At 36.6% G+C, this 144,179-nt stretch overlaps 1 protein-coding gene and 2 long non-coding RNA genes across 3 annotated transcripts; all 3 read right to left on the bottom strand.

Moving 5' to 3' along the window:
* Positions 1 to 55,289: 55,289 nt before the first annotated feature.
* Positions 55,290 to 77,552, bottom strand: LOC134678210 (nucleoside hydrolase-like). The gene is made up of 8 exons (XM_063536679.1): positions 77,431 to 77,552; positions 77,207 to 77,308; positions 69,622 to 69,721; positions 67,689 to 67,857; positions 59,522 to 59,638; positions 58,890 to 59,026; positions 56,056 to 56,242; positions 55,290 to 55,483 (listed from the first exon to the last, which is right to left on the bottom strand). Exons 1-8 carry the CDS (start codon positions 77,487 to 77,489, stop codon positions 55,356 to 55,358), a joined length of 999 nt encoding a protein of 332 aa, XP_063392749.1. The 5' UTR covers positions 77,490 to 77,552; the 3' UTR covers positions 55,290 to 55,355.
* A 15,245-nt stretch (positions 77,553 to 92,797) lies between these two features.
* LOC134679089 (uncharacterized) lies at positions 92,798 to 98,876 on the bottom strand. Its single transcript, XR_010100289.1, has 3 exons — positions 98,740 to 98,876; positions 97,691 to 97,795; positions 92,798 to 92,899 (listed from the first exon to the last, which is right to left on the bottom strand). It is a non-coding gene; the product is annotated as an uncharacterized LOC134679089 (long non-coding RNA).
* Positions 98,877 to 113,958: 15,082 nt separating this feature from the next.
* Positions 113,959 to 115,753, bottom strand: LOC134678935 (uncharacterized). The gene is made up of 3 exons (XR_010100265.1): positions 115,715 to 115,753; positions 114,138 to 114,168; positions 113,959 to 114,046 (listed from the first exon to the last, which is right to left on the bottom strand). It is a non-coding gene; the product is annotated as an uncharacterized LOC134678935 (long non-coding RNA).
* Between the last annotated feature and the right edge of the window lie 28,426 nt (positions 115,754 to 144,179).

Genomic DNA, 144,179 nt, shown 5'->3' with positions numbered 1-144,179 from the left:
GTCTCTACCCCTGTTCTTGCTTGCCCAGACTTCTCAAAACCCTTCGCAGTCCACTGTGATGCATCCAGCTTCGGCATCGGTGCCATGCTGACCCAAGAATTTGATGGCGTTGAGAAACCCATTGCTTATATGAGCAAATCCCTAACTGGTCCCCAAAGAAATTACTCAATTACAGAAAGAGAACTCTTAAGTGTCTTACTAGCCCTAGAACATTGGCGTTGCTATCTTGACAACGGCTTAAAGTTCACAATCTACACAGACCATTCCGCATTACAATGGTTTCTCCATCTAGATAATCCAACCGGACGTCTAGCCCGCTGGAGTATTCGTCTATCTACATTTAACTTCGAAATTAAACATAAACGTGGTAAAGATCATCTAATCCCTGACGCTTTATCACGCTTACCTTCAGTAGACGTTATTAACTACAATAGTTCTAATACCAATGACGACTGGTATAATAATATCTACGCTAAATGCAGTTCTAACCCCAACACCACTCCAGATTACATAATACATAATAATAAATTATACCGATACTCAAAAACCCCTTCGTTACTCCAATCTGAGTATAATTGGAAAGAAGTTATCCCACTAGAGTACAGAATACCCATTATCACAGAAAATCATTCCACCCCAACTTGCGCTCATTTCGGAACATTTAAAACATACAATAAAGTTAAATTGAAATATTTTTGGCCAGGAATGTACAAAGATACAGACCATAATTCTTGACCATGGTCCTCAATTCGTTAGTCAAGAGACAACGGATTTATTCCACTCCTATCATATCCCAAAAATACACTATTGCGCAATTAAATGCGCCCAACCAAATCCCGTGGAGAGATATAATAAAGTTGTTACCACAGCAATATCCTCATTCATACAGGATGACCACAGGAATTGGGATATCAACCTACATAAGATACAATTTGCTATTAATACTTCCGTAAATGAAACAACAAATTATACTCCTTCTTTCCTTGTATTTGGTCGCGAATTAGTCACATGTGGATCAGCATACGATAAATCTGATCTCACAGATGATATTATATTCGCGCCCAGAGACGAATACGCTGATAATCTTGGTCTTCTCCAGCCTGTCTTCTCCGAAGTACAAGCCCGTCTTTGGAGAGCGCACCAAACCAATTCTTCATCGTATAATAAACATCACCAACATTTCGAATTCAACGAAAATGACATCGTCTGGAAACGAAATTACGCAATTAGTAATTCTCCTAAACACTATTCTGCTAAACTTGCACCCAAGTTTATTAAATGTTCTATCCTAAAAAAAATATCACCCTTAGTATATGTCCTACAAGACATGTCCGGCAAAATACTCGGACGATGGCATATTAGAGACCTTAAACCTCTCCCCAAAATTCTAAAATAAATAATATACTGTTTTTCCTTAATTAGATTCTTATTTGGCTCAAACTTAGCTACTTTTCTCCTAAGCTCCTAACTTGTAAAATATTGTATATAATGTTATACATTTATAATTATATCTCATCCCCATTATACATTTCGGACTCATTACATTTCGTACATACCTACTTAGTACGAATTTATACGTTCATTTATACTATTTAATTTATATAACGTTATATTACGTTCATATAACGTTATTCAAAGCTAACTCTACCAGAGTTAGAACAATACTTATTTATATATTTCTTCCCTTGACATAACGTTCATATTTACGTACTTAGGTACATACGTACCGTACAGTACATTTATTAATTCCGTTAAGGAATTATCTTATGATATTTTGTAGTAATCCTACATTCCATACGGCATTATTTTGTTGAATAAATTTCAACAATCGTACTCTTTGTAGGTACACATCATTGTAGATATTATATTTAGATTCATTAATATTCAGCGGGTGGTTACTGATTAATAAGCCTTAATACTAATGGAGAGCGATTTAATGAGTACGTCCTCTACTTAAAGGAGTACTCTATTGAAACTTATTTTGGTTAAACAATTAACCAAAATTTTATAAGATGATGTATGAATGACCTTTGGTATGCATGTTTAAATCGCCTCTCTTGTATGATAAACATTGTATATAACATCCCCACCTTCTAAATTTATCACTCATACCCATATTCATTACATTATATTTACATTACGGAAAAATCCTTTGGCCATAAGCCCCAGGATTTTCCCTTCCAGGGCGACCCCGGTAGTGTAACGAAGCGTTACACTATCGACCTTCATACTATTTCTGGCACCATACAAATTCTAAATTCCTTTTTGAAATTCAAATCCTATTCCAAATTCCATTCAATGATTTTAATTTTCAGTTCGATCACATACTTTGATCGATAAACATCATTTTATCTAACGGACTGTACTTCCCAAGTTTCTAAACACGACCGTTTAAGTGTGATTTTTATTAGTAAACGTAATAATTCATAAGTGCGTGCAGTTCAGTATAGTGCTCGTTTTGTGGCCCTGCACACCTTCCAGATATATATCTACATCATCACCAAGGCACATATTGTAAATTATTTGATTTCTAACCTTCTGAATTACGAAAGTATTTTTATACATACCTATCTGTTAACACGTAACCTGTATTGTTACAGGTGCCTTTTTATTTAAATAATAAATACCCCTCATCGCTCTGGATCCTGCCTTTTCATTCCCATCATCCCTGTGAGGCTCCTCTACCTGCCCCCTCACACAAAATACAACCTTATTATATGGCAAATAAAGTTTAAATTTTTAACGGGCTTTCCAACCAATGGATTAGGTAGGTATCTCAAAAATCTGAAAAATTCAAATTAAGAATTCCGTTTATGATTCCGTTCTTCACTGTCGTTGTGTTTTATTTTTCACAATATGACACATAGTGTTAGTAAAGCGTATAGAGGTAATAAAGTCATTTAATGTTTATTTACAGCTATGGCGTCATCTATAGATTTTATTGAGAGTATCTGATTCGTCGAAACAATATACACAATATTCGGAAGGCTGAGCTCTGCGTAGGACCGATTCGAAGGTCCGAAGCGTCCGACAGACGCTTGCCTCCAAGGCCTGTTCACTTCCTAAGAAAGTTATGTCCCCAAATAATTGCGCATGTGTGCGCCTGAAGCTTCTATGTGTGCGTTGGCCTCCGAGAAAAAGTTGCGAGTATAATAAAAATAAAAACATTTTTCTACAACAACATTGCTCCCAACTTTGATTTAAATTATCACGAATTTTATACATAATTAATCATAAAACGCTTAAAACTTAATTACACGCGATTAAGTTTTATAATGAATATGTGCTTCCAACTGTCTTTATCAATGTTCATCATAAAATATAAGGAGGGTAGGTACGTCTACCCACCATAATAAAAAAATATATTTGTCAATGACTCTGTCCAACTGCTGTGGTTAAAGTTCGTAACGAAAATTTTATTTATTAAATCTTTAAATAATAAATACAACGTAGCGGTACTACCACTTAAGACTGTAAGTCTGTACCTACATGGATTACAGCAATGCACATAGAAAATGTGCTAAATGCGGAGCAACGGCTGTTGAAGCAGCCAGAGTGAAATTAATACAGCTTTAGTGGGTTCAGAAGGAACCGAGTCATAACGCATCTGGAAAGCGTATTAATTAACCGTGAAGAAATGTATGAATACAAGTTGGAAATCTGTGTAAAATGCCGTGTGTAAAGTATAGTGTATCTGTGTGTAAAGTGTAATAGGTAGGCATGCCTAATGTTATTTGTATAATACTGAAAACTTTGTGAATGCGCTTTATTAATGTCTATTTTTTTATTAAGTTGCCAGTTGCCAGTTCGGTATATTTCTATATGTAAAACATTTTTTAATAAATAATACAATATTATAAACATAAACATGCATGTTATTTAAATCAATTGATAATACCACAAACAAGGGTTTATTTGCATCTTTCATATATTTCGTGATATGAAGATAAGAAATATGTTTATCAACAGAATTACTATATACCTATAATACCAATACCCGCCAGGCTAAACCGGTTGTCAACTTTAGTGTTTGGTACACAACGAAGGCGCTACTAGTATAAACGTATAAACGTTTGGGGACATTTTTTTGTATGGAGTTATCGTTCTTCTCCTAGTGAGTATTACCGTATTCAAGTACCTACTTGAATACGGTATCCTAAAAACAGGCCAACAACCTCTGTAAAATGTAACGATGCGAGCGGTACGATATCGTGAACGTAATTTACTTTCTATATATCTCTTTCGCACTAATATGTCAATACAAGCGAGATGCATAGAAAGTAAATTACGTTCACGGTAGCGTTTAATGTCAATGCCAAAGTGATGGTAGCCGTACGGAACACTAAATGCCTCGAGCTATCTCGGGCTTGGCCAAATTATTTTATTCAACAAATGTGCATAATTTTCTATACATATTTACATACTGTAAGGATCATTATTTATTAATAGCTTATATTTTGATCATTCTTACCTTTGGTTATGATTAATTTATAAAAGAGTATCAATTGACTCATACTTGTCACTGGTTCCCGCCATGTTGAATTATTATAAAAGGCAGGTACCTCAGTGACAAGTGGCCAGTTCGAGTACGGACAAGTTAGAGTGAAGACGTCTTGAATAATTTATTGTAAATTGATTGTTATTATGTTTGTAACAAATGAATAAAGTTAAAATATTGGTACAAGTAATAGTTTTCATCATCAACCCGGTAATAGTCCAACAACTCAGAAGTTGGATCCAACAAAAATCGATAGGATTTTTGTCCACGCCGCACGAACGTAAGGTTTTCTTTTCTTTTTCGTTTGTATCAATAAGTAAACTATGTTTACCGGAAAGTGTATTTAATTATGGTAAGTCAGTTCTTTATATTTCTTTTTTTTTACTCCCTTTTATTTTAAATAAAATTGGTTTGATAACCTACCGTCAACGTCATGTCTGTATTAAATATACTGTATATATCATTAAAGATAATGATGATGATTTGCCCAATTTTGGTATGTGTATGTGTATAAAGAATAATAATCTCGCTTATAATAAAAATACGGAATATAAAATCTACAGTTGTCATTTAAGCCTTTCTGAATATTACATGTGAGTTAGTGAAAATCAGATCAAATGTCATTATAATGCTTCTATCTTATCAAACTCAATTGTATGATGGTGTACCACATCGATTATATCAAACTCAGGCTAAGGACTCATTATTTAGTTTTATTGCGTAGCATGATAGCATAGTACATCTGTAGTAGCGGACTACAGTAGGATATTGGTTTATGTACATTAAGATTACGATCTGCTGCACCTTTTGAGGTCAGTTTGCGTTACTAAAATTGTATGAATACACTGGCTTTGTAACCGTGAAACCGATGAGTAAACTAAAAATAAAATCTTACCAATTGAATACCTCTGAAGTAAACCCCTGATACGTTTGTATTAGCAATGCCTCTAGTACGAAGTTTTTAAACGCGATTTGCGTCAGTGTATAACTTAGTATTGTTACGAATGCATCTAAGAGATGGCTTTTATTAAAATGTTGGGCATTATAATATATGACCTTTCGGAACTCCACTTTAACATTATTCTGATCAATATGTAAGTTTATTCATAATATTGCGATTCCATGCGCACAATAACGACAAGATTGATACATTATTTAAAAGAAAATGACGTGTCGATCTAAGTTCAAATTGGAAACCATAATGCAGGGTTACGTTATGTAACTTGTGTACCTAGTGCTATTAGCTATTAATGTTTTTTTTAACCTAGTGGTTTTATGCTGATGTCGGTTTTCATTCAGCGACGCTGCCCAACGCAGCATTACTTATAAAAGCCTCGATGAAGCTAAATGACTAGAACACGTGTTTATAATTATCTCCCTCTTGTATGGAAATACAACACCTCTATGACATGTTGGATGTTAAACGTAATAATAGTATGAATCAGAGTTGGGCACTTATAATTGCAATCTGTGATTAAACTAAAATAAAGCTTAGTCAAATGATTTCATAAGGAGTAAAGTAGCGGTCGTAAAACGAACCTTATTTTAACTGTATCAACTAAAACATTAGTTTGAACAACCATGATAACCATTTGCTCGAATAATTAAAATAATTTCAAACCCGTGATTGATGATAAAATCATAAGTGTGTCATATCGAATTCAAGCTAATTGATAAACTCATAATAAATTTACAAAATAAGTTGCCGTTATTAAAACTAACGTTACCGTTCTCATTTTTTTTTAATTTAACTAATTTTGCCCAACTCTGGTATGGACATACCTACATGTATATTAAATCTCCATGTTATGGAGCGTATGTCGTTTGTTGAATATACGAGTAGTAACTCGTTAACGAATGTACTTATGTAATATGATCTTATTGTTTTTCTATTGCACACTCCTCAAGATACGTAACTCGTAACTTTGTGCGCTAAGCATTAAAGTATTTTTTTGTGTCAATTTACCCAACACATACTAGATATCGTGAACTTGAATCTCAATGGATTCAATTTGATAACCGGTCACCTTTTGTTTAGACTGTATAACTGTATGTCATCACGCCTAAATTCTATGACTAACGAATGTAATCAGTTTCATCATAACAACCTTGTAAGGGCCAGTAATTTTGGCACTAGTACTTAATCAATGTCTATAAATCTATGTGTTACCATGATGATCATGGAGAAATAAGAGGTCGATGGGAAATCGATATGCTTAACTATTTGATATAATATTTGATTGCGAGGTACGCATACTTTAAACATTTAGAAACTCATTTACCCCTTTATTTATAGGATGTGAATATTTTGAATGACGTTAAAGTAAAATCATATTCATAATTGCAGTGTTTTATCTGACAGTAACGTTTGCTATATTTTATTATTATCGTTTGTTTCTGTAATAGTAGTAAATCATACTTACCTAAATGGAAAAAACAAAGGACCTTAATTGGAATAATAGTGTATTCTGTGGATATCTCTGAAGTTGCGTATAGTACTGTAAAAGTGTAAAGTTGTAACTTAAAACTACGCTTATGCGTAATATGTAGAGTCATATGTAGAGTCATATGTAGAGTCATATGTAGAGTCATATGTAGAGTCATATGTAGAGTCATATGTAGAGTCATATGTAGGGTCATATGTAGGGTCATATGTAGAGTCATATGTAGAGTCATATGTAGAGTCATATGTAGAGTCATATGTAGAGTCATATGTAGAGTCATATGTAGAGTCATATGTAGAGTCATATGTAGAGTCATATGTAGAGTCATATGTAGAGTCATATGTAGTCATATGTAGAGTCATATGTAGAGTCATATGTAGCGTCATATGTAGTCAGAGCTATACATAGCTATACGTTGAGTGGTTTTCATATAAAGAATCGATGACGTATGTGCAGACGGTAGTATCAGTAGATAGGAAGCGCCATGATAATCGATGTGTTTGTGTAGGTATACACAATATGTAACGCACGTGGATGGACGTGTGAGACTTTAAGGCACGTGGATGAACGTGCGGGACTTTAACGCACGTGAATGAACGTGTGAGACTTTAACGCGCGTGGATGAATGCGCTAGACTTTTGTTCCAACTTTCATAAATATATTTACAACAATTTAAAATAATTAGTCAACCATATATCAGTATAATTTAATCATAAAAACATAATAAACAGTAATAATAATAAGCAAAGAAATTTCACACCTCTATTACTAATATGTTGAGTGGTCATCTGAGTGCAGTTTAGATTAAAGCGGTATGAAATGTCATATTATGTGTGTTATACACGAGTTGGTAAAATCCTAAGATAGTAATAATACTTTTATATTCACAAAAAAAAAAAAAGAGACGAAGGAATTAGATACCGACACTTGATTAAGAAAAGGGAATAACGATTATCGCTCGTTCGTAAATATAAAATTACATGTAATGGAAATCGATACACGCATAGATTAATGATACCTGTTATCTTAATGCTTAACTTGAACTTAGCTGGGCGCGTGAGCCATACAGATTAGACATTCATAATGTAAAATATATATATAAAACCAATGGTTGTTAATGAGGAATATACGGTAAATTCTCTGCAAAAGAAATAAAAGGTTCTTATGTTTAATTCATAAGTAAAGCTTTTAAATTTACACGGGAAGTCATTTTTCCATTATTACGATCACCATAGTACAACATTATTATGAACTTTTATATATCAAATAATAATTGATAAGGTGCTTCGCTTTTAATATACTGTCAAACTGTTCAATATTACTTGACAATTAAACATGATTATTATGCATATGTGAATTTACATATTTCGATAATGAATAATTCATAAGAAAGTCCCATTTATTTGAATGTCAATTTCAATATAAGTTATAAAGTTACAAAAATTAAATATATAGTTTTTATTTAATGAGGCTTCAGAAAACGGTTCTTAATTTGTCTCACATTCATTATTTACGAATATCTCGATCTAGTAAAGTAAAATGGTATTATAAATAATATGCAAGATAAACTGTATTCTATATACCCACACTTTATTGTGTCCAGGGTTTTATACGTGAATTATAACAATAATAATATTTTCCTTGTGACTAACGAATTAATTTATTAATAAGTCTTATTTTCGTAAAGCCAGAATAATTTTAATAATAAACATACTCCAAGCATACATACATAATTACATGCATTAATTGTCGAATATGATTTAATTAGTATTATCATTAATTATTTAGATATGTCCAAAGCAATAACGAATTAGGATAACAAAATGCACCGTAATACCAATTAGACTTGTTTCTGAAAAAAAAACACGACTATAGCTGGAAATTAAATATTTCGTATCAACTACAATAATAAACTTGTTGGTTCAGATAAAACCTGTTGAAAAAAAAACAAACATAATATTTCTTAGTCACTTGGTAACATGAATATTATTCGATCTAGATTCGCTAAGACTGTTATAATAACCAAATACTTTTTAAATAAATCACAATGTAGATATTCATCATTCATATGGAATAATCAATTGACTAGTTTATGTCTGATGTTTAAATCCATTTTATGTGATGAGGAATTTGTTCTCGTAATGAAGTTAAGAACTTCTGTGATAAAATTATTCATTCGTTCATTTAAATTTACAAAACCTAACGGCTACTTAGTTTATTTTCTTATACCTACTTGATGGATCCTTAATGGCTATATTTATGAGCTAAGGCGTGTAAATAGTTCAAATGAGGATTAGTCGGTCGCATTCATATAAAATATAAAACTTTGACTGTTGATAATAGCAGGTTAAAGGACAATAAAACTACCTCTAAATTAAGATTAATTTCTTATCAATTAAACTCTTCAAACGGGTTCAGTCATAAATATCTTTAAAAAAAAATCGTTGGCAACACGTAACGTTCGAAGTAATATCAAAAGTTTAATTAAAAGGAAATTATCATATAACCTAATACTGAAACTTCACTTAATCGTGTGCACTTGTGTTTATTACGTTTATGAAATTAAAACGTGTTATTTTAAATCAACATATTATATCATCAGATAATCAGTAGCCCAAACAAAAAAAAAACATAATCTGTCACTTATTATCATGATGTTTTTATATCTCGGCATAATTATCATTGCATTCATGACAACTACGGGCTGGGCCCGAAGATATAAAATCAGAACCATGCATTCTTTATAGAGATGTGACACTTATGTCCTATTTTCATTATTAAACTTTACTGCGCAATACATGATATAGTGAACTATGGACTATTTTAATTGCAAATATTATAATAATTAATACAAATCAGGTACAATATTTGGTAGTCATGTCGTTAATGCACTAAAATATTTGAAACGTGAAAAATATATTCATAACATGCTTAAATCGATATAACGATTAAAATATAAAGATGAATAATAATATAATAAATCAATGAAATAAAACCACGAGTCTTATGCATTCAATAATAATTAAAAAAAAAGGAAGTGTTAATTTCATATATCTAAAGAAAGTCTTAAAAGTTTCAGAACGACCCAGGAGCGTCCAGGTGAAAGGGCCAGGGTTTGGTATTCCATTACCACCCAGGAGTGCCCAGGTAAGAGGGTCGGGGTGTGGAATCACTTCCGACCCAGGAGTGCCTAGGTGAGATGGCCAGGGTGATGACATTCCTGTTCCTTAGCAGAACTAAGGTGCTTCTACGCAGAAATACGCTCGTTGACTACACCGCAGAGTCTTAGAATGCTGGCATCATGGCAAGCGAAGCTGCGGCTAGTAGCGGTGCGAGATCCGGTGCCCCGTGTTACGCAGCATCAGCGTGGTTGGTGGCATCTGCATCGTGGACAGCTTCAGATGTGTCGACGGCACTATCGGAGCGGGCAGAGCTTGCGTGGTCGGTGGCACCATTGCAGTTAATGAGAACGTAGCGTCGGTTAGGCAGACGGCGCAACCCGCGGTGACGCAACTATCTTCTGTTGGTGAAGTGATCCGTGTATAGCGGTTTGAATATTTACGTGTAAAAGTGAATAGTGTTGTGTACGTATGTTATATTTCTTGAAATTTAACAAGTGTTAAAGAAAATTCAATAATGCTAGATGGCGTAATCTTAATATTACATAATTAATTTTCTGTTGTTTAATATTTTATTATGTTTCTGCAGGTCGAACTAATTAAATTTATTCATTTCTATGATGACACATAGTTTCTTCAACCTTGATAACAGACTTATAAAAATTCTTCGAAAACCATAATTTGAACGATTAATAATATGTATTATGTTTTGGTATCGGCCACCTATTTCCTAATTATCATTAATTATCATTTTATTAATGCCTAATAATTAACGATAATACACATTATAATTATAATCCTATTAATAGTAGATATCGTGCAATCATGAGTGAACATGAGTATTACATGTTTGTAATTTTATTTTCTCTTGTTACTTATTATTATTTAATATGCATATTATGTGCATAAATATCATTCACATAGTAATATTGGATCAGTGAATCTTGGTTTGTTTTAATGTATACATTTTAATTTAATTCATTATTTTCATAAATTGGTCTTTTGTTTTTATCATTTCAACTATTTTATATTAAGGTTTGGCGAAGGGTCTCGCCTCGAACAGGATGGCCGAGCTGTAAGGATCATTATTTATTAATAGCTTATATTTTGATCATTCTTACCTTTGGTTATGATTAATTTATAAAAGAGTATCAATTGACTCATACTTGTCACTGGTTCCCGCCATGTTGAATTATTATAAAAGGCAGGTACCTCAGTGACAAGTGGCCAGTTCGAGTACGGACAAGTTAGAGTGAAGACGTCTTGAATAATTTATTGTAAATTGATTGTTATTATGTTTGTAACAAATGAATAAAGTTAAAATAATGGTACAAGTAATAGTTTTCATCATCAACCCGGTAATAGTCCAACAATACATTACAGGTAACGTATTACATTACGTATCAACAGCCCTAAAACTGTAGCTGCTTTCTGAATAACTGTCAACGAGATATAGCATGTCATTTAGGGGCCTGATTTAGGTACAATACCGACATAAGCTTCGCTTTATAAAATGTTGACCACAGATCCACATTTTCAACACAATCGGATATAAACTATAATCTGGCGCACCCACTTTTTCAACCCTTCTCGCCTATTACTAGGTATGCCCGTGTCTAAAAACTTCAAGATGGCGGCCAATATTTGCAAGTTATATACTCGTAGCACTGGAGATCTTTTATCTCCCGATGATGTGTATTTGCCTGAACATGAACATGGGGTTTGTTGCTATTGTAAAAGCACAGTTACCTGCTTCCTTCTTCAAAAAAGTACTTCCTTTAATCGGGACCGTGCCACGTCGTAATTTGCGCAAGCCGTTTTTACTAATGTACTTAATTGGCTCATCGAAATGGATCGAGCATATTCTACTATGTTTTTTCGGTTTCCATGTACCGTTGTTTCGATTTTGCCTATTTTTTTCCGACAACTTCGCAGACAGACGCGGATCAGACGGAAATCTAAAACGGATATTAAATAATTGATCTTCTTTGGTGAAAAATAATAATTTGAAATAAAAATGCCATATTTTAAAGGTAAACCTTGTTTATAATATAGCGGTCTCCCTGTGGTACCACGGTTAAAACGTGAACCTTCTTTGAGCATTAATATGTTTTTACTATCGGGGGTTAATGAAATTAGTACGACAAGCGAATCAATATCTTGTCCAACCACATCGACCTGCTTGTGTCGGTCAGATTCTTCAATGGCAGTCAGAAAGTCAGCGTCATCTTTAGCAAGTCGTGAACGTATGCCATTTTTGTTAAACTTCTCAATTTCATTATTCTTGAAGAGAAGAGGAAATTATTAGAGAGAAGTTTGGGAGGTCGTTCCACTAGAGTTGTGTCTCCGGTAAAAGCAAATTCTGAGATGATTTTCAGAGTAACCGTCTAAAATCACAAGAACCATTTGGCCATAATTTATTTGAATGTAAAGGCTTCAGTACACAGTGGTCAAGGATGGTCCATGCCAAGCCATGCTTTGCAATGCGCAACAGTAGGCCTATATCACGTAGGTGTTCACACAATGGTGCATCAAAAAAAAAACAAAAAAAAACAAAATTGCAGGCTCTGATTTATATAAATCTATAATAAACTGATAAGTCTCTTCATTGCTCCACAATAAGGACATTTTGGGCTATTAACATTTAATCAAGCGGTCAAAAATTCCAGAAACTAAACAAACAATGGCGACTGTGTGAACACCACAGGCCACGGTACGCCACGATTCCTTTGAAGTGTGCCAAAAAAACCGACAACTCCCCGATTGCTCACCACGGCTGACAACTGACGGCAGTCGTCCGCCATTGCATACCATAGCCCCCTGTACACAATGGCCAGGGTGTGGCATGGCCCATCCTTCACCACTGTGTACTGGGCCCTTAAGAGATATAGGACAAATGACCCAGTTGTGTTCACTGGGCCGGTTTTACCCATTTTCAACTTTAACTTTAGTTTACTAAGGCATAGACAACTTTACAAGTCTATGGTTTATAGTTGATACAAGTTGAGTAAACTACAGCAACACAGAAAGCGCTATCGTGTGTCTTCTCTCGTTTTGGGCGGTAAGAAGTCAATTTTGACAGTTATGAATTAAATTATATATAAATGACAGTAAGGCTATCAGTTAAACGGTAGGTCTTAGCTTCGTAAAGGCCTGTGCACACCGGCTTGTGTGTGCGTGACGTGCACGTGGGCGTGCGCTAAAATGTTGGAGCTACACACGCACATGTCACGCAAGCGGTGTGCAGTCTCTCATAAATATCTGTATAAAACGCCGCACGCGCACGTCCACCGCACACGCAGCCGATTTGCACAGGCCTAAAATATAAGCCATAAAAATACAGTCTTTTTTTATTTTAGTCTGTTCGATTCCTGGGTGAGGGAAGCGTATTTTTTTAAATCTTTGAATGCAGTTTTGTTTCTTTTCGAAAATAAAGGAATGTTTCTATTAAGTAAAATTAGCTATCTCCATTATTTAGAGTAGAGGTAGTTTCTTTCCAGGTGGTATTAAAAAATTCCATCCTGAACCCCTATTCGACAAGCGACGTTTGACGTATCGTGTTGATCTCCCGTTGATGTGGGAAAAATCATAAGTTCTCGAATACGTACAATTACGAAAACATTAACAATCCACAGTAAGGGTGACTCTGGTGGCTCCTTCAGTTTCTGAACTCGCGTCAAAAACGGCTACCTATCTATGGGCCCGGCTACATGTCCACGGCACGGCGCCGAACCGTGGCACGGTGCCTTCTACGGTGCCCTGCACGGTGCGATGGCACGGCGTCGTGCCGTGGCACGGTGCCGCCAATCGGCGGACGATCAGTTGATCAGTCATTGTTGTTTTTTTTTCTTTATTGTCCTTGTCGTCGATAGATGGAAAAATATTTTGGCAGACATCTTTTCATCCTTCTTTATTTATAATGTTGGTTACTTAACTGTGCCAAAAATTCCATCCTTCTGTTTTTAAATTCTTATCGGTATAGTCTTCCTTAGTCTTGTCCCAGAGAATGGGACGAGCTTCCACTCCACTAGTGAAATTAAAAAGTCGACATCTAAATTGTCAGCCATTTTTATGCATTAATTAGCACGTGAGAACTATGCAACAGCAAAACAAAGCGAAGCACCGTGCACGGCACCGTGCCACGGCTCGACACCGTGCCCGGAGATGTGGCCGAGCCCTATAAGTTTACTAAAACAAAATAAAATCATGTCAAGATGTGGGTAAATGGTCCATTATTATAATTGATTAAAAGTCCTACAATTGTGAAAGGAATAGTAACAATGATACGGTACTGGTGTCTACCGTACCGTACAGCAGTGACTGTTCAGGAGTTGACTATGCTGATCGGTTTTAATATTTAATTTACCCACTAATATTATGTAGGTATATCGAAATCAATCGATTGTTTTATTCTAGTTACATTCGGTAGTAGGTACATAACTTGTTTGGTAAAAAACTCAAAAGGTACTCAGAAATTTTATAAAATGCAGGTAACCTAACTAATAGGTATTTACCTGCGGAAGCAATGATTTGATTCAAACATTCTTGTTTAACAGCAAAGTCCGCTTCTAAATATTTTTTAAAGGTAAACTTGTTTATAATAGTTATAGATAAAATCTTTTTTACTCCACTTAAATAGAACTCGCTGGAGAATATTTCCTATAGTAAATTGAAAACATTCTCGAGAACGGAACAGCTATAGGAAATCCTATGGTAAACTACCTTAGCATGGCCTGAATTGAAAAACAGATAGGTGTATTTGCTTTCACTGTCGTTACATGAAATACAGTTGACTCATTAAAACCCACCTAGCGGCAGCGTGTCTCGCCTTCCGCTTGATAGGCAATAAGTTGCCAATAAAACTTTCTCGATTCCCTTAATGAACACCGCAGATCTGATTTCATGCCGACAGTTTGATCGACGAGTTTAACAAGTTCGATAACAGGTATTATCTTTATAGATTAATTTATGTATTATAATTATCTATTGAAGTGTTGGTATATAGATTATGTACTGTTGTTACGGGCGATTTTGAATCAACGTAAGAAATTAATTAACTATAATTTAAGATATAACAACCGTCTAATTTAGGAAATCTATTGAATCCTCTATCACAAAATACTACTCGTGAGCTAATTGGATTGCAGTCGTTACAAAGTGGATTCGGGCATCAACTCGTCACACCAAAATAATTTTCTAACCGGTCATACCGCCAAAAGCAGTATTATTTGTTTCAACCCGTAGATTAGTATATTTAGTTCTATTAGGACACACTGCTGTTCCTATTCGTCTTCCCGTCAAACAGTTCTCACTGGTCACAAGGAGTATACCTAAACAAATTTCACTACCCGCCAAAAGTGTGGTACAACAAAATTTTGGTGTGACGTCAATCCTGCGTAGCCTGCACATTATGCGAGTTTGCACGTCACGCTATGTAACTGTTCTCTTTTCGCAATGCAGTTATTGCAATCGCATATCGCTCTTTTCATCGGCCGAACACTTGCACCTTCCATTCCGTCATTGAATTCGAAGTAGCCCGACATCGTTGCCTTAATTTTATTACACAATTAGTCGTAGCGTAGTAATACAATTTGATAAATCTACCGACAGTCTGTCTTTCGGCACTGAATGTTGACTGAATGACTCGCTTGTATGAAGGTTTTAAACATAAAATTAAGTACTATGCCTTGGACATACGTTTCGAATCTTAACAAAACATAACATATTCTATCCTTCGTATACAAACTTGAACAAACTCTCATTCTTACATTTAAAAAACAAATATTACTTAATTTTGTGTTTCATCTTCAAACGCCGTATCTTATTTAAACACTCGTAAACAATGACTTATTTATCATTAATACAACTTTCTACCAATATGTTTATTTTATATTGTTTTAAGAGATATGTTTTCGATCTGTTCTTCACTAAGTTTTGATATTTCAATATGTGAACACAGCCGGTAAATAAGGCACTTGTAAACATAAGAATACAAACTTTTTGTTTGCCCCCGCCAAGAAGATATATATATATATATATATATATCCCCAATCCGCATTGGGCTAGCGTGGGGACTATAGCCCAAGCCCTCTCGCGCATGAGAGGAGGCCTGTGCTCAGCAGTGGGACGTATATAGGCTGAAATGATGATGATCTTTGAATGCAGTTTTGTTTCTTTTTAAAAATAAAGGAATGTCTCCTTTAAGTAAAATGAGCCAGCTTAAGGATTTAAGGTAGTTTCCCTCCAGGGCCCGACTTATATTTCCACACTGTATATATATATTTTAAAATAATTTATAATAATTTCTTAATTAAAGGTAAAAACAATGATATTATATCGCGGTAGACCCGTTTATGTAATTAAATATATGTACACCATCTCATTCAAATGGTAGACCTCTAAGAGTAATTGTAGGGACACAAAGATTAGTTTATTTCTATTTGTTTGAGGCTCATGCTCATGGAACAATCATATTACTCATGTAAATTTTAGTTATGTAAGCGCATTGTTCATGTAAATTAGTTGTTGACTAATATGGTACAAAGTATATTATAATTATTATTAAATCAAGTACCTATTTGCTATTATTAAACTGAAAATTTAAAGCCCAATGACTTAGTTCGTTTGTGAGATTATGTACGTAAGTATTATCTTTTAAGACAAGATTTTAAAATAATATATTATCCCTTATACTGTTGATTGAATTGTTCAGTAGTACATAAATTATAGTCTAAGATTGCGCCAACTCGGCATCAACAAGGTGCGACAGTACCATAAGCATCATGTTTTCTTAGAGTTACACCAAGAAAAGTCTGCAGCGATTGCAATATTTAGTGGCAGATTATTATGACGGCGACACTAAGATTGTTATCTTTTATACTAAGATTGTTATGGAAAGAGATAGAAATTTCGATAATGATGTAACAGAAATATTTGGTGATGGAACTTTCAAGTCTGCTCCGTCTCCTTTTGCTCAGTTATTTATTATTCACGGAGAATTTGGAAGAACGATTACTACAACCAATGTGAAGCCTTTACTGTATGCTTTGCTAAGCGACAAAACCAGCGAAAAATATGTGAAGATGTTTCATTTATCTAAGTCGCAGTTTCCAAATTGGGAACCCCGAAAATACCACGGCGATTTCGAGCTTGCTGCATTAAACGCCGTTCAGGATGTTTTTCCTGTAATAACCGTTGCTGGTTGCTATTATCACTGGTCCAAAAATATGCGGCGACAAGCTAGACAAGTGTTTGGCAAATCCACAAAGTGTGTTCGGTGTTACCACTGATGCCCAAAGAAAATCTTCAATGTGGCTGGCATTATATACAGTTAGAATACAATAGCATAGTGAATAAGAAAATCAAAAAGTTTTTGATCTAAGTATGTGGGCTCTCAATGGCTGACAAGGGATATCCAAAATGTGCTTAGTATTTATGCAAACAGACACCGTACAAACAATGTATGCGAATCATGGAACTGCAAAATCAACAAAAAAGTAACCAAAAAAACAGTAAATATACTAAGTAAGGTTGTTAAATCATTTGGAAAAATTTACCACTTTTGGTGCATGGATATCCAAAATGTGCTTAGTATTTATGCAAACAGACACCGTACAAACAATGTATGCGAATCATGGAACTGCAAAATCAACAAAAAAGTAACCAAAAAAACAGTAAATATACTAAGTAAGGTTGTTAAATCATTTGGAAAAATTGACCACTTTTGGTGCATTACATGAAAAATTGTCTACCATTTGTCCCGTACAAATGCGATTTTCTGAAGATTTGCAGGTACAAGAGTTTCCTTTTCTATGACAAATGGTCAAAATTATGCACAGAAAAATAATTGGCTACTTTAAATGCCGAAAACAAAGTCGCAACATAGGAAATAAAATGCGTTTGTACGGGACAGCCCATGGAATGCTCCTTTTACACTTAATTTACGAGTTAAGTCGAGAGAGTCTCCAAATTGATAACGACGATTTCATAAGAGAAGTTCAGATGGAGCTTATTGCGGGCGATATAACAGTTGGTTATGCTTTAGAAAAATTACGATAAAAAATTAGAACGTAAAGTAATAAATAAATAATTTAGTTAGCTAACAACTTTATAATAACAAGGTTAATAAGAATTAGATTTATTTTGTGGTGAGTAACGAGCACCAATATTTTGTTTATTAAAGTTATTATACAGAACCAATTGGTTGATCAGATATATATTTTGTAAAAAAATATTCCTAACGGGACATCTGGAGAAATATAATCGACTGAAATTAAAGATTTAAAAACTATTCAGTTAAACCATTTTTTGTTGGTGTTGACATTATTATATGCTAAGAGACACTGACATAACGTCGAGTTTAACCAAGTTATCTTAATAGAAATACGAACAGAAAATGTCTGAGTTCTATGGAATACTGCGGTGTGCTTACGATGACCCAACGAAATGTGTCATTAATGGGTGTGAAAATATAAATTTATTGGAGGTTCCGGACATCGAAAAGGCCAAAATATTACTTGGGCATAACTTTTATTTGCCTCCGCAATGTCGCATTTGTCAGCAGCACTTGGAAGAGAAGAACTGGGTTCAACTATTGTTCAGCGGTGAGGTGGATAATGCCGGTTCAGTTGAGGCGAAGATAAGTAAAACCGTCTTGTATAGTCACAAATAATTATATTATCAAAAGCACAAGTTACATATTTAGGTGTAATGTGAAGTATAAATTATTCTCGTTCCCATGGTAATATAATTCAAGGATAGAACAATACCATAGATAACTATGAAAAGGAATTAGTCTTCTGTTGGACTTGCCAACATGCTGGGGCGGGCCGAAACCTTCGCCTTAAATAATAATAAGTCCATAATTTGCTACTAAAATAGGTATAACCTCATTACCCAGCATCATGGTATAATCCAATTAAAGAAACTTATGTTTACAATGAAAGCTAAACAATAAAGAGTAACATCTTATTAAACGTTATTCAAATCCTACAGAAAAAACAAGAGAAAATCAATATTATTGAGATCATCCTAAGAAATATTACCTAAATAACAACAAATACAACGCATATGTTGATAAACGCAAAAAAGAGAACTAAATGTACCCTCTTTAACTTCTAAGTAGTGTTAACAAGGCAGCAGTTTACCTGCAAACACTTAAGAGTTATAATCAAAGAAACAAGAACCTTGTCAAACTATAAACTTAGCTTACACACATATTTAGACATACTTAGTGTCCAAACTTAAAGGTGTATTAAAAACACAATGCATAAAAGCTTACTTACACAATAGAATATTATTCAATGGGTAACACAGCAAAACCGCTTAAAGATCGTTTGTACACCTTTTTATTAGGTGCCAAGAGGTCTACAACGCGTACCTTATTATCATCACCAGGATATACTTTAACAATTCTGGCCATGGGCCATGTCATGGGGGGAGAGTTAGGCTCTCTCATAATAACTAACGAACCAACTTTAACATTTGGTTGGCTATCGCGCCACTTGGGACGACATTGTAATACATTTAAATAATACTTATGCCATACCTTCCAAAAGTGGCCTTTAACCTTGTTACAGATCTCCCAGAACTTTAATCTATTATTAGGTAACTCGGCCAAGTCCGCTTCCGGGAAGGATGTCATAGAAGTACCAATCAGAAAGTGGCCAGGCGTAAGGTAGCTGTAATCGTTAATATCGTCAGCAGTTACAGGCAAAAGTGGCCTAGAATTCAGGGTCCCTTCAATTTGACATAAAATAGTATTAAGTTGTTCATACGTCAGTACATAAGCCTGCAATATACGCTTTAAGTGGTACTTAGTACTTTTAACAGCAGCTTCGGCAAGACCAGCAAACACTGGTGAATAGCTTGGCACAAAGTGAAAGGCAATACGTTGCTGTGCCGCATAGGATTGCACCAGAGTCTGATGATCCTGTGATGCATTTAAATTGTACAGCTCAGCTAATTGGTTCTTTGCCCCCTTAAAGCATCCACCATTGTCACAAAATACGTCGGTCGGAAGGCCTCTTCGCGCTATGAATCGCTTGAAACATGCAAGGAAAGCATCAGTGGTTAAGTCTGAAGAGAGCTCCAGATGTATAGCCTTTGTCACAAAACAAACAAATACGCATATATAGCCCTTTGTCTGTAAAGCTCTTCTTACGCGAGAATTCTTTACTGCTATTGGACCTGCAAAGTCGATGCCGACTTTTTGGAATGCTCGGCAGGCCGTGACTCTTTCAGGTGGCAAAGAACCCATCAGCTGTTTTGCACACTGAGCTTTCATTCTGAAACAAGGTAAGCATTTGTTAACTATACTTTTTACATAGCTAAGACCATTTACAATCCAATATTTATCATTTAAGCTTGACAATAATAACTTGGGCGGAGAATGTAGCAGCCTAAGGTGCTCGTGCTTTACAATAAGCTTTGTTATGCGAGATTCCCTTGGTAGTATTACAGGATGTCTTTGTGAGTATGACACATTTGCGTTTTTTATTCTGCCACCAACTCTCAGCAAACCATGATTGTCAAGAAAAGGATGTAAGGAGTTGAGCGAACCTTTAACATTATCTAAGTTAGCCTTGAGACACTCAATTTCATGTTTGAAGTAAATGCCTTGCTCACGTTTTATAATCTGAAGTAAAGCTAATTGAAGCTCCTTAGCGGAGAGATACTCAAGATTATTTGTGTCTTTAGTTTTTAAATTAGAGCAAAACCTCATTATATAGGCCATTACCCTTACCATTTTGTTGAGATCAGAAAACCTTTCTAAGAAATCGTAAGGATCTGATCCTTTTTGGGTAACTAACGTCACCTTGGCACTAGAGGGCGCCTTTTTCAATTCAGGTAGGTCATCGATTGTAGGAGGGTTAGGCTTATCATTAAAATTATAGTTACCTTCCTGTAGAAAGCTTGGGCCGTGCAGCCACATGGGTATGTGACGCAGCTCATCTGGATCTGTACCTCTGCTCAAGCAGTCGCTCGGATTTTCTCCACTGGGTACATACAGCCAGCGCCATCTATCTGTGAGATCTCGAATCAACCTGACCCGATTGGCAACAAAAGCTTGGAGCCTTAAAGGCTCTGTTTTCACCCATGCTAGCGCAATTTGCGAGTCAGAAAACAGATATACATCTTGTATATTTAATTGCGATTTTAGCGATTCATAAACTCGAGCGATTAGTTTAGATAACAGTAGCATGGCACACAGTTCTAAGCGAGCTATGGTGAGCGTATCCTTATTGCGGGGGTTGATCCGAGATTTAGCACAAAGTAATGAAAGTGAAGCATTACCGTGTTCGTCGACCACCCGAAGATACACACAACAGCCGTAACCAGTCGTGCTACATGCATCAGCAAAACCTATCAATTGCAATGCAGAAGCATTGGAGGGTATATGCAGGTTCCTATTAATAGTGAAGGGTTCCATTTGAGATAATTTAAAAACTCAAGACACTCTTAGCAATTTTGAACAGGAGTACACAAATGATGTCGTTCGTATTTTTAGAAACACAATAGCTTCCATACACACTTCGATCCAATTGTTAGTGAATTGTGTCCAAAATGTCTGAGACTTAAATAAAACTTTGTATGAACTAAAATGGCTTTAATTGGTCACATTTTTTTATTAGCACCAAAATAAAAACTTAACATAACTTTTCAAGGGCATGTCCGATTGAAATTTCGTGAGTTACTAATTCCATCACGTCACGTTAAACATATTGAGTTCTACGCTTATTTGGAATCGTAGTTTCCATATATTTCTCAGTAAACGAAATAACATTTATAGCGGAAGCAGTTATAAAGTTGACCCAAAAATTTTTTATTAAGCTATGAGCTTCATCACATATGTTCCTTGAGTAATTCTAAGCATTTCAAGCCTGGGAGCCAATAAGAAATGTGTGTCTACTCGGATTTGTAATGGATTCAAACTTTCAACCCCTTTTTAACCCTGTTAGGGGATGAATTTTACAAAACGCTGAAATTACTTTTCCTGTCTTTTAATAATATCCCCAAATAAAAAGATTCAAGTCCCGCGTTCGAAAATTTTTTTGATATCCATACAAACTTTCAACTCCTTTTTCACCACCTTAGGGGATGAATTTTCAAAAACGCTGAAATTAGTTTTCTTGTATTTTAATAATATATCGTTTTACGAAGTTTCAAATTCCTAGCTTAAAATAAAACTTGAACCCCATACAAACTTTCATCCCCTTTTTAACCCCCTTAGGGGTTGAATTTCTCAAAATCGCTTCTTATCTCTTGTACACTTTATAAATGTAATCTAGTGTGCAAATTTCAACTTTCTATCTTTTGTAGTTTCGGCTCCGCGTAGCAAAAATCTCCAACCAAATTTTTCACCTTTTTACGTTTTTCTTGTAAAATTACTATGAAATTGAAAAAACAAATATCAGCAATGAATTCTACGTCTTTGGTTTATACGAAAATGATACCAAACTTGCCCTAGTACCCACCAGGATCAGAGTAGATTTTTTTTAAAGATGACGGATGGCGGCCGTCTTTGTACCCCACCCTCCCCCCCACTTCACGCTAGAAATGCTTAGAATTACTCAAATATCAGATGTGATGAAGCTCATAGCTTAATAAAATTTTTTTGGGTCATGTATGGCAGCGTTACATAACTGACTCCAGTATTAATAAACGCAGCAATGTTACGTTTTCCTCATGCCTTGAAAATATGCTTCGACTGAAAACTAAACTTGAACGAAGCTGTTTACGTAGAATTAAAAAAAAACAATATTAAGTTCTGAAGGATGCATGACATATCTACTGCAGTGGGACTACGGGCTACGGACTACTTGCCACAGAGTCCTACCGTAGGACTCTGTGGCAAAAAATTCAGCGCAATACCTGCACAGAAAAGAAAGGGTTTACTATTCACATAGGCACAGGTAAAAAATACCACTGTTGATGATGTAACACTCAACAACTCGCGTCTTGACTTGGTTAGTTTTAGCTGAGCCAGAATAGAACAATGCACCCTTACTAGGACTAAGCAAAAGCAATTCATGACTAACTAACTAAACTTTATTTCGACGTTTAAATCAGATGTTCTTTCGGCATTTCAGCGTTTTTCGGCGTTCAGTGTTTCTATTAGCTCTCTACACAGCCCGTTAGTAAGCCTGTAGCTTTTTTTGAATTTCCTTTCGTTTTGCCGGAAAGCTGCAAGGACTGCTTGAGCCGGCACCTTACCGGCACCAATGGCGCAGGTAAATTGTTCTGCTATGCTATCTTTGATGTAACTTGGTTTCAAAATGAATTTAGATAGAATATGGTTTAACCCTTAAATGCATGATTTTTTCTTTTTGCGCTAAATTAATATATGTATCACATAATTGTTTGCTGATTCTAGGAAAAATAGTAATAAAAATATAACTTCGATTTTCACTGCGAAATCAGTGTTAGAAGTTGAATTGGCTAAATCATATTTATGCAAACATGTAATTTTCAGTAATAGATATAAGTTTTTTTTTTACTACCATTAGAAAGGTACACTATTTGTGATATACCTATGATAAAGTTCTTAAATATAAAATAATTACATACTCCGAAAAAACCGTTCAAAATTACATACTAAAAATTATCAACTTGTGGATTTTTCTAACCTTGCCGACTTTTCGTCTTAAAACGGATGTAATTTTTATAAATTAAAAGTATTTCGAAAATTTAACCATTAAATCATCACCCTATTACTTGACGTTTGGTATAGAGGTGTGTTCAAGAACGTAAGCCTTTTTATTTAAAAACTGTGGGCTGTTTGATGCTTTGTAGACCTTTGGCAACACTATGCATTTAAGGGTTAAGGCTGACCCATAAATTGTAAGTTTATTTATAATATGACACTGACAGTCACTATGTTTTTATCGCTATTCCCGCCATTAGTGTAATAAAAAAAAAGGATTAAAAAAATATTTATATAAGGTGCTAACAAATTAATCACGGATATTTTAAGAACTTAGATCAAAATCTTCTAAGAGATAATATATTACATTAAAACAATTAACTTTTGACTGTAATTAAGGAACCTTTGAATATCATTTTTTTGTTTTCATTGTTAGCAACATTGAAATAAGAACTATAAGTTCTAAATTTAAAATATTAAAAATAATGTTATTTAGTTGCCATAGCGGCACTTCTTTAATTTTCTTTCCTACGATAATGTAGCGTGATTTCGATTTTTACATTTTAATATTTTATTTTCGCCAATTTCAAATTCCAACATCATGTGAAGGCATTGTGAGGGCGAAGACCGCTTCATATGGTCCTTCTATGGAGAAAATCAGCGCCGAAGATGGAATCACGCAATAAACTACATTGAAGGTCAGAAATCATTCTTTATCACGCCGACTTATTGAAGTCCTGAGCGGCGCATTATAAATGATAAAGAGTGCAATATTACATTTTTCTCGCCAACGGCGCAATAACAGAAGAATGAAATAATTATCGTTTTTTCTTTCGCCGTCTTGCGAAGCCGAGCGGCGCAATACGAAGAAAAACGCAAGATTCATATAAAACGCTATGAAGCACCAACTAGCGCTCTCAGTGCGTGCAAGAAACATTCGTCTCGTGTAGTCAACGTGCAACCTGAACGCATCCCTTCGTGCTCGTGCGGGCGGCAGCATTGCGCAATCCTCGAGTTCCTCGACCAATCGCAGCGCCGTACGTGAACGCCGAGAAAACGCAACACCGCGATTCATCACAGCGATAAAGCGACGACGCCATTAATCCGTTTCTTGTTTGAACAATTCAATTTATTTACCGTCTTAGTAAATTACTTGTGACTCGTGTATTGGTGTATAAAAGTAGTGTAGCATTGTTTAGTGCTTATAAAGTGTAGTGATTGTTTAAAGCATTTTATACAGAATTGTAAAAATGTCAGACACCGAACAGAAAGAGGCAATAGCAGCCCGTGGTCGCGCCAAGGGGTCAATTACACGTTTAAAAAACAGCTTTGACCGAGAAGCGCTCATAAATTCGCCGATAGAGTTAGTGCTAGCAAAGAAAACTAGGCTTCTAGAGGCCTTTCGTGAATATGAGCGCCTCACTAGCAAGGTTGCCTCGCTTTTTTCCTCCCCACCAGCTACTCTCGCCACCGATGATGAGGAGGTTGAAGACAACTACATTTTATTGTTAGCACAGCTAGAAAGTATAATAAATGTCATCCGCCTGAGAGACAACCCTCCTCAAGCGAGCCCTAGCGTAAGTGTCAAGTCGGAGAACCTCAAGCTGCCTCGAGTCGTCATAAAAACATTCACAGGTAAATACACAGAATATTACGAATTTTCAAACATGTTCACAGCCATGATCGACAAGTGTACTTCCTTTTCAGCGGTGCAGAAGCTGTATTATCTTAAAGGTTTTTTAAGTGATGAACCACTCGATTTAATAAAAAATCTGCCATTAGAAGACAACAGCTACCCAGAAGCACTGCGCTTACTGAAGGAACGATACGATAATAAAGTTCGAATTACGCAAGAACATGTTAATGCACTACTAGATATGCCTACAATCACGCGATCTAATGTCACTAATTTACGAAATTTCATTTCAGTTGTCAAACAGCACCTTGCTGCTCTGCAAAACCTGGGTGAGCCGGTAGATAAGTGGGATGCCATAATCATTTGCATCCTATCTAAGAAGATTGACCTGCCTACCTACAGAGCATTTCAACTGGAGCGAGATAAGAATGTGTCGCCCACGGTAAAGGAATTCCTAGGATATGTTGAAAAACGTGCCCTAGCATTTGAAAACACTGACGTCCAGAAGGGGCCTTCGCAGAGCTTTGTCAGCCATTCTGTAGCTGCACAAGCAAAGCCGTCCGCGCACCAGCCTCAGCTGCAATGTTTATACTATTCTTCTGACGCAGACGAAGAATAATGAAGACCAAGCAACCAAACAGCCTATCGTGACTGCGGGCACTGCAAGTACTTCCGCACCGAGCCTTACAACCTCGAGTGCTGCAGCTTCGAGTACTTCAATAGCATGCGCCGCTACGCCACAAGGCCCGACACTAGTGCAGACATCATTTGGCGTGATCATCGGTGGTCGACTGCAGCTGCCTGCAAGAAAAAAGTCCAAGCTGGTAATATCTTTGCTTTGTACGGAATGCAATGAATATCAAAGCGACCTGTCAAGTGCTTTTGGGGAAACTAAAAAGGTGACTGAAATTTTCCTAGATAAAATACCAGAGCAAGACTATTGCGAAAAACCTTTTAGGGAATCTACAAAGCTAGCAGATAATAAATATGAGGTCTCACAGCCCAATAAGTTCCCTTTAGAGCAAGAAGTCATCTCTGAGTTAGGAAAAACTTCTCACCTGGCACTCAATGGATTTCTCAATCTAGAAAAGAGGTTGCATGTGCCACAGAATCAAACTATTTTCACAAAATATCATGATGGGCATGGGCAATTAATCCTGCATAATGAAGATTGTATATTTTCAGAATATTCACCTCTGCCCACCGAGCTACCTGAACTGAAAGCTGATCATACCAGTACTCTGTGCCTTACAACCACAGTGCACAACCCTGATCTCTTTGAAATAATAAAAAAGTTCTCTACTATAGCAAAAATGACTCGTGTTCTTGCATATATCCTTAGGTTTTGCAATAATGTCAAACCAACTTCTCAGAACCTTAAGGACTTAACTATAGTCAAACATGAAAAAGCTCAATTCCTTTCAGAAGATTTAACGATGCTGCAATCTGACAAGCAACTTAAAGGTAATTTAAATCCGCTAACTCCCTTCCTTGATGGCGAAGGCATTATACGAGTTGGTGGTCGATTGCAAAACGCGTCGCTTCCTTATGCTGAACAGCATCCGGCAATATTGCCAAAACAGTCACCCATAACAAACTTGCTTGCAAGAAATGAGCATATATGTTTACTAGATGCAAGACAAAATGTAATCTTATGTTATTCATGACAAAGGCACTGTGTAATAGACCACTGTAAAAAAGGTTATACATAAATGTGTAATGTGTTTCAGACTGAATGCCGTTGCCACAACTCAGCTGATGTGCTTCATGCCTACACCACGGTTCACTGCGTCGTGCGAGTTCGGTATTCGTAGTATCGTAATGCGTAGTGACAATTCACCTCTCGGGCTCATGGCGAGGATAAATAACTTGTTCCCGGGGAAGAACTGCATAGTATGCGCAGTTGAGCGACCCTTGGCAAAGCGGTCATATTCACAAAGGTCTATTACAAAAATATGTGTACTCCCAATAACTTAACAATAATTACTTAAAATAACTTAGTCATATCTTTAGTTTAATGTGTTTAAACTGCCTATTGTAAAGGTAGCGGCAACATACTTGCCATCACAATTAAAGGAATTACGGTTCAAAATAGAATGACTACAAAGGAATGTCAAATGGTTAATTCTTAAATTCTGTAAACAAAGAGCTTTTGTTTATATATGTTAACATTTGTGTTGATTACCATCATCAGTTGTTTTCTTTAAAATGTAAGTTATATTAATTTAACTGTAATAATTCATGTTTAAATGTTGCTCATATTAACATACTTATTTAATTTTATATGATTCTCGTGGGGGAATAATGTTAGCAACATTGAAATAAGAACTATAAGTTCTAAATTTAAAATATTAAAAATAATGTTATTTAGTTGCCATAGCGGCATTTCTTTAATTTTCTTTCCTGTGACAATGCATGTTTTGTGTGGTTTCTGAAATAAACTATTTTTTCCCTAAAGATTCTTTAATAATATACAGTCCACTCATGCTCTACTACCTACTGAAGCCAAGACCGCTTCATTCATTTATCGAACAAAAATAAATATTATAATTAATTTTTCAAATAATCACCCCTATTATGTACCTGTCAAGATGTTTAACACTGTCTGTCATGTCATGTCACGGCACTTCAAGTTTAAAGAAGTTCTAGAATGTCTAAAGAGGTCTCATTTAATGATCTTATTAACAGGATGTTTTATCGTAGCAAATTTGTTTCCTAGTTTTCTCCAAAAAAACATCTATTACTTCAGCTTTCACTGTCTTTAAATTACGACCTAAGTAAGCTAAGTTATCCAGACTTGTTTTTAAGTATATTTTTTGTCTCAATCGTGCTAATGCTGAGAGTAAGACTCAGGACAGTTTAATTTCTAACTATAATAAGAAGTCGCTTGCGTGAGATCGACAATCGTGATTGATCAACCACAGAGCCGCTGAATATTGTTTATCTTACTAACTAGAACGGTAATAGGATGTCTCCCAGAGAGAAATAAGCGGTACTAAGTACCTTTTAAGGAACATATTGTCGAATCAACCCGGTTTTGGGAATACCTGCTTATACATTTTGGGTTTGGATTTATTTACCAGTAAGAATTATTTACTATGTTTTTAACAACAAACGTTATTTTACGATAACATCTTAATTCCATAAAGTTTATGGCTTTCACCATCATAAATAAAATCGAACATTTATTTTACGATGCTAATAAAAATATGCACCATAACATAGAGAGTTTTATTTCGATAGATGATGGCAATTCGAATATTAAAAAAAATATGATATACGCTATAGTAAATACTTGGGCAATGGTTGCTATAAAGTCAATAAAAATTAATATTTTTGAATGTTCCTCGCATCGCAGATGGAGCTTCTTACTTTTTACTTAATTTAAACCGAACTCAAATTTTAAATCATTTTTACATTAAATACTTCATTTTTAGCGTTACAATATTTAGTATTAGTACCTAAACTAACATAATATAATTTCATGACATACGATTTTAACATTAAATACCCGCCTTTTAAGAAATGGACACCTTATAAGAATTATAATATATGTCGACGCTCAGGTGATGTAATTGGTAAATTGAAAATAATGGGCGCTTACATGACATACTTACGATTTACCAAAAACACTTGTAAGCGACGTGGGTAATAAAGATGTCTGTTTAAGTGGCTTGGGAGCGTATTAGAGGCGTCAGGGGTTTTTGTAACGTCTGAATGTGTTCTCGGAAATTGCTCTGTTTGATAATTAATTAGCTTATGGTTTTTGTGAACTAGAGTGAGTGGGATAGCCAGGCTGCACGCTGGCGTCACTCTGGGATTGAACCTCAATCTGATCGGACAGTGGCAATCAATAGACTGCATTACGCCTCGCATACTTGATCTCGCGTTAAATATCTACGCCCTACGGATGTACCACCTAGTGCATCTAGCCATTCCTGAATACCTAAACCTACATTAAGCCCCGACATCAGATCGTGGGATCGTAACGCGAAAGTACTGCGGGGTACTGAACAGTAAAAATTCGATGCATTGTGAACGTTGTGATTTGTGATACTTATCGTGTAATTATGAACTGAAAAGTGAATATTTCAATTGTGCAAAGACGTAAGGTGCAAAGTTAATATGCGGTGAAACTGGTGGTTTCCTGTAAATCCTGTTTGGAGTGTCCTGGACATCAAATCGGGTCAGTTCGTTCCATTACGATTTATAATTGTTACTTTGATGATTTATCATTCATGTCCTTAATTTGCCTGCATGAAGGTTGATCCTTAAAAGTGGATTGTTCCGTTTTACGTATAAGCGGAGATGTTATTCTTGAGTATTTATTATGAAAATGAATCGAGTACTTTATCTCTACTTAAAAACGTTGTGGCATTTGTCCGACGGTAATATAGTATGTAGCCTGTGTAGAGAATTTGTAATAATTTTCCAAGACTATTTAAGTCGAGGTTTCATGTTGATTAATAGAGAGAAAAAATTTGAAATCATTTGCGGTAGAGATTTAAGATAACGATTGAAGAGTAATAATCTTCATTAGCTATTTCCCTATCTGAAGTTTGCCTGGAGGAGATCGCTGTTTGGCGATGAGTCCGCCTGTTGTTACGTACCTACCGGTTTCTATTTGTCCCCGATCCTGTACCATTTTGTGTAGTGAACGATGGCGCATTTTTATTGTTTTTATAATAAAGCTGTAGATGGGCTAACACTATCGAGATAATATGAGATTCGATTATACCTACTAATATTTTGTCTATTTCTAGACTAGAGTTTAGAATGAGGTATTTTAACAGAGTATTTTCAAATTATGAAATTGTTATAACCTGTTATGGTATCCGTTTTAGTATACCTACTTTATAAACTAAAAACATTGAAGTTAGTTTCTCGTTTAATCCGTTAATTCAGTATGCAATAATTTTCGATTCTTAAAATTCTAAGCGAGTAATACGTAGTTACTACGTTGTAATAAGGAGACATTTCCTAGCAAACTACATAATTAACGGATATTGGTTGAATATTGATTTTTTAAGGTTTATCTACTTGAAACTTGATTTGAATGTTTCGACTGAACAATTGATTGTCCACCCATCCATCATTTTTATGGGCTGTTATATCTTGCATAGTTATTGCATTTTAATAGTTGAATTGAGATCGATAAAAATAGTTTTGTCCGTTCTTAAGTATCTGACTGGTATTTTGGTTTTGATAAACTTGAATAATACGTTAAATTAGAAGAATGCAGAGATAAATGAGTATGATGCAAGGGATGGATTAAAGTTATTTTTCCTTTTGTAAGGTAATTGTTTTTATGGCGACTGGAGAGTTCATAAATCATTACCTTCTACTTAGTCACCTAGTATTCTATTAAAAATGTAAGTACCTAAATTAAGATTGAAGCTTTCAATCTCATTATTTTGGTCTAAGTATGTCTTACAACACATTACTTATCGAAGTATAGTCAAAGTACTACAACCGGTAAATTACGAGACGTAAGATGTACGGTGTACGCCCATTTCTGTGAAGGATTCAAGTCTTATTATCGATTAAAATAGAGTCTATAGTATTTTGGCGAAGAATTAGTGAAATACAGTATTGAACTCTAGAGTGGTGCTAATGGGTCCATTATGGGTACCTACCTGCTGTTTTTTTGTTTATGGCCATATTATGGTGCACAACTTGCACAAGTGTTGTTGTTTGACTTTTTGAAGTACCCAATAATTTGAGTCGAGTTTTTTTTTGGTCGTCAAGATGACGACAATTGACGTTGTTTGATAACGTGGTTTGGCAATAAAAAAAATACTGCAGAAGCGCTTTTGAAGAGACGGCAAAAACATTAACAAAAAGGAATATCAGCTTTGAAACAGAGTTAATTTAAATGAGGACTACCCAGTATTGATTAATTAAGGTACATTGATAAAGTACAGTGATGTAATATGAATATTGAAAGTGAATTGATTCTTTTTTAATGTTAAATTTTGAATTATTTGGTATAGTACACAAGCGCAATTTAATGCAAATTCTGTTTGGATTAACTATTTGATTTTGTTTAAGGAGGCTAAACTAATTTGTATGTGTGTAATGATGCAAATGCAAATATTATGCTGTAAAAATGTTTGTAAATAAATGATTTCTCAATGAAGGATCCCTAGTAAATGTGCCTTCTGATTTTTTTTGTGATCTGCAACTCGAATGATAACTAAGTGCAGTTATAATTGTGTACGTTTACGCGTTTTGTAATTTTTTTTTCCAAGATAAGTGAAACATCGTAAGGAAAAGATGTGTTATGAAAAGTGTTTTCTGAAACATTTCAGTAGTATGTATGTCCGAGTATGTTATGTTTTATTTTTATTATGGTATAATTGTGGATTAGAACATTTGGGTCAAACTTTATTTTAGAAACTAACCTAGGTATATAGGTAAACACTGAAATCTTCGTGTTCATATGATGTGTCAAAATGGCACACTAATTGTGTTAACCCAATTAAGGGTGACTTGTGGGTTGGAACGTTAGTGCATGACAACGTCCAATTTTAAGTAATAACCTAAAACGATAAAATCTATTATATTTTTGGCTTTAAAATTATTGTGATTTCGGCGTGATAAGAAAAATTAACAAGTTGCATTGATAATTGTGTAATTTATAATAGTGGTAAAAATAAGTTGGAAACATACCATTAATACCTACTAGATGAACTGTAAATCGGAATTGCAACTTAAATTTGTAGTAGGTATGTGTTTTTATGATTGTGGCACTCTTTGGTGGAGGCCTGTGTCCGGCGGTGGACGTCCTCTGGCTGATATGATGGTGATGATGTGTTTGTATATTATGTTTGTGTACAATTAAGACACATTTTTGACTGGAGCCAGCAGTCGGATTTTTGTTTTTAGACTGACATTTAAGTCGGAAAATTGGGTGATTGGGTGCGCAGAAGTGCGTACACTGGATGTGTTATGTACACCTAATTGTAAAGATATGTGAAAAATGTGCATTTTAACAACGAATGAAATTCTGTGAATTTAATTATATCGAAATAAAGTATTTGAGACACTGAATTGCTAATACAAAGTAAATATTCCTGCTTCTAGTAAAAAGTAAAAGTAAAAAAGTCATTCATTCAAGTAGGACTTTACTATCTCTTTGAATTGAATCGTCAAAAATTCGATTTCTTATTTGGGTGATAGTGAATGTACCTAAGTATTACATTTTATTTTTGTCGTTGTTGTGCCTGGTATTTTGTGTCAATACTTAGTGGCTGAAACTCAAACTGATATATGCTTACTATTGGTACAATTATCAGTTAAACGGTCAATACATATTGAAGCGTGAATAATAAATTGAGTGATTTTCAATTCAATTTCAATTTTCAATTTATTTCAATTTTTATCTCACTGATATTGTTTGATGCCTTTACTTTTGATTTCCTAATGTTATGTTAGTTTAGGTTAATTGTCACCTACTGTTATATAAACTTACACAATATATGTTAGTTCTATGCTAGTTTAAGTTATTTGTAATATTTTTTGGTAATAAAGTAACAAAGAACAGTCAGTTAAAGCCGTTGTCGACGCATAAGATATTGTTTGAATAATTTGGATGGTTGAATATTTTGGAACTTGGAACTGAAATTCAGTTGGTTAATGTGACTTAAATGCAAAGTTATTTTAGAAGGTGAGAGTCAATGGAGTATTGATGACTTTGTTGACTTAGGTGCATCACTTTGTGCCTAATTTGCTGGTCGATCGTAGGTCACATATTACCTGAATCAGATATATCGTCACGTGCATGTAGTGAAAATGTATTTGGTAAAGGAGGCTGCGCGGCGACCACAGGTGACGGTACATAGTGTTAGGGATGATGATGACACCCGTGGTGATGTTGATGCCTTGTGTGGCATGGTTTGGGTTCCTGTGTGGAACCGTTGGAGTGATCGGTGTATCACTTTGGAAGTGGCCTGAGTGCCTCTGGATGTTATGATGGTGGTCAGTGGACCATATGATTGTGTTGTGATGTGACACTGGTTGGAATTGTTGATGGTTGAGATGTGACAGTTTGTCACAGATGTGGTCAGTGGACCTTGACGGCTGGTGTGCCGTGTGATAATGTCTATGAGAGACAGTGATATTTACTGCAAGCCTTAGTATCTGTAGACTTGTAGTGGTGGTGCCCGGATGTGGTGCGGGCCATAGTGCTATTTGAGAAGTCACATAAATGTTTTAACAACAATGTGTTGTTTTGATCAACGTAATTTTTAATGAAATTAATGATGTTCTTATAATAAACTGAAACTGTTCATTGTTGCTTGTTACTTTGTATTTGTACTAGAGTTCATATAATTCCTGCCTAATATAATTGCTGCATGTTGTTACCTCTATTGTCTTTGTTTATGTTATTGTTCATTTATTGTAAAGTACTTTTATGGGAGGTGTGCAATAAAGAGTATCGTATTGTATTGTATTCGAGCATTTATGTTTGTACTCTTAATGATATGCATGGCAGAATAACTTTCGTTAGTTAAGTCGGATCCTTGCTGATCGTTCGTCGAATGTTAGGTCGGATCTGTAGCGATATTAATTGCCTAATGGATCATAGTGATCTGTAGTGATATTAATAGCCGGATGGATCTTAGTGATCTGTAGTGATGTTAATAGCCGAATGGATCTTAGTGATCTGTAGTGATATTAATAACCGAATGGATCTTAGTGATCTGTAGTGATGTTAATAGCCGAATGGATCTTAGTGATCTGTAGTGATATTCGTGGCAGAATAGCCGAACGGTAAAGTTGAATTAAAATTGCTGAGTTGTCATAATAACTATCAAATGTCTTATTGCACACGAGGACGTGTGACAGTCAGGATCGCCGTGTCGACGCTCAGGTGATGTAATTGGTAAATTGAAAATAATGGGCGCTTACATGACATACTTACGATTTACCAAAAACACTTGTAAGCGACGTGGGTAATAAAGATGTCTGTTTAAGTGGCTTGGGAGCGTATTAGAGGCGTCAGGGGTTTTTGTAACGTCTGAATGTGTTCTCGGAAATTGCTCTGTTTGATAATTAATTAGCTTATGGTTTTTGTGAACTAGAGTGAGTGGGATAGCCAGGCTGCACGCTGGCGTCACTCTGGGATTGAACCTCAATCTGATCGGACAGTGGCAATCAAGAGACTGCATTACGCCTCGCATACTTGATCTCGCGTTAAATATCTACGCCCTACGGATGTACCACCTAGTGCATCTAGCCATTCCTGAATACCTAAACCTACATTAAGCCCCGACATATATTTATTTATTTACACAATTCTAAAATTCTAAAACGTAACAAATATAAGAGCCTCGGTAGAGAGTATCATTTTATACCATTTGGAGTTGTAGGTCCATGGGGTCCCAGCGCGCATAAGTTGTTCGCAGAAATCGCGAAGCGTCTGGTTGACGTAACTGGTGACCGAAGAGCTGGCGGCTACCTCGCACAACGTATCAGTATTGCGATACAGCGGGGAAATGCCGCCAGCATCCTTGCCTCAGGGGCCTATTTTAGATTTAAGCTAGTTATTAATTTCGTTTAGTTGTACCACTGTATATATATTGTATGTAAATAAATGATTTAATACATTTACACAATTCAAGTAAACCAAATAATATTCGTTCTATAAATATACTTGGATTGCGTGAATATTAAACGGAATCTTTTTCTAAGTATACAAGGTGTCCAGTTATTGGAAGATGGCCAGTAATAGGCGATTTATCCTATATGACAGTTTCTAAATTCTATTTATTATTATTTCTATAAGATGGTCAACAGCTAGAAATGCACAATGCTCAGCAATGTATGCAGCGATTTTCAACTCGGAGATTTTGGTTTTTTCTGACAATACTGGTTTATAGGTTTGAGTTATTGTTTTACATGACTTGGCAGATTCGTTCAATTTCATTACTTTTTCATGCTTGTCAGTCTTAGAATGGTCAAGCAAACCTTGATGGTGAGCTTTCAAAACTACGCGGCAGTATTTGCACACTGCCGAGAATTGATCAGTTAAATCAGGTGCAAGCCAATCTGAAATAAATAAATAAAATATGAATATATGTACTTAACTTCCGTACCTATATCCAAATCTTGCCATGCAGTAGTAGGCACCTCAATAAAATAGAGAGAAGCAATACGAACTTTACCGAGTATTGGGGTAATTTGATTCTGCTGGCAACATTTAGTACAACTCTAAAGGCCATAACACACTTTCGCATAGTGTGTTACAACTTTAAGCACCTGTCAATTTATAATATTGAAAGCCCACCTCGTGAGCCTCTCCGGGGGATTCGTAAGATGCTTGAAATATGAACTCGTACCATTTCTTCAAAGGTTTTTAATCAGTAACGTTTACAAATTGCTGCTCTCTTCTCAGTACAAAATGCTTGACAGACAAAAATAGGATTTCCACAGATAACATATATACGTTTTACGCGCCAAAAGTGATGTTTCGGCGGCCTTAAGCGAACTGTCATTATTAATATAACCTAATGTTGGTACACTGTATTAATCATTCAATATATTATCAAATAGAAGAAATAATATCAAGGTGTTAATATAACTCACTCTCTTAATTTTCATCATTACATGACTTCTGTAATGATTCGCTCTTTATATCAAATAATCAAAAATATTCATAATTTCACTTTTCAATATTGATTCACATGTCACTTAGATTTCTGAATTTCAATTATATATGATTTTTTTCTTATCACTAAATTCTCTGGCACATCATTACCTGACTTGTGTAATGACTCGCTCTTTTATATCAAATTATCAAAGACATTCAAAAATAGGTACACTTTTCAATATAAATTCACTTAAGCTTCAGTATTATAAACAATTATAAAATAGACTTCTCTTATTTTCGCTAAATTCTCTGGCTCATTTTAGATATTATCATAGATTTTTCAATATAAATTCACTTAGGCATCAGTATTATAAACAATTATAGAATAGACTTCTCTTATTTCACTAAATTCTCTGGCTCATTTTAGACATTATCATAGATAAGTACATGTTTTTAATAAAATCACAAGACTCTCTTATTCGCTCAATAATAAATTGTTAAGACTACGCATTTTGGTAGTAACACACATTTTTTTAAGTTAAATTATACATTCACTTGTGTGATCCTCCCCAGCCGGACCACCTCGTCTGATTGCGCTCAGTTTTTAATGGCGAAATGTACCTCTAATGTACTTCACGTACCTCGTCGGAAATTGAACGTACCTCTGTAGTTTGGCAGATATATGCGTTTAAAAGGGGTCCGGCTGGGGAGTAAAATCTGCAGCCGGACCACGCCTGGATCCGATCATATCTGTTATTTTGAGATATAATTTAAATATCAGATGAATGTACCAGTTACGTACCTCCGAAGAAATCGTTTTTTTATTTAAAAAATGGTCTCATAAATGAATTTTCATACATTTCATTTTTTGAGTATACGCTTAAGCGCCTGTCAAAAAATAATAGCAACATAGTAGAAAACAAATGTATTAAATTCGGGCAAGTCGTCTAACGCGTCAACTAGATACAAATGTGGGTGGTTATAGGGAGTGTTTTAAACCGACACGAGTTGCGAATTACCTTTTCGCACGTGTATTGTACAACGTTTTACAGTACACAGTTGAAATTCGCAGAGATGTTGCCGCTATAACAACAAATACTAAAAAATAATAAAATAAATATTAACGTGGGGCTCCCATGCAACAAACGTGATTTACTTTGCCTCTTTGTGCGTAATTTATAAATAAATATTAAGTATACGGACATTCTTATAGTAGACCGGCCAGCGAAAGAAAAGTGTTCTAGAAATCGATTTCCGCTCATGTCGTCCGGGATATGGGTGAATATGGTATCAATGCATTCAGTGTAATGCCTTGAACCCAAATATATGTATGAGATGACAAGCGCGAAATTGGTGGGGATAATTGCTGTGACGTCATAAAGTCGGCAGTACAAATATATAACGTACTGTAACATTTTCAATACTTGGTCTAACAAATTATATATTAGAAAACGTTCAAAAATTTCACAAACCACAGTTGACTTCGAACTGCTATAAATTGAAAATGGCTGAATGGATTAGTCCAAAATACATACCAAATGACTGTGAATATCCTTTACATAATGTTAAAAAATGATTAACCAGATATATCAAAAAATAAGAAAAGTATATCAAGTTGGAAAAAAAGTGTAGGTCTCACAGTGTTTTATAGAAGCCAAAAAAGTGACATCCTCATTTTATTGCAAATTACTGAAGTTTAGATCATTACAAATGCGAGACTAAAATTCCCGCGTGTCCAATTTGCGTAGTTTTTGTGTAATAATTTTTTGAAAATCGTGTTTTAGGCACCCGGATATAACGAAAAACTTAAAAAAAATTGCAAATCGTTTTATGAACTTTCCGTTGTTTAGTATTATTGGATAAACCGTTTGAAGACGCAAATTTAGAGGCAATTGTGACATCTCTAGGTATATTGGTTACAAAGATATTAATGAATTTATTGTTTTTGGTTTTTATTTTTTTTCTTCCATGTTCTGCCGTAGTAGGAGCCCATATTTGTATGACAGCTTCATTTATACGTCTTCTATCTACACTATTTTTTACAAGACCTAATTCCGTGGAAGATTGAATTTAAAGCCAATTAAAATTTTCGGTCAGGGCTGCCACTACCAATATCCGGGTTCAGCCGGATATAATATTAACGCTGTATACACAGTATAGCACTTTTATGGGTGGTAAAAACAAACTTTAATATGTTAATAAAAACCTACACATATGAAATAATAAGTTTTTTTAAGATTTAGTAATTTATTAGCTATAGATAACTTACAAATTCTTCCTCTTTATAATTAGGGTAGATAATATTTACATTTTGGTCGTTAGCTGTATGACAGTCAACTACAAAGAGACGTATACACTTTTGGACCTCATTACCATGCAGTAAGGTGAAACACTGCTGTATATATCTGTTTTTAGTCGGGTCATCATTTTCTACTTCGAGGCTCTCTGCCCCATCTTGCACCTCGTAATAACTGTCGTCTGGACAGAACTCGGATGTTGGTGTTGGGGTTTCCTCCTGAGATTCCTGTGCCTGTGGTGATTGCGGTGCTTTCAATAAAGCTACTGCGGCAGATGGTAGGGGACGTTTTTTAATATATTTTATTCTCTGTGACATCTGTTGTTCGGAAATTACTGGATCTGATGAGACTAGTGCTCTGTGAAACAAATCAGACATTGTTTTTATCCTATCCGATTTCCGAGTATGGTGTTCTCGATCGTGACGCCAATATTTGTTCCGTGACTCTGCTGCTTGCTCGGAAAGCATACCAACTGGAACAGACGAGTTTCGAATGATTGCAGCGCCATGGGCCAAAATTTTATGTATGGTGACTGTCATAGGACACCATTTGTAAGTATTGACATATTTTTGGACTAGTTCTTTACAAAAATTGCCAAACTTCTCTGCGTCTATTGGAAGACCACTTACAATACAACTAGAACTGTGTGGGGATCGTCCAGAAGCCACTTCTCTAAGCCAAGGATGTTTGCAAATGCTTCACGATGTTTGTCAGACAAAACTGTTCTCGCGGTATTGCCGTCATTAGTAGTGCCACTATTGAAACGTACTGCCCTAAATTTAAATTCCAATTATTAAATGTTTACAAATTAAATTAAATAAAGTTAGGGTCAAGTACGAGTTGGAGTTGCACATTGAGGACCCGTGTCATCGTACACTGTATGACATGGTAAAATTTTTTTAGACCCTTCGTGTGCGAACCCGACTCTCACTTGCCTGATAGGTACTTACTAAATCAGTTCTCGAAGCAGTGGGATCACATTTTCTTCCATATGAAGTCGAAACCAGATATCCCAAAGAAAATGGCGTATAAATAAAAATACCGAAGTGCCAACCCTAGCGGCCGGATAACCCGGATATAGTGTTTCGATGATTACTTGAATGTTTCACGGAATTAGGTCTTGTAAAAAATAGGGTGGATAGAAGACATATAAATGAAGCTGTCATACAAATATGGGCTGCTACTACGGCGGAATATGGAAGAAAAAAAATGAAAACCAAAAACATTAAATTAATTAATATCTTTATAACCAATATACCTAGAGAAGTCACAATTGCCACTAAATTTGCGTCTTTGAATGGTTTATCCAATAGCACTAAACAACGGAAAGTTTACAAAATAATTTGCAAATTATTAACGTTTTTCGTAAAATCCGGGGGCCTAAAACACGATCTTCAAAAATTTATTACACAAAAACTATGCAAATGACTAAAATGAAATGAAAAAGACTATGCTAATGAAAAAGACTACTGAATAAACTCGTGTCGGTTTAAAATACTCCCTATAACCACCCACATTTGTATCTAGTTGACGCGTTAGACGACTTACCCGAATTGAATACATTTGTTTTCTACTATGTTGCTATTATTTTTCGACAGGCGCTTACGCGTATACTCAAAAAATGAAATGTATGAAAATTCATTTATGAGACCATTTTTTAAATAAAAAAAGCATTTATTCAGAGGTACGTAACAGGTACATTCATCTGTTATTTAAATTATATCTCAAAATAACAGATATCAGCGGATCCAGGCGTGGTCCGGCTGCAGATTCTACTTCCCAGCCGGACCCCTTTTAAACGCATATATCTGCCAAACTACAGAGGTACGTTCAATTTCCGACGAGGTACGTGAAGTACATTAGAGGTACATTTCGCCATTAAAAACTGAGCGCAATCAGACGAGGTGGTCCGGCTGGGGAGGATCACACCATTCACTTATAGCGTTTTTTTTTTCTAATCTATTCACACATCACAAAAGTAATCAGATAAAATTCTTAGCAGCATAATATACATTCACATCAGTCTCTTACTTCTCATGTTATCTTCACAACTTTAATTAAGTTTACTAAACATTAAAACTTTACAATAGATCTGAAACTAATAAGTTTTCACATACATCTTGTTTTTTTTTCTCTATTTAACATGTATCCATTGCTCTGTAACTTTTGTCTTCACTCTGAATCACTAGAAATTACATCATTACTGAAAACTAACCAAGGGTGCAACTTATCTACCGCATAAGTTCCCTTGTAAGCTTTAACACCTTGTTTACGTGTGATCGGAGTATCTTCCACTTCGTACCGGTCGTTGCCTATTACTTTACTAATTCTATACGGGCCAGCGCATTTTTGAACTAACTTTTTACTTTGCCCTGGTTCACCACGGGCTTCTCTCTCTACACGTACTAAATCGCCTACTTTGTATATCTCAGGTTTTTTCCGGGACTTATCAAAACGTTCTTTCTGCTGTTTTTGACTTTTTTCTATATTTTGGGCAACTTCTTCTCTCAACTTGTCGATGTCTTGAGGTTGCTCAAACTCTGCGACTACCGTATTCATAACCCCATCTGAACACCCAGTAGGCTTCAAACTAAATAGCACTTCAGCAGGCGTGCGACCTGTCGTCTTGTTAACAGTGTTATTTATTGCCCATTGAACTTGAGGTATAGCTAAATCCCATAGATTATCCGGTTTATCATGATTAACGGCTGTTAACGAGTCTACAATCGTGCGATTGTATCTCTCTATTTGTCCATTCGCGCGAGGACTGGCGACAGCATTTAACACATGCTCCATGACACCTCTTTGTTTCAGGAACTCGGCGAATTCTTTACTGGTAAAACTAGTTCCTCGGTCTGAAATAATTCGTCGCGGTACGGCATAGAGAGAAAAGTATTCATTGAACACCTTTACGGTAGTACTAGTCTTAACGTTTTTCACAGCTTTAATGTAAATAAACTTTGTAAATGCGTCAATTATACAAAGTATGTAACAATTTTTGGATCTACTCATGGGGAATGGGCCACAATGGTCTGTATGTAAGGTATCGAATGGTTTATTCACTTTGGGTATCGGATGAAGATACCCTTCCTTGGGCCCAGCTGGTACTTTATTATGAGCACAATTAAGACACACCTTACAGTACTTTTTGATGAAGCGTCTCATTTTTGGAAACCAATACACACGACTGACTTTTACGTAGGTTTTGTCAAATCCGACGTGTCCTAAATCATCGTGATTCATACGAACTATTTGCCATCTAACTGTTTTTGGGACTACCCATTTGAGATTTATTTCTTCGTTCTTGTTTATTATTCGATATAAACATCCGTTTTTCAGAGTAAAATTTTTATGGACTTCAACAATATCTTTGGTATTTGGATCGCTCAGTATGTTCATTATACGCTGTAATTCAGAGTCCTGTTGCTGTACTGTTTGAAGCCATGTATCATCGTCAATGGATAATATATCTACTACTTCCGTAATTTCTTTTGGTTCTGACTGTATTGGGTTTCGAGATAAAGCGTCTACATAGAGCATCTTAGTACCCTCTCTATGCTCAACAATCAGGTCGTACTCTTGCATAAGAATATACCATCGCGCCACTCTCGGTATCAAATCACGCTTGGTCATTGTGCTACGAATGGCAATACAGTCTGTAACTACTTTAAAGGTCTTACCGAGTACATATACCCTAAACCGATCCAATGCGCAGACCACAGCCAGCGTTTCTAACTCATAAGAGTGTAATTTACTCTCGTCAGGAGTGGTCTGGCGGCTGTAATACGGTATAGGTTGCAGCCCCGCTGTAGAATGTCGTTGCATAAGTATAGCTGCAATGCCTAACTTACTAGCATCTGTATGAATTTCTAATTCAGCATTTGGATCATACAATGCTAATACTGGACGACTAGTCAACTTTTGTTTAAGCTCCGTAAAGGCATTCATTTGAGATTCACCAAAATTCCATACCATGTCTTTCTTTGTAAGTGACGTCAATGGTCTCGCTATGATTGAAAAGTTTTTGATAAAACGTCTGAAATAACTGGTGAGCCCAATAAATTGACGAACCTCATGTACATTTGTCGGTACCGGGAAGTCGTGTACAGCTTGGATTTTTCCTAAACCCGGTCGTATCCCCTCAGAGCTAATCTCATACCCCAGATAGTCGATACGAGTCTGAAAAAAGTGACACGTATTCAAATTTAATGTGAGTTTAGCGGATCGTATTAATTGAAACACTTTTTCCAACTTATCTAGACCTTCGCTTATGGTGTTAGAAGCAACTAATAAGTCATCCATGTAGGCTAAAGCCAAATTCCGACCAAAACCTCTCAGCATAGCATTAATTGTTCTTTGGAAAACACTCGGAGCGTTCGCCAACCCAAACGGCATACGATTAAACTCATACAATCCGTCAGGTGTAACGAACGCTGTGAGATGCCTACTTTCCTCATCCATTGGCACTTGATAATATCCCGACGCCAAGTCGAGACTACAAAAATAAGCGTTCCCTCCTAAACTGTCTAATTGATCCTCAATTCGAGGTAACGGATATTTGTCCTTTAGAGTCTTCCTATTTAAGGCTCTGTAGTCAATACACAAGCGTTTCTCACCATTTTTCTTTTTCACCAATATTACTGGGCTTGAATAGGAAGACGTACTTTCCCGTATAATATCGTTTGACAACAAATCTTCGATTATCTTCGACAATTGTTCGCGTTCAAGTTGTGACATTCTATAAGGATTATGTACTACTGGTACATTGTCATTTAAAGTGATGTGCATTTTTGCTAAATCGGTTTGTCCTAGTTCCTTAAGATTCAACGCAAAGCAATCCCTATATCTTTCTAATAAATTATAGAATTCACGTTTATCAGTCTCAGTGAGCTCTGTACCTAATTTCACTTGATCTATTGGCAATGGTTGATAATCTCCAGTTTGACTTGCGGTACATGTGCCTACATATTCATTGGAGACTTCTTTGTACCTATAACCTCGAGTAAGTAACTCATCAACTTTAAAATTTAAGGTATTATTTGATAAGTTACTTATCATGATATATCCTTTACCATTCTCGAATTGATAAATTCCTGGTAGAACCATGTAATCAGTATTACTTATTTTCTGTCTATGGCTATATTGTATAAACAGTCCACCTGAATAATCACCTTCCACTTTAACATCTATTGGAGAGGTGGAATGAGGCAAGATAGCAATATTATCCTGAATGAATAGTTGAAATTTTTCATTCTCTCCCACAACCTCAGGTTTTTGTAAAAATATCAACTCATCATTTGTTTTAAAGGCCATGACATGAGACTGTTCAGTAAATGTTTGTCCAACTAATATGGATGCTAGCAAATACTGATCGGGGACAATCAAAATTTTTACCTCCGCTCTGATATTGTCTATTTCTAACTTCACTGATTTTCTGCCCAAAGGCTTAACTAACGAATTGCCAAATCCCTTCAATAAAGGTAAGTCACTAAGGTCCCAATCCTTAAGAAAATCTCGAGCATTAGTTTCTCTCACCAGAGTGCACCGGCTCCCAAAATCAACATATGCCTGACATTCTACCCCGTTAACATGAATGGACTTAAAATATTTCTCATTTCCATCCGTAGAGTTATCAAAATTATCAATGCTTAATATTGTTTTTTCTTTGTTCAAGTTCTGCCGTTCCTTATCATTGCTAGTACCTGAATCGGCCTTTTTACGGCAGTCTTTAGTTTCGTGGCCGAGCTTGTAACAGTAAGTGCATTTTTTTAGTGGTTTAGTACACCTAATACTAATATGCCCTGCCTCATTGCAGTTAAAACATCTTAGAGGCTGTGTGTTTGAATCGTTGGTTTTATTTTGACTAGTTTGACCGTGTACAGCTTTGTTAAATGGCATCTTCTTACTGCGCATAAGATTATTTGTATCAGTCAAAGAAACAGTACGCAGATAGTTTAACAGTTGTTCTGGTTTTTCAAACATACATGCACCGGCACTCATACGTACAAATTTGTCATCAATACCATGGATTATGCATCCAACAGCCTTTCGGCCAGATATTTCACATTTATTTACTAAAGCCATTTTGTCATAATAATAATTTTCTAAGGGCTGTCCAATCCTACAACGAAGTTTCAACATGTTTGTTAAGAGGTCTCCATAATTCTCATTAACTAGAAAAGCTGTTTTTAACTTTTCTGTCCATTCAGCCCATGTAAACAATACCGATGGCAGTCCTTGGTACCATTTTTTAGCTAAGCCGCTTAATTTTGGTATGGCATAATGACAAATATGTCGGTCATCCCAATGGTATATCTGGGCGCATTCATTTACTTTGGTCACACAGGTCATTTCGTAAGGAAACCGGGTAAAAATTCCGTATGTATGCCGGCCTAACACCTCCCGACCCGACAACCCACCCGACCAAAAGTATGGTCTAAACCGCCTTTAAAGCGACGAAAGATCATACAACCATGTTACAAATCACTGTGTAGCGTAAATCGGAACTTTCAGCCCTGTATTTCCTTCTCAGTCGAACTTGCGAGTTCAAGCAACACAGAGTGGGATACACTATGGTATCGATAACGTTTCATTTCCAGTATAGTAAGTATGTTGCTTGTCACATCGTGAACACTTTTTCCATTATTTCCATATCACACAAACATGGTTTAAAAAGATCCCTAAAAAAACCACTAAAATTATTTTGCCACTAAAAAAACCCCTAGCTGGTTTTTTTCCCCCTAAATCTAGTGGTAAAATCACTAAGTTGGCACCCCTGGTTGGCTCACACCGTAGTACCTATAATTGGAGATGCAGCCTGTCTGTTTCGAGCCATCTCCTATCTTCTGTATGATACGCAGGTGATGGCCAGGGAGGTGCGCGAGCAAATCGTTAGTCACGTGGTGGCCAACTGGGAGGAGTTTGTTATTATGTCTCATAACAGTAACGGTGATAATTACTCCAGCTCCGTTGAATACTGCCTTGAAATGTCGCGCCCGTTTACTTACGGTACTTAGTCTCTGCGAGTTGGTAGCGGCAGGACAACTGTTTCCGTGGGTTTTCGAAATTAACGCAACAATGAGCTATATATGAGTGTTGGTACTGTGGGTAATCCGGTGGGCCGACTAAGATTTTCAAGTGATTTGTCTAGCGGTCATTTTGCAGGCTACACTAACTACATAAATAAAAAATATAAATTAAAAGGTGTTGGGTACAAAACGTACATTAGATTATATTAAATAAGTCGAGCTCGATTAATCGATATAATTACAATTCAGGTGTCTTCAAGTCAAGAGTGAATACTGTGAATAAGCTTTTACTGAAATAGTGAACTACACCTTCGGCCTTGTCATCACTTTCCAGCAGGTGAGGGTGAGACTAAGGTCAGTCAGCACACTAAAGAAGGCACACTATTAGTGATGTTAGTTACTTTTGAGGCAGTTCAGGTAGTTGCTCTTCGACAGGTGGGTGGAGTAGGCTAAGTAGTGTTTTTTTTTTTTCATTGTAATTATTCCTTATTGCCTTTTTCTTAAAACGGAAAAACTAAAAACAAAATTATTAAAAAATGATATGGGAGTTATTTCATTGACTTTTAGATTTTTCAAAAGCACTTTATCTTTTCGATCAAAGATTATAAACATTTGGTTTCTGTTAGTTTTCCTTTAAAAAATATGCTGAAAAACTTTGATTTTGCAATGAAACGCTTCTTTACTAAAACATTTTAAAAACAAAAATATGTTCGGCGTTTTCGGTAGTATCGTGTTTAAGCGATGGTGCCAACCCTCAATAGCGTTGGTTGTTTGAAATTTAATTCAAGTAAACCAAATAATATTCGTTCTATAAATATACTTGGATTGCGTGAATATTAAACGGAATCTTTTTCTAAGTATACAAGGTGTCCAGTTATTGGAAGATGGCCAGTAATAGGCGATTTATCCTATATGACAGTTTCTAAATTCTATTTATTATTATTTCTATAAGATGGTCAACAGCTAGAAATGCACAATGCTCAGCAATGTATGCAGCGATTTTCAACTCGGAGATTTTGGTTTTTTCTGACAATACTGGTTTATAGGTTTGAGTTATTGTTTTACATGACTTGGCAGATTCGTTCAATTTCATTACTTTTTCATGCTTGTCAGTCTTAGAATGGTCAAGCAAACCTTGATGGTGAGCTTTCAAAACTACGCGGCAGTATTTGCACACTGCCGAGAATTGATCAGTTAAATCAGGTGCAAGCCAATCTGAAATAAATAAATAAAATATGAATATATGTACTTAACTTCCGTACCTATATCCAAATCTTGCCATGCAGTAGTAGGCACCTCAATAAAATAGAGAGAAGCAATACGAACTTTACCGAGTATTGGGGTAATTTGATTCTGCTGGCAACATTTAGTACAACTCTAAAGGCCATAACACACTTTCGCATAGTGTGTTACAACTTTAAGCACCTGTCAATTTATAATATTGAAAGCCCACCTCGTGAGCCTCTCCGGGGGATTCGTAAGATGCTTGAAATATGAACTCGTACCATTTCTTCAAAGGTTTTTAATCAGTAACGTTTACAAATTGCTGCTCTCTTCTCAGTACAAAATGCTTGACAGACAAAAATAGGATTTCCACAGATAACATATATACGTTTTACGCGCCAAAAGTGATGTTTCGGCGGCCTTAAGCGAACTGTCATTATTAATATAACCTAATGTTGGTACACTGTATTAATCATTCAATATATTATCAAATAGAAGAAATAATATCAAGGTGTTTCATTGTCAAGTCTAAAATAATACAGAATGAAATGAGTCCAGGAAATATAAACGCTAACACTCGGCTAATTCTGACATAAACGCGACTCTGCGTTATTAATAGTTAAACAGAAATAATCTAAATTTCACATAATACACAACAAATCAATGTTGTACTATAGAAAACAATAAAATAATACTTAACTATATCACTACAGGCATTCCTCGAATACCAGTAGCGACTCACTCTTATAGACTACATCATTGCAGCAATTACCTGCAATGACTCACTGTTTTAAGGTGTATGTACATATACATAACTCACTCTCTTAATTTTCATCATTACATGACTTCTGTAATGATTCGCTCTTTATATCAAATAATCAAAAATATTCATAATTTCACTTTTCAATATTGATTCACATGTCACTTAGATTTCTGAATTTCAATTATATATGATTTTTTTCTTATCACTAAATTCTCTGGCACATCATTACCTGACTTGTGTAATGACTCGCTCTTTTATATCAAATTATCAAAGACATTCAAAAATAGGTACACTTTTCAATATAAATTCACTTAAGCTTCAGTATTATAAACAATTATAAAATAGACTTCTCTTATTTTCGCTAAATTCTCTGGCTCATTTTAGATATTATCATAGATTTTTCAATATAAATTCACTTAGGCATCAGTATTATAAACAATTATAGAATAGACTTCTCTTATTTCACTAAATTCTCTGGCTCATTTTAGACATTATCATAGATAAGTACATGTTTTTAATAAAATCACAAGACTCTCTTATTCGCTCAATAATAAATTGTTAAGACTACGCATTTTGGTAGTAACACACATTTTTTTAAGTTAAATTATACATTCACTTATAGCGTTTTTTTTTTCTAATCTATTCACACATCACAAAAGTAATCAGATAAAATTCTTAGCAGCATAATATACATTCACATCAGTCTCTTACTTCTCATGTTATCTTCACAACTTTAATTAAGTTTACTAAACATTAAAACTTTACAATAGATCTGAAACTAATAAGTTTTCACATACATCTTGTTTTTTTTTCTCTATTTAACATGTATCCATTGCTCTGTAACTTTTGTCTTCACTCTGAATCACTAGAAATTACATCATTACTGAAAACTAACCAAGGGTGCAACTTATCTACCGCATAAGTTCCCTTGTAAGCTTTAACACCTTGTTTACGTGTGATCGGAGTATCTTCCACTTCGTACCGGTCGTTGCCTATTACTTTACTAATTCTATACGGGCCAGCGCATTTTTGAACTAACTTTTTACTTTGCCCTGGTTCACCACGGGCTTCTCTCTCTACACGTACTAAATCGCCTACTTTGTATATCTCAGGTTTTTTCCGGGACTTATCAAAACGTTCTTTCTGCTGTTTTTGACTTTTTTCTATATTTTGGGCAACTTCTTCTCTCAACTTGTCGATGTCTTGAGGTTGCTCAAACTCTGCGACTACCGTATTCATAACCCCATCTGAACACCCAGTAGGCTTCAAACTAAATAGCACTTCAGCAGGCGTGCGACCTGTCGTCTTGTTAACAGTGTTATTTATTGCCCATTGAACTTGAGGTATAGCTAAATCCCATAGATTATCCGGTTTATCATGATTAACGGCTGTTAACGAGTCTACAATCGTGCGATTGTATCTCTCTATTTGTCCATTCGCGCGAGGACTGGCGACAGCATTTAACACATGCTCCATGACACCTCTTTGTTTCAGGAACTCGGCGAATTCTTTACTGGTAAAACTAGTTCCTCGGTCTGAAATAATTCGTCGCGGTACGGCATAGAGAGAAAAGTATTAATTGTTCTTTGGAAAACACTCGGAGCGTTCGCCAACCCAAACGGCATACGATTAAACTCATACAATCCGTCAGGTGTAACGAACGCTGTGAGATGCCTACTTTCCTCATCCATTGGCACTTGATAATATCCCGACGCCAAGTCGAGACTACAAAAATAAGCGTTCCCTCCTAAACTGTCTAATTGATCCTCAATTCGAGGTAACGGATATTTGTCCTTTAGAGTCTTCCTATTTAAGGCTCTGTAGTCAATACACAAGCGTTTCTCACCATTTTTCTTTTTCACCAATATTACTGGGCTTGAATAGGAAGACGTACTTTCCCGTATAATATCGTTTGACAACAAATCTTCGATTATCTTCGACAATTGTTCGCGTTCAAGTTGTGACATTCTATAAGGATTATGTACTACTGGTACATTGTCATTTAAAGTGATGTGCATTTTTGCTAAATCGGTTTGTCCTAGTTCCTTAAGATTCAACGCAAAGCAATCCCTATATCTTTCTAATAAATTATAGAATTCACGTTTATCAGTCTCAGTGAGCTCTGTACCTAATTTCACTTGATCTATTGGCAATGGTTGATAATCTCCAGTTTGACTTGCGGTACATGTGCCTACATATTCATTGGAGACTTCTTTGTACCTATAACCTCGAGTAAGTAACTCATCAACTTTAAAATTTAAGGTATTATTTGATAAGTTACTTATCATGATATATCCTTTACCATTCTCGAATTGATAAATTCCTGGTAGAACCATGTAATCAGTATTACTTATTTTCTGTCTATGGCTATATTGTATAAACAGTCCACCTGAATAATCACCTTCCACTTTAACATCTATTGGAGAGGTGGAATGAGGCAAGATAGCAATATTATCCTGAATGAATAGTTGAAATTTTTCATTCTCTCCCACAACCTCAGGTTTTTGTAAAAATATCAACTCATCATTTGTTTTAAAGGCCATGACATGAGACTGTTCAGTAAATGTTTGTCCAACTAATATGGATGCTAGCAAATACTGATCGGGGACAATCAAAATTTTTACCTCCGCTCTGATATTGTCTATTTCTAACTTCACTGATTTTCTGCCCAAAGGCTTAACTAACGAATTGCCAAATCCCTTCAATAAAGGTAAGTCACTAAGGTCCCAATCCTTAAGAAAATCTCGAGCATTAGTTTCTCTCACCAGAGTGCACCGGCTCCCAAAATCAACATATGCCTGACATTCTACCCCGTTAACATGAATGGACTTAAAATATTTCTCATTTCCATCCGTAGAGTTATCAAAATTATCAATGCTTAATATTGTTTTTTCTTTGTTCAAGTTCTGCCGTTCCTTATCATTGCTAGTACCTGAATCGGCCTTTTTACGGCAGTCTTTAGTTTCGTGGCCGAGCTTGTAACAGTAAGTGCATTTTTTTAGTGGTTTAGTACACCTAATACTAATATGCCCTGCCTCATTGCAGTTAAAACATCTTAGAGGCTGTGTGTTTGAATCGTTGGTTTTATTTTGACTAGTTTGACCGTGTACAGCTTTGTTAAATGGCATCTTCTTACTGCGCATAAGATTATTTGTATCAGTCAAAGAAACAGTACGCAGATAGTTTAACAGTTGTTCTGGTTTTTCAAACATACATGCACCGGCACTCATACGTACAAATTTGTCATCAATACCATGGATTATGCATCCAACAGCCTTTCGGCCAGATATTTCACATTTATTTACTAAAGCCATTTTGTCATAATAATAATTTTCTAAGGGCTGTCCAATCCTACAACGAAGTTTCAACATGTTTGTTAAGAGGTCTCCATAATTCTCATTAACTAGAAAAGCTGTTTTTAACTTTTCTGTCCATTCAGCCCATGTAAACAATACCGATGGCAGTCCTTGGTACCATTTTTTAGCTAAGCCGCTTAATTTTGGTATGGCATAATGACAAATATGTCGGTCATCCCAATGGTATATCTGGGCGCATTCATTTACTTTGGTCACACAGGTCATTTCGTAAGGAAACCGGGTAAAAATTCCGTATGTATGCCGGCCTAACACCTCCCGACCCGACAACCCACCCGACCAAAAGTATGGTCTAAACCGCCTTTAAAGCGACGAAAGATCATACAACCATGTTACAAATCACTGTGTAGCGTAAATCGGAACTTTCAGCCCTGTATTTCCTTCTCAGTCGAACTTGCGAGTTCAAGCAACACAGAGTGGGATACACTATGGTATCGATAACGTTTCATTTCCAGTATAGTAAGTATGTTGCTTGTCACATCGTGAACACTTTTTCCATTATTTCCATATCACACAAACATGGTTTAAAAAGATCCCTAAAAAAACCACTAAAATTATTTTGCCACTAAAAAAACCCCTAGCTGGTTTTTTCCCCCCTAAATCTAGTGGTAAAATCACTAAGTTGGCACCCCTGGTTGGCTCACACCGTAGTACCTATAATTGGAGATGCAGCCTGTCTGTTTCGAGCCATCTCCTATCTTCTGTATGATACGCAGGTGATGGCCAGGGAGGTGCGCGAGCAAATCGTTAGTCACGTGGTGGCCAACTGGGAGGAGTTTGTTATTATGTCTCATAACAGTAACGGTGATAATTACTCCAGCTCCGTTGAATACTGCCTTGAAATGTCGCGCCCGTTTACTTACGGTACTTAGTCTCTGCGAGTTGGTAGCGGCAGGACAACTGTTTCCGTGGGTTTTCGAAATTAACGCAACAATGAGCTATATATGAGTGTTGGTACTGTGGGTAATCCGGTGGGCCGACTAAGATTTTCAAGTGATTTGTCTAGCGGTCATTTTGCAGGCTACACTAACTACATAAATAAAAAATATAAATTAAAAGGTGTTGGGTACAAAACGTACATTAGATTATATTAAATAAGTCGAGCTCGATTAATCGATATAATTACAATTCAGGTGTCTTCAAGTCAAGAGTGAATACTGTGAATAAGCTTTTACTGAAATAGTGAACTACACCTTCGGCCTTGTCATCACTTTCCAGCAGGTGAGGGTGAGACTAAGGTCAGTCAGCACACTAAAGAAGGCACACTATTAGTGATGTTAGTTACTTTTGAGGCAGTTCAGGTAGTTGCTCTTCGACAGGTGGGTGGAGTAGGCTAAGTAGTGTTTTTTTTTTTTCATTGTAATTATTCCTTATTGCCTTTTTCTTAAAACGGAAAAACTAAAAACAAAATTATTAAAAAATGATATGGGAGTTATTTCATTGACTTTTAGATTTTTCAAAAGCACTTTATCTTTTCGATCAAAGATTATAAACATTTGGTTTCTGTTAGTTTTCCTTTAAAAAATATGCTGAAAAACTTTGATTTTGCAATGAAACGCTTCTTTACTAAAACATTTTAAAAACAAAAATATGTTCGGCGTTTTCGGTAGTATCGTGTTTAAGCGATGGTGCCAACCCTCAATAGCGTTGGTTGTTTGAAATTTGTCTTCGGAACAACAGATTCCCTCCACCGTTACTTTGTTGAACCAAAAGTCTTCAAAATACTTTTTAAAATCCCATAAAACGGTAGCCTTTAGTTTTGGAGTATCGGTTAGTAGATGTAGACCATGTATAGTTTTATTTTATCAGCCGGCAGATAAGGCAGATGGGTAGCTTTTCTAGTCAACCTTCGTCTATAGGAATATTTTGTTTAATTTTTAAACTTTTTGATTGCTTCCATACGGCCCTGCTGTAGTGAATCCGGCAGTCAGTTACAATGGCATGGGGAAAAACTGTACGAACACAATTGCCAATTCGTAGTCACATTAATTTGAATCTGACGATGTTAACACAGAGTTTTTCTTTCAATACGTAAAATAATCATAAATACGTCTTCTGTTCCTTATTCGGCAGTAATCCGTATACAACTAGAATGAGACTTATGATATCGTCCGTCAAATTATTATCTAAATGCACCGCTAATAGTAAATAAAAAAGATGCGGGGCAGCATGAAATGTGCCGTATTTATCCATATTTTTAACTAGACTCTTAGCCATTTTTGTGGCAAATATTTAAAATTATGTCATGACTAGCTTTTGCCCGCGGCTTCGGACGCGCAGGAGAGTTTTTTAATTATTATTTTTTTTACGGACTGTACAGTGACTGACCTTAGTCTCACCTGCTGGAAAGTGATGACAAGGCCGAAGGTGTAGCTCACTAGGTATTTCAGTAAAAGCTTATTCACAGTATTCACTCTTGACTTGAAGACACCTGAATTGTAATTATATCGATTAATCGAGCTCGACTTATTTAATATAATCTAATGTACGTTTTGTACCCAACACCTTTTAATTTATATTTTTTATTTATGTAGTTAGTGTAGCCGGCAAAATGACCGCTAGACAAATCACTTGAAAATCTTAGTCGGCCCACCGGATTACCCACAGTACCAACTCTCATATATAGCTCATTGTTGCGGTAAATTTCGAAAACCCACGGAAACAGTTGTCCTGCCGCTACCAACTCGCAGAGACTAAGTACCGTAAGTAAACGGGCGCGACATTTCAAGGCAGTATTCAACGGAGCTGAAGTAATTATCACCGTTACTGTTATGAGACATAATAACAAACTCCTCCCAGTTGACCACCACGTGACTAACGATTTGCTCGCGCACCTCCCTGGCCATCACCTGCGTATCATACAGAAGATAGGAGATGGCTCGAAACAGACAGGCTGCATCTCCAATTATAGGTACTACGGTGTGAGCCAACATGGTCCCATCAATATCCAACAATTCAACAGCCATTGTAGGTATTTGACGAAATAAACAATTGTATTACTATAACGTTGGTATTACTGAATTATAATAAACGACTGGCTGCGGCGCTTAATGTGTTACCGATGCAACTGTCACATTTATAATGAAAAAATGCCGGCCTAGGCGCGCGGTTTATATACCCTACGGCGGCGGGGCACGGGGGGAGCAGTGAGCTAAATTATTCGAATTTCAATTTGAAATCTATGTACTTTAATGGCTTTAGGTATTTTTGAATGTAAACAAACCGTTTAAGATGATAATTATTTTAAAAACGATGTTTGTGTACTGTTCAATTATTAGAAGGTATTTGTAATCTTATAATTTTGTAGCTCAAAAAATTTACTTTAAGGGATTGCATTCTTAAAAGTCTGGATCACGTGTGGCTGTAAATCAGCGTGTATGTTACAACCGTCTATGCTATCTTCGTAATTAGCATTCCCCACCAGGGGCGTAGTTCACGTCGGCTACGTTATATTTTAATTTTGATCCCATTTTTGTAATTAGCGTCCCACAAAACCATGGAAATGATACCCATATTGATATTTTGAAATTTCAACCCCATTGCACCCCCACCAGGGGGATGATTATTCACTTCGGCTACGTTAATTTTAATTTTGATGTCATTTTTGTTATTAGCGTCTCAAAATACTATGAAAACGATACCCATATTGATATTTTTAGAGATATCAACCCTATTGGGGACTTTTCCCCCTCTTAGGGGTTCAATTTTCAAAAAACCTGAAACACGTGTTTACTCATTTATCTTTAGGAATACTCCTGTGAAATTTGGTATAAAATAGTCTAACTAATCTTGTTTCCCCATACAAACTTTGGACCCCCATTTCACTCCTTTAGGGGATGAATTTTGAAAAATCCTTTCTTAGTGTACCCCTAGACCTTATAAGGAATCTAGTTGCCAAATTTGGACTTTCTAGTCCCAGCGGTTTGGGCTGTGCGTTGATTTAAGTCAGTCAGTCAGGTCTTTCACGTTTATATATATATATATATATATATATATATACATAGATACATAGATGACCGTCTTCGTACACCAAAAAATCTTCCGCTAATGTACCAGTTAATACGTACATCTGCTAATCTTCGCAAACTGAATTGTCGGTGTCCAAAATTTTTTTCCTAGCCGCGTACAGTCCGCTTTTTATCGACGAAAACAGTGGGATATACTTAGCGAATGGTCTTTTCTAATTATCAATTTATCGACATTACGAGTACTTTCGTAAATCTGTTGCACAGAGGTCAAATTGGTGCACACTCTTTTTTACAGGCTTCTAACATTAAGTCTATTTCTCTTTTCATGAAATTTGGTCTGCATTGGTGAATTTTATTTATACTAATACGTTTCTGCTCAAGACCAGCTAAGAATCAACTGTGCCAAGTTTCAGCGCATAGTCACAAAGTGCAAGGTGTCGTGCACTAACTAACCAGGTAAATGGGGGAAATGGCCGAATAAGCAGAAAACGGACGAAATAGGAAATGGACCATAAAGGAATTTGGAAAGTGGACGTTCAGGGAAGTGGTCGTAGGTGACCGGATCCATTAAAACTACGATGTATGCCTTAAGGTTGACTGGTAGAGAATGCCTTATGGCATTAAGTCCGCCTTTTGTCCTATAAGGTTTTTCTTTTGTGCAATAAAGATTAAATAAATAAATAATTAAATATACGTAGATAACTTAAACACTTTATTCATAAACAATATAAACATTTTTACGTAGTTAATCAAAACATACCAAATTTATTTTTCAGATGAGAACACATTAATAATGAATTGTCTGTATTGTTCTTTATTGAGGTGTGTAGCGATCCTGACGTTGGCTTTATCTTTTTCTACATAATCATTCGTGTTGATGCCTCGTTTCTCACCTGCAAGAAATAATTTTATTATTGCGGACGACGGTAATGCTATATTTCAGGTTATACGAAAGGTATAAGTACCACCCCTACATGGACAATTCAACGTTCTAGGTGGTCAACGTTATTTACTCGTAGTCCAAAAGTATTGTATAAGGAGTCTGTGTCAACTATTTAATACAGCACGATTTGTAAGTTTACGTGTTACTGTTAGTAAACTTAATTTAGGTAAGGTAAAACTAGTTGCTTTGATGAAAAGTAGTTTTAACCACTTTTAAGACAAAACCAGTTTTTTCTATGTCTTGATTAAAACAATTTTGTTAGGTATTCACTTATAATAAAGAAGAGAAAATAACATCTGTAGAATTAGTTTTCATACGAAATTTTCACATTACTTTTTTTACATACTCACACAGAAAGAAACGTTTGCATAGTACATATGTAGTATTAATTAAAATACTAGCTTGTCACCGAAATCACATACTTAATATAAAAGTTAACAATATATTAGCTCAGCAGGAGCCAGAACGAACGTGAAAGCAAATTACAACTTAAAAATAAGTAGGTAGTAGATTACTTGTTACCGTTTAAAATTATTTTATTCCTAGAATACGTGTATTCATCCACAATATCTGGGTTGATTGCTATCGCGATGACTGCTGGATCGAGAGCACGCCAACGTTCATTCTTTTTCATGGAAACTTGCTCATATTTGTTTATAGCTTTGACCACGTCGTTATCAATTGTACCCAACACCTGTTGTCTCCAATCCTGTAATGAATGCAAAATCATGGTGTTTTGTTTTAACTAATTTTTGAGTACCTACTTTTCAGTGTGTTGTCCAGAGTCCAGAATAGCCCTTCGTGAGCAACTGGGCTCACAGGAAATTCATCCCGTCGGATCATTGACTGGTCGGCTGAGCTGACCAGAGAAGTGGGACGACTGGTCCACAAAAAAAATAAAAAGATGAGGCCGCGGGATGAATTTTCTGTGGGCCCAGTTGCCCACTAAGGGCAGACTAGTGTTGCTAAGGACTTTATAAATTATATCCGTGGTATCCGCGGTACGAGGTGCTATATAATAAGTTATAATTTTTATCGATAAAAAATTATAACTTACTCATTTATTCACAAATATTACAAATATCACCCTATTTTACTGTGCCACCTTGATCGGCCTATTTTTAATAAATCGACAGTGTAATCTTGCAAAGAAAATCCGTCATTTTGTTTACGACATTTCGTAGACAGTTCGACATTCATTTCGTAGTAATAAAACGGAAATCATTAGTGCCAACCTCTCAGCGCAGTCGGCAAAATGGTCAGGGCACAACCATGATGTATCTATGGAGCCAAGCATCATCGTTTTTTAATATTGGGTCACATCAGAAACATACAGCATTTCGATCTTGGTTAGGCATAAGATCACTTTTTTGTCCTACAAAGCATTGAAGCTGTCGCTGTCGCTGAAACTGAAAGGTCTACTGGGGATCTTTTAGCGTATGTCACGCACTGCTGCGGCGAGGCCATCGAGAGGAACGGTGAAGCGCTTGCTGTTTCACTGGACATCTCGAAGGCCTTTGACAGGGTTTGGCACGCAAGTCTCCTTAGCAAGCTTCCTGCATACGGCATCCCTGCTGACTTTTGTAGCTGGCTATCTGATTTCTTGAGTGAACGGTCGATCAGAGTAGTTATTGATGGCTGCTCTTCGGACCTCATGGCCATTGACGCTGGTGTTCCTCAGGGGTCTGTTCTCTCCGCAACCCTTTTCCTGCTCCACATTAACGACATGCTGCAACCCAGCATTGTAGGTTATGCAGATGACAGTACGGTTGTTGAAAGATATTTGGCTAGTGCAGGGGACAGCAGGGAGGATATACGTTCACAGAGAGAGGCCATGGTTGAGCGAATGAACTTGACCCTTAGTCTCGTTTCCCAGTGGGGTGATGACAATCTGGTCACGTTCAATGCCTCCAAAACGCAGACGTGTCTATTTTCCGCAAAACGGAGTCCATTCGACCTGACTCCTTCTTTCCGGGGTGCATCTGTACCTATTGCCGACAGTCTGGAACTCCTCGGCATGGAGCTGAGTTCAGTCCTCAGCTTCGGCAGCTTCATTGAGTCTAAAGCTCAAACTGCGGCCAGAAAGCTGGGCGTCCTAAATAAGGTGAAGCGATACTTCACACCTGGACAGCTTCTAACACTTTACAAAGCTCAAGTCCGGTCGTGTATGGAGTATTGCAGCCACCTGTGGGATGGCTCAGCTAAATACCAACTCGCCGCTTTGGACTCAGTGGAGCGCAGAGCCAGGAGGATGATTGGCGACAAGAAGCTAACGGCTAAGCTTCAGTCTTTGGCCCATCGGCGGAAAGTCGCCAGCCTGTCGGTATTCTACAGGCTGCACTTCGGGGAGTGTGCCCAAGAGCTACACGAGCTTATACCACCGTCCCCATTCTACCATCGGACTTTTAGACGCACGGCCGGTTTCCATCCTTACATGGTAGATATTCCACCAATTCGCACGAAGCGCTTTGCTTCTACTTTCCTTATGCGAACTGCCAAGGAATGGAATTCCCTGCCGGCGTCTATATTTCCGTGTTCTTATAACCCGGCAACCTTCAAATCAAGAGTGAACAGGCACCTTCTGGGCGAGCTCGCTCCATCGTAGGCCACGTCTACGCCTCGGCTAGTCTGTGGCCATGAGTAAGCCCATTCATAATAAAAAAAAAAAAAAAAAGCAATCGCTGCTGTCGAGGAAATTACCAATTGTGTAAGTAAGACTGTTTAACAAAAAATCTTGTATGACGGAATTGGCCGCCCGCATTCACCTTAGCTAAAGTATTCTTTTGTAGTTTTTATTATCTGACCACTTTCTCGCCATGATTTATTTACGCATCCATGCTAGATTGCAGCTTTCTGGCACTAACAATCACGGAACAAAGCCGAGGACAGACAGACAGACGGTCATGGCGAAACTAACTATAAGGGTTCCTGTTGACTTCGGAATGCTACAAAATATAAATATGTACACTATTTCAGTTTCAGCGACATAAAGAAGGTAAATAGCTTAAAGAGACCTCAAGAATCGCGCATTTTCGGTTTTATATATAGTTAGCTGCAGAATCCGTTTTCCCCCCGGAAAACAAATTTATATGCAGAAGGGGCACTTATCTCTGCAGCTTACTGTATTTATTGCGTACCGTTTTGAGTAAAAAAGTATCAGACTATGTTGTTAAAAGTGTAATTCCATCAATAGGAGTACGTACCTATACTCGTAATTTGTATAGGCACCTACTTAACTTACTGTATAGTTGTTGGCCATATGTGTTATATTAAAAGTACGAAAAAAACGTTACAAAAAAATCTTTCAAGATTTTCATATTCACGCTCTGGTTATGTAATAACAAAATTGACTATACCTTGCTAAAATCAAGGTCCTTCTTCACTTGCGAGAATGGTAGAAGTGTGATTTTGTCCGGATTCACATTTTCCAAAACAATATGGTAAGCTTCGGGGTCCATTCGTGCATTAAATTCAGGATCGGGATTGGCGCCATCTACAAAACCACTTATCGAATAATTTTAGCATACAACATTTCTTTTTAGGGTTTTTTTGTGTTTATAAGACCGAGGTTGAAAATTAACGTATAGCGAGTTACCCAATCAATAACATTAGTCATTAAAATAATAGATCTATCTGACACCAAAATGGAATCATCAAACATTATCGATATCGACATTAACTATACTTAAAAATCTCTAGCAAATAACATTCACACATAATAATTCTCTATCACCATAATCGTCTTAGTCCATAAAATGATAAGTTAGGGAAGAAAAATATTTTTAACGCAATTACGCTCACCTTCGCAGCTTCGATTAAGAAACAGAACGACTTATTTGGTGACAGATACACTATTTTTTAATAGAAATGTTTCTTTAAGGTACTTACATTTTATTTAGGTAAGTAATAACTAAAATACTATTTTCTATCTATTTATCTCCAAACTGAATCCATAGTCGAAGCTAGGTAAGTGTTAATAGATACATACCGTGAATGTGTCCAGCGCCGATGTAGAGATGAGCCAATCGACTAATAAATTCGGGATCCAACCTTATTGCCAAGGCGATGTTAGTTAAGGGCCCCAATGTGATAACAGTTACTTCACCTAAAATTAGAAAAAAACTATCGTGATTTATGTGAGAGTATGATTGTGGCTTCGGCTTCTTATTTTAATTTTTGTGAGAACATGTCATCGTTAAAAGAAAATTATGAGAATGCTATTATAGCTTTCTCAAACGAATATACCCCTCTCTGTCGGTGCAATTCTTGCCATTCTTCTTAAAGTTAATATTAAGCCTTACAAGTGCGACTATGAACTGGCCCAGATAATGGCCTTTAAAGAGGTTTAAGATTTCGGGGTGTCATTATTGTAAAGCGGTCTGGGACAATGCGGAAGAAAAAGGGTTGGTTTCGACACCCGCAGGTATAGGTATTTACTAACCCAGAACTTGCCTCTCTTGCCATCTGTGCTTATTCATCCGCACGGTCCGAAAAGTGACGAAATGAAAGCCTTTGTTAAATATTTTATGAAAAATACGTCATTGATTTCGTGTTGCAGGGAGTTGCACAGAACCACAAATAGTTTAGAGGCGTGGCATCGTCGATTAGAAGTTCGGATTAATAAATCACCAACCCTCATCAAAATTCTGTTTCTGTTAAAAAAAGAGGCACATTATCAGAGCCTTTTGGTGACTAGTGCCATTTTGAAACGAGAAAATAAATGTAAGAAAGAATTTATATTTAACAAAAAATATGGCAGAGAATTAACAAAAGTAAAGTAAGTGTAACGTAGATATTTATAATAATAAAAGACTACATTGCGAATCAACGTGGTTTATTATTGAGCGGAGCGTATATGACAGGCGACCACAGGTAAGATATATTGAATAGTCTAGTAGTCTATACTTTACATCTCCCTTTCTTTGTTAATAACTAAAAGCTAAACATAAGTAAAAACATTAGTTTAAGTGACTTTAACTTTGAACTTACAAACAGACATTTGCAACAATAAAGTTATTTAAACTTACTAAAGTTATTCAATTAAAATGTCATTTTTTTCTAATTAAAATGACTTTCTTAAAATCAACCAAGCAATTTCTGAAATAGGTAGTTAAAGTAACATTACAAATATAATTATGATAATTTAAGTAGGTATTTTTAAAGATCAAGCCTATTTATTGGTTTTATTATCCTGCCAGATCTTGATGTTTGTGGAGCCGGAACAGTCACTAGTTGATTGGGTTGAGCCTGATTAGAAGTGCCTGGTGATGCCAGGGGTGAATTCAGGACCACTGGTAACTGAGCTTCTTCTGGTACCTGTAGTATGACTGGTTCATTTTTATAATTAGTTTCTGGTACTACCACTCTCTGGCTGGTTATGTCTGCTTGTGTCTTGTGCAGATGGCTGTAGTTTCTTCGAAATGTTTGGCCTTTCTTTGTTTCGATTATGACTGATCTCGGTAGATCTTTTGGCTTTTCTACCACTCTAGCTTCTTCCCAATGTCGATGACCAATTTTGTGTCGGACTTTATCATTGATGTCAAAATTTACCGGTCTTGTAGTATGTTTATTACTATACATCGCTTGTTTCTCTCTTAATCGTTGTAGTTCAATTGTGACTCCTTGTATTATTCTTGGTTTCAAATGATTATCAGTTGTAGGTATTTGACATCTAGTTACTCTGCTGAAAAGACGTTGGTTAGGTGAGCCTAAATTATCATTTCTCGGTGTATTTCTCCAATTTAATAAAGCCAGGTGAACATCAGACTTGTCAATGCTACATTTTCTTAGTAAGTTCTTTGCTGTTTGAACTGCTTTTTCAGCAAGCCCGTTGCCTTGATGGTGATGTGGACTGGATGTAACATGGTTAAATCTCCACTCTTTTTGAAAGATCTTAAATTCTCTGGACACATATTGTGTTCCATTGTCGGTTTGTAGCTCTTCCGGTACTCCATGTACAGAAAACCATCTTTTAAGTTGTTTAATTACTTCACATGACGACTGACCTTTTAGTTGTTCAAAATCTAAATATCCAGAGTAACTGTCACAGATTACTAGGTAAGTTTTTCCTTTCAATTCAAATAAATCTGATGCAATTATTTGCCATGGGAGTGTAGGAATCTTATTTACTAGGACTGTATCTTTGGTGTTGTCTCTTTGTGTTTGTTCGCAGACGGTGCAGCCTCTGACTAGTTTTAAAATGTCATCATATTGTCCTTTCCAGTAAAGAAATTGTCGGGCTCTTCTTAGACAGCTTTGTATGCCTAGGTGTCCTTGATGAATAATCTTTAGCATTTTGGGAATTTGTGATTTTGGCACTACAATCTTGTCACCTTTGAAAATAATTCCTTTGAAATAGCTTAATTCTTCTTTAAAGTTAAAATAATGATGTAATTCTTTAGGGAGTTCATTAATATTTGCTGAAAATCCTTCCATTATTGTCTTAAGGAGCAACTGTAGATGAGGATCTTCTTTTGTGTCAATAATCAATTGTTCTTTGGCGTCTAATGACATAGGTAGTATAACTGCAATTTTTAGATTTTCTTCTGGTTCATATTTCAGATTAGATGCATCACAGTCTCTACTAAGAAAGTCAGCTAAGGGTATTTCTGTGCCCTTCTTGAATATAACTTTTGGTGAGTATGGAGCGAGGTTAAACAATATGCGTTGCAACCTTGCTGGAGCGGATTGTATATTTTTCTTGAATATTGTCTCGAGTGGTTTATGGTCCGATTCCACTGTTAGTTCTTTACCATAAACATATTCATGGAACTTCTTACAAGCAAACTGTATGGCAAGTGCTTCCTTTTCTATCTGTGGGTAATTTTGTTCAGATTTTGTTAAGGCTCTTGCTGCATAGGCAATTGGTTGTCCTTCTTGAAGAAGTGCCGCTCCAAGATTTTTTGAACTCGCATCTACTGATAAGGTTACAGATTTATTCACATCATATAGTCTAAGTACTGGAGGGCTCTGAAGTACTTGTTTTATTTTCTTGATAGCTTCATCATGATGAATTTCCCAGGTGAAACTTGTATCTTTAAGTAACAAATCTCTTAGTGGATTTGTTAAATCTGACATGTTAGGAATAAATTTGTTTAAATATGTGATCATCCCTAGTAGTCTCTGTAGCTCTGTTTTGTTTGTTGGTGTTTTCATTGCTTGTATGGCTTCTACTTTGTCTGGGTCTGCTTCTAGTCCATTGGCTGAAACAATATGACCAAGGAATTTAATTCGTTCTGCTTCCATAATGCACTTGTCTTTGTTAAGTTTAAAGCCTGATTTCTTTAGCACTTCAATGACTTCACTGACAGTTTTGCGTAGTTCTTCTCTAGATTTTGCATGTATAAAGATATCATCAATGGATACTCTCACATTTTTGAATTTACTGAGCAAATTTGTTAATATTTCTTGAAATATTTCAGATGCTGATGAAACGCCAAAAGGGAGCCTCTTGAAGGAATATCTTCCCCATGGTGTAGCAAAAGTTAGAATTTTTTGAGTTCTTTCTGAAAGTTTAATTTGCCAGAATCCTTTTGTGCAATCTAATAATGCGAAGAAATTAGAACCTTTAATGTCGGCAGAGATCTCTTCTATAGTAGTTAGTGGAAAATGACGTCTCAGAATATTTTTGTTTACATCAGAAGGATCTATACAAATTCTTAGTTTGCCTTTCTGTTTAACAATTACCATAGGACTTACCGCAGGAGTAGGCTCTGTTTCTGGTTTTATGACATCTAACTTCACCATTCTGTCAAGTTCTTGCTTTACCTCTTCTCTTATAGCATGTGGTATTCTTCGTGATGGTTTTATCTCCAGCTTTGGGTTCTGTATGAGGTCTATATCATACTCATAGTCTTTATAACACCCTAAACCTTCAAATATGTCCTGACTTTCCATCAGGGATCTGATTCTGGCGACAAGTCTTAGCTTTTGGCAGGACTTACGTCCTAGAATTGGTGTGCGTCTTTCATTGATGACTTTGAAAATAATGTTTACACACTCATCTCTTAGTTTGCATGGCAAGTCTACCTCCCCTAGAACCGTCATTTCATTCTCTGAATATGATATAAGATTTCTAGTCCGGCTTGGTTTCAAAGTTATCTTTGTTTGGTCCAGCAAGTATTTAGGTATAACATTACATTCTGCACCTGTGTCGAGCTTGACTTTAAATTTCACACCGTCAGCTTCTATTTCTTCATACCAGCTTTTCTCTCCATCAGTGCTTACTGCAGATATGTATAAATCTTCTTCAGAATCTGAGCTTTCTTCCAATGCATTCACTCTATTTTTCTTTTTAGTATTAGATTTCTTCTTAGTTCTGCACATGTTAGCAAAATGACCATTTCTGTTGCACTGTGTACATGGTTTGTTAAAAGCTGGGCATTCTCTGCGGCCATGGTTTGTACCACATCTCCGACAGTCGAATTTCTCATTTTGCTCTTCTTTTGCGTTTTTACTTTTCACTGTCAAGACTTTTTCTGTTTTATTTTTGCCTTCGAACTCATCTAGTTGTTTTGAAGCCTGTTCACTTGTTTTGCATATAGTTATCGCTTTTGTCAAGTCGAGATTATTTTCTGTTAATAGTTTCTCTCTTACTTGGTTCGACCTTATTCCAAATACTATTTTGTCTTTTAGCATTTCATCCAGCAAAAGAGCAAATTCGCATTTACTGGCTTGAGTTTTTATTCTTGTCAAAAACTCGTTAAACAACTCGTCCTCGCTTTGTTCAATCCGAAAAAAGATGTACCTTTCAAATGATATGTTTGTTTTTGGCGCAAAATACTCTTTAAACTTTTCCTTTATGATTTTCAGGTTATCTTTGTCCGTTTCGCTGAGATTGAAACTGTCGAATATTTCGATCGCATCTGGGCCGATCACAGCCATAAATGTTGCTGCCTGGACATGGGCTGGCTTTTTATCTAGTTGGATAGCAGTGGCATACCAATCAAATTGTTGTGACCATTTTTTCCAGCTCGCAGATATGTCGGAGTCAATTTGTAGGTTAGCTGGCGGCTTTATACCAGACACTCCGTCATTTGTGGCCATTTCCACAATCTTTATCACTATAGTTCTCTTCGTTTACACTTTTTCAACGTTTATTTTGTATCTGACACCATGTAACGTAGATATTTATAATAATAAAAGACTACATTGCGAATCAACGTGGTTTATTATTGAGCGGAGCGTATATGACAGGCGACCACAGGTAAGATATATTGAATAGTCTAGTAGTCTATACTTTACAGTAAGGTTTGGGGGGCTCGGAGTTCGCACTTGGGCCAGCTCGGCTTTACCTGCTTTTCTGTCTTCCGTGTACGGCTCGCTGTCTCTCATCGGTGTCATTCGAAACCTTACACAGATACTCGATGATAAGGTAGCGAGCCTCAGGCAGGCCAGAGAGGTATGGTGTCCGAGTGCGGGCATCCCAGACGCCAGGCACATTCAACGGGCTTGGTTGGGACTCTCCTCGCCTAGAGGTAGTCCATGCAACACTTATAGACAACAGCCCGGACGACTTTGATCACGCTCGAATTCTGGCAGTTTCGGCCCCCGAGTCGGGCCACTGGTTACAGGCTCTCCCTTCCAAGGCAATAGGCACGGTTCTGGACCCAAGTAGGCTTAAGAATAGCAATAGGCTTGAGGCTTGGGTCCAGAATATGTGTTTTCCACACATGTGCCTGCGCAAAAGCGCACCAGACCAGAAGCGGACCAAAGCGGACCAGATGGGCCGGAATGGCCTCTCTTGCGCAAAAAGCGCCGGCCGCATGTATCGCCACGGCACTATCAACGATTTGGTCCGTCGCGCGCTTGCCACCGTCTCTGTGCCCGCAGTTTTAGAACCAGTGGGCATGGCTAAAGACGACGGCAGGCGTCCCGATGGAGCCACGTTAGTGCCGTGGAAATTAGGAAAAGCCCTGGTGTGCGCCGCAAATACTGGACCTTAGTTAACGACTATGAGTTTGCGGCGCTCGCAGTTGAGACTCTGGGACCTTGTTCATCCGACATGAAGGCATTTATGAAGGCTTTGTCGGCGCGGCTGGTCAACTCCACAGGGGACCGTAGGGCTGGCGCGTACCTCTCTCTGTACCTCTCTCAGCGTATCGCCCTAGTAGCGGTACAGAGAGGTAACGCCGCCAGTGTAATGGGGTCCATGCCGCAGGCCGAACTGTTGGACGGGGCATTCCTTTTATGATTGGGCGCTTTATAGGCTTTTTTCTACTGTATTTATAGGTACTCATTTATTTAATTTTTAATTCTAATGTAATTTAATTTGAATAAATTTGGAGTTCATTGGTAAAAAAAAGAAAAGTAATAAGTAAAGAACAAAACAGTTATGGAGTTCCTAAAAACAATAAATTGTAAATATTAAACGGCTACAAATATAATGACCAACAAAAAATACTTTGGTACCCTAAATAAAAAAAATCATGCTTACCAATAAAAAACAAAGGCCTAAAAATACAAAAGTACCACCGTTTTAATTACGATTGCACTTCAAATTGTATTCAAATACCAAATATATTGAATGATCACCAAAAATCATTAATGATCACCAAATCTTGAAGACCAAATTAATACGATATTTTCACCTAAATAAACCACTATGATTACCAAAAAATGTATATATATTACCAAATAAAGTAAACTGATGCCAAAATTACTAGCCCCTCCCGCTCAACCCACCGTAACCCGCACCGCATACCTACCTAACCTAACCTACTTTTCTAGTAGCATTTCGTTATGCTACTAGGAAAGTGTAACTTACTGCTATCAGTTAAATGGGTTGGGTTAGGTTAGCACTGCGACCCTTACAGAAACGAAATGGTACTAGAAAAGTGGGTTAGGTCCGGTTTGAACTGCGACCCTTACAGAAAAGAAATGCTACTAGAAAAGTGGGTTAGGTTATGTTTGAACTTCGATACTTACAGAAAAGAAATGCTACTAGAAAAGTGGGTCAGGTTAGATTAGAACTGCGACTGTTACTGAAATAAAATGCTACTAGAAAAAGGTGACGAATTGTATTGTTGTAATTATTGTAATTGGTGCATTAATTAATTTAATAGGAGATTACTATTTTTGAGTGTACAATGATTATCTTGGTGTCATTTGGTTTAATAGGATAGCAAGATTTAAGAATTTGGTTATAATTTTACATTAAAAGGAGGTTTGAATTTTGGTAATAATTTACTATTTTTGGGTTAATAATGATTAGTTTGGTGTCATTTCCTTTAAAATGATAGTAACATGAAATAAAATTGGTAATCATTTCACATTAAAATGGTGTTATAATTTTGGTGATCATTTATTATTTTAGGGTGGTAAAATATACTTTTTTGGTATTGAATTTTACTAAATCTGGTGATCAGTTAAATAGCAGCCATATTAAACGCTTGTTGAAGTAAATATATATGTCTAAGCTGGACGTTACTTATCTTAATTACTTATATTTTTTTATAAGAAGACAAATTGTGTTATTATTATTTTTAAAGGTACCATACCGAATCCGAAGTTTCGTCTTAGTATACGGAAATCTAGGATTTTTTATGTCTTGGATAATTATGGATACAATCAAAACCATTTCTTCAAAAATCTACTCCATTTTTAAAGTAATGTTTATTTAGAGTGTATCCATAAACTGAAATTTTCAGAAAGGTAAGTGTCATTATATCTTTTCCTGCATACATCGTGCACAGTGACTTCATGTAATGCTTGTAAAAAAACTTATTTTCATTGAGTCTACGCTTCACGCTCACTTCAATCAACGTTAGGATACCCTGCTTTTTCACTGCTATTACTTCACCCTCCTCAAGTGTCTTTTGATAAATAAAAAAACCACCCGACAAATCTGACATGACTGACTTTGGAATCAGGGCATTTTAACTTATAATACTTTTTTTTATTCTAAAAAAAATTACCTCCAAAACTAGTTACTATATTTCTCTTAAGAGGGCAGCATTTGCATTATTTCGTTCAGAAATTAAGAGATTGTTTTTATTATATGTGTGATATATCAGATACCTATATGTGTGATATCTCTTTGATATTATATATCACAGGTCTTTCAGACACGATTTGTTAATTACATCATTTTATTTACATACCTATCTTGAGTTCTTATTAGGTACTGTGTTGAGTTAAACGTTCGTTTCATGTACCTGGATGAGTTTTGGTCAGATCAATGAGTGCTGATACTGCGTTCTTCTCTTGGGCTGGCAGCAAATTGATCAATTGTTCGCCACTATCTCCGAGTCCATCGTCTCCGTAATAGTTGCCCCTTACAAAATCTTTTAAAAGAGAGTCTTTAGCCCCTCTAAAAATAGGAATCTGAAAAGAAATACAAACAATATTCACATAAGCTTATCGTTTTGTAAATACAGGGTGATTCATGAGACGTGAGCAGGACTAATCCTACACACTCAGTAACTGATAATTGATCGATCACCGTAGTATTTAGGTGAAACAACCACACTTTTTCTAAATTTTTAACTTTTTGGTGAGGGCAAATTTAATTCTCTACAATCTTGGTCACCCTACAAAACCTAATTAATAAACATAAAACCTCTTTTACCGTAATGACAGCATTTTGATTACGAAGAAAACGAACTGTCAAACTTGGTGAGATACGAGTTTTTAAAAGTAACCAGACCGTGATGACAGTGATGACATTCAATTTGACACAGAATATCGCTAGTTTGGTATTCTAATTATAGGGTGACCATGCATGTCGTAAATAAATTAATAACTTTTTTTTTCAACACGACTACAAAATTAACGTTAAACTCACTAATACTGATACGAAACAGTTGCTTATAATTTACGAAATGCGCAGTTTTAGTCCTGCTCACGTCTCCTGAATCACCCTGTATATTTAGTCCAAAAGTATATACCTGGGAACACGGCATATATTTCTTAAGCACGAAGGGTAATTTGCAATACAAGCTGGCCAAAAGACCGTAACTCATCATTGGCCTGTAACATCAATAAAATGATGGTTTAAATTTAAACAGCGTAAGTGGCCTCGAGACGATCCAGCCATTAACCGTTTTTTGAAACCGAGTGGAATGGAAGCAACCGTTTTATTGTTTACCTGTGGGCCTATGCCATTGCCAGTCATTCACATACGAATGCGAGCCAATCCTGCATGTAGTCTAACGCCACTAGTTGCGACCAATCATGCGCGTGATGGAACTTGTCGATTGTGCCACTAGTGACTAAACGAGTAGTCCCTGGTGTTCACTTAATTATAAGGCAAATGATGATGATGGAATTTCCTTTTGCAGAGTTGCTCCTTTTGACTCACAGATTGATTTACGAAGGGGAGCCAATCGAATTTTTGATGCAATTTTTTTGACCTAAGGGGACTGCCCCCGAAATTTGTAAAAAATAAAGTTTTGCTATGTGGTCAAGTTTGGTATCATTTTCGCATAATTCAAGGATGCTAAATTCGTTTCTGATATTTAATTTATACGATTTCATATTACAATTACAAAAAAAATGAAAAATATAAATTCCCTGAAAATTCAAATGGGTGGACTGTATGATGAGATTGATGAGATAATGCAAACACGTAGGAATTGTATATTCATTATATTAATAAATAAAATACAGCATGAAGATATAGGTAGGCAAAGATTATCGCGGTGACAGGCTGACTGAATGACATGGAACAATAATGAAAAAGTATATCATTTTACAAATAATATGTATGCACGAATGAGGTCGCGCGCCAGCCAGGCGCCAACAGTCCTTCTATCAGGGTTGTCAAAATATGAATTGGAAAATAATTTTAGACTAAAAGTTAAAAGCAATTGCGAGGGAGATGACACGACACGAAGACTAGTTACGGATAGCAATTTATGAAATACTTTACTGTGTAAAATCTTTAATAAAAATATGCTAACAGGAATTTGTACATATCATTAACTTCTTAGACCCAGGCAGTTATTGCCTACGATACAGCGTCGATGAAATGACCTTACCGTATAACGACCTAGAGACCCAGTTAACCGAATTAGAACTCTCAATTTCTTCAGCTTCATACACAGGCACCGATTATTCTAAGAGTACGTTAAATAAATAATTACTCACATTTTGCCTTTTAGCTACTTTTAGAATTCTCTGGTCGTTGATACACACATTACTCTCTATTGTGTTACCATGGACTGTAGTAAGCGCTAGAAGTTGAGACCTGAAAATCGAGGAACATTAATTTATTAAACTAATAAGAATTAAAAAAATTATAAAAAGCCGACTGCTTTGTGCTTTGTAAGCAAAGAATATAATACTCACTAGGAGAAGAACGGTAACTCCATACAAAAAAATGTCCCCAACCGTTTATACGTTTATACTACTGGCGCCCTCGATGTGTACCAATGGAACTAAAGTTGACAACCGGTTTAGCCTGGCGGGTATTGGTATTATAGGTATATAGTAGTTATGTTGTTGTCGTCGTTATCTTCATATCACGAAATATATGAAAGATGCAAATATTACCCCTTGTTTGTGATATTATCTATTGATTTAAATAAAAGGCATATTTATGTTTATAACATTGTATTATGTTTTACATATAGAAATATACACTGAAAATTAAACCCTGACAACTTAATAAAAATAGACATTAATAAAGCGCATTCACAAAGTTTTCAGTATTATACAAATAACATTAGGCATGCCTACCTATTACACTTTACACACAGATACACTACACTTTACACACGGCATTTTACACAGATTTCTAACTTGTATTCATACATTTCTTCACGGTTAATTAATACGCTTTCCACATGCGTTATGACTCGGTTCCTTCTGAACCCACTAAAGCTATATAAATTTCACTCTGGCTGCTTCAACAGCCGTTGCTCCGCATTTAGCACATTTTCTATGTGCATTGCTGTAATCTATGTAGGTACAGACTTACAGTCTTAAGTGGTTGTACCGCTACGTTGTATTTATTATTTAAAGATTTAATAAATAAAATGTTCGTTATGAACTTTAACCACAGCAGTTGGACAGAGTCATTGACAAATATATTTTTTTATTATGGTGGGTAGACGTACCTACCCTCCATATATTTTATGAACATTGATAAAGACAGTTGGAAGCAAATATTCATTATAAAACTTAATCGCGTGTAATTAAGTTTTAAGCGTTTTAAGTCCCGTTTTATGATTAATTATGTATAAAATTCGTGATAATTTAAATCAGAGTTGGGAGCAATGTTGCTGTAGAAAAATGTTTTTATTTTTATTACTCTCAACTTTTTCTCGGAGGCCAACGCACACATATAAGCTTCAGGTGCACACATGCGCAATTATTTGGGGACATAACTTTCTTAGGAAGTGAACAGGCCTTGTTTGTAAGCAAATTCAAAAGGGTGCACAGCGGAGCAACAAAATCGTACACCGTCCAAAGCACAGACTTGAATATACCCTAGATGACGCAAATGCATCTAGGTACTTCGCGTGTCCGAACTCTGACCAAGCGTCGAGGTTGGCCGTCGCTATTGACAGTCCACGCACGTCAGTTGTTGCAGCAGATAGTCCGTAAAAAAATAAAAAATGCCTCGTTGCGTGATAATTAACTGCGTTCATACGCGCATTGTAAGGGGTCATCCATTAATTACATCACACGTTTAGGGGGAGGGAGGGGGTCAAGAAAATGTGACATATTGTGACATGGGGGAGGGGGGAGACACAAACTTTGTGACGTCACTTTAACTTCATCAGTAACCGAAAATTTATTTGAATTATTTTATTCGCTGTACATTTAAATATGTAACAAGTTTTTAAAACGATAATCGTTTTTATATGTTTAATTTTCTTTCCTAAGCAGTTTTGGGTTATAAAATTACTAATATTTATATCGTCAAAAATATTTTGATAAAATATTAATAATACTTAGGATTAAGTATAGACTAAATAAATTAAAACTAATATAGACTAAAACTAAACATACTTAGGTACTTACTTAATTCGATTTGGCGATTTCGTAGAAAAAATGTGACGTCACACTAGGGGGGAGGGGTTTGCCAAATGTGACCAAGTGTGACAAGGAGGGGGGGGAGGGGTCAAAAAACCTAGAAATTCGTGTGACGTAATTAATGGATGACTCCTAATATGCCTACTTGAATAAACTATTTTTTTTATCTTTTATCTTAACAGCCCAAAAATTGCAAGCACCCAAGGGCAAGGACATATTTCCTATCACAGGTAAGTAATTTTAAAATGCGTTAATTCATTTTAAACTTCTTTTAAGTATTCCAGTAAGGCTATGATGGTCGACTGGATAAATGATATGGCTGTATAAATGATGATAAAACTGACATTTTATCCAGTTTTTATTGATTTGTCGTCTTTTCCACTTTTGACAGCGATAGTCGTTAAATGATTAACTGCATAACATGGTCGTTGGATAATATGTCATTTGTCTACATTTCCAACTTAAACTTAGTGGATAAGTGGATAAGTTAAATGATATAAATGCCACTTGTCTAGATTTATACAGTTTTATAACATTCATACCGTTTTGTCCACTTGGACAACAATACACGGTAAATGGCTACGATTGTTGGATAATTAGACATATAGTCGATTTTTGACGGCTAGCCTTTGATTAATTTATCGTAGTGCTCACTGGGTCACGATAAGCGCAGTTAAGAAGCTGTGATTAGTCTTAACTTAATTGATTCATTTGTGTTACGAAAATTAACTATGTAAATTGTATTGTTTGTATTTTATTGTATTTAAATCGTACACATATAAGTCTATAGCATTCGGTAACACACTTTCATGCATCTAACTTAAATAGAAATGGCTTAACTGTGGTAACACAATGGAATCAATTAACTTTGGACTAATTACAGGTGCTTAACTATGTACAAATTTTTTGCACTTCACTTATAAGTCATAAGTGCTCTTGTGGTATATAAGTGGTGAAAAATGCAAGTTAAAATATCAGTAGGTAAGTATCTGTTTTTTTTCTTAAATATAATATGTATATACAATTTTAACTTTGAATTAAATTTGAATTTACTTACATATAACATTATCAATACGTACATTATTAATATCATTTCTTCTTGGCAGCTGCTGCTATCGAAGAAAAATAGCATAGATAACTCCAACGACGGGCCATTAAGGGCTACATGCAACCCATTTCATATGCCCAGCGAGGAGTTTCGGCACATAAATATAGAGTGCGCAAAGAATTGGCACTCTATTTGGGTGCCAAACTCGACGCTGACCTCAAGCCTCAACATGGCGATGGATTGCCGGCACATTTTAAAGTAAAGATACTCGTATTATGTTGCACTATTCCTCAAATCATTCTTGTCACCTTATTTAATAACGACATACCAACTTACAACTCTTTGTTTTAGGTTCTAACATCACTGCATCTACTGGCTGACGGTAGTTACCAAAGAGGAACTGGACAAGACCATGGAGCAGAAGTAGGAATAGTTGAAGTTGAAGAAGTTAGAGAAGTTGAAGTTGAAGAAGTTGGAGAAGTCGAAGTTGAAAAACTTAAAAAAGTTGGAGAATTTGAAGTTGAAGAAGTTAAATAAGTTGGAGAAGTTTAAGTTGAAGAAGTTGAAGTTCAACAAGATGAAGATGTTGGAGAAGTTGAAGAAGGTTAGGAAGATAAAGAATGCGTTATTCGATTTTTATTTCTTTACTTCTCGTAAAGTCAGCCATGAGTAAGTCCGTGTGTGTGTACTACCTGAAATTTATTGATTGTGCCATTTATTCCATTTTAGAGGGGAAATGAAGATTTACATGTTCGAATAGAATATGTATGTATATGTAAATTACAATATTTCATTGAAATTATTTGTTCTCTTCGTAATGACAGCCAGCCATGTGACACTTCAAAGTCCGCTGTCATATCGCACCCAGCGAATAGGTTATGTTTTATTTTCAAAAAAACGATTTCTTTTTCTAAACTGCAACATTCCTAACTGTAGGTACATCGGTGGACCTTATTTCAAAAGGCATAAAGTCCACCGATGTGCAGTTAACAGTGTGGGTGATTGTACAATTCGGCCGTGCTTATAATAAGAGCAGTAGAGTCAGACCAAGAAAAGTCTGCAGCGGATTTGATAGCCCACGCAGTGCAAGTGTTATTTTAAACGTCAAACTTCTATGAAATTATGACGTATAAATAACACTTGCACTGCGCGTGCGTGGGCTATCAAACACCGGCTTCCGACACGTCGGAAGGGAGCGGCCCAAGCGATATCTCGCAGTACAAATCTTTCTGCCATTTTTCGCGGGGGGAAAGGTGCACACAGTCGCATTTCTCACACACTTACATACAAAATCCAATCTGTAATGACGACACAAATACATAGAAAATGACACACGTCAAAGACAAATCTTGCAAACCTCGATCTCTTTTTGTGTACGGACGAGTGACTAGTGCACAACACGCACACTAACACATTTTCGTTGAATTATGTCATTGTATTCTGAGAGATGAGAAGTCGGATTTGTCGCTCGACCGATCCGCAATTTGTACTGAGCGAGCAAAATCGATAAATCCAACAATTACTTGAGACTAAAATATAATAATTGTATTTAAATGTAATTTAACGTATGATATGTAAAAAAAAGTATTACATGTGAAATGTAACATTTTCTTTTTGTAAATTTGATGTCCCCGACCTCTTTTTATATCAAAAAACCGAGCAAATAGGCATTTTTGTGCAGCAGTGTTCACGCGCGCGTCTGGACTCGGTCTAGTGAAAAATCCAAGTGCAACTAGTTTTATTACCCGCGCTAGATTAGATTGACGCGCTAATCTTGTACCTCGGCAGAGGGGAAATAGTGCGAATGCCGCCTCCCTTCCGTGTTGCTCGAAGGTTACTGCTCTTAATAAGCACGGCAGAATTATTTGTTTGATTTGACAGATCACCGTATTTTAGGTTAATAAGGTCGACTGTATACTCTCCTTAAAATGTTGTATGACATTGCAAGCAAATATCAGCCTTTAGTCCGATAATGTATTAGCTTATTTCAAAGACTATGAATTCTAAGTAGGTACTAGAAATAAAGTAGATTTTGCGACATGATAAAGACGGTTAAATTTGAGGCGATGAAATAAAAGATTCACTTAAAAAAAAACCTTATATAAATTCAATTACAATCTATATTTCAAAATCTTAAACCATCCAATAACTTTTAACTATCAATGCCACATGTGCATAAGTGGTGTGTGCGGTATGTCATTTAGCCTATTCATTAAAATACGCTTTAAGTAAATTTGTTTAGAATTGATTTTTTAAAAGCTCAAACTATGGATAAATTTAACTGTCAATGACATATCTAGATAAGTGGTAGAATGTGGTATAACCATATTTTCTTTAAAATACACCTTAAGTCATCGAGTATAAATATGATTTTTCAAAATCTCAAAACATGTCACGCTATCATTAGTCACATATACGTTATCCTCGCGAACTATTAATTAAAATACGCTTTAAGTAAACTTGTTTAGAATTGATTTTTCAAAAGCTCAAATCATGGATAAGTTTTAACTCTCAATGACATATGTCGATAAGTGGTAGAATGTGATTTAACCATCTTTTCTTTAATATACACCTTAAGTCATCGAGTTTTAAATTGATTTTTATAAACCTCAAAACATATCACGCTATCATTAGCCACTTATACGTTATCCTCGCGACTTTTTACCGAATTATATCATTTATCAGATAGTCGTCATATCATGCATTAAATGATTAATGATACGGTGACATAACCATCATAGCCCTCCTGGTTGTTTCCAATAATGTACCTAAGTAACTATAGATTAACGTTACAAAACTATATTTACATTACATTGCGCGTTTGCTTTGAGAGTTTGATCTGACGTCGTATGTTAAAGAGTCGATGAATATCGGAACAGCGATACTGTCGCGCATAGCTAGGACTTCGTGGTACAGCCCATTTATCATTCGTCTGTCAAATTTAGCGACTAGTGTTGTTCGTTCTACAATATCAATAATCGATTCTAATCGATTACTTGATTTCAAACAGACGAATGATGTTATTATCTAGTATATAAAATTTTTTTTTATCGTTATTATTAAAAAAGGAGGGTATACGAATATATATGTTTATACGTTTAGTACCTATGTTAATAAATTACTACCGAGTTTAAAAAATAACAATCATTATTTTAGTTTTCCACATGATCCAGTCGTAAAAGAAAAGTGGATGGCAGCCACGGGACGGAAAGACTGGTTCCCGACTAAACACAGTACTATTTGTTTCATACATTTTGAAAATACCTGTTTCATACAAGGAAAAAAGTTGCGATTGTTGAAAAAAAAACGGCATACCCCGTTATTGACATACTTAATGATACGACACGCTTCTTTCTCTTCCTTTTTGCTTAGTTTTCTTTTTGTTATTCTTTTCTCAGTGCACTTAATTTCGAATCTTTTTTATTTTTTCATTACGTATTCGGCTAGCTATTCTTTTGGCTTCTAAAATTTCTTCCCTGGTTTTATTTAGCGATTTTGATGTTTCCTTAGCCTACAACAACATAAAGTTTAAATTTTATACCTATACATGTACATATAAAAAAAGATACTATCTTTTTTTAAATAATAATAGTTTTATTTTTATAATTAAGATATTATTTAGGAATTGAATGATTCCGTTAAATGTCATTCGTCTGTCTGTATCATTCGTCTGTCTTTATCATTCGTCCGTCAGAAAATCGATGACATTCACGTTAAACGATTTGTGATTTTTAGGTTATCTAAATTTATGTTTCTTACCTTGCACTTCTATACTAATCTCTCCTGTTATCAACCAATATACTTAATATTTTAACAAACTTACTTGAGATTACGCGAAGGTATCCACCAGCGTCGACAGAATGAAACCGCTCAAAAGCGCGTCCTCTCACATTGAAACTACTCTGCGTACTATTCGATTTTTGGCGTTGTTCGCGGGGGAGCGGGAAGTGAGCGAGCGGGACCGCAGATATAAAATATATCAGTATGAGCAAGACAGTTGAATCGCAGCGGGGCAGAGGGGCATCGGTGTCTTTGAATCGGTTAGGACTCCCCATCACTAAATTGCGGCTGTGACGTAGTAGGTGGTAAAAAGTCGGCACGCTTGGTTTCAATATAAAGAGTGATATTTGCTTCATCTATGGTATATTCAAGTCTGTGGTCCAAAGCAAGGTCCGAAGAAGAAATCCGATGCGATCGGCAAGGCAATGCGCAAAGTATGGATACGTTTAACTAGGGAGTGGACCATCTCATTTCAAACATAGACAGAGAGAAATCACAGTCTTTGTCTTACGCTCATACAGGCACCCGAAAGAAAGGGATGAGAATAGTTTTCTTGTTTCTTAGTAACTGACAAGCTGTGTTTACCAGACTATATTTGTCTGATAGAACGTATGCTTTCAGTTGGCGTTATGCAAATTTTCCTTAGTCTTTTAATCAATATAAAACCGTAGGATTTAAAACATAATGTAGCGGAAAAAATGGGATTTCATACGATTATTTTTTCCTGGGAGTAAAATTTTCATATTAAAACCTATTTAAATAAGCTGAATTTTTAAAGAAAAAAATGGATATAGAACCCATTTTTTTTTTCTTAATTTACGAATAAAATGCGACTACCTATTTCCGAGCATAAAAAGTTTTTACCCATTAAAGTGCTTCTCATAAAGTAGCGCAAGGAATATGGCCACTGCGTCATCGCCACCAGCGTCATTGTCAATTATTAATTTGCTTTTTCGTAACGGAGAGCTGAAACAATATCAGGCAATATACTCAAAACACTAGATATAGTTAGTAAACCCTTTCTTTAAAGCATCTTTAGATATATTTTGTTCGGGGTAGTGCATGCAATACCTACTAGGTATACATACCTTTCATTAGCAGCAACACACGAAAATGTTAAAATGATTAACACTGCGAATAAAAACATTTTAATTCTATAATTATTTCTCACACATGTGCCATTCTGCCCGTTCGGAGATAAACTAAAGTGACCCTGTTATATCTTATGAACAACTTAACCTGTATATCATATATTATCATAATGCTGTAATTATGTAGCACATATCTTATAAGTTAGAACCGATAAAGTAATGCAATGTTGTAATCTAAGTACCTTAGTCTAACTACATACCTACAAGTTGTATTTTTTATATAACCGCAAACACTTAGGGTAGTTAGGATATAAACTACGTACTATTACACAAAAAAAACAGTTGTCCACCCAAACTTCAATCCATATAGACCGTTCACATTCTGGCTGACCGTTATACTGTTCACTTTTTCTACAATAGTTTTAATGAGCATAGAGCATTTATTGAATAGGTTCAATACTACTACATCTTCCTTCTTATAACGAATTAAGTAATATGTTAACAAGACTCAACAAGATGCAGCTAGATAAGTAGAAAATACATCACATTCTATCTCCCGTCAATAAAATAAACCAATTAAACAAAGAAAATTAGTCAAAACTAAATCTTTGTGGCGGGCGCACTTGTCTCCCGCTTCTAGTAACGGTACCACTACCACCTGATTTGCGGTCACCCTGAGGAGATCGAGGAACTGCAGTTGTATTAGGTGGTGAATGTGTTGCGTCATAGTCTGAGTCTGGAAGGACAAAATCTAGATCACTGTATCTGTTAGTGGCCATTGGAGTTGTTGGGGAAGCTGAAGCAGACGCACATTTGTCCCGCTGTAAGATTTGTACTCGATTTCTTCGGTATGTTCGACCGTTTTGTGTGGTACCACGTTCGTAAACTTTAGTAAAAATTAAATAAATGTCTTTAAATCTGTTATCGACAAGTATGTAGCAAACTTAGAATTTTATTAGGAAGATTTTAGAATAGAATAGAATAGAATAGAAATACATTTATTTATGACAAACAAACACAGATGACAAAAACATGTTGACAAATATACAATGTATAACATTTAGTGAAAAATGCCATAAAAGGGTCACAACTCAGCATGTTGCTGGCAAAGCCAGCGCTGTTCTTCCGTTGTAACCCAGGCGTAGGTACGCCGTTCGACGACGAGGCGGTTATGCTATAATTTACTAAACTAATTAAAAACTAGAACTATACCTAAAACATAAAATTGAAACTAAAACTATTATATACAACTTCAACATTGCGGCAATTGCCGTATCTGGAACAGGCCTGACAGCCAAGTGACAGCTGGCCGCCACGCCATGGCCACGTCACACGGCACGACACCAGCACGGCCATATTTGTGCTATGACACAGCTATCCACGTGTACATTTTGTGCAGAAAACTTAAAAACTTCTAGTCGCAAAAGCTTTAAACAAAGCAAACTATATCACTAAATTAATTATTTGGAAAAGACGAACAAATTAAAATAAAGTGACAAAAAATAGTGCAGAAATGGTTGGCTCATGGGACATAACTACAGGTATATGAAAAAAAAGGCTTCTTAGATAAAACTAGTATCACATCTTAAACTTTCCTGTCTTTGCTGATGTTCATATATCTCTTTTTTTAGCGTAACTTTGAAACTATGCACACTTTTCAGGTTCCTTAAAGGCGGAGACAGATTGTTCCAGCATTTTGTTGCCAAATTTTACCACTTTAGCTTTAAGATACCAATTAATGTATTAAAGTGCTTATATTTTGCAATAGTTGATTCCGTGTTAAGCTATGCCCTTGATTGCTATGGTCTCACTTTTAAATCGTATATAGATAAAGTAGAAGCGCTACAAATTAGATTCTTGAAGTTACTCGTCAATAAAAAAAACTAGAAACAGTAAAGTTACCTTATAATAAACTATTTAAAATTTGTAAAATACTCCCGGTCAGTTTAAAACACAAATACCTCTTAGCAATTAACAACCACAGCAATAAAGAGCAAATCTCGACACGAGTAGAACATAAACATAATACAAGATCAGTGGCTGTGCAAAAATATGAAATACCCCGCGTCACCAATTATTACGGAGACCGAACTCTAAAAAAAAGGTTGCCATATTTCTTAAACAGTCTTCCAGAAAATATCAGGCTCGAGCCCAATAAAACTAGATTTAAAACAGCAGTAAAGCAGCACCTATTGAAAATGCTTGGGTGACAATTGCATGCCTGTGCCTGCAAATGTCACCCAAGTAAAGTAAGGTATATCTGATTATATTAGTCAAGTGTATGATGTTAGTTTGTATAATTTTTTACTTTGATATATTTATTAGTGCATTCGAACTTAATATACATACTTATCAAAACATAATTAAATAACTAACCTACAAAACTTAAACTATATCTAAAAATAAATAAAACTAAACTTAAAATAAATGATTACAAAATATTCACCTGCGGCCCGGTGCCGTAGATGCTGGCAGCATTAATATAATATAATATTAATTTACTTTGATTACGTATGTAAGTAATTTATATCAGAGACTCGCACCTGCAGACAAACTGTGTAACAGTTTTGCAGGGAACTGAATTAGATCGTAAGGTTATTTCTTGTATTAATAATAGTAATAAAAATAACGGTGTTGCGCCTGGCCGTCTTTACGATGGCGCATCAGGTGCCCATCTAACGAGTGGCAAGTCACCGCCTGCCTCGATAACACTGTATAACACAATGTTATGGCAGGTGTCCGAAACTTAGCAATAGCCCAGACTTATTTTCCACCCAAATTTAAACCATATACCAGGACTCTTTCCATTTTTCTATATTAGCTCCCAATGCCTGCTGAAACCGGTTTACGGGTATCTATTTATGCACCCGTGAATGGGTTCCAGCAGGCGTTCTACATGACATCAAAGCTCTCCAAACGGCCTCTACGTGTTGGATCTATATCCCCACGCACGCCTTATAAATGACCGGGCTTAAAAACCCGAGAGTTTGTAACGAAGATAAAAATAAATAATAATAATAATTATGTAACAAAAAAACAGATCATATCAGCAAAAAAATGAAAACTAACGAATAGCGGTAAATATTTATTATATAATTAAGTTCATTTGAAAACTTTAGACAAAGTACAGTTAACCCTAGTCTTAGCCCTTTATATGGGTCTTTCAATCCTTAATGCTATTCTGTGATAAAGCACCAAGAAACGGCGGTAAATTAATATTACCTTTATGGAATATAATAGTATTAATACTTAGTACTTTATTTTTTTTTACTTACTTTTCCGTTCTTGCCTTAATTTTTGGCTCTATGAAACTTACAAGGTAGTGAAATACTTCCTTTGAAATACGAAAGCGGTCTATGAATTCCTCGTTCCATTTATTTAAATTATCTACACGCGGCTTGTAAACTTTATTTGTGCGTCCGGCTCCATTTCTTCTTCAGAATCACTTACATATTCTTCGAAAAGAGGCTCCAAATTCGTGTTTCGCGCGGCACAATTTGAAAATGGCGGGAATTTTGTCACACACAGATACAGAACACGTACAGTGTTTTCGTTTAAAAACTTTTACCTTTTTACTTCGAAAACCAAAAATATTATTATATCACTATTGCCCAAATATATCCCAAATTATTGAAAAATGAAGCATAAATTCATAACATATGAACCAAACTAAAAAAGTGCCGCGCCGCGATTTGTTAGCTGAGTGTCCAATATACAGTTCGTCCAAATCGCATTTCGTCCATTCATCTACTACGCAGATCGTCCATAAGTGATGCGTCCATTTCGTGATTTGTTAATACGCAGTTCGTCCATTTCGCCATTTATCACTCTGCATTTCGTCCATTTCGCGATTCATCACTACGGAGTTCGTCCACTTGGTGCATTTCGTGCCACACTTTGTATCTTACAAAATTTTTGCCATAATTTCGTTAAGTCGAATATCTTTTAGTGTTCGTTTACGGCTCATGGGTATTGTTCTCTCAATCACAGGCTTTTGAAAGAACCAGCGAAAGCTTTCGTAAAAGAATAAGCAAGGTCTGTCTTCCTCTCCCCTCTCAAACAGACCAACCGCAAACACAAGTACCATAGCCACTGCCACCTACCGATTCTACTGAGCCTCTACGAGCAGAGCCACAAGAAAGTACGATATCGAATATATCGATCTGGGAAGAGTACGACCTCCAATAAGCTACAGTTATACAGCCGGAAAACGGTATACAGTACTTTAATAAAAGTTAATAATATTTATATTGGCGTGAGGATAATTGTTGAAAAAAAGCGATGTATTTTTGCCAGGAACATTTATATTGTTTGTTTGGATGTTATCAAACGATTTTGACGGATGTGGGCTCAGTGACACAAAATCTTCATCGGGTTTGTTCTTCCTGGAGTTTGGATATTTCTTAATGTCAATGGCCTCGTGTAACATTCTGGGTACGTATCGCTACTCCTTTAAAAAAGATAGTTTACGATGGTTCATTATTTGTAAGTGGGTGGTTTTTGCACAGTGTAGTTTTATCTCAGTCACCCGTTGACCATGCACGAACGCTGTAAAAGGATACGAGCTATCCGTTTCAATAGTTGTATTTCATCAGCTTACCTGTGAATTAAATGCCATTTTTTGTACACCAGAGTTTGTAGTGTTCTTGCAAAAACTTGTTCGAGCTACCGATGTTTCTAGACAGACAGTGTCCGGTCCGCCGACTAAAGTAAGCAATATGACTCGAAAATCGAGTAGAAATTACCGTATGCGTGGCAGAGGGGGTTGCGCGACTAGGCTACTTCTAGAGGATTCCTAGACTATGCGTAACTCAGACAGATGGTTCGAATTTACATAAATCACCCGTGGCTGCAGTAATGAGAGACGGAATGCCTATTGGACAAAATATGTGTTGGACTAAATCCATGTTGGACGCAAGGTACGCGTTGGACGAAATACATGTTGGACGAAATGCGATTTGAAAAATCATTTGGACGAACTGCGTGACTGGACGTGCAGCTAACAAATCGTATATGTGATTAAATAAACATTTGAATTTTTTTTTAATAGCCCGCCTAAAATGAGAGCGGCAGCCATGACATCACAACCTTATCAAGACAAAATCTGCTTTACCAGCGTCAGCCACGTAATATCACGGGAGCCGAAGCCTGGCCTTGAAGCCGACAATGATGGAGACCGGTTTATCTTCGCCTGGTTTGACGGGCCCAGTTGTTATGCGCGGTGATGACTTTAAGTGTACCTATCGCCCAATTTAGTTACTAAGTATAGTCATTGCGTTTTTCTCCGGCAGTTGTTCTAGGCCGACTATTTCTATATTCTGTATGCGCTTTGCGCGTGCTTTACTCGATCTCGAGCTGTTTGTTCCAGCGCAACATTTTGCTTCTCTAAATAAACGCATTTGTGGTTTATGGTAGACCACATTCTTTTCAAGGGTGTTTATTCGCTCCTTAAAATTTGCATGCTTAGATATCAGAGTCCCTACTTGGCTGATGAATAAAATATTCACACTCTGTTCAGTCCAATTGACTGAATGAATATGGTGAATTGTAGTGTTGAGTCCATTTGTTTTTTTAAGCCGGGTATAGCACTGACCTTTTTTTAGGAAAATGGATGACGACCTTTAGATTTATGATTTTAATTAGGTACCTAACTGTGCATCCAGATTCTCTGCGCGACGAGGGCCCAGCGGCTAGATGTATTGTACAAATTCATTCATAGACTGATGGACCCACGGAAGAATGAGCGCGCCGCGCTCTGACGGGAAACGGCATGAGCCTAGATTAGTATGGGAAGGGGAACCTATGTCGCCAAAAGGCTGTCACAAAAATTGGCCATATTTGCTTATTTCGAAAGGGATTATGAGCCCTTGCCCATCACAGTAATTAGAACTTTACAGTCAAGAAAATTATGTCGAAATTGCACTACGATTTTTATTTTTTGTAAAAATACACAAATCATTGACAAATTGTCATTTATGCTCTATCCCTTTTACACTTGCATGGCTTTTCCAAGGGTGAATGCGATAGGATAAAATATTCGACTATGAGGTTGACACATGTGTATGCGATAGGGATGTGCATGATTCGGTGTGATATCGATAAACGCTTATTAATGATCAATGTACACGTAAACTATTCCGTTTTTTTTATACATGTGTATTACTATATTTTCTGGCGACGATTAGGTACCTATTTACTTTTTAATAAAAAAAATCTCGTATTAAATGTAATCACGCCACCAACCACGCATATAACTGTAAGCGAGTAGGTATATAATAAAAACTGTTACTCTTTAGCACACCCCACAACAATATTGCTTTATAATGGCGCGAAATAATAACCTGCTAGCCAATTAGTGCTAACCCGTTGTGTACTTATAGTTTTTTTAATTAAATCAAATTTCTTATCCTCCTACTGCGATGCGTGTGTGCGTGCGTGAAAAACACGCAAGTTGCGTATTTTTTACCTGCAATTAATATTCTCACTAGATGCGTGCGTAAAAAATACGCAAGTAAGTGTAAGTGTCGTTAGTAAGTGTTCACAATACTTATTATATAACTAGCACGTTATTATGTAGGCATAACAAAGCAATAATGTTGTGTCATCCATCAATATGAATCTCCGATAATATAAGTTCGTATGAAAAATTATTAAAAAACGCTAATTAAAAACAATGGAAATATTAACAATATTTTTTTCACTTAGACGGTTATCACAATAATGCGGATAGGAATGCCGCTCTGATGTACGAGCGAGACAGCACTATGCACGTTTTTACCGGAGCATGGTGCGTACTCGCATCCAATGTGAAGAACGCTTTAAAATTTGTGCAAGAGTGTGGAGCGGGCTTTAGACTGGTCAGCAAATACCCGGCAATAAAATTATGTGACAGCTTAAAACTGACACCTTACTTAATAGAGAACCTTACCTTAATAGAATACCTTATTTAATAGAGAAAATTGACAAATATGTATAGATACAATACTATAAGAAAAACTTTAAATCAAATAATCCATTCATCATCATCATCATCTCAGCCATAAGACGTCCACTACTGAACATAGGCCTCCCACTTATGATGGGGGGTGAATGATCCATTGAATAGGAATAAATAAGTAAGAACATATTTTGTACATAATATAAAATGTGCATAAGCGACGACTTTTTCGATATGATCATCCAGAGGCAAAACAAAAATAAATTATTAAGAACATGTATGAACATAAACAAACCGAACTGTGTATTTATACGAACATCGACATCGATAACTTTTTTGATATGGTCCTCGCACTGTGGGCGAATAGCGCACCCGTACATGACTTTTACGCTAAGTAGATATCAACCTTATCTCATTTACATAAATTTGATTTTTGTACTAAACAATCGAAAAATCCTTGCGGAAACCGAAAATGTAAAAAATATTGAAATATCACATGAAATAATACTTATCGATGATATGAAATGCCTCCATATCTAATATTTTCTATTCGGCTATTATTTTTACACTCCAAAATGGAGCAGCACGGCATATTCGTAATTATTTCTAATTATTGCTGGAATTGTTTTCACATCTGACATGTCAAAAGCGCCATACTGAACTGTCACTCGACTGACAATAGTCTGTGCTGAAAGTGAATGCAGCTAACCTTAATCGTGCCACACGTTATAGACGTACGTTTCACTTCTATTACTTCTTTGTTTTGTGGATGGACCCAATGATAGGGATCTGAAATTGAGGCTCTAAAATTGAAGCACTCGCCTTGTGACAAATTGTGCAAGTTGCCTTTAGTTGCGCCCAGGCAAGGGAGAAATGTGCATAGGTACTAGAGGCTTGGCTCTTTCATTTTCGGCAAAGCTTTCGGTATACCGGTATATAATATCTGATCATTGTTTACGCCGGGGTAGGTCTCGGTGCATGAGCTTGTAATATAATATGGGTCTATTTTGTGCCACAACTTCTTCCAAAACTGCTTCATGCGTCTATCTGGGTTGCAGTTGGAGCAGCAGCAGTATGAGGCATATCCTGCCGCTCAGTATTGAACATTGAACATTGAAAACATTTATTTTCAGGCAACTATTGGCCCATAGATAAATACCTTAAAACTAGCATACATATTAATACAAAATATATCTTAAAACTAAAAACACAATTATGGCTGCGATGCAGTTCGCAACCCCGCAGTGTCAGGGAGCCGGCCGCGGAACCGCCGGAACTTGACACCCTTCGGCCAAAACTCCTCCTTGGTGAAGGTCGCTAGATGTTCAGTCGGAACGCTCAGCACAAAAGAATTAAAATTCACATTGTGTCGACATTCCAACTTCACGACCCTCAGGATGAATCCGGACTTGGCTCGTACATACTTCACGATCTCCTCGACCTTAAGAGGCACAGTTGAATGTTTAGACTTTGGATGTATATTCAAAATTCAAATTCCCTACATTTTCGCTCGTAATACACATAGTACCTATTTGTGCAGTATGAACATTTTGCTCGTTTTGGTTCCACCTGTGTGAAATGGTTCCACACAGCGCTCCTTTTTCTTGTGACGACAGTTTTGTGCAATTATGTACACGACACGGCCAGTTTATCAATAATGTTACAGTTTTATATACAATATTTACAACAACTACACTTCTACTCCATATATATGTCGCAGTAAGATAGATAAAGCCGTTATATAATAATAACCCTAGGGATATATTATGTCGTAACATAGTTATACGAAAGCGATTCATTACTATCTTACTAGGAATATAACTATAATACGTCTTTAGTTTAGTGATATAGTTATATTACTGGATTAAGTTTAGATTAACATAGTAATGAATCGCTTTCGTATAACTATGTTACGACACATAATTATATCCCTAGGGTTATAACTATATAACGGCTTTATCTATCTTACTGCGACATATATACACTTTAGACACTAAACACTGTCAAGTTTAACGGGGCCTAAAGAGAATTTACACATATATCTGCACAAGCCTAAATTAGGAATACATGTTTTAAACGCACAAAATTGTAATGAAAACTAAGCTTCTCATAAATTCCAATACTCCAAAAATATTACCGCTTTTTTCCATTCCTAGAGACATTGTCCAAAGTCGGTCCAAAAAGTGTGGAAGTGTCCAGCAAATGATAAGCAACTTAAGCAAGCAATGTATTAATGCGTAGTTGTTTATTATTTCCTATCGTTAAGTTTATGAATACTAGCCAAGGCCTGAGTGGATAAATAAATTTATTTCATAATTAAAATAATACATATAAACTAAACATAAAACTAATTAAAAACTAAACTAAAACATAAATATAAACTAAATAAGTATATAAAAAAGGCCTACAGAAGCCCGTCCCGGGCTGCCCCCGACGCAAAGGTGCCCATCACGCTCGCTGCGTTGCCGCGTAGGACTGCGATACGGACAACCTTTGCATCAGGAAAAACCCGGAGCGGGAGTCAAGGCCCCTTTCAAGCAAACGACGACCCAGCTCCCGGAGGAAGGACTTACCCTCAGCGCACCAGCAGCCTGAGGTCTCGACAGCGAGGGGGACGAATAAATACACGCTTAGCGCCGAGTATTAAATTTTTTAAAGGGATGCCGCGTGCTCTGCAGCTGCTCCTGCCGACCGCATTGTGCGGCTAAGATGCGACACGGCGAAAGTACTGACGCACGTGGCGTCCCATAATAAGCACTTACCTCTTTCCCACGGCACCAGGGTCAAGCCGTCAGGCCTTTTGCCGTCCATACGGCTGAGGGCTGGTGGCTCAAGCATACATGGGACATTAGCTGACACCAAGACTAATGATGTTATTAAGAGCAGGCCTGAGTGAAATGGAATATAACTTTCTCGTGCAGGGGCAAAGAGTGTGTCCGATTTTGACACTCAATCAAGAGCGCATGTTCGCGCCAAAAGCTTTCGTGTTACTTCGGCCGTGTTCGGCATTATTCGGGGTTACGGAGCCGGGACGCGATACCGTGTCCTTGTCACTAAGAGCGGGTGAGAAAGTAAAAGAAAAGATAGATAATCTGAACTGCTAAAGGACAGAGCTAAATTAATCTGAACCAGCAGAGATATATATAACTCTGTATAAGATAAATAAAGTCACCTGTTTTCTCAAACGATTACCCCTGACCCTTTGGCTTTGGTAACTTTAAGTTCCGCTTAACGCCATCTATTGCAAATCGCTTACATTAAACAGTGAAGTCAGCACTTGCAATGCCATTGCTGTTTGCAGTTAGATAGATCTGTTTACTCGTTTATCACCTAGATGTCGTGACAAGACTATCATTCACTTATAGCTAAAATGCGGAAATAACAACCTTGCATATTATAATTATGTATGATTATAAGTCCCGTTTCAAATAAAAGGAAATTACTTATTTCAGTTCAATCACGTTGAAATCTAATAAAAAATCACCAAAACGTCAAATAATCAATTATCATATAAATACTTACCTTAGAACTAGCATGTGTATCATAAAAATAAAATTAAAAATATATATTATCATCAATTCATCAGCATTAAGTAAGATCTCATTATTTTGTCATTTGTTTATTTTACATTTAGCACTAATAGTTAAACCTTACGTGCTAAGCAGAGTTGTGTTACTTACCTACGTCTAACTTGCGGACAGGTACTTAATTAAGATGCATCGAATTACAATGAATAACACGGGGATAAAATTAATTACAATTGCAATTAATATCCGATTCACAGTTAGTGTTACCGTTTTTCAGCATGTTAACATAGAACAGTTTTGAAAATGCGCGCGTAAATTCAATCGGTGTGGGATTAGAGCATAAGTCACCTTGATGTCAGACGGAACCAAAATTTTCAACACTGTCCTGGTTTAGCCGTCTCTTGAACAGGTGCCTACCGAAATCGGAGAAATTGCTTTTAGGTCTGCGAATAAGTGTAATATTGGCCACATATTTGTTATTTTGAATCATTTCAATGTTTTAATGTGAGTACTACTCGTAGACAATACTCGTATTGTCTTTATGTTTTACTATTACATTTTTAATAGCCACAAACATCTCTAGAGCTTTTTGTAAAATTATTATTTGAGCGGCAGAACATCTGAAAGCACTTCTATATTTTTTTTTACTGAGAATTTGGAAAAATTTAGCACAAGTACGAGTAAGTCCCGTCGTTAGGGGAATTAAAGACTGGTGCATAAAATGAGACAAAACGCAGGTAGCCCCTTAAATTCAAGGAGTGAGCAAATCAATGTATAGACCTTCATTGCAATGTTCGTAGCATTGCATGGTCACTCCACTCACAATGCTACCGACCTTTCTTGTGAGCTGCCAGTCATGGATTCACATCTTTACATCTTTTGAAAGCGCCTTTAAATTGGCACCTGTGTGCCGTGATGCCGTCCATGACGTACCGTACGTACATACCGTAGCAAAGCAGAGGACTACATAGTTGTATTTTCGTCAATAAAATGAGCCGTGACGGCTATGTCTGTCGTCATTGATGTGCTCCTCTGCAATCCGCAAGGCGTGGTGGAATTATTGATTTGAATATGGTTACTGGCGACATAGCATAATCCTGGCATGTACAATCTTGTTTCTATTATGATTTTTAATTATCAAGTCTGAGTAAAATCATATATTACATTTGAGTACCTACCTACTTGCATACGCATCGAAATTTACCAAGTCAAAAGGCCAAAAGTTATATTGCGGGGCAATACGCAGCTTTAATTTTTTTTAAATTTGATAGTGCATTTAGCCTTCTTGCAAATAGTAATAAAATTAGGTGCCTATAAGTGCCAGTTAGATAATCGTGAGTGATAAGCAATTTTACCAAACAAAGTTAATTTTTCGGTCCTTGAAACTTAATTTAATGATTATTACCTAATACCTCCCTCTGGCGTGAAAGTTGTGACTAGAGAATACGTTTTTCGCATGACCATGGACTGTGAAGAGACAGAATTTAATACATAATAATATTTAAGAAAAAAAAACCGATTTACATGGGGGCCGGTGAAAGATTATTGTAGATGGTACACTATGTAGAAAAGGAGGTAAAACCACCCGCTTTTCTACTAGCATTTCGCTTCTGTAATGGCTCTTCTATAGGATGGGCCAACGCCACCCACTCCAAGGGACGCAGCCATGCGGTAGAATGAAATAGAAAAATCACTTGCTCCCTCTAATGCATAAATGCGTCCCTTGGAGTGGCCGGCGTTGGCCCATCGTGTAGAGGAGCCATAAGGGTCGTAGTTCTTTACGCATACCACCCCGGCGCGGGGACGGGCCGGGATGGTTATGTGGGACTCCCCGTTGTGGGCTCATGAGACCCCAGGTTTACCCACTAAAACCCCTCTGTTGCCGCCTCGCTGCTATACGGCGAGGTCCCAGGAACGCCGAAGTACTCTTCCGCAACCTCGCCAGGTCGTAGTTCTAGCCTACCTTAACCCACTTCTCAGATAGCAGTTCGGTTCTGTGAGGATCGCAGTTCAAACCTAACCTAACCCACTTAATGGCGCATGCGGTGCGGTGTACGGGGGTTTAAGCGGGAGGGGCTAGTAAGATTGGCATCATCATACTTTATACCTACATTTTATGGTAGGTAATCATAGTGGTTTATTTAGTTAAGGTATCATAGTGGTTTTCCGACTCCAGGTCCGGGTCCGGGTCCGAGTCCGAACCGGATCCGGGTATGAGTCCGAGTCCGGGTCCCAGTCCAAGTCAAAACCGAAATTCGTAATCACCAAACGTGTACCATGCGTCGTTGAAGAGTTCTGTTCTGGTCATCATCAGCAGTTCCACTTCATCAAATGCGACAGTTTTTAACGTAAATGCTTGATTTTATGATGAAAATACAAAAATCTTTATACGGATGCCTTTAATATTTGAGGAGTTCCCTCGATTCCTTAGGGATCCCATCATCAGAACTCGAGCTTGACAAAAATGTGGCTTAAAAACTTAACTTGCTTAACAAACGTAACGAAGAGGACAAATCGCCAACCGTGAACTATGCGTCGTTGAAGAGTTCCGTTCTGATCATCATCAGCAGTTCCACTTCATCAAATGTCACTTTTTTGGATGTATATGCTTGAATTGTTGATAAAAACCCAAAAATCACTATACGCATGCCTTTAAGATTTGAGGAGTTCCCTCGGTTTCTTTTGGATCCCATCATCAGAACTAGGTTTTGACAAAAACGGGACCAATCTGTATGCATATACATTCAATCATAAAAATAATTTTCAAAATCGGTCTAGTAATGACGGAGATATGGAGTAACAAACATAAAAAAAAAATACATACAACCGAATTGATAACCTCCTTCTTTGAGATTTGGAAGTCGGTTAAAAACTCGATGCAGTGAACTAATTGTGCCACGTCCACAAAATCAAAAGGACCAATTTCTTCGCACTTTTTCGCGGTTGAAGTCGGAATTTAAGACTAGGTTGCAAATCTCTAAAAGATCCGAAGAGTTATTTTTAAAGAAAAAAATAAAGAATGGCTAAAACGAACATTGGAAATCCCACTCACGTGCAACAGCGCTGTCGCTAGCCGACCGCAAAAAGATTTTCGCAAAAAAACTCAGCTACGACGGTAACACCTATACGTAGACGAATTTTTTCGAATGCCGAGATCTCTTCAAGAATCACGGAATTCGACCTTGATTTGATAAACAGGTTCGCTACAGTTCTTGAAGTGATATAGAGTGGTCAAAGAATTGACTTTAATAAGTTTGAGTCATATTGCGACGACACGGGAGAGTTCTATGTTAAGTTGTATCGATGGAACCCAATGACCCCAACTGTTCACAAAATTCTAGTGCATAGTCCTGTTGCTGTGAAGCATAGCTCTTCTCCCCATAGGAAATTAATCAGAAGAGGCCGCGGAGAAACAAGCACTTCCGAGAATTAAATTATACAAACTATCCGACTCTAATGTAATGGAGCGAAAAATTTATAAAACCTCTCCAAAATAAATTAATATACTGTAGGTACTTATATAGCATATTTCAATACAAATAATATTAAAAATGTCAACTAATAATTTTGGCTAGCTTTTAGGGTCAGATACCCCTATGTGCGACGGGTCACTTTGCAGCGGTTAATTAAGTCGGGTCAGCTGGAGGAGTTTGCGAATAACATCTAATGCTTACTTTATATGTTATTACAGTGGAACCTCAATATCATGAATCTCGAGGGAAACGCTTAAAGTTCAGAGTAAACAATGCCAGCTATGTCGGCTTCTGCGGTTTATTGGGGATGACTGCTTGTTGCCCGTTGGAGGTCGTTCGGAGCATCCGAGATGGTTTTTCCACGGAAGTGTCCCGTGATTTTACCAAAATCACACACTAACGGTTTTGATTGTGAATCATTGGCATGTGATTTATTGCCACGCAGTCGCTTCGGTTCTGATGGCGGTATTAGGGACAATTATGAATTCTGTCTGCGAGACAAGTGGTTCGTACACGAATCTTCTAGTGTGCCTCCAGTTCCAGGACCAAAGGCAAGCCTACAGCGCGGATTATGTCAGCGTTGCCCTGGAATCGGGTTAATGCGACTGGTGTGTTTCACACAGTACAAACCGATTCTACTCGTCAGTTCAGCATTACTCGTTTGCGGAACGCAAAAACTGTGAATCAAAATCAATCAATCGCAAAATCTGAGGGAATCTTTGCGTATTTATCTGTTCTGCGTCCAAAGGCTGTCCTATCAGCAGAAGGGTTTTTCGCGTCTCTAACGCGCTTCAAATGACGAGGTAAGTATGCCGAGTGTAATACGTTCAAACTGCAGAACTAATCATACGGGTATAAAAAGGTACCTATTTGGATGATTTGCGGAGATATTAGGATTCTCAGGAAGTACAGCAAGGGCTTAGTGAGGGCGTGACCAATCAGTTTTTATTTGTATTGATTTTGTCGTAATTATTGATTTATAAATCCATGCCAAAATATCAATGCTTTCTAGCATTAATGGTCACATCGCATATCAAAGCCGCGGACGGACAGACAGACATATGGAAATGGCAAAACTCTAGGGTTTTTGGTTGACTACGGAACCCTTAAAAATTTATTTTAATAGGCTACATTCCTACTAGTCAAATCAGCTTCTTTTTGGGAACTGTCAAAACAATTTGCTAATATGGAATTTATATGAAAACGAATGTAGTGACGTCACAGGCAACTCACCTACTTTTTATATTTCAATCCGATTTATTAAATAGAATAGTGCTTAAAAATAACTGCTGTCTATGTTTTTCTAATTATTATCTGGTGCTTTATTCCGTGCACGGTGTGAAATAATTTATAATAATTAGTTGTCTACGAATAGTGTTAATTTAAATGGATAAACGAGATTAAATAAAAATCTTTTTATGGGCATCAATATATTCGTTCTAATATTTGTACAGTCAACTACATGAAAAATCGAATTAATATACGTCGTACGGTGGTCACAGTGTGGCTTGGAGTTGACTTAAATCATCCTGTAACAAATGCATCAAAAAGTTTCGTCTTTGAGGCGAAAGAGGATCATAGAAGTAGGTAACCCAGTAGAGACTTTATCTAATAGTTACCTACTTCCTTGTTCGTAAACAATTTTGTGTCAATATTTGTTTTGAAATGACAATATTTTTACAGAAATTCACAAAATCTGGACCAGTTTATGCAAATTATAAGGAATAGTACATTGTATATTTAATATCCCAGTTAAGAAGTAAATCCTGAAACCTCTCTTCTCTTGCATTATAAAGCATTGCTCTTGCATATTGCGCACTGCCGGCACAACGCCACATGACGGGACAAGTACATTAAAAAATGTAAAAATGCAAGGTCCCGAGATGCTTAAATTTTAAGCATCTTCGGGAACTTGCCGCAGGGGGCTTTTTTTGATGTAGTTTAGTTTAGTGTAGTTTTATTTTTTAAATGTGTGTGTTTATGCATTCTGAGTTGTTTTTATTTATTGTTTTTAACATGTTTTTGTACCTTCTTCTTCTTTGTAATAATAAATCCTAAAGCTGCTTGATGACACTGTAATGGATACCTCCATCTGACAATGGGGAAAGAACTTAGATGTAACTTTGCAACTTTGCACTAGACAATCTAAAAACGGATTTTTCGTTTTAAGATTGTCTAATGCAAAGTTTCATCGAGAACGCCTGGTTGACATAGTCCCTGACCCTTGCCATATGTTAAAGTTAAATAGGAATGCTTTTGAGGCTAACATTGGGTTCTTGGGCAATTTGGGCCTAAAAATTGAATGGTCACATATAAAGCAACTTAATGATATTCCATTTGGGGAACAACTTGTTCCTTCAATAAAGAAAAATATTTTCTGTTTTGTATGAATATGCGGCTTATCTAGCATGCCTTAAGCTGTTTGAAATTCGAGAAAACAATGTAGTATGACATGTCTGCCAAAAATACGGCATCCCTAAGACGACGGTACTAGACCGAATACATGGGAAAACTACTAGTGATTTATAGAAACGAGGGCCAGATCTAAATGTGGGTTCCAAAATCTGTCTAAGGGTGGGTTATCAATGAATAAAAAAAAATCCGCTCCCATTTCCTCAGTAGCTTGGAGAGATCATTATGAAATGCGTGAACGGTTAAAAAAATTGAAACATAAAGAGAAAATTAGAACGCATCGAAAAACAACGAGCAAAAATATTAAAGGAAAGTAATTTGGATCATAAGCGAGGATGAACAGCAAAAACAAGACAAAGGAGTGCACAAGATCTACATTACCGGCCAAGAATCACGCTTAAGGGTTCTAAAATAAAATCACATGACTCCAATAGCTACATCTCGAAAGATACGATGTTCAGAATGTGATGATGATTCTGACGTAGAAGAAGACGACGATAAATACATTGGTTGTGACTTCTGTACTCGGTGGTACCACCTTAAGTTCACAGTATTTCAATTTCAAGGACGAATGTATAAATGTTAGTATTGATACAGATAGTGTCGAGGATCAGTAATTTTATTTTATAATTATTAAGGCCTATGTTTATTCTGCATAAAATAACTAAAACTTGAGGTTGTCGCTATCTCTGAAGTATAAAAAAAATATGTAGTTATTTATTTATAAGCCTTTATGAACAAGTTAGAACCTAAGTATTATTTTGGAAAATGAATTACTATTACATACGAGGGCTGCTACTTATGTATCCGGAATCCGGGATAATAACATTTTTAAACGCTTTATCTGACCTCCATGGCAAAATTTAAACTTTTTAAAATACGGGCCGCATTATTTTTTTTTGTTATTTGCGCTAGTCTTTTGTTTTTGGCGGGATTTAAAAAGTCATCTCGCTGTAAGAATGGAACTCACTCGTGAAAATATTCGTGCCATGATTTAAGATTTTCGGCGTGGTTTAACGCAACAACAGTGTATAGATCAATTAAGTTCGACTTTTGGTGATGAAGCTCCATCTAAAACCACTGTGTACCACTGGTTTAGTGAGTTCAATCGTGGTCGTAGTATGCTCACGGACGAAGTTAAGGAAGGTCGCCCAAAATCAATCGTTGTACCACAAAATATTGAAGCTGTGCGAAAACTTGTAATACATGACCGTCATGTTACGTATCGCGAGATAGAGGCGACTCCGGCATATGTATGACGAGCATCAATAAAATATTACTATGAACATTTAGCTGTGAAAAAAATTTGTTCGCGTTGGATCCCGCACAACTTAACTAAGGATCAAAAAGAGGCTCGCGTCGAATGGTGCAAGAAAATGTTGAATAAATATAACCGTGGTGACTCAAAAGCTGTTTTTAATATCTACACAGGTGACGAATCCTGGATCTATGCGTATGATCCCGAAACTAAACAACAATCAACAGTGTGGGTGTTTCGAAATGAACCGAACCCTACGAAAGTTACTCGTGCAAAAAGCACCTTGAAGCAAATGGTGGCCTGTTTTTTTGGTATTAATGGTCATGTGGCTACGGTTCCACTTGAGAATCGTAAAACAGTTAATTCGGAGTGGTACACGACCATTTGTTTGCCGGAACTATTTGAAGAAATACGTAAAAACAACTAGCGACGCAGAATCATTCTTCACCATGACAATGCCAGCTGTCATACATCAAAAGAAACAACTCGATTTTTGGAAGGTCAAAATATAGAATTAACGGGTCATCCTCCGTACAGCCCTGACTTGGCACCCAATGATTTTTATTTATTTCCTTATGTGAAGAATAAACTACGTGGTCAACGATTTTCTACCCGTGAAGATGCCGTCGACGCGTTCAAACACCACATTTTGGAGATACCTAAGTCAGACTGGAAAAAGTGCTATAATAATTGGTTTCTACGTATGCAAAAATGTATCGATCATCACGGAGAATATTTTGAAAAACAATAAAACCATATTTAGTCATATAAGTTTGTTTATTTCTTATATTCCGGATACATAAGTAGCAGCCCTCGTACATGTAAAGAATCCGAACTATTTGTATAACTACAAAAAAATAAAACCTATTTTTTATCCGCTAATTTTGTGTATCGCCATCGTTATTAATCAATTTCGTCTATATGCGTACTAGTTATCGGTGAGCAGGTTATGTGACTCTAAGTGTAAGGCCTGAGTGGACGCTCGGAGCTGAGCGTTAGGCGGGGCGTGCAGCGTGGCGTCGGGTTCACAAGTGATTTGAGCAGCGTGCACTAGGCCGCTCCTATACCTTTGCATTTGTTTAACATGAACGCCGCGCGCCCCGCCCCGCTGCACGCCCAACTCGAGCGTCCACTCAGACTCAGGATAAAATATCTTCGAGATCATGGGTACGATATTATGGGTCGGTAATTATTCACACTGTCCCTCTCCCCTGTACCCTCAGCCGGCCTAGCCAAGATGACAATCGCTATCGCTTCGACAACGAAATGCTTTGTGTCTCTCTATCACTCTTCCTTATTAGTGCGACAGTGACAGTTGCGTTTCGATCGCTACGGATCGTCAGCGATCGACATGTTGGCTACGTGGCCAGGTAAGATACCGGGCAGACTCAGGTATTTTTTAGCACATTTGGGTAAGTACCGCTTTGAAACATAGTGTTTAGACCACTAAAATGTCAGCAATACCCGGCCAAAATTAACATTATAACGGCTTAAAATTATATTTAGTGACAAGTCACTGGCCCAATATTACAGGGTTTCACTTTTATCGAACTGAAATTGAACATTGTCATAGTGACATAAAGTCGAATTTCAACTACCTTGAAAATGTAACAAAGAACTTTGTAAATTTTTTTTGCTTGTTTCTGTCTAATTTGTTATTAGGATTGGCCAATTACATGTGGTGGCCTACAAGTAACTATAGAAATCACCCTTTTTGTATCATAATTTTATTTTCACGCCACTGTTCGGAAATGTAGCAATAGATGGTCTAAAACCAAGCTGTAGCACCTGAACCTGAAGTAGGCAATAGCTGTAGCACCGGAACCATCACTACTACAATGTTTCATTGTTATCATCATCTGTCATTGGTGACAGTTCGCTACAGCAATGAATATCATTTAAAACATAATAAAACAATAAATAGTCTTTTTTTGCGCAACTTTTTCCTTCAAAAATAAAATTAGGTTATTTATAGAACCAATTTCTTGTTTAAAAAAAAAGAAATGACAAAACCATTCACTTCATTTTTTTTTAACAATTATCCATTCAGTTCACGCTTAAGGCGTTTCTGACTTTTGTAGCTGTTTGTGGTTTTTTTAGCAAATCGCTTCTAATTTTAGAGTCGGTTTGAAGCAAATAACAGAAAAACGCCTCTTAAAAGTGGTAAAAAAAGTAAAAAAGGCGGGATCTGAAAATACTTACTGAATTGGATAGTGTAAATTATGTTTGACTAAAAAATATAAGAAACGCGTATCTACGCTCGCTATAAAAATTAGTTCTTCTAGTGAAGAAAATGATATTCTTACGCTGACGCCTACCGAAATTCAAGAGACAGCACAGGCAGTGGCTAGTAATTTGCTACCAGAGAAATCGCGGGCTAGTACTTATAGTTATGTAAATGTTTTCTTATTTCCTCGCAGTAGTCGTGAAAAGCACTATGTAATGCCTCGGCCGGAAACGCTAAAGATGGACTCGTATTATTCGAGGGCCTCCACTAACGTGTCGGCCCTCGAACTCACTCGTCCATCTTTTAGCGGTTTTCCGTCCTCTCCTACAATGTACTATACAATGCCATTGTTCCGCACCAAAGATGTGTCAGAATTTACTTCTTACGGGCGGGACAGGATACTAGAACAAATCATACTTTAACCTCATTGAAATACCACCAGTTTCGGGGAACTTTATTGGTATCCGGTGGTATTAACTCCGATAATTCTGGTTTATTTGAGTTTAATTTTATGTGGTCAAACGAGTTCTAAAACAAACAAAATAATGATTGTTTAGTTAGTTAAATGGAATACTACAATGTGAAAAAAGAAATTGTAATGTTTTTGTCGAGTCTTTTTAATTATTTTTATCAACTTCTCCAATTTCCTTATTACTCATTTACTATTCATTAATAATAACCAACATAATATTTAAAACTAATAATAAACTAAACGAGTAATATGCGCCTACCTCCACCCTGCATCGTACCCACAGCATTCCCTCGCTGCACTGCAATTGAGATCTGTTCAACCAGGTACGATTCAGAGCGGGGGTCGCAGTCCCTCTACCGTAGACGCCTCCCCAGTTCACCAATCAGCGCCTTCTCCAATTAGTAATATGTTGTACCAGATTAGGTATATGTGCAATGTGTTTGGACAGCTATGGAAGGTGGACACGTTGCCTACGTTTAACACATTAGCTGCGTTACGAGAATCATATGGTATTTGAGTTTTCGCTGGTGCGTCAGCTACTTACTAGGTGGGTTTTCTATGTTCCCGTATAAGCACGAAAAAGATAACTATGTAGTTACACTCCCGATATTCTTACTTCAAGTTCTTGTTGTTCCTTGCATAAAAAAATGCACGGGAACGGGAAGTATTTCTGCGTAACGCACTGAAAGACTACCATTCCTACCTATTTTGACCTATTTTGTTTTTGGTGTGACACGGGCACTATACATATTTAGCCGTACCTTGTCACCCCGTACCGCACGAAAGGCTTAGATTTTGGTCATATCATAGGTCGCGCAATGTTCAGGTTTTCTCATCGAAACGACCTTTCATTGATGGCACAATAATTTATATTGAAAATTACCTACTCAATTTGTTGGTTGTTTATAATTTTATGTGAATGACATACATTTTTTACTTTGGAAGGTAGGAACTTATTACATGTAAGTAACCTATACCTACTAGTGAATATTTTATATACTTTTGTGATCCAAAACTTCGTGTTTTTGTTTTTTCTAGATGATGATATCGGGGTCCTTCGGTTACTTTTTTTAATTGCAGGATCATCGTAGTCTCTCTCATTAATACTTCTCTCTAACCCGATCCCGGTTATTTTAGAGTTCTGTAATAATTACAAAATAGTTATTGGTCTGACAAGGGAGCAATTTATTATTTGTCTAACTGTCCTGCTAATTTTTAAACCCGAGGTTCCAAATATTCTAAATATGGTTAAATTTTTGGAATCTTGAGCATAAGGAGGGTTACATTACGAGGGTTTCAAGACACGAGAGGAGAACGAACATTGCAGCCGAGCAATAAACTTAAGCGCACGTTCCCGACAACTAGACGTCCTATAGTGCTTTTCTCAAACATACAAGAAATAAATAAAAGTAAAACTCCACGAAATCAAAGTTTTATTTATAGAAAAAACTAAAAGTAAATTACACACAAAATATAACTAACCCGTATATCTTCATCACACGTATTATCTATACTTATTAGACACGTGTCGTGCTGTATTTTTATTACCTGCATATTTTTATGTACCTATGTTTGATTTTTTCGCTTGCCTTAAGCATGAAGTACCTACGTATAATTCAGTTCTTTAAAATATGCCACAAAAACTGTTTTTGATAAACTGTGGGCTTTATTATTACTTTTTCAAATAATAAAATTTTCATAAGCAACCATTAACGTCAACTCTGTTTACGCTGTCAATTCCAACTCCTACGATTACAATTAATATTAATATTAATATAATTTTTACGTCGGTATTTTCGTCGTAACTCACATTGAATAACAATACAAATACAAAACAAAATTAAAAAATTTCTTCTTTGTCTCCAACAATTAATTTTCTCCTAACAGGTTGAGTTTGGGCAGCTAAAAAAAATATGTGTCCGTTATTTTAGACTACTCTATAACATATATCAAAATACTTAAATCAAATCGGAGTCGGACAGTTGGGTACCCTTCCTTGTGAGAATAACATATGACTGAGTCATGTACCTAACTTTATTTTGTTGCCGATGGCGTCAAGCAGAACTCCTTTAGCATGACTGACACAACCAAAACCTTGCCTACATATCACTATTGTTTCTTAACTCACCGGAGTTACGCAAGACTGATGGCCGATGAATCATGTAGGTACAATCGTTTTTAAATTCATACAAAATAAGCCACGCGTATGTCATGTAACTCAACTTAATTACGAGCATAGTCTAATAAAACATGGTCTTCTCTTCCCAGAGAGACACAAGCCTACGTCACAATAACATGGCCGCTATATATAGCGCTATCGCATATTATCATATAGATAGCGCTGTCGCATGATGACGTAGGCTTGTGTCAGTCAGGTGACCCAGAAAAGACGGGAAGAGAGTACCAGGCGGAGTATATTATTATGCCATAATTACGAGTAGGTACATGAGTGAGTCAGGTGACAAGTAAATAAAAGTCACTAATTACTAAAAAAATATTAAATATAAAAACTTTTTACAAATAAAGAAAACCGACTTCAAAATGGATGAAATAAAATATTATCCTTTTTAAGTCTATGCATAAAGTACGTTCATTGTCGTCGTGTAAGGCAATCCAACGTACATCCTTATCGAATCGCACCAAAATCATGGTATGCTTCAAAAGTTGGCTTGGCACCGACTTCAAACATATCAGTTGGTAACGCATAGACTTAAAAGGATAATATTTTATTTCATCCTTTTTGAACTCGGTTTTCTTTTTTTTGTAAAAAGTTTTTATTTTTAGTTTTACGCATTGTTAAGAGCGCGACGCATGGATGAAAAACAACATTATGATTAACACTAAATTCGTGCAGTACCTACTTTAATAAATATGTAATCAGGAATTTTCTCGAGTCCGTCTGGGAAATTATAATTCCTGTCACTACACAAAATCCATCCTCCACCCCGCCACTGACCCAATCCCTCAACCCCCCCATCACTCTACCTCACAGCGCATCAACCCCTGATCCATGAACCCCTCGACCCTGAACCAGCAGCCCTTCAACCGCCATTCCCCGACCCCTTAACTCCTAAACCCTAACCCCCGATCAGTAGCCTTACCAGCTTACCAAGAGTTTGAAATTGATTTATTCGCTAGCGTGTGTGTAACTTACTTTCTTTGCATCTCGCTCGTACTGGCATATTGGTGCGAGCGAGATGCACAAAAAGTAAGTTACGAAGAAGTTAGCAATGTCATATGTCAAACTCGTGGTAAGGCTACACTTGCATTACATCAAATTGGCGGTTTTCGGAAGCAAATGCTAGAGTTACTTTAGAAAACACCGAAATCACTTTACACGTGCCTTTAAAAACTGAGGAGTTCCCTCAATTCCTCATGGATTCCATCATCAGACCAGAACCAAAAATAATACGGAGACACCTTGGAGGTAACTCCTTCCAAACAAAAAAAGAATTACTCAAATCGGATCACAGATCGCTGAACATACTACATTTAAAAATCATCATCATTATCTTCAAAACAATCATCATCATCAGGTTTACTTCATCAAAGTGGTGGTTTTCGGGAGAAAATGCTCGAGTTGCTTAAGAAAATACCCAAATCACCATGTATGTGCCTTTAAAAATTGAGGAGTTCCCATCATCAGAACAGAACCAAATTAAAATGGGACTAACTCGGGGGTAGCTCCTTTCAAACAAAAAAAGAATTACTCAAATCGGACTACGGCTGTCGGAGTAATCGGTGAACGTACATAGAAAAAAAAAAAACAACCACAACCGAATACAGAACCTCCTCCTTCTATGTAATGGAAGTCGGTTAAAAAATCAACCTTATTGAAGTATTTATATGGTTCACTATGGCTATTAACTTGTGGTAGTACTTAGTGAGTTTTGCTTGTCACCTGACGATATAGTGTACATAGAAGAGTTGGAGATGCGAAACTCGAATAAAATGAAAACTATTCAATTATGTGGGAAATAAATTAAGACCTTATTCAGTGACCATATCACTCACGTTAACCAAAATAGCATTTGAATCATTAAAACTTTAAACGTAATTATCTCGAAACTCATGTTTTAAAGTCACATGTGTTGCGCGTGACACGACAGGACACCGATAGACAGACGTGGTGGAATTATAAGGTTTATCTATACTTATTAGACTCCTACTTATATAATTATAGGGTAACGTGGTCAGTAAAGTTACCCTAAAAAGCCACTTTAGTTTTCTAAGTATACAAATTGTTTATAGTTAGCTCACCTTTGGACTGAAAAAGATAAAGCACAAAAGTTTTACACATATTTCCTGCACATAAATAATCAACGTGATTTTATATCTAGGTACATCACCTCCCGGGGCTAATAGTCAGCGTTAGACCGTTGGGTGGTATGAAATATGTATTATACACGGTGTCTCGGTCAAAATTGATCAGACAGAGGAATATGTATTAAATTACGATGTATTTAAACAGCTATGGTATATTAGTAGACGTGTAGGTATAGTGCGATGAATTCTATCGACAATTCACCCCCATAGTTACCTATTTTTCTCCCAATTTTACTTGTTTGGTAGCCAATATTTTTTTACATAAGTTTGTAGAGCGAAGGACATTAGTAGGTTCGGTTGACTACGTTAAGTACTAAGTTAGCTGAGGCATTTTTTTACCTGAGCCGGTAGTTTCGTTTAGGATTTATCTTATTTAGTATGTCAATGATCAATTTCTTTGCTTCGCTGTCCCTCACCTGGAAATGAATTTTATGATGGTAAAAAATCATTGTTTTTGTTCATAATGTTACCAATTAATAAAAATGGTTAAAATTAATTCAAATTTACCGAGTCTAAACTAACAGGTACGAGATAAAATCTGAAATCATACAAAACATTAATAGGCATTGTACATTACCAAAGGAATTATACCTTATCCATCGATTCATCCACCCCATATCATATTCATGTATCAAAGATACCTAAGTTCTCTAAATTGAGTAGCTATATTAGTTTTAAATAATTTTCTTTTTAGATTTAGCTATGAAAATCAGTAAAATTAATGAAGTAAAATCCATTATTTCCTTCTTCGACATATAGGGTCACTTTTACCCCTTTTTTAACCGACTTCCAAATCCCAAAGGAGGAGGTTATCAATTCGGTTGTACGTTTTTTATTTTTATTTTTTTTATTTTTTATGTTTGTTACTCCATATCTCCGTCATTACTGGACCGATTTTGAAAATTATTTTTTTGATTGTATGTATATGCATACAGATTGGTCCCGTTTTTGTCAAAATCCAGTTCTGATGATGGGATCCATGAGAAATCGAGGGAACTCCTCAAATTTTAAAGGCATGCGTATAGAGATTTTTGCATTTTCATCAGAAAATCAAGCATTTTCATTAAAAACTGTCGCATTTGATGAAGTGGAACTGCTGATGATGATCAGAACGGAACTCTTCAACGACGCATAGTTCACGTTTGGCGATTTGTCCTCTTCGTTATGTTTGTTAAGCAAGTTTAGTTTTTAAGCCACATTTCTGTCAAGCTCGAGTTCTGATGATGGGATCCATAAGGAATCGAGGGAACTCCTCAAATCTTAAAGGCATACGTATATATTTTTTTGTATTTTCATCATAAAATCAAGCATTTACATTAAAAACTGTCGCATTTGATGAAGTGGAACTGCTGATGATGATCAGAACAGAACTCTTCAACGACGCATAGTACATGTTTGGTGATTTCGAATTTCGATTTTGACTTGGACTGGGACTCGGACTCGGACTCGGGCCCGGACTCGGACCCGGACTCGGACCCGGATTCGGACCCGGACCCGGACCCGGACCCGGACTTGGACCGGGACTCGGACCCGACTCTGACTCAGAGATCCGGACCTTGACCCGGAAAACCATGATACCTAAACTAAATAAACCACTATGATTACCTACCATAAAATGTGGGTATGATGATGCCAAACCCCTCCCGCTCAAACTCCCGTACACCGCACCGCATGCGCCGTTAAGTGGGTTAGGTTAGATTTGAACTGCGATCCTCACAGAACCGAACAAAAGTGGGTTAGGTTTGGTTAGAACTGCGAGTCTTACAGAAACGAAATGCTACTAGAAAAGTGGGTTTGATTAGGTTCGAACTGCGATCCTTACAGAACCGAACTGCTATCAGAGAAGTGGGTTAGGTTAGGCTAGAACTACGACCCTTACGGAAACGAAATGCTACTAGAAAGTACTGGTTTTACCTCCTTTTCTACATAGTGCACCATCTACCATAATCTTTCACCGGGCCCCATAGACGTCGGTTTTTTTTTCTTAAAAATTATATTACGTGAGTCTTCGTGCCTTCTATCACTAACTTGCAAATAGTCCATTTATTACCTAACAATCAGTACAAACGAAACTTAACTTGGATTTTGGATGTGTTGTCGTCAAATCTGTAGGCCTTTTCACCTAAAAATTAAATACATACACAGTTCAGATCAGAATCTTTTTTGCTTAAAACATGGTCAATATATACAGGGTGATTCCGGGGTCGTGGAGCAAGCGATCAAGGCATGATACACAAGCCCATACTGAACAACTTTTACTATGGGACCAACTCCGAAATCGCGAAAAAAAAAATTGGTAGTTTCATACATTTCGGCCGATCACATGTTGTCGTGTTCTATGGGAAGGCCAGTTTTTTTTCGCGATTTCGGATTTGGTCCCATAGTAAAGCCAGCGATCAAGGCATAATACAGTGATCGGCCGAAATGTATGAAACTACTATGTATAAAAATACTATGTATGAAACTACCAATTTTTTTTTCGCGATTTCGGAGTTGGTCCCATAGTAAAAGTTGTTCAGTATGGGCTTGTGTATCATGCCTTGATCGCTTGCTCCACGACCCCGGAATCACCCTGTATATATAAATAAATATACAAGAATTGCTCGTTTAAAGGTATTATTATTATAAATATAGATTATAATTTTATTTAAATTAGCTACCTAGCTAGCTTTCCAACATGGCTGTGCAATGTACTTACCTACTTAATAAGATTAATTTTAAGTATAAGTGTATGTTTAAAAATAAATTGCTGTGCCCTTACAGACTCTGGTATTCATTTTAATATCATTATGAGGAATAATTATGTTTTAATTTCAAACACACATATTTACAGCGTAGACTTTAAACTGTAGATATTTATAGTATGTTTCTAAACAGCTCAGTTTTTTTTTATTTTATAAAAAACACTTTAAATTAGTATTAAGCTTAAAAATGAGTAGGTCGTACTAGTCAAGAAGGCGGTAAACATGCGTTATGCGGCGTTCTAACTTAGTTCGGAAGTAGAAACTAGGTAAAAACGCCGTATATGTCACATGCTGCCTTTTTGCTTAGTACCGATGAATAATTCGCACTTGAGATCCTAAGTTAAAAGACCCTATAGCAGCTATTCGGCCTTTTTGGTTAGTATACTAGGAAACATTGGGTTCTTGGGCAATTTGGGCCTAAAAATTGAATGGTCACATATAAAGCAACTTAATGATATTCCATTTGGGGAACAACTTGTTCCTTCAATAAAGAAAAATATTTTCTGTTTTGTATGAATATGCGGCTTATCTAGCATGCCTTAAGCTGTTTGAAATTCGAGAAAACAATGTAGTATGACATGTCTGCCAAAAATACGGCATCCCTAAGACGACGGTACTAGACCGAATACATGGGAAAACTACTAGTGATTTATAGAAACGAGGGCCAGATCTAAATGTGGGTTCCAAAATCTGTCTAAGGGTGGGTTATCAATGAATAAAAAAAAATCCGCTCCCATTTCCTCAGTAGCTTGGAGAGATCATTATGAAATGCGTGAACGGTTAAAAAAATTGAAACATAAAGAGAAAATTAGAACGCATCGAAAAACAACGAGCAAAAATATTAAAGGAAAGTAATTTGGATCATAAGCGAGGATGAACAGCAAAAACAAGACAAAGGAGTGCACAAGATCTACATTACCGGCCAAGAATCACGCTTAAGGGTTCTAAAATAAAATCACATGACTCCAATAGCTACATCTCGAAAGATACGATGTTCAGAATGTGATGATGATTCTGACGTAGAAGAAGACGACGATAAATACATTGGTTGTGACTTCTGTACTCGGTGGTACCACCTTAAGTTCACAGTATTTCAATTTCAAGGACGAATGTATAAATGTTAGTATTGATACAGATAGTGTCGAGGATCAGTAATTTTATTTTATAATTATTAAGGCCTATGTTTATTCTGCATAAAATAACTAAAACTTGAGGTTGTCGCTATCTCTGAAGTATAAAAAAAATATGTAGTTATTTATTTATAAGCCTTTATGAACAAGTTAGAACCTAAGTATTATTTTGGAAAATGAATTACTATTACATACGAGGGCTGCTACTTATGTATCCGGAATCCGGGATAATAACATTTTTAAACGCTTTATCTGACCTCCATGGCAAAATTTAAACTTTTTAAAATACGGGCCGCATTATTTTTTTTTGTTATTTGCGCTAGTCTTTTGTTTTTGGCGGGATTTAAAAAGTCATCTCGCTGTAAGAATGGAACTCACTCGTGAAAATATTCGTGCCATGATTTAAGATTTTCGGCGTGGTTTAACGCAACAACAGTGTATAGATCAATTAAGTTCGACTTTTGGTGATGAAGCTCCATCTAAAACCACTGTGTACCACTGGTTTAGTGAGTTCAATCGTGGTCGTAGTATGCTCACGGACGAAGTTAAGGAAGGTCGCCCAAAATCAATCGTTGTACCACAAAATATTGAAGCTGTGCGAAAACTTGTAATACATGACCGTCATGTTACGTATCGCGAGATAGAGGCGACTCCGGCATATGTATGACGAGCATCAATAAAATATTACTATGAACATTTAGCTGTGAAAAAAATTTGTTCGCGTTGGATCCCGCACAACTTAACTAAGGATCAAAAAGAGGCTCGCGTCGAATGGTGCAAGAAAATGTTGAATAAATATAACCGTGGTGACTCAAAAGCTGTTTTTAATATCTACACAGGTGACGAATCCTGGATCTATGCGTATGATCCCGAAACTAAACAACAATCAACAGTGTGGGTGTTTCGAAATGAACCGAACCCTACGAAAGTTACTCGTGCAAAAAGCACCTTGAAGCAAATGGTGGCCTGTTTTTTTGGTATTAATGGTCATGTGGCTACGGTTCCACTTGAGAATCGTAAAACAGTTAATTCGGAGTGGTACACGACCATTTGTTTGCCGGAACTATTTGAAGAAATACGTAAAAACAACTAGCGACGCAGAATCATTCTTCACCATGACAATGCCAGCTGTCATACATCAAAAGAAACAACTCGATTTTTGGAAGGTCAAAATATAGAATTAACGGGTCATCCTCCGTACAGCCCTGACTTGGCACCCAATGATTTTTATTTATTTCCTTATGTGAAGAATAAACTACGTGGTCAACGATTTTCTACCCGTGAAGATGCCGTCGACGCGTTCAAACACCACATTTTGGAGATACCTAAGTCAGACTGGAAAAAGTGCTATAATAATTGGTTTCTACGTATGCAAAAATGTATCGATCATCACGGAGAATATTTTGAAAAACAATAAAACCATATTTAGTCATATAAGTTTGTTTATTTCTTATATTCCGGATACATAAGTAGCAGCCCTCGTACATGTAAAGAATCCGAACTATTTGTATAACTACAAAAAAATAAAACCTATTTTTTATCCGCTAATTTTGTGTATCGCCATCGTTATTAATCAATTTCGTCTATATGCGTACTAGTTATCGGTGAGCAGGTTATGTGACTCTAAGTGTAAGGCCTGAGTGGACGCTCGGAGCTGAGCGTTAGGCGGGGCGTGCAGCGTGGCGTCGGGTTCACAAGTGATTTGAGCAGCGTGCACTAGGCCGCTCCTATACCTTTGCATTTGTTTAACATGAACGCCGCGCGCCCCGCCCCGCTGCACGCCCAACTCGAGCGTCCACTCAGACTCAGGATAAAATATCTTCGAGATCATGGGTACGATATTATGGGTCGGTAATTATTCACACTGTCCCTCTCCCCTGTACCCTCAGCCGGCCTAGCCAAGATGACAATCGCTATCGCTTCGACAACGAAATGCTTTGTGTCTCTCTATCACTCTTCCTTATTAGTGCGACAGTGACAGTTGCGTTTCGATCGCTACGGATCGTCAGCGATCGACATGTTGGCTACGTGGCCAGGTAAGATACCGGGCAGACTCAGGTATTTTTTAGCACATTTGGGTAAGTACCGCTTTGAAACATAGTGTTTAGACCACTAAAATGTCAGCAATACCCGGCCAAAATTAACATTATAACGGCTTAAAATTATATTTAGTGACAAGTCACTGGCCCAATATTACAGGGTTTCACTTTTATCGAACTGAAATTGAACATTGTCATAGTGACATAAAGTCGAATTTCAACTACCTTGAAAATGTAACAAAGAACTTTGTAAATTTTTTTTGCTTGTTTCTGTCTAATTTGTTATTAGGATTGGCCAATTACATGTGGTGGCCTACAAGTAACTATAGAAATCACCCTTTTTGTATCATAATTTTATTTTCACGCCACTGTTCGGAAATGTAGCAATAGATGGTCTAAAACCAAGCTGTAGCACCTGAACCTGAAGTAGGCAATAGCTGTAGCACCGGAACCATCACTACTACAATGTTTCATTGTTATCATCATCTGTCATTGGTGACAGTTCGCTACAGCAATGAATATCATTTAAAACATAATAAAACAATAAATAGTCTTTTTTTGCGCAACTTTTTCCTTCAAAAATAAAATTAGGTTATTTATAGAACCAATTTCTTGTTTAAAAAAAAAGAAATGACAAAACCATTCACTTCATTTTTTTTTAACAATTATCCATTCAGTTCACGCTTAAGGCGTTTCTGACTTTTGTAGCTGTTTGTGGTTTTTTTAGCAAATCGCTTCTAATTTTAGAGTCGGTTTGAAGCAAATAACAGAAAAACGCCTCTTAAAAGTGGTAAAAAAAGTAAAAAAGGCGGGATCTGAAAATACTTACTGAATTGGATAGTGTAAATTATGTTTGACTAAAAAATATAAGAAACGCGTATCTACGCTCGCTATAAAAATTAGTTCTTCTAGTGAAGAAAATGATATTCTTACGCTGACGCCTACCGAAATTCAAGAGACAGCACAGGCAGTGGCTAGTAATTTGCTACCAGAGAAATCGCGGGCTAGTACTTATAGTTATGTAAATGTTTTCTTATTTCCTCGCAGTAGTCGTGAAAAGCACTATGTAATGCCTCGGCCGGAAACGCTAAAGATGGACTCGTATTATTCGAGGGCCTCCACTAACGTGTCGGCCCTCGAACTCACTCGTCCATCTTTTAGCGGTTTTCCGTCCTCTCCTACAATGTACTATACAATGCCATTGTTCCGCACCAAAGATGTGTCAGAATTTACTTCTTACGGGCGGGACAGGATACTAGAACAAATCATACTTTAACCTCATTGAAATACCACCAGTTTCGGGGAACTTTATTGGTATCCGGTGGTATTAACTCCGATAATTCTGGTTTATTTGAGTTTAATTTTATGTGGTCAAACGAGTTCTAAAACAAACAAAATAATGATTGTTTAGTTAGTTAAATGGAATACTACAATGTGAAAAAAGAAATTGTAATGTTTTTGTCGAGTCTTTTTAATTATTTTTATCAACTTCTCCAATTTCCTTATTACTCATTTACTATTCATTAATAATAACCAACATAATATTTAAAACTAATAATAAACTAAACGAGTAATATGCGCCTACCTCCACCCTGCATCGTACCCACAGCATTCCCTCGCTGCACTGCAATTGAGATCTGTTCAACCAGGTACGATTCAGAGCGGGGGTCGCAGTCCCTCTACCGTAGACGCCTCCCCAGTTCACCAATCAGCGCCTTCTCCAATTAGTAATATGTTGTACCAGATTAGGTATATGTGCAATGTGTTTGGACAGCTATGGAAGGTGGACACGTTGCCTACGTTTAACACATTAGCTGCGTTACGAGAATCATATGGTATTTGAGTTTTCGCTGGTGCGTCAGCTACTTACTAGGTGGGTTTTCTATGTTCCCGTATAAGCACGAAAAAGATAACTATGTAGTTACACTCCCGATATTCTTACTTCAAGTTCTTGTTGTTCCTTGCATAAAAAAATGCACGGGAACGGGAAGTATTTCTGCGTAACGCACTGAAAGACTACCATTCCTACCTATTTTGACCTATTTTGTTTTTGGTGTGACACGGGCACTATACATATTTAGCCGTACCTTGTCACCCCGTACCGCACGAAAGGCTTAGATTTTGGTCATATCATAGGTCGCGCAATGTTCAGGTTTTCTCATCGAAACGACCTTTCATTGATGGCACAATAATTTATATTGAAAATTACCTACTCAATTTGTTGGTTGTTTATAATTTTATGTGAATGACATACATTTTTTACTTTGGAAGGTAGGAACTTATTACATGTAAGTAACCTATACCTACTAGTGAATATTTTATATACTTTTGTGATCCAAAACTTCGTGTTTTTGTTTTTTCTAGATGATGATATCGGGGTCCTTCGGTTACTTTTTTTAATTGCAGGATCATCGTAGTCTCTCTCATTAATACTTCTCTCTAACCCGATCCCGGTTATTTTAGAGTTCTGTAATAATTACAAAATAGTTATTGGTCTGACAAGGGAGCAATTTATTATTTGTCTAACTGTCCTGCTAATTTTTAAACCCGAGGTTCCAAATATTCTAAATATGGTTAAATTTTTGGAATCTTGAGCATAAGGAGGGTTACATTACGAGGGTTTCAAGACACGAGAGGAGAACGAACATTGCAGCCGAGCAATAAACTTAAGCGCACGTTCCCGACAACTAGACGTCCTATAGTGCTTTTCTCAAACATACAAGAAATAAATAAAAGTAAAACTCCACGAAATCAAAGTTTTATTTATAGAAAAAACTAAAAGTAAATTACACACAAAATATAACTAACCCGTATATCTTCATCACACGTATTATCTATACTTATTAGACACGTGTCGTGCTGTATTTTTATTACCTGCATATTTTTATGTACCTATGTTTGATTTTTTCGCTTGCCTTAAGCATGAAGTACCTACGTATAATTCAGTTCTTTAAAATATGCCACAAAAACTGTTTTTGATAAACTGTGGGCTTTATTATTACTTTTTCAAATAATAAAATTTTCATAAGCAACCATTAACGTCAACTCTGTTTACGCTGTCAATTCCAACTCCTACGATTACAATTAATATTAATATTAATATAATTTTTACGTCGGTATTTTCGTCGTAACTCACATTGAATAACAATACAAATACAAAACAAAATTAAAAAATTTCTTCTTTGTCTCCAACAATTAATTTTCTCCTAACAGGTTGAGTTTGGGCAGCTAAAAAAAATATGTGTCCGTTATTTTAGACTACTCTATAACATATATCAAAATACTTAAATCAAATCGGAGTCGGACAGTTGGGTACCCTTCCTTGTGAGAATAACATATGACTGAGTCATGTACCTAACTTTATTTTGTTGCCGATGGCGTCAAGCAGAACTCCTTTAGCATGACTGACACAACCAAAACCTTGCCTACATATCACTATTGTTTCTTAACTCACCGGAGTTACGCAAGACTGATGGCCGATGAATCATGTAGGTACAATCGTTTTTAAATTCATACAAAATAAGCCACGCGTATGTCATGTAACTCAACTTAATTACGAGCATAGTCTAATAAAACATGGTCTTCTCTTCCCAGAGAGACACAAGCCTACGTCACAATAACATGGCCGCTATATATAGCGCTATCGCATATTATCATATAGATAGCGCTGTCGCATGATGACGTAGGCTTGTGTCAGTCAGGTGACCCAGAAAAGACGGGAAGAGAGTACCAGGCGGAGTATATTATTATGCCATAATTACGAGTAGGTACATGAGTGAGTCAGGTGACAAGTAAATAAAAGTCACTAATTACTAAAAAAATATTAAATATAAAAACTTTTTACAAATAAAGAAAACCGACTTCAAAATGGATGAAATAAAATATTATCCTTTTTAAGTCTATGCATAAAGTACGTTCATTGTCGTCGTGTAAGGCAATCCAACGTACATCCTTATCGAATCGCACCAAAATCATGGTATGCTTCAAAAGTTGGCTTGGCACCGACTTCAAACATATCAGTTGGTAACGCATAGACTTAAAAGGATAATATTTTATTTCATCCTTTTTGAACTCGGTTTTCTTTTTTTTGTAAAAAGTTTTTATTTTTAGTTTTACGCATTGTTAAGAGCGCGACGCATGGATGAAAAACAACATTATGATTAACACTAAATTCGTGCAGTACCTACTTTAATAAATATGTAATCAGGAATTTTCTCGAGTCCGTCTGGGAAATTATAATTCCTGTCACTACACAAAATCCATCCTCCACCCCGCCACTGACCCAATCCCTCAACCCCCCCATCACTCTACCTCACAGCGCATCAACCCCTGATCCATGAACCCCTCGACCCTGAACCAGCAGCCCTTCAACCGCCATTCCCCGACCCCTTAACTCCTAAACCCTAACCCCCGATCAGTAGCCTTACCAGCTTACCAAGAGTTTGAAATTGATTTATTCGCTAGCGTGTGTGTAACTTACTTTCTTTGCATCTCGCTCGTACTGGCATATTGGTGCGAGCGAGATGCACAAAAAGTAAGTTACGAAGAAGTTAGCAATGTCATATGTCAAACTCGTGGTAAGGCTACACTTGCATTACATCAAATTGGCGGTTTTCGGAAGCAAATGCTAGAGTTACTTTAGAAAACACCGAAATCACTTTACACGTGCCTTTAAAAACTGAGGAGTTCCCTCAATTCCTCATGGATTCCATCATCAGACCAGAACCAAAAATAATACGGAGACACCTTGGAGGTAACTCCTTCCAAACAAAAAAAGAATTACTCAAATCGGATCACAGATCGCTGAACATACTACATTTAAAAATCATCATCATTATCTTCAAAACAATCATCATCATCAGGTTTACTTCATCAAAGTGGTGGTTTTCGGGAGAAAATGCTCGAGTTGCTTAAGAAAATACCCAAATCACCATGTATGTGCCTTTAAAAATTGAGGAGTTCCCATCATCAGAACAGAACCAAATTAAAATGGGACTAACTCGGGGGTAGCTCCTTTCAAACAAAAAAAGAATTACTCAAATCGGACTACGGCTGTCGGAGTAATCGGTGAACGTACATAGAAAAAAAAAAAACAACCACAACCGAATACAGAACCTCCTCCTTCTATGTAATGGAAGTCGGTTAAAAAATCAACCTTATTGAAGTATTTATATGGTTCACTATGGCTATTAACTTGTGGTAGTACTTAGTGAGTTTTGCTTGTCACCTGACGATATAGTGTACATAGAAGAGTTGGAGATGCGAAACTCGAATAAAATGAAAACTATTCAATTATGTGGGAAATAAATTAAGACCTTATTCAGTGACCATATCACTCACGTTAACCAAAATAGCATTTGAATCATTAAAACTTTAAACGTAATTATCTCGAAACTCATGTTTTAAAGTCACATGTGTTGCGCGTGACACGACAGGACACCGATAGACAGACGTGGTGGAATTATAAGGTTTATCTATACTTATTAGACTCCTACTTATATAATTATAGGGTAACGTGGTCAGTAAAGTTACCCTAAAAAGCCACTTTAGTTTTCTAAGTATACAAATTGTTTATAGTTAGCTCACCTTTGGACTGAAAAAGATAAAGCACAAAAGTTTTACACATATTTCCTGCACATAAATAATCAACGTGATTTTATATCTAGGTACATCACCTCCCGGGGCTAATAGTCAGCGTTAGACCGTTGGGTGGTATGAAATATGTATTATACACGGTGTCTCGGTCAAAATTGATCAGACAGAGGAATATGTATTAAATTACGATGTATTTAAACAGCTATGGTATATTAGTAGACGTGTAGGTATAGTGCGATGAATTCTATCGACAATTCACCCCCATAGTTACCTATTTTTCTCCCAATTTTACTTGTTTGGTAGCCAATATTTTTTTACATAAGTTTGTAGAGCGAAGGACATTAGTAGGTTCGGTTGACTACGTTAAGTACTAAGTTAGCTGAGGCATTTTTTTACCTGAGCCGGTAGTTTCGTTTAGGATTTATCTTATTTAGTATGTCAATGATCAATTTCTTTGCTTCGCTGTCCCTCACCTGGAAATGAATTTTATGATGGTAAAAAATCATTGTTTTTGTTCATAATGTTACCAATTAATAAAAATGGTTAAAATTAATTCAAATTTACCGAGTCTAAACTAACAGGTACGAGATAAAATCTGAAATCATACAAAACATTAATAGGCATTGTACATTACCAAAGGAATTATACCTTATCCATCGATTCATCCACCCCATATCATATTCATGTATCAAAGATACCTAAGTTCTCTAAATTGAGTAGCTATATTAGTTTTAAATAATTTTCTTTTTAGATTTAGCTATGAAAATCAGTAAAATTAATGAAGTAAAATCCATTATTTCCTTCTTCGACATATAGGGTCACTTTTACCCCTTTTTTAACCGACTTCCAAATCCCAAAGGAGGAGGTTATCAATTCGGTTGTACGTTTTTTATTTTTATTTTTTTTATTTTTTATGTTTGTTACTCCATATCTCCGTCATTACTGGACCGATTTTGAAAATTATTTTTTTGATTGTATGTATATGCATACAGATTGGTCCCGTTTTTGTCAAAATCCAGTTCTGATGATGGGATCCATGAGAAATCGAGGGAACTCCTCAAATTTTAAAGGCATGCGTATAGAGATTTTTGCATTTTCATCAGAAAATCAAGCATTTTCATTAAAAACTGTCGCATTTGATGAAGTGGAACTGCTGATGATGATCAGAACGGAACTCTTCAACGACGCATAGTTCACGTTTGGCGATTTGTCCTCTTCGTTATGTTTGTTAAGCAAGTTTAGTTTTTAAGCCACATTTCTGTCAAGCTCGAGTTCTGATGATGGGATCCATAAGGAATCGAGGGAACTCCTCAAATCTTAAAGGCATACGTATATATTTTTTTGTATTTTCATCATAAAATCAAGCATTTACATTAAAAACTGTCGCATTTGATGAAGTGGAACTGCTGATGATGATCAGAACAGAACTCTTCAACGACGCATAGTACATGTTTGGTGATTTCGAATTTCGATTTTGACTTGGACTGGGACTCGGACTCGGACTCGGGCCCGGACTCGGACCCGGACTCGGACCCGGATTCGGACCCGGACCCGGACCCGGACCCGGACCCGGACTTGGACCGGGACTCGGACCCGACTCTGACTCAGAGATCCGGACCTTGACCCGGAAAACCATGATACCTAAACTAAATAAACCACTATGATTACCTACCATAAAATGTGGGTATGATGATGCCAAACCCCTCCCGCTCAAACTCCCGTACACCGCACCGCATGCGCCGTTAAGTGGGTTAGGTTAGATTTGAACTGCGATCCTCACAGAACCGAACAAAAGTGGGTTAGGTTTGGTTAGAACTGCGAGTCTTACAGAAACGAAATGCTACTAGAAAAGTGGGTTTGATTAGGTTCGAACTGCGATCCTTACAGAACCGAACTGCTATCAGAGAAGTGGGTTAGGTTAGGCTAGAACTACGACCCTTACGGAAACGAAATGCTACTAGAAAGTACTGGTTTTACCTCCTTTTCTACATAGTGCACCATCTACCATAATCTTTCACCGGGCCCCATAGACGTCGGTTTTTTTTTCTTAAAAATTATATTACGTGAGTCTTCGTGCCTTCTATCACTAACTTGCAAATAGTCCATTTATTACCTAACAATCAGTACAAACGAAACTTAACTTGGATTTTGGATGTGTTGTCGTCAAATCTGTAGGCCTTTTCACCTAAAAATTAAATACATACACAGTTCAGATCAGAATCTTTTTTGCTTAAAACATGGTCAATATATACAGGGTGATTCCGGGGTCGTGGAGCAAGCGATCAAGGCATGATACACAAGCCCATACTGAACAACTTTTACTATGGGACCAACTCCGAAATCGCGAAAAAAAAAATTGGTAGTTTCATACATTTCGGCCGATCACATGTTGTCGTGTTCTATGGGAAGGCCAGTTTTTTTTCGCGATTTCGGATTTGGTCCCATAGTAAAGCCAGCGATCAAGGCATAATACAGTGATCGGCCGAAATGTATGAAACTACTATGTATAAAAATACTATGTATGAAACTACCAATTTTTTTTTCGCGATTTCGGAGTTGGTCCCATAGTAAAAGTTGTTCAGTATGGGCTTGTGTATCATGCCTTGATCGCTTGCTCCACGACCCCGGAATCACCCTGTATATATAAATAAATATACAAGAATTGCTCGTTTAAAGGTATTATTATTATAAATATAGATTATAATTTTATTTAAATTAGCTACCTAGCTAGCTTTCCAACATGGCTGTGCAATGTACTTACCTACTTAATAAGATTAATTTTAAGTATAAGTGTATGTTTAAAAATAAATTGCTGTGCCCTTACAGACTCTGGTATTCATTTTAATATCATTATGAGGAATAATTATGTTTTAATTTCAAACACACATATTTACAGCGTAGACTTTAAACTGTAGATATTTATAGTATGTTTCTAAACAGCTCAGTTTTTTTTTATTTTATAAAAAACACTTTAAATTAGTATTAAGCTTAAAAATGAGTAGGTCGTACTAGTCAAGAAGGCGGTAAACATGCGTTATGCGGCGTTCTAACTTAGTTCGGAAGTAGAAACTAGGTAAAAACGCCGTATATGTCACATGCTGCCTTTTTGCTTAGTACCGATGAATAATTCGCACTTGAGATCCTAAGTTAAAAGACCCTATAGCAGCTATTCGGCCTTTTTGGTTAGTATACTAGGAAAAATTATGAATTTGACCAGATTTTCGACTAGCGTGCTAGTGTAAAAAAACGTATACCAACAAAAACACCGAATATACGGTTTTATAGATTAGTATTTATGGAAGAAATGGGAATAAAAAACAGTCACGTAGTTTAAATGTTTATTTATATACGAACAAAAAACGCCGTACTAGTAGGCTATTATTAAAAAAACGAGATCCAGCAATTACTTTTTGGATTATAATCTCAATTACCATACAAAATTAACATATAAATTGGGTTATTCCCACTAGTTACGATCAAGTTGTTACCAGTGGTAACTAATGGGAGTAGTTACCACTACAATCTTGTTAGGGTTCAATAAAGCCTCTATATTTATAGTATTCTACTTATACTGTTTTTATTACTATTGAACTGTAACAAAATGTTGGTGGTAACTACTAGGAATAAAATCCAACCTTTTACCAGTGGTAACTACTGGGAAACAAATCTCATTAGTTACCACTGGTAACAACTTGATGGTAATTAGTGGGAAAAACCCGATCTATATGTTAATTTTGTATGGTAATTAAGATTATAATCCAAAAAGTAATCGCTGGATCTTGTTTTTTTAATAATAGCCTGGTAGTATAGTGTTTTGTGTTCATATAATAAACAAACATTTAAACTGTACTGTAAAAAAATGTTGGTGGTAACTACTAGGATAAAATCCCACCTTTTACCAGTGGTAACTACTGGAAAAAGAAGTTCCCAGTAGTTACCACAAAACTGAGTTGGTGGTAGCTACTGGGAAGAAAAGTGGGATATAAATTCCCAGTAGTTACCACTGGTAACAACTTGGCGGTAGATACCTAACTAGTGGGAATAGTCTCATAATATGTAACAATTTTTTAGTGTACGGCCTTTCTGATTTTATTTGTATAATAGACTAGATTTACTCGACTCTACTAATGACATTACATATACTTCTAATGAGCATGAGCAACGAAACTTAACTGAGTCCGCAGTAAGCTCAGCCGAATTTTTACTTCCCATAAAAACGGAGATTCGTACTCATTTTAAAACAACGTGTTGGATTGTACTAAATTGCACATACAATGACATGAGGTATATCTATGCCAGTACCTAATTAGTTTATATTCCAACAAAACTAATGAAATAGAGGAAAAATAAGTTTTCTATGAAAAACTTATTTTCGCTGTAATTTTTTCTATGGTATCTGAAGCTACACATTAATTACAGGCATAGATATACCTTATCCTTTACTGAGTACAAAGTTTTAGAGCAATCTAGCTAATCGTTTTAAAATGAGAGCGTAACTACAGTTGTATGGAGAACCCAGCTTGCTGCTGACTTAAATCTTAGCAAATATTTATCTTTGTAGGTGACCAGTTTTTGCGTTCACGTAACTCAAAAAATACATAATGTTTTACCGAATTCGTGGCATATGTAATATTTATTTTAGTTTGTTATCAATAGGCATAGAATTTCATCGCACGGTAATACGTTAGCGAATTATGTAGTCTACATTAGCAATAAAATTAATACGAGTGTATTAATTCCTGCACATACTCTGTCATTTATTTAATTCTAAAACGCCTTTTAGCGGTTGTAATTAAAAATTAGATTCACAATAAAATCATTTTTCTATTAGATTACAAACTCATAGGTTTGACTATTTTAACGTACAACTATTATCTAATACACAAACATACCAACCTATTTTAAGATACATATTGTTTTTTTATAAAACGTAATAGATAGTACTGTAATATATAAATACTATGATAAATAAAACGTAATATAATTTGCAGTAATTAATTTACGATATTTCTTATCGAAATCTATTGGTGCGATATGAACTAGATAAAACCTACTTAAGATATAATATTATCTTTAATTCTCAGTTGGTTTTCGGATGGACCCAGGTTCCATACAAAGATGCCCATGGTCCTTTGTCCTGGTTATCTAAATACTTAGGCGGAAAATGTTATACTGCCCGTAAGAATTCTCATTAAATTTCCCTTTAAAACATTTTTCAATAAGATTTAAACTCTTCATAATGTCAAATACCTACTTGGCTTACAAGGAATTAAACCCGATACGATTAGCTGTAATATCAATTTGATTTTATTTAAATAAAAGCAGTCAAACCGTGCAATGAATAAATAAAACTTAAACAACGTTTGCTGTAGAAAAGTACGTATGAACAATTTTACCATCACAAACTACGCTAGAAAGACGTATTTGCTTTCGAAGGAAAGTATTTGCGAGGCGTTTTTAAAGTATATACCTTGATAAAAATGATAATACTCGAAGGTACTAATTGTAAACACTACATATTATTGATAACATATGATGGTAATGCAATAATAAAGTATTTTTTTAACCTTGGCGTTCGGTCAATATTTCGTGCGCAAAAAGCCACCTCCGCTCTCATTCCGGCAGCCGCAAGCGCAGGCTTGTGGCACAAGCCTGCGCTTGCGGCTGACGGCTTTTACTTAGCGTAAAGGTGTCTTTCGGCGCGCGGGGAGCATGACGAAGGTTGGAGCATATACTGCGTTATAGACTAGTTAGACGCACTTTCAACCATTTTAAAAGTTTGTTTGCGTTTAATACGACGTCCATACAAAATAAGAAGAACGTATAATAGTTTTTCTACTCGTGTACTTTTATCTGTCATTTACATACTCACGAACGAACATATAAGGGCATACATTATTAATACTCCTTAAAATTCTATAGTCTATTGCCCAAAAAAGCACTTGTATCGTTTTAGAGACATTACGATACGGTAAGCTAGTGCAGGGTAGCAGGTGCCACATACCGGTGCAATGCTACCAACGTGACAAACGATTGAATGTATAAGGTTTTTATTAGAAAAGAAACAAATTTGTACTGCGTTCATTGCTACCAACATAATAAAAAATACTTTTATACCCTACAGCACCACGACCCTGGTGCGGTGCGGTAGTGTGTAACGGCTTTAAAAAAAACATAACCATAGACATTCTCGTTTTTTTCTCGTTTCCCGCCTTTCCCGGTAATTTCTTGTTTTTTGAATACTTTGCGATACTATTTGTTTTGCGTTCATAAAAAGTGTTGAAAGGACAAAGAAGACAACATTGTTTCTACACCTAAAGAAATATCCGCTGCAACACAAGCAGCGACCGAAAATTTGTTGCCTATTAAGTACTAAATCGCAGCACCTATACGACAAATCTTATGAGAAGTTCATGGCGTGGAGATTGGAACACAAAACTTCGTCATTCTCTGAAAACGTCTTTGATGTATTTTCAAAGACTAGTTGGAAGCACCGGATCAGATCTATCTTTTAAGCAAGGTTGGTATAAGTTATAAAATTTTTTGATTTAGGGTACACAGTACAACGAGCTATATTTAACTATGTACATTTTATATTTTTGCATTGAAACTGAATATTATTTAAATCTCCTTTTTCTTGTTACAGGTTGCAGTAATATTTGGTATTATGGGTGAGACAAGAGCTACATACATATAGTAATACCTACTATCCAAAATTAACTTTGACATTTTTATAAATAAAATTTTGTTTATATTTTTTTGTATTTTATTTAATATTGCCTACTCATAGAAAAAGCATTGTATGCAACGTTGTATAAGTAGTCAAAAAATGCTCATGGCGTATTTATTAACAATGTTCGCCTTCGGCTCACATTGTTACCCACGCCACTCACATTTTTTGACCCCTCTTATAAAACTGTTGCATAAAATACTATATACGTTTCTAAAGACTATTATGGAGACGTAAAAAAGTTAAGTGATACTAGGCTAAAATGGCGTATGAGACATTTAAACAAAAAAAAATATTATACGATTTTTTAGACTAGTATCAGATCTAAAATTTTGCTAAAGATCCTAATCTTAAAGTGCGTATAGCGTCTTTTACGTATTTTTAGCCTAGTTTTTGGCTTATACGTTATTTTAGGCTAGATATGGTGGATAAGATTTTACGCAAACCAGAGCGTAAAAAAACGTATAGCTGCATATACGTTGTTTTAGCCTGGCTTTGTCAAATAGTCGCTTTTTAGACTAGATATGAACGAAAATTAGTGCAAATACGGTCTTTTTACGATATTTTTCTCGAAAACTAAGCCACTTATCGGAAAACGGGCCAAAGTGGTCGATGCGTCTCGATCTCTACATTACGAATATCACAAAAAGTCCATTTTGGCAAAATGTCGAAAAACTGCCTTTTAGCTTAGGGCGGCAGAGCGGGGATAGCGCCGCAGAAAGAGGAACCAAGATGTAGGTACGCACCCTGTCCAGTCAGCATCAAATGTAACTTACCATATGAAATTCTCAAATTAGTGTTACGGTTTAGATGGCCAGAATCTTCGAGCAACACGGAAGGGAGGCGGCATACGCACTATTTCCCCTCTGCCGAGGTACAAGATTAGCGCGTCAATTAAATCTACCGCGGGTAATAAAACTAGTTGCACTTGGATTTTTCATTAGACCGAGTCCAGACGCGCGCGTGAACACTGCTGCACAAAAATGCCTGTTTGCTCGGTTTTTTGCTATAAAAAGAGGTCGGGGACATCAAATTTACAAAAAGAAAGTGTTACATTCCACATGTAATTTTTTTTTTACATATCATACGTTTAATTACATTTAAATACAATTATTATATTTTAGTCTCAAGTATTTGTTGGATTTATCGATTTTGCTCGCTCAGTACAAATTGCGGATCGGTCGAGCGACAAATCCGACTTCTCATCTCTCAGAATACAATGACATATTTCAACGAAAATGTGTTAGTGTGCGTGTTGTGACACTAGTCACTCGTCCGTACACAAAAAGAGAACGAGGTTTGCAAGATTTGTCTTTGACGTGTGTCATTTTCTATGTATTTGTGTCGTCATTACAGAGGGCCTACCGCGAACCACGTTTGACGTGTTGCCTCCCTGTCACACTTACGTATGAATTTACAAGTGCCACAGAGAGGCAACACGTCGAACGTGGTTCGCGGTAGGGCCTCTGATTGGATTTTGTATGTAAGTGTGTGAGAAGTGCGACTGTGTGCACCTTCCCCCCGCGAAAAATGGCAGAAAGATTTGTACGGTGAGATATCGCTTGGGCCCCTCCCTTCCGACGTGTCGGAAGCCGGTGTTGCTCGAAGGCCAGAATTGTCTGACTTAGCTGTCGAGTCAAAAGTTTATGACCATCACCAACGTTAAAATAAACTAACATATAAATTTTAAAAATAGATCATTACATTGATATCATAATTATTTGACCATGTATCATTTCATAATTATCTAAAAATATTTTTTCATAAGTACCTCTTCTCCTTTCCAGAAAGATCTAAAAACTCTTTGGAATGCATCGAAAGAAATCATTGTTCTAAAATTAAAATAATTTTGTCAATTAAATTTTCTTTAGGTGACATTGTCATTACTCATTAGTCACTTCATAATTTATCTTGAAGCAATATTTCTATATTACTACTCAAGATATCTAATCAATTTAGGCCCCCCCCCCACATCTAGCGTCATTCGAGCGTCGGCGTCTGTCGGCGTCTGGTCAGCGCTATGGAAAATGACGTCGCTGCGCAGTTGCGTCGACGCTACGTCGAGCAGCGGCCATAGAGTTGTAGACGCCGACGCTCGAAAGACGCTAGATGTGGGGCGGCCCTTATAAGTAATACCTGATAAGAAATACTACTTAGTCATGTCTCATCATCTAACAGTTCATGAGAGACATAGGATTGTAATATTGCACGAAGATGGTTTGCCAGTACCCGACATAGCTAGGCGTGTTGGTGTTGCTCGAAATACTCTTCAACCCAGGTTCATTGATGGGAAAGTGAAGGTCACCTAAATGTTCTAAAAAAAACTGGAAGGCCTAAAGTCACATCCATTGCCGTTCGTGAAGAAAAAGTCCAAAGAATGAGACGAAATGGCTTTCAACCAGTCTCGGACTTAGCTACTCGGTACAATATCTCCCGGTCTACATAACAGTGCGACGAATATTACAGGAGGCCAATATACACTGCCATAAACCTGCTCGCAAACCTGCTTTAACAGCTTTACATAAGGAAGAGAGGTTAAGATTTGCCCGCGAATATCTTAATTACAATTTTGAGAATGTGAGCACAGCAATAAGTCCTGGGTCTGACAGATTTCACCTCATAAAATAAAGTACTTGTTCATAGTAATTATGGTGTCTATCAGAAACTCATGATGATCATCGTCATACCTTATTTACAAAATCTTTGAAGCGTGCCGCAGCAAAATTGGAGGCTCTACCACCTCCTTCTGCAAGTGCGATGCAACACTCTCTCAGAGCATACTATCAAGTCCAACAGTGGCTGGTAAAATAAACTGAATCCTGAAGAGTGGGGTTGGATTCGTCAAAATGGTGGCATGTGTCCTGTTCGCACTTCCCTACCACCAGCTCCGGATGAAATAATGGCCCTTATATTTTGCTCATGCAAAATGTTTTGCTCTTAAGTGTTCTTGTGTAAAAAGTGGGAACACACCAGTATGCAATATGCGAGGGGTTTTCTTGCTCCAACCCGGACTTGAACAAAGGTGTGGCCCCCGTAGACATTGAAGACGATGATGATGATGATGATTTGGAAGATGCAAAATAAGCGTAATATTAACAACTATACATAATTATAGTTTATACTAAGTATATTGTTAAATCGTACTTTTGCCTTGAAATATCTTTTTGTCATTTTTTCAACAAAAATTAACATATGTCAGAAAATACTGATCCTATAAATATGATTGTGGTCTCATTCGATTCAGTGCAAAAAAAAAACACGAAAATGATACCTCACATGCCTAGTTTGTAAAATGTGATTGTTTTTAACTCCCCAGCACATACTCCCAGAAAAGGGATTAGGACGCCAAAATTATGATAGGACTCGGCAGATCCTCATTTTTAGTGCCAAAATAAAGGTCATAAACAAAGTTTCATGCATGTTTTTTTTAAACCACATCGGTGGCAAACAAGCATACGGCCCGCCTAATGGTAAGCAGTCACCGTAGCCTATGGACGCCTGCAACTCCAGAGGTGTTACATGCGCGTTGCCGACCTTTTAAAAACCTGTACACTCCTTTTTTGAAGAACCCCATACTGTACATATTTTGCCGCCAAAATATGCTACTTTTCCCATATAGCAGTGTCACAGATGGCTATATTATGATTAGGTAACATATTTTAGACGTTCGATTTTCATGGTAGGCCCTCTAAAATCTCAGTATGGATTTGTCACGACTCAACAATGCGTAAGGCATCAAATACGTTCATTCTATTATGAACCTTTGCACTTTGCGTTAATTTAGAAATTACATTATTTTCTATTCTTTTGGAAAAAGTCAGGTATTTTCTTTTGCATAATTACCTTAACCATTTATTATAAACTTTTAACATGTCAGATAATTCTTAAATTTTAAATGCTGTGTTTCTTTAGGTACTAACTACACGTGACTATTACTTTTGGTACCTTGTTTTTGTTCACTTACTTTTGACGCTGACTGTCCAAGACTATACTTATGCCACTTAGTCACATAACGAGAGTATCTCATTTTAGTCGAAATTAAGGCTTTAAGATAAATATTCATATTTTCACACGTGAATTTACCTCGGGGTAATCTGACAACATCCTTCTATTGGCGCTGTAAAGTATTCTACCACTTCTGCCACCGTATCTGCAAAAGGAACAATATTGTTTAATGTCGCTTATTAAGTTTTCAAATCGGAGCCTTATAAACTAATTCTGATTTAAGTATCGACTCTTTAGGGTTCATCGCTCTAAGCTGACTTGAACATAGTCAAAATATGTTATGCTGCTTTACATCTTGAAAACGGCTAATTGCATGAAATATTCAAAAACTTGTCGCAAAATTTATGAGACGTAATTAAATTGATCAGTCGTTTATAAAACTGATCTCCAAAAAAAAATGACAGTAAATTATTTAAGAATACAAATATTTTGCTGGCAATAAATGAAAATCGAGCTACAACTCATGTTCAGCAAATTATTCATAAACGGTCAACATTATAAACCAAAATCGGTCTGCTTTTGTTATAATTTATCAGATAAATAAATAGTTGAGTTGTATAATTATTATTTGGTCAGCAAGATTTAAAAATTGGTTGGCAGAAAATATTTGTTTTACAAGGGGAAAAGTTGTTGTTTCGATTGTGGTAATGTACGCACGAACTTATACTATACGTTACCTGCGGTGACGCCTTTGTAAAAATTACATTGCAAATAATATGGAAATATTTGTTATCAGATTTATATATACTTTCAAATACTAGATTAGAAAAAATAAAAAATAACGTCGAACCGTCAACGATAACATCATTTGATCTTTAAAACTTTAAACGTAAGTAATTATCTCGAAACTCAACTTTTAACGTTACATGAGATACGCGTGACACGGCAGATATGCAATGTTTGTGTTTAAATTGATAACTACAATGTTTGCTGTTCTTTCTTGTTACAGATTGCAGTAATATTCGGAATCATGGGTGCTTGCCGGAGACAGGAGCTTCATATGTTAAAAACCGAGGACATCATTGACACTGACAATACACGTATAGTAAAGATAATGAATACATTCACAATAACTGGAAGCTACTACAAACTATGTAAAGAATATGTGGACCTTCGCCCAAACCCTGCAAGCATGCCACAACTTCTTTGTTAGATACCTATGTCAATGGAAAATGTTTAGGGCAAAATATAGGAAGCAGTGGTGGCCGAGTGGACATGACGTCTGACTTTCAATCCGGAAGTCGCGGGTTCAAATCCTCTCTCGTACCAATGAGTTTTTCGGAACTTATGTACGAAATATCATTTGATATTTACCACTAGCTTTTCGGTGAAGGAAAACATCGCGAGGAAACCTGCATACATCTGCGAAGAAATTCAAAGGTGTATGTGAAGTCCCCAATCCGCATTGGGCTAGCGTGGGGACTATAGCCCAAGCCCTCTCGCGCATGAGAAGAGGCCTGTGCTCAGCAGTGGGACGTATATAGGCTGAAATGATGATGATGATGATGAAAATATAGGAATAAATACTTTTGGCCACATCATGGGCAAAACCATGGCAGCATATCTTAAGCTTCCACACACGAAGCTTTATACTGGTCATTGTTTCCGTCGAACATCAGCCACACTCTTAGTAGACGCAGGCGGAGACATAACTTCTTTAAAGAGACACGGTGGATGGAAATCGACGGCAGTGGCAGAGGGTTACATTGACAACTCTATACAAAGCAAGACCAAAGTATCAAATCTACTTATGAATACAATAGAAAAGACACGGTCACAAAAGGAAACCGCAACTTATGTACCAGAATCTGAACCAGTAACCAATATTCCAGCACCTAAATCCCAGCAAAGCAACATTTCTCTGGCACCATTACCATCAGAAACAGAACCAGCTCAAAATTCATCATTACTTATCCCAAATAATACAACAACATTCTGATATCCGCATAAATACTGCAGCACCAAGCAATGGTCAAACAATAACAATATCACATAATACCATACATAATCTGCATTTGCACTTCCATAAGCGAAATGGTCCGGTTTATAGTTCTTAATTTTTAATGAATAAAATAAACATTGTATGACTGCATTTAACAATTTAATTTAAATACAAAGATTTTTCAAATAAATACTTAGTTGTTTTTTTTTTATCCTTCAACAGAAGTGTCTCAGATTATACTATTTCAAATAGGTAGATGCCGTTGGTAGAAGTCCGCTAGATGACATGAAAAATATATTTGTTAAATTTACAATTTTATTTCAAAGTAAGTGTTTGGTCGTTGAAAAAGTATTGTACTCGTAGGTATGCAACGTTGTTTAACTGAGTCAAAAAATACTCGTGGCGTTCGCCTCAAATTGTTACTCACTCCACTCGCCTTTTTTGACCCCTTTTCAACAACGGTTGCATGAAATACTATAATGAAAGTAAGCAAAATAATGCACTCTATGCTTAGATTACCTGGGATTATTGCATACTGCATGTAATACTCATTAGTTCATTAAACTTAACATATAAACTTTTGTTACAGGTGGTTCTTATATTTGGGCTTAATGGTGCCTGTCGTGGAAGTGAACTAGTAAATTTAACTGTGGATAATGTTCAGAAACATTCTGAAGAAGTAATAATAGTAATTTTGCCTGATACAAAAACAAAGAGAGAGCGGTCATATGTAATAATGGGAGAACATAACAAAAAAGTTGTAAATAATCGCTTTTTTATCCAATATCGAGATGGAAAATGTGTGAGACAGGTAATTGGGAAGAATTAATTCCAGGAGATATAGCACGATTTTTAAAATTAGAAAATCTGGAAATATAGGTACCTACACGGGGCACTGCTTTAGACGTACATCTGCTACTACTCTGGCCTATTCCGGAGCGGGTCTAACTCTACTTAAGTGGCATGGGGGTTGGAAATCGAGTTCAGTAGTAGAAGGCTATATAGAAGAATCAGTAGAAAACGAATCGAAGATAAGCAACAAACTAACAAATAATATTAAACTAAGACCAGCTTCACCTTTGCCAGGATGATCAATTGATGTAAAACCAAGACCATCTAGACCATTGCCAGAATGTTCATCTACTAAAAAACCAAGACCAGCTTCACACCTGGATGCTCATCTGATGTAGAATATCCCTCCCAAATAAAAATGTAACATTAAATCTTAAAATTGTACCAATATCACACTTCACTTTTAGTAAGTTTTTTTTTAATTTTAAGGGATAAAATAATCACATAACCATCAATATTTACGTTTATTTCTTGTTAAATTTGATAACTTCAGCATGACTTCAGCACTTTTATAATTCTGTTTCCACGCTAAGATTTTTTGTTATAAGCACTTTTATAATATTGTTTCAACGCTAAGGTTTTTTTTTGTTATATGTATTTGTAGTAGTTAAACAAATAACATTATGACAATATTGACAATGAACTGAAAGCACAAGAAACATGATTTTTGTCTGTTTCTTGTGATTTTAACACTTTCTGAAAGTATAAGTAAATCTTATACTTAATAATATTTGCAATGTAATGGCGGAGTTCTGTGGAAACTGAATAAATATGATAGTGTCAACACTAAGATTTTATTTTATTTTCCTCATAGTTGATGTGAAAAGCAGTACGGTATCGAAATTATTTCGTCTTGGGCGTTATCACTTGAGTCCCTCATTACGCTTAGGATTCATCCAGGAATCCATCGCTTCATTCAGGATTCATTGTACGCCTACGCTCTTGTCGGAAATATACCATTATGATCCCTTGTAACACAAACTATTTCACCATACTAACCCGAAGCAAATATTAAATGTAAAATATCAAACCAAATAAAATCCAAATGTATGTTATTAAATATTTATTATCATTTAAAAGTAACAGCCAGTAACCCTTGGCCCGTGGGGTCCTAATGCTGTAAAACTTTTTAAGGAGCTTTCGAAAAGGATTATAGACTTCACTGGTGACCGAAGAGCTGGCAGCTTTCTCGCTCAACGTATTAGCTTAGCAATACAGCGGGGAAATGCTGCCAGCGTCCTCGGCACCATGCCAAAGGGGCCCAATTACTTAGATATATTTTAATTTTATCTTATTTTATTTAGTAATAGTTTTTAGTTTTAATTCAGTTTTATTTTATAGATTAATTAGTTTATTTTCATTTTTAATATTTGTATCTACCTTATCAATAAACCTTTAATCATTTAAAGTAACATCTACCAGCAAACATAAGAAAACAACTCGAAACTTTGCATTTGATTAATACTTTACTTACGTGTGAATAAAATGCAACTATCAGTTTTTGAAATGCAAAGTAAGCCTTTCCGAGCTGTTGTGGTGAAAAACATATTTTAAGGCAGTTTAGTTTGAAAGTACTTATGCATATTAAAGGAATGGTTACATATAATAAGGTGCGTTATGTTTGATTTGAAAAATCGGCAGAGTGGCAGGCGGAGCGAAATCAGTCCACGTGATACGAGCTAATTGTACTAGAAAAGTGGGTTGGGTTAGGTTAGATCTGGGACCTTCACAGAAACCAACTGCAACTAGAAAAGTGGGTTAGGTTACGTAAACACCAACTACTACTAGAAAAGTGGGTTAGGTTACGTAAAAACCAATTGCTACTAGAAGAGTGGGTTAGAAATGATTATTCCAAATACAGAAGATGACACAATTAAAAAGGCAGAAGTAAAGATTTGCGCATTTATGGTGGAACATATTTAACTTACCTATATCCTCAGTGGATGATTTGGTACCTTTTATGGGAAACATCTACCCGGATTCGTCCATAGCTCAACAAGTTACCTTAGGTCGAACCATGGCAACAAATATGTTGACAAAATTAATTGCCCCCGCTTGTACATATGAAATACTTAATAAAAGTTATAAAAGAACCAGGCAATTTTTTTAGCCTCATTATGGTCGAGACCACAGACAACATTATAAAAAACAGTGTGCGCTATCAATTATATATAATGATGAAACAAAAGTCCAAACCTCATTCTTAGATATATATGAAGTTGGTTCCGGTAAAGCAGAAGATTTGAGTCATGCATTATTAGACTGGTTAAATTCGCATGCAATACCACTCACAAATTTCACAGGATTCGCCAGCTATACAACAAATAGCATGGTCGGTGAATACAACTCAGTGCTTTCCCATTTAAAAGAGAATGTGCTTGAAATAACATGCGTAAAATATAGCTGCCATCTCAATCACCTCGTAGCATCAAAGGCTTGTCTGAAGCTTCCACCCTCAGTAGAAGATATGCTGAAAAATATTGCGGCACATTTTAGCCGAAGCACAAAAAGACAATTGAAATTACAGGAATTCCAAAAGTTTTTTAAAGTTGACTGTCATAAAATCTTGTCACCATCTAACACCAGATAGCTCTCGCTCAAAGCATGTGTGGACAGGACCCTGTCACAGTTTGACCAGTTTGATATATTAAAAGAATACTTCCGAGTGGAAGTTCTTGAAGAGCAAAGTAAAACCACAGAAAGCATTTTAGAAACTCTAAATAGCAAAATAGTAAAAATACACTTGGAATTTATGTCCCACACCTTAGAACTATTAAATGATTTTAACAAATTGTTTCAATCCGAGAAACCACTCCTACATTCTGTGAAGCCCGAAATTAAAAAACTTATAAATACTATGGCATCAGCCTTTCTACACTCCACTGTTCCACTATGTGAAAACCACGCCGGCGCTAACATTGGATTATTCCAATCCAAGGAACTTTTTGCCTATAGAAAAGATGTATCTTGGAGTTCTGGCAACAACATCTATTAAAGAATTGGAAAACGACAATCCTTCTCACGAAAAAATAACGGATATAGGAAATTCTAAAAAGAACCGTTTGGCTTTTTACATAGTGGTCATACACCAAATTAAACAATGATTTAATTTTAAAGATCCAGTTTTAATATTGTATCGATTTTGGATCTATCTTTAGAGTTAAAGACTTGACTGACGTCAGCCCATCGACACCCCATACTTTGATAAATTAAGAACGTACTTGTTACCAACATTGAGGCATAGAAATAATCTTATCGAATTAAAATGACCGCTGTTGCATTTTGGTAGCACATACCATACTTGCTTTCAACATAGACGTATTATACTTACTTTTCTTTAGGTTGGTATGATCGGTAAAACGTCAACCGTCATTTTAAATTTTCGTTACAGCGGTAATATTACGTGATTATTTTTGAGTTTAAGACAAAATTACTTTATCTTTTACTTAAATGGGGGGACAAATCTTTACGAAAATGTGAAGTTTGTGGGGTCAGGCGTGTAAGGAGATTAACTTCTGATATATTTTTGGCGAGATTTCCGCTTGACCCCAACAGGTCGGTAAACTGATGTTTTATGCGATATTTTCATTTTGAGTCGTTACCAGATACTAATTTAATTAGTTTGGAGCAGTTTTTATCGTTTACAATCCTTGATTAAAACGAAAACATTCTGTGAATAGGTTCTTCTTGTAAAAAACTAGGTAACCTAAGGACACGAATAGTGTCATCATCATCATCATCTCAGCCATAAGACGTCCACTGCTGAACATAGGCCTCCCCCTTGGACCTCCATACGTGCCGGTTGGAAGCGACCCGCATCCGGCGTCTTCCGGCGACCTTAACAAGATCGTCTGTCCATCTTGTGGGTGGACGTCCTACGCTGCGCTTGCTAGTCCGTGGTCTCCACTCGAGCACTTTTCGACCCTATCGGCCATCTTCTCTGCGTGCAATGTGGCCTGCCCATTGCCACTTCAGCTTGCTAATCCGGTGGGCTATGTCGGTGACTTTAGTTCGTCTACGGATCTCCTCATTTCTGATTCGATCACGTAGAGAAACTCCGAGCATAGCCCTCTCCATAGCTCGTTCACGAATAGTGTGCGAACAACTTATCGATAATCCCTTTATTTCAGATGTCGATTATGGGTAAAGTTGACCGGCAACGAAGATTTGGTATATTTACCCATACAAAGGTTAAACGAAAATAAATTTATTTGTGGAGATCATTTTCCACCTACTGACTTCAACAAAAATGGAAACAGGCTAAAAAGGAATGCGGTACCAAGCCTAAATCTCAAGGCGCCCCTCTCGGACGAAATTCTATCGTCATTCCCTATTGTTCCAGAGTTTGAAAAACCGGGCAAGTGCGAGTCGGACTCACGCACGAAGGGTTCCGTACCATAATGCAAAAAAAAAAACAAAAAAAGCAAAAAAAAAAAACGGTCACCCATCCAAGTACTGACCACTCCCGACGTTGCTTAACTTTGGTCAAAAACGTTCACGTTTGTTGTATGGGAGCCCCATTTAAATCTTTATTTTAGGGGAGGTCACGAAAAACTCACGATAGATCACGTTGGGGGAGCGGGGGTATAAGGAAACCTCACGTTTATTTTTCTACAGTGAACGAAACTAAGAAAAAAAAACCAACCACATGAGTAAAATACCTTTTCTCTGTTTCGTTAAACATAAATCTTTTTTTCATCAACGTATGGGTGTGGGGTGTCTATTGATATTAAGGTTTCTAATATCATTTTTTTCTAAACTGAATAGTTTGCGCGGGCAAATGTTTTGCACACTATTTGCGGCAAACATTTTTAACATAACCTGGTGGACATGTAAGGAACATGAGGATTTCATGAAAAAACAATTATTTTGGCTTGTGACCAAAATCTTAATTAGAAGACAGTACCAAATATTAAATTCTGATATTATTAAAATTTAAATTTGATAACTTCAGCATGACTTCAGCACTTTTATAATTCTGTTTCCACGCTAAGATTTTTTGTTATAAGCACTTTTATAATATTGTTTCAACGCTAAGGTTTTTTTTTGTTATATGTATTTGTAGTAGTTAAACAAATAACATTATGACAATATTGACAATGAACTGAAAGCACAAGAAACATGATTTTTGTCTGTTTCTTGTGATTTTAACACTTTCTGAAAGTATAAGTAAATCTTATACTTAATAATATTTGCAATGTAATGGCGGAGTTCTGTGGAAACTGAATAAATATGATAGTGTCAACACTAAGATTTTATTTTATTTTCCTCATAGTTGATGTGAAAAGCAGTACGGTATCGAAATTATTTCGTCTTGGGCGTTATCACTTGAGTCCCTCATTACGCTTAGGATTCATCCAGGAATCCATCGCTTCATTCAGGATTCATTGTACGCCTACGCTCTTGTCGGAAATATACCATTATGATCCCTTGTAACACAAACTATTTCACCATACTAACCCGAAGCAAATATTAAATGTAAAATATCAAACCAAATAAAATCCAAATGTATGTTATTAAATATTTATTATCATTTAAAAGTAACAGCCAGTAACCCTTGGCCCGTGGGGTCCTAATGCTGTAAAACTTTTTAAGGAGCTTTCGAAAAGGATTATAGACTTCACTGGTGACCGAAGAGCTGGCAGCTTTCTCGCTCAACGTATTAGCTTAGCAATACAGCGGGGAAATGCTGCCAGCGTCCTCGGCACCATGCCAAAGGGGCCCAATTACTTAGATATATTTTAATTTTATCTTATTTTATTTAGTAATAGTTTTTAGTTTTAATTCAGTTTTATTTTATAGATTAATTAGTTTATTTTCATTTTTAATATTTGTATCTACCTTATCAATAAACCTTTAATCATTTAAAGTAACATCTACCAGCAAACATAAGAAAACAACTCGAAACTTTGCATTTGATTAATACTTTACTTACGTGTGAATAAAATGCAACTATCAGTTTTTGAAATGCAAAGTAAGCCTTTCCGAGCTGTTGTGGTGAAAAACATATTTTAAGGCAGTTTAGTTTGAAAGTACTTATGCATATTAAAGGAATGGTTACATATAATAAGGTGCGTTATGTTTGATTTGAAAAATCGGCAGAGTGGCAGGCGGAGCGAAATCAGTCCACGTGATACGAGCTAATTGTACTAGAAAAGTGGGTTGGGTTAGGTTAGATCTGGGACCTTCACAGAAACCAACTGCAACTAGAAAAGTGGGTTAGGTTACGTAAACACCAACTACTACTAGAAAAGTGGGTTAGGTTACGTAAAAACCAATTGCTACTAGAAGAGTGGGTTAGAAATGATTATTCCAAATACAGAAGATGACACAATTAAAAAGGCAGAAGTAAAGATTTGCGCATTTATGGTGGAACATATTTAACTTACCTATATCCTCAGTGGATGATTTGGTACCTTTTATGGGAAACATCTACCCGGATTCGTCCATAGCTCAACAAGTTACCTTAGGTCGAACCATGGCAACAAATATGTTGACAAAATTAATTGCCCCCGCTTGTACATATGAAATACTTAATAAAAGTTATAAAAGAACCAGGCAATTTTTTTAGCCTCATTATGGTCGAGACCACAGACAACATTATAAAAAACAGTGTGCGTTATCAATTATATATAATGATGAAACAAAAGTCCAAACCTCATTCTTAGATATATATGAAGTTGGTTCCGGTAAAGCAGAAGATTTGAGTCATGCATTATTAGACTGGTTAAATTCGCATGCAATACCACTCACAAATTTCACAGGATTCGCCAGCTATACAACAAATAGCATGGTCGGTGAATACAACTCAGTGCTTTCCCATTTAAAAGAGAATGTGCCTGAAATAACATGCGTAAAATATAGCTGCCATCTCAATCACCTCGTAGCATCAAAGGCTTGTCTGAAGTTTCCACCCTCAGTAGAAGATATGCTGAAAAATATTGCGGCACATTTTAGCCGAAGCACAAAAAGACAATTGAAATTACAGGAATTCCAAAAGTTTTTTAAAGTTGACTGTCATAAAATCTTGTCACCATCTAACACCAGATAGCTTTCGCTCAAAGCATGTGTGAACAGGACCCTGTCACAGTTTGACCAGTTTGATATATTAAAAGAATACTTCCGAGTGGAAGTTCTTGAAGAGCAAAGTAAAACCACAGAAAGCATTTTAGAAACTCTAAATAGCAAAATAGTAAAAATACACTTGGAATTTATGTCCTACACCTTAGAACTATTAAATGATTTTAACAAATTGTTTCAATCCGAGAAACCACTCCTACATTCTGTGAAGCCCGAAATTAAAAAACTTATAAATACTATGGCATCAGCCTTTCTACACTCCACTGTTCCACTATGTGAAAACCACGCCGGCGCTAACATTGGATTATTCCAATCCAAGGAACTTTTTGCCTATAGAAAAGATGTATCTTGGAGTTCTGGCAACAACATCTATTAAAGAATTGGAAAACGACAATCCTTCTCACGAAAAAATAACGGATAGGTATAGGAAATTCTAAAAAGAACCGTTTGGCTTTTTACATAGTGGTCATACACCAAATTAAACAATGATTTAATTTTAAAGATCCAGTTTTAATATTGTATCGATTTTGGATCTGTCTTTAGAGTTAAAGACTTGACTGACGTCAGCCCATCGACACCCCATACTTTGATAAATTAAGAACGTACTTGTTACTCCAACATTGAGGCATAGAAATAATCTTATCGAATTAAAATGACCGCTGTTGCATTTTGGTAGCACATACCATACTTGCTTTCAACATAGACGTATTATACTTACTTTTCTTTAGGTTGGTATGATCGGTAAAACGTCAACCGTCATTTTAAATTTTCGTTACAGCGGTAATATTACGTGATTATTTTTGAGTTTAAGACAAAATTACTTTACCTTTTACTTAAATGGGGGGCAAATCTTTACGAAAATGTGAAGTTTGTGGGGTCAGGCGTGTAAGGAGATTAACTTCTGATATATTTTTGGCGAGATTTCCGCTTGACCCCAACAGGTCGGTAAACTGATGTTTTATGCGATATTTTCATTTTGAGTCGTTACCAGATACTAATTTAATTAGTTTGGAGCAGTTTTTATCGTTTACAATCCTTGATTAAAACGAAAGCATTCTGTGAATAGGTTCTTCTTGTAAAAAACTAGGTAACCTAAGGACACGAATAGTGTCATCATCATCATCATCTCAGCCATAAGACGTCCACTGCTGAACATAGGCCTCCCCCTTGGACCTCCATACGTGCCGGTTGGAAGCGACCCGCATCCAGCGTCTTCCGGCGACCTTAACAAGATCGTCTGTCCATCTTGTGGGTGGACGTCCTACGCTGCGCTTGCTAGTCCGTGGTCTCCACTCGAGCACTTTTCGACCCCATCGGCCATCTTCTCTGCGTGCAATGTGGCCTGCCCATTGCCACTTCAGCTTGCTAATCCGGTGGGCTATGTCGGTGACTTTAGTTCGTCTACGGATCTCCTCATTTCTGATTCGATCACGTAGAGAAACTCCGAGCATAGCCCTCTCCATAGCTCGTTCACGAATAGTGTGCGAACAACTTATCGATAATCCCTTTATTTCAGATGTCGATTATGGGTAAAGTTGACCGGCAACGAAGATTTGGTATATTTACCCATACAAAGGTTAAACGAAAATAAATTTATTTGTGGAGATCATTTTCCACCTACTGACTTCAACAAAAATGGAAACAGGCTAAAAAGGAATGCGGTACCAAGCCTAAATCTCAAGGCGCCCCTCTCGGACGAAATTCTGTCGTCATTCCCTATTGTTCCAGAGTTTGAAAAACCGGGCAAGTGCGAGTCGGACTCACGCACGAAGGGTTCCGTACCATAATGCAAAAAAAAAAACAAAAAAAGCAAAAAAAAAACGGTCACCCATCCAAGTACTGACCACTCCCGACGTTGCTTAACTTTGGTCAAAAACGTTCACGTTTGTTGTATGGGAGCCCCATTTAAATCTTTATTTTAGGGGAGGTCACGAAAAACTCACGATAGATCACGTTGGGGGAGCGGGGGTATAAGGAAACCTCACGTTTATTTTTCTACAGTGAACGAAACTAAGAAAAAAAAACCAACCACATGAGTAAAATACCTTTTCTCTGTTTCGTTAAACATAAATCTTTTTTTCATCAACTTATGGGTGTGGGGTGTCTATTGATATTAAGGTTTCTAATATCATTTTTTTCTAAACTGAATAGTTTGCGCGGGCAAATGTTTTGCACACTATTTGCGGCAAACATTTTTAACATAACCTGGTGGACATGTAAGGAACATGAGGATTTCATGAAAAAACAATTATTTTGGCTTGTGACCAAAATCTTAATTAGAAGACAGTACCAAATATTAAATTCTGATATTATTAAAACAGAAGAAATTTCTGCGAACGCTGCAAAGATAGCTCAACTAAGAAGCGCTGCAAAATAATATATGTAATTACGAGTATACAATATCAATACTTCCTGTGCTAAGTAAAGTTATTGAAAAGTTAATGTTAAATGATCTACTGGGTCACTTCAACAGACATACTTTACTTACAATCAATCAGTTTGGTTTCACAAAGGGCCGTTCCACGACCGATGCTGCTTCGGTACTCATTAAACATATTTATAAATATTAGGGAAAATTCTTGTGATGCAATTGGCACATTTTGTGATCTTTCTAAAGCATTTCATTGTGTGGATCATGGAACGCTCATATTGAAATTAGAACACAATGATCTGTCATAAAATGCCCGAAACCTCGACAATTTTGCCCGACATTTTCTTCATACCTCATACAGACTGGTATATTTGTCTTACAAAAGAGAGCCTTTCGTTCTACAGTGAAACCTGGTTCTTTGACCCGGTTAATTAACACCTGGATAAATGGGAAACCTCAGTAATTGCAACCAAAGGTTCGGTCCTTTGTAATCTTATGTATAAAAATAATGGCTTGAATTTTGACAACCCTAAATAGCCGAAAGGGATATTAATAATAATAATAACCCCGCGGGGGCAGCTTGTAGTGAGCTGACGGTGATTGGCGACACCGCGGACCCCTTTTCCAGAGGGCCCTGTCATCTGGCCCCTCGCTTCTGTGCTTGATTGGCCGGCCAGATTGAAGTGTTGCCCTGTTGTCGCACTGTGCGTGCGGCCATTGCGAGGCCCACTCAATGAGTTGGAGAGTCACCACCTGTCATTTACAATTTTTAGACTGATTGTCACGCCAGGTGTTCGCTCGTCTCTCCCATAGCCCATTATCCAGTACATCCAACTTATAGCCCATGACCTTATTTCCCATAGCAGCACAAAAGTGCTGCACTGCAATAGTCTTTGCACCTCGCGGGGACCATCTCCGGACGTATCACATTGTGCGTTCGGGGATGGTATCCGCCACGTGTATCCCTTGCCTTTAGATTAAAGTGTCTTAAAGGGCCTGTGCGCTGTTGGCTTTAGCCCCACGCACGCCTTCCAAAAGACCGGGACCTCATGGTCCCGAGATGTTGAAAGGACAAACAAATAATAATAAAGCCTTTATTTTCACAAAATATTACACTAACATTTAGGTTTTACACATCATACATTGTAGGTGATATACCTACCCATTTTTGGGCAAAGGCCTCCTCCAAGCCCTTCCAATGATCTCTGTCTTTTGCTTGCCGAAAGGGATAGTGCTATATATTAGAAAGGGACAGCATGATTCGACCCTGAACCACTGTCAAAACTTAGGCTTTGTAGGAAGTTTCCTTTCTGCAATAGTCTTTGCACCTCGCGGGGACCATCTCCGGACGTATCACATTGTGCGTTCGGGGATGGTATCCGCCACGTGTATCCCTTGCCTTTAGATTAAAGTGTCTTAAAGGGCCTGTGCGCTGTTGGCTTTAGCCCCACGCACGCCTTCCAAAAGACCGGGACCTCATGGTCCCGAGATGTTGAAAGGACAAACAAATAATAATAAAGCCTTTATTTTCACAAAATATTACACTAACATTTAGGTTTTACACATCATACATTGTAGGTGATATACCTACCCATTTTTGGGCAAAGGCCTCCTCCAAGCCCTTCCAATGATCTCTGTCTTTTGCTTGCCGAAAGGGATAGTGCTATATATTAGAAAGGGACAGCATGATTCGACCCTGAACCACTGTCAAAACTTAGGCTTTGTAGGAAGTTTCCTTTCTGTACGGCAGTACTATTATTTATTCTATGCCTATGCTAAAGAAAACCGTGATTTTAGCTCTTCTTAGAAACAGTATTTTAATAAAATAAAATTTTATTCGAAATCTTCACCCAGAATTCCATTTATTTATTGGGTATCTATCGCAGACTGTAGCAGGTGAAATAGTTTTGATTAAATCAAAAACATATATTCTTTTTACATTCTAATAAGACTTTCTTCTACAACACAAGGATTTTTTTTAAATCCAAATGATTATAAGACATTAAAGTAAAAGTGCAAGTTCTATAATATATAGACCAGAAACCCAGAACGTAAGCTTGTAAAGCTATTTTAAATGTTTATTTGCACCTCCATAAAAGAAATTTGTTAGAAGTTAGAACGCAGCTTCTATTAACACGTTGATTGCCAATCCAAAAAATGGCGAACATACCGAGATGGCCAACGAATGTCGAATAGGTAAATCCCTTCTCTAGTGGCCAAATCTAATGCCATAAGCCAATACGCTACGGCCACTATTTTGCGGCGCGAACAAAATTGTAACTTGGTTTATCACGCGACATCGCGTGTTGTGGCAATTAACGTGTTAAAGAGAATTTCTATAATTGACACAATATTTTTTTGAACCACGTTAATTCGCACGACCTGCCTGAATGAAAAACCTGGAATTGACAAATGTATATTACTTTTGCAGTCTGTTTGTAATGTGTTATCGCATTAAGTGTTATCTGTGTTTTCTTTGTTTCCTCTTTGAAGCATGGTCTTTTGATCAATTACTGTTATTTAATTTATCAATTTACCAAAAATTTATTAAATTAAAACAATCATTAGTAATATATAGGCAGAGGGTTAGGTAATACATATGTGGGTAGGGTAGAAAAGTGGTTTCAATCGATGTGTGGAAGGGCGGCACCGTCGTCGAACCCAAGCCACCTGGTTGTGGACTTGAAACGGTGGCGTGTGACTCGGATACACATGCTGGTGGCGCGTATAACGGCGATACTGATCCTACATCTCAGCCAGCCCAGTATGGTGCTTAGAGAACGGTTCCACCGTTGAGATATGGTTTCTGCCATATGTTTTATAAAGGAGGACATTTGGGGTGCATAGACGCTGTCAACATTATTTAATTTATTGATTAATAATTATAATATAAAACTCCAACCTCTCCTCTCACGTATTAAATAGATAGCAAGTGCTAAAAGATGTAATAAGTGAACAACTTCACAGAGAATGGCGCCAACATGCTTTATTAGATCACAGGGAATTATATTTATTACCAAATTTCAACGCAGAAGACTACTGGAAAGCTGTTTTTTTTTTATAGAAAATGTGGGAGGTGAATCTATGTGTCCAAATTTAAAAAAAACTCTTCCCTTTGCTTGTCTTGCCAAGATATTGACAATATTAATCTGTGTTGAAAAAATTATTGCTCTAGCATCAAAACCCACGGAGGAAACAGTCTAGTACGTTTGTATGGAGATATGACCACTCCTGTTGGCTCTTAATATGCAGGTTTGGGGGCAAGTTGTTTATATCAAGAGCTCGCGGTTGTCGCCATAAATCTAAAATTAGTGATTTAATTTTATACAATGTGACCGGTAGATGAGATTGATCGATAATTAAAGTTAGACCAAGAAAAGTCTGCAGCGATTTTGATGGCCCACTCAGTGAACCTGTTATTTAATACGTCATAATTTCATAGAATTTTGACGTTTATAATAATACTTGCACTGCGTGGGCTATTAAAATCGCTGCAGACTTTTTTTGGTCTAACTGTTTTAAATTCTGACCTAATTGTCAACTTGAATGTCCAGTTTAGGGACTGGTCTTCTTTACAATCGAAGCAATAGGGATCACCGAGACGATTTAATTTTTACGTCCACACCACACAAAATAAATGAGAATATCTTATTTCCCCGTCTGGGTCGGCCTTATTTGTATTTAGAGCCAAAATCACTGTTTCTATATACCTACAACTTGTTACTCTAGCTGTAAGTTTTCCTAACAAATAAAATAAATATAATAAAATATTTATTTAATTACCTACAATATGTTTATCCAATATTCTTGTATCTGTTACTATAAAAATGCACAATTTTCGAAATGCCAATTAACATTTGTAAAATAATTTAAATTACTTAAAGATACATTTTAACTGACCGCGCAACAGTAGCGCCGCTAGCGGTGAATTCTCGCGATATTCTCTAATTCAAACTTTTTAGAAAATATCGATATAAACAGCACTGGCCAAACTGTGGTATCATTTGTGCACATTGACCTGTCAATTTAGTTCGCGAGATTCTGGAGGCAACCTTACGATGCTTGGGTCCGAATAAGTGAGCTAATTGATTTGGGTTCTTTTGCGGTGATATAAATAATTTTTCTCAAAAATGGACGGCAAAGTCGACTTTGCCGTCTAAAAAATTGGTCGCGAAGCGCGTAGTTTATGGTCAGACAAAAATTAAAAAGTTAAAAACATTGCTGTCTCGATTTTGGGACTGCAATGTTGCATACAAATTCCATTATTAGTCGAGTTCCAAACTTTTTAAAAGTTGAAATTACCATATCAAATAAAGGCACAGGCCCATTAAACAGCCAAACAGATGAATAGTACCGCGACTATTTAGATGTCTCAAATAGGTTGGCGTATTTTTGGCAGAAAAATATACTTCTATTTTTTTATTAAAAAAAATAAAAAGGCGGCAAGGGTTTTTTTCTGTCAAAATATATATGTAAGAACGTTGCTTTTGTAAAATATTTCTATGATATTTATATTTCTTGCACCATTTTTGAGAAAAGCACTATATATGACTCGGCAGGAAGGCTACTTGCTGGCTTCGGATTCAATTAAACGGACTCCCAAGGTCGTCCGTTTAAAACGAATCCTCAGCCTGCAAGTAGCTACTTCCGAGCCTCGACAATAATGTACTAATGATATCTATGTAATGTAATGATCTATTTTTGAAATTTATATGTTAGTTTATTTTGACGTTGGTGACGGTCACATACTTTTGACTCAACAGCTATGTCAGACAATTCTGGCCATCTAAACCGTAACACTAATTTGAGAATTTCATATGCATATAATGTAACTACATTTGATGCTGACTGTACATGACTGCTTAAGCTTTATAATAAAATGGTGAAATAAACCTTGATATCAATATTTAAAAAGACATTTTTGCTGTGTGTACACGTACACGGCTATAGAGATTGCCGAACGCTTTTATAAGGGTCGGTTGCACCAAACTGTTCGTATCGTTAAAGTGTTCGCTAAATTTTTATGTATGGAAAGTTTCATAGTAAAGCACCGGGGCGCGCCGGTTGACGTTGATCAGTCTGTGAAATGTGGTTGGTGCAACTGGCCCTAAGTATTACCTATATGACGGACCGTTACCGCTATATTAAGCTTTTAGCGATAAGCCAAAATAAATATGGACTATTTTGCTAGGTACTTGGATATGAAGTAAGTATTTCATTCAACACTCACCGAATACCTAAATTATCTGGATTTCCATAAACTCCGGCATCATTATCTACGTGAGGGAACGTCACTGCTGACTTCAGCATCCCCAGGGTGGGCCTTATCAGCGTGTGGCCAGGTAAGATTGGTTCTGCGTTGGGAAGATGGTACTGGTTTGATGGGACACCAACCACAGAATCGCCTTCATATCGGTTGTATTCAAAAAATCGTCTGCCTATTAAATGATCCTGTAATATTTTAGAACACAGCGTAAAATGGGGTGAGTAGGGATTACGAGTGCAGTTGGGTTATGAATGGGGTGAGAAGGGATGGTAGAGGGTGAGACGGTATTTTTAGACCAGAGTTATCACCATACCTCGCCATTGAATCCGCAAAACCGTAGCAGTTGCATATTAGGGTTGACGCATATATGTATAGATCAAATGGAGTGCGGACACAAGAATACCAATTCGTGACGCCAGTATTTTTGTGTTGTGGCATTTATTCAATTTAGGGGGCTCAATAACACCATAAATCTAAAATTGGTGATTAAAATAGAAATTGCCACCATTTTCATTTCTGATCAAATCGGTCGATTTGATCACCTCTGTCTGGACACGCCTTAATATGCATAAAAAAATATTTTTACGACGACATTTCCTTAATTTAAAAAATATATGAATAAATATATTTATTATAGCGCTTTAAAAATGACTAGTCGATAAACAGGTTGGGGCGCACGCGTGAAAATTTCCGAGACCGAGTTACAACTTTCGCCGAGGGTTATTTCGTGATGGATATCTAGAATGCCGAACTGCATTGATTGCAAAAGAACCTGCTTTAAAAAAACAATAAATCTCAATTTATGTCTAACTTGCAGCTAGTTTTTTGTTTTACTGATCATTTCGGTGTGTCCCTCGTATACAAAGAAAACATCCATAACCCAAGAACAAATATGTATGTTATGTATGTCACTTTATTGCACATAAACAGGTTGACATACTCGTAAAACGGACAACAACATAACAAAAATAAAAATGTTATGTACAAAGGCGAACTTATCCCTAAAAGGGATCTCTTCCAGCTAACATTTGAGAAAATGCGAAAGGATCGAACACTAACAGGTGAAAGACAATTTAACCGATTCGGGGCTGATGACACGCCTGCCGTGTCAACAATGTTTTTTACGTGTGGCGTATGACACGGGAGGAGTGTCATCATATTCTATGGATGGCATGGCTGCCGTGTCATGAAATGATTGTTCCGCGCCACAGCCAAAAGTTTTCGAAAATGGAATACGCAACGAATCGGTTTACATCACAATTATTTGTGATGAACAAATAAATGCCCTTACCAGGATTCGAACCCGGGTCCTGCTTCGCAGGTAGGGTCACTACGTCACTACCGACTAGGCTAAAGGCCGTTACAATTACATAGGGTACATCGCCAATTACTAGCCACCCCCCAATTACTGGCCACTTAATTTGATTTCTATTTATAGGTGAACAAAGTTCATTTTAGTATATAAGGTACGAAAATCCAATTATTAGCCAGTTTTCAATTACTGGCCACCTATTCCAAAAATGAATTCTATTTACAGATAAATAAAACTCATTTTCAGTATAAGGAAAATGGCCAGTAACTGAAATTTATCCACAACCCACTCGTTCAATAACTGGCCGCCTCTTACAAAAATGAGTTCTATTCACCTATACACAGAATTCATTTTAGTATAGGTGGCCAGTAATTGAAAACTGGCTAATAATTGGCGATGTACCCTATATGTATTATTATCTTTACTATAGAGGCCTATATTATTATTACTGTAGAGAAGCTCCCTCCCCCATCTGCGGCGCCTGAGACTACCTTTCCCTTCAATTTTCTCGATATTCCTAAATACCTATGTCTTGTTGGTATGCGAGGTACAGCCGCTGCCCACAATCCAAGTGCTGTTTTCAGACATCTTGACAGCAGAGCTGGGTATCGAAGTAGTTGCGATGCGAGTCAATAGTTTTGTTTGTTTAGGCTGCTCATTACTTTCCTTCCTGCAGCTCGTACCTAACTTGTGTGGTTTGCGTTTGAAGATGTTACCTCTTCGTTTGCAGATTCGATAGGACGCGTATAACTCTTTTTCTTGACATGATGGTTCAGGTTCGTCGATGTTGGTCAATTGGTCATGTTTTGGTTATGACGAGCTTAAAATTTTTCACGTATTTTGGTTTTAAGCTCTTCTGGCTTCAGAAGAGTGTCACTCGTTTCCGTATCGACTCTGAAGTTCTCATATTCGGGGGATACTTATACCCTATACTAAACAGAAACACCGTGTCCTATAAGCGTATACAGTAAGTACCAAACTCTTATTAAGTAAAGTACTTACTAATAACAAATGATAGAATCATCTCTGGTAAAATACTCAATTATAT

The sequence above is a fragment of the Cydia fagiglandana genome, chromosome Z (genome assembly GCF_963556715.1).
Source record: "Cydia fagiglandana chromosome Z, ilCydFagi1.1, whole genome shotgun sequence".
Lineage (NCBI taxonomy): Eukaryota > Metazoa > Arthropoda > Insecta > Lepidoptera > Tortricidae > Cydia > Cydia fagiglandana.
Note: the sequence above shows the minus strand (reverse complement) of the source record. Positions and strands in the feature narration are given on the sequence as shown.

Bases quoted from the DNA above. Each gene is read 5' to 3' on its own strand.
- LOC134678210 (XM_063536679.1), bottom strand. From the start codon at position 77,489: ATGTTTTTATTCGCAGTGTTAATCATTTTAACATTTTCGTGTGTTGCT. The intron at 69,722-77,206 runs GTAAAAACTTTT...CTCGATTTTCAG, and splicing joins TATGAGAAGCACTTTAATGG to GTCTCAACTTCTAGCGCTTA. The intron at 67,858-69,621 runs GTGAGTAATTAT...ATTTCTTTTCAG, and splicing joins AAGTAGCTAAAAGGCAAAAT to ATTCCTATTTTTAGAGGGGC.